Source organism: Carassius auratus, linkage group LG37M (assembly GCF_003368295.1).
Source record: "Carassius auratus strain Wakin linkage group LG37M, ASM336829v1, whole genome shotgun sequence".
In the NCBI taxonomy this organism is placed as follows: Eukaryota; Metazoa; Chordata; class Actinopteri; order Cypriniformes; family Cyprinidae; genus Carassius; species Carassius auratus.
Genome location: NC_039296.1, coordinates 85,342 through 229,520, shown reverse-complemented (window position 1 = coordinate 229,520; position 144,179 = coordinate 85,342). Strand labels below are relative to the sequence as shown.

At 36.3% G+C, this 144,179-nt stretch overlaps 3 protein-coding genes across 3 annotated transcripts in view; 2 read left to right on the top strand and 1 right to left on the bottom strand.

The window, feature by feature from the left end:
* The window catches only part of LOC113068179 (arf-GAP with dual PH domain-containing protein 1-like), a 15,354-nt gene extending 7,439 nt beyond the window's left edge, over positions 1-7,915 (top strand). Inside the window, exons 7-11 of the mRNA XM_026240835.1 lie at positions 4,575-4,658; positions 5,778-5,840; positions 6,066-6,137; positions 7,570-7,798; positions 7,872-7,915. Coding sequence (XP_026096620.1) covers positions 4,575-4,658; positions 5,778-5,840; positions 6,066-6,137; positions 7,570-7,798; positions 7,872-7,900 — 477 coding nt within the window. The 3' untranslated portion in view covers positions 7,901-7,915. The remainder of the gene's footprint in view (positions 1-4,574; positions 4,659-5,777; positions 5,841-6,065; positions 6,138-7,569; positions 7,799-7,871) is intronic.
* A 6,127-nt stretch (positions 7,916-14,042) lies between these two features.
* Positions 14,043-16,648, bottom strand: LOC113068178 (transcription factor Sox-8-like). The gene is made up of 3 exons (XM_026240834.1): positions 16,242-16,648; positions 15,009-15,238; positions 14,043-14,781 (listed from the first exon to the last, which is right to left on the bottom strand). The coding sequence occupies exons 1-3, from the start codon at positions 16,610-16,612 to the stop codon at positions 14,195-14,197; spliced, it is 1,188 nt and encodes a 395-aa protein (XP_026096619.1). The 5' UTR covers positions 16,613-16,648; the 3' UTR covers positions 14,043-14,194.
* A 25,277-nt stretch (positions 16,649-41,925) lies between these two features.
* Positions 41,926-107,793, top strand: LOC113068177 (ras-related protein Rab-26). Its single transcript, XM_026240833.1, has 9 exons — positions 41,926-42,502; positions 44,141-44,251; positions 74,974-75,015; positions 77,526-77,592; positions 85,749-85,801; positions 105,016-105,081; positions 105,259-105,315; positions 105,852-105,928; positions 107,071-107,793. Exons 1-9 carry the CDS (start codon positions 42,332-42,334, stop codon positions 107,171-107,173), a joined length of 747 nt encoding a protein of 248 aa, XP_026096618.1. The 5' UTR covers positions 41,926-42,331; the 3' UTR covers positions 107,174-107,793.
* Positions 107,794-144,179: the final 36,386 nt, after the last annotated feature.

Genomic DNA, 144,179 nt, shown 5'->3' with positions numbered 1-144,179 from the left:
TATTTATTGTTGTTTGTCACTATTAGCTCCTCTAAAAGTAAGCAATAGTCAAAGAGCAAAGCTAAGACGAGACATCTGAAAGGCGAATCCAGATCGCGTTTCAGATTGTGTGTTCATGATAATACACGGTCTGTGCGCGGTCTGCCTGGGATTGAGGCACGCTGTTTCGGCTCTTGAGGGAGCCGACTGCCTGCACTGGTACAAGCCAGTGTGGACGCTTCGATCCCGGAGGACTCTCTCAAGGGGGATTCTTCGCCAGCGTTCCTCGCGGTGTCGGTCCTGCTTTCGCCGAGGCGGAGCGGCGCCCGCACTCGCTGGGTTCGCAGATAAGATCTGCTGGAGGGTAGGGAGACGGGCGCGTCCCTATCTCCTACCTCACCCGCCAGATCTGCCCGATCTCCGGGTGCGGAAGCCTGAGTGCTCGGTTTTCCCCCCCGAGTGACGGCCGTGACGCACCGCCTTTTTTTCTCTGAGGAGATTAAAACGGAGGGCGTCGATGAGCTCGCAGTTGCACAAACATAAGCTGCATAAACATCAGTTGCACAGACAAACAGTTACACAAGCATCAGTTTCACAAACACAGTATGCCTAACTGTATAACGAGCAGCATTAATGAGGAGCGCAGCTCACGCAGTCAGCTCTCGAAATAAAAAGAAAAATAAAGGGGCTGACTGTGCTTCTCCAATATCTAAGGACGGGGCGAAGACGTCTCTGCCTATCTCCACCCGTATTCCCTAGATTTAGAGTTCATCTCGAGGTTTGGAAGCACGCGGAGCGGTTCCTTCCCCCTCTGTGAACTCGCAGCTGCAGCTACTTATCTCCGAGGAGATTTATATTGTTTGTGTGACTAAGCGGCTCGCGTGTTGCCGAGGCAGCGCGTGTACTACATCATTTTCAGTTTTGATGTAAATCTTACCAAATCCAGACCGTCTTTACTTGTCTGATTGGTTAACTGCATTAATTCTGAGGAAGTGAAAACTACTGCCAAATGTATCTCAATGGGTCCTGCACACAGTAGAAAAAGCTATTCCGACGATGGTCGGCCCCGGGCAGGGTCTGGTTATGGAACAGGAAGTGAAACCCTATTAGAGAAGGAGGCCATCGAGGTGGTCCCTTCTCAAAACAGGGAGTCCAGGTTCTACAGCTGGTATTTCACAGTTCCAAAGAAGGATGGGGGGTTGCGTCCGATCATAGACTTGAGGGTCTTAAATCGTTCAGTTATGAGACTAAAATTCAGGATGCTCACAATCAAGCATGTTGTAGCTCAGATCAGGTCCGAGGACTGGTCTGTCACAATATATCTCAAAGATGCATACTTCCACATTTCCATCCTTCCACAACACAGGAAGTTTCTGAGGTTCGCTTTCGGGGGCGAAGCTTACCAATATCGAGTACTTCCCTTTGGCCTTGCACTCTCACCCCGCACGTTCACAAGATGTGAAATGGTCCCCATCCGCATTCTCAACCACATCGACGACTGGTTGAGTTAAGCTCAGTCAAGAGCAGGTTGCGGCTCGGCATCGAGGTGTCGTTCTCGCACATATGGGGGAGCTGGGTTTGAGACTGAATGCCAAGAAGAGTGTGCTTTCTCCGGTTCAGAGAACCACCTATCTAGGCGTAGTATGGGATTCGACCGCAATGCAGGCACGATTGTCCCCTGCTCGTATCAAGTCGATCCGCATCTCAGTCGAGAGAGTCAAAGAAGGCCAGTCACTCACTGTCAAACAATCTCAGAGATTGTTGGGTCTGATGGCAGCTGCGTCCAACGTGATACCTCTTGGCCTGCTGTACATGAGACCCCTACAGTGGTGGCTCAAGACCAAGGGATTTTCCCCGAGGGGCAATCTACTTCGCACTATCAAGGTCACGCGGCGCTGCCTCCGTGCCTTAGACATATGGAAGAAACCTTGGTTCTTGAAACAGGGCCCGGTGCTGGGAGCTCCTTGTCGCCGTGTAATACTAGAGACGGACGCATCTCTCACCGGCTGGGGTGCAGTCATGAGTGGCCACCCTGCCCGTGGTCTGTGGAGCGATTGCCATCTAACATGGCATATCAATTGTCTAGAAATGCTAGCAGTTTATCGTGCACTGAAGCACTTCCTCCCAGACTTAAGGGGTCACCATGTGTTGGTGTGGACCGACAACACATCGGTGGTCTCTTATATCAACCACCAGGGAGGTCTGCGTTCGCGCCCTTTGTACAAGCTGGCGCACCAGATCCTGGTGTGGTCCCAGAGCAAACTCCTCTCATTAAAAGCAGTATATATTCCTGGGAAACAAAATATGGGAGCAGACATACTGTCAAGGCAGGGGCTGAGGCCCGGGGAATGGAGACTTCACCCAGAAGTAGTGAAGCAGATATGGAGAGTATTTGGCAGGGCTCAAGTAGACCTATTTGCATCTCAAGAGACGTCACAATGCCCCCTTTGGTTCTCTCTAGTTCATCCAGCTCCTCTGGGACTGGACGCCATGGTACAGACTTGGCTGAGGCTTCGTCTGTACGCTTTTCCCCTATCGCTCTGCTCCCGGGAGTTCTGGCGAGAGTACGCCGGGACGGGGTCCGTCTGTTGTTAGTAGCCCCGTTCTGGCCGGGCCGAGTATGGTTCGCAGATCTAGTCTCGCTCCTCGACGGCTCTCCGTGGGAGATACCGATCAGGACGGACCTACCCTCGCAGGCGCAGGGCACGATAATTCACCCTCACCCGGAGTTGTGGAAGCTGTGGCTGTGGCCCCTGAGGGGGCGCAACTGTTAGCAGCCGGTCTCTCAACCGAGGTTGATGAGAGCCTTCTCCAATCCAGAGCTCCCTCAATGAGGAAACTGTACGCCTTGAGGTGGAAACTCTTCACCTCATGGTGCAGAGACCACCAGTTAGACCCAGCAAACTGCCCAGTTGGTACAGTTCTGGAGTTTCTACAGGCTAGGCTCTCTGCAGGGTTGACCCACTCCACGTTGAAGGTCTACGTGGCGGCTATTGCGGCCTACCACGCCCTTCTCGATGGCCAGTCTTTGGGAAGACACCCCCTAGTTACACGTTTCCTCCGCGGTGCGCTGAGGCTGAGACCTCCAGTACGGTCCCGTATTCCCCCGTGGGACTTGGGTGTGGTGTTAGAGGCTCTTTACAAATCTCCATTCAACCGATTCAAGATATCTCAGATAGACATCTGACTCTTAAAACCGCCTTTCTGTTGGCCATTACCTCTCTGAGGAGAGTAGGAGATTTACAAGCCCTCTCAGTGGCCCCTACCTATCCTGATTTTGCACCTGGCATGACCAAAGCATTCATATACCCTCGAGCGGGATATGACCTGTAGTGCTGCAGGCCTTCTGTCCTCCTCCCTTTCAGGAGCCCGACCAAGAGAAGCTAAATTGTGTGTGTCCAGCTCGAGCGCTGGATGCATACGTCCACAGAGCTGCCCTGTGGAGAAAAACAGACCAATTGCTTGCATGCTGCGGTCCCCCCAAGAGGGGTTTCCCTGCCTCTAAGCAGACTATTAGTCGTTGGATAGTTGAGACTATCAACGCCTCTCTGAGCCCTCTGGTTGTCCCCCGCTGTCGGGAGACAAGGCTCACTCTACATGGGGTATGGTGGCCTCCAAGGCCTTTCTAGCAGGTGCGTCCATGCTGGACATCTGCAATGCTACGGGGTTTTCACGCCTTCTACTTTTGAAAGATTATATGGCTTAGACATGCAAGTCACTCCAGGCGCTTCATTCCCCTCGTCCTAAGCTGTGCTCTTCGGATACACACTAGGCAGGGGTTTGGTAGTCTGGCAGCATTGGTACTCGTTCCCCAAAGCGTTTCGACGCAGCTTGAGTTCCTGAAGAGGAACGTCTCTAGGTTACGTATGTAACCCTAGTTCCTCGAGGGAACAAGATGCTGCGTCTCGAGGCCATACCCCCGGCACCCCTGCCGGCGCTTGCTGGTACTCGAAGCTGACGCCAGCTGCGTGGCACGTGCTTTTATAGCTTCCTGGTCGCTTACGTCACCTCGCCCGTGACGTCACACTCTTCTATAACACAGATTAGATATCATATTCAGAGTCGCTCACGCTAAACGCGTTCCCCAAAGCGTTTCGACGCAGCGTCTCGTTCCCTCGAGGAACTAGGGTTACATACGTAACCTAGAGACGTTTACCCATATCTTACTTTTATTGTTAACTGTTACCAACTGGAATAATGGTGCATCCTTCACATGGTTCATAGCGGGAACTCAGATTAAAACTGAATTGAACTTTAAAACCATAAAAATAAAGAAGTAATCAGATGTGTGTAAACTGTGTGTGCTGGAGCAGATGATGTTCTGCTGTGTTGGTCAATATAACACTTCCACCACAAACATCAGGGGTTTGAGCTCTAAAAACACTCTTCCTCTTTCACCACACGCTGCGCTTCATCATGCAGACGAGCATTTATCGTTCCTCAGAACCTGACACTAATCACATCTCGAGATATAAAGAGGAAGAGTGAGAGCTTGATCTACTGAAGGTGTTCAGAAGAGATGGAGAGATATGTTCATGTGTGGAGCTCAAACTGAAGTGTGAAGTGTGTGTGTGTGTGTGTGTGTGTGTGTGCAGGAAATGGTGGACTGGTTCACGGCGATCCGAGCAGCCCGCTTTCATTACCAGAAGGTGGCATTTCCCGGAGCTAATGATGAGGACGTATGTGAATCACATTTCTTCCAGCAACTCACACATAAAAATGAGTTATGAGTTATTGTGAACATTTTCTTCTTCTGCATTTTAATCTTGTAAAAACAAATAAAATTTAGTTAAACAGCAGACAATAAAAAAAAAAAAAAAAAACATTTTCAGAGAATACACTAGCAGTCAAAAGTTTTTGAATATTAAGATTTTTTATGTTTTTTAAAAGACATCTCTTCTGCTCACCAAGCCTGCTTTTTATATCAGAAATACAGCAAAAACAGTAATATTCTGAAATATTTTACTGTTTAAAATCAGCTGTTTTCTGTGTGAATCTGTGTTAAAGTGTAATTTATTTCTGTGATGCACAGCTGAATTTTCAGCATCATTCCTCCAGTCTTCAGTGTCACATGATCTTCAGAAATCAGAATAATATGATGATTTACTGCTCAAGAAACATTTCTGATTATTATTAATATTTAAAACATTTGAGTAAAAAATCCAAAGATCAGCATTTATCTGAAACTAAAAGCTTTTGTAACATTATACACTCTACCATTCAAAAGCTTGGAGTCAGTATAGTTAGAATTTTTTATTTTTTGGGAAATAAATTATAAAAAACAATACTTTTATTTAGCAAGAATGCTTTAAATTGATCAAAAGCGATGATAAAGAAATGTATAATGTTGCAAAAGATTTCTATTTCAGATAAACAATAATTCACAAAGAAAAAAAGCTGTTTTAAATTGTAATAATATTTCACATTTTTTATTGTTTTTATTTATTATAAAATAAATGTAGCCTGGATGAACAGAAGAGACTTCTTTAGAAACATTCAAAAACTTTTGACTGATTTTAAAGCTTTAGAATTGTTTTAAAGCATACTTTTAACAATTTTAATACGGATAACTATAGAAAACTATGGTAAACTTGACTTGAAGCCTTTATCTATAATGCAATATTATAAAATTATTTTTAATGCATTAATTGTGCCTAGTAATGCATCTTAAACATGTTAAAGCTGATATAGAATAAAAGATTCATTTTGAACATGTTTAATATCTGTGCATGTTTAAAGAGCATCGGTGCTGTATTATTGATATGTTTTCTTGTTGTCTGTGTTTGGTTTTGGTGAAGCTGGTGCCCAGACTGACCAGGAACTTCATGAAGGAGGGCTTCATGGAGAAAACAGGCCCAAGGGTCCGTGTCTGCTTCAGCACACATTCAGAAAATCATGCTTGTTCATGCAGGATAAATCCTTTGAAGCGAAATCAATGATTCAGATGCTTTTCTGTGTTTATTTGGTAAGATAAGGTCCAGTCAGCTGGTCATCTTCACAACATCGAGTCCTCAGGGATGATACTGACCTGCTGACTGGACATCATCTCTTCACATTGATTCATGCTGGAGTCCTCTCTCTTTTAGCACACGGAGGGCTTTAAGAAAAGATGGTTCACCATGGATGATAGGAGGCTGATGTACTTTAAAGATCCCTTGGTGAGCACAAGTTGGGTTCAGTCTCTTTTTTTTTCTCGTTGCATTCAAATTCCAAATTGTCAATTGTTATATGGTATTTTATTAGAATATACAGCCATTTATTTTTATTTTTATCATAATAGTACATGTTAAATATAGTACTACATTAGTATATTACTCTATATGTTAACTACTAAAATCTGAACATATTAATATTTTAAATAATTTTCAATATCATTTTTTTTCAATAAAATGTTATATCCTATAATTTTTTTTTTTTTACATTTTTGATTAATAATATAAATATTATCTAACATGTAGTACTACATTTAACATATATTATAATGAAATATAATAAAATTTTATAATAAAATGTATATTTATTTTCTAGATGTTTTACTACATAAAATATATAATTATAAATAAAATATGAGAAAAAATACCTGTAGGAATATATTTATTTAATTGTTTTTTTTTTTTTTGTATATTTTATTATATTACATTATATTATATATTATTTAGTTATATATTAATTAATATTATATGAAGTACTATTAAATACAATTCTAGTCAAATGTAATATTCTATCATTTATTTGTCTTTTATATTCTATTAGATTAGATAGTAATATAATACATTATCAATTATTTATTTATTTTATTTGATTATTTTATATTAGTAGGTGACATGTAGCACTACATTTAACATAAAAAAATAATAAAATATAGTAAAAAAATGAAAATGAAAATTGATTATTTTTAATTGTATTATATTTTACTACTATATTAGTATGGTAAATGTAGTTGTATATTTATAATATACTTATGCAACATAAATATAATCTAATATTTTTATAAATATATATTTATTTTTTAATTATATTATATTATATTATATTATATTATATTATATTATATTTTGTACTACATAAAATATATATTTATAAAATGTAATATAAGGAAAAATTTTAAATACCTGTATAAATATATTTATTTAATAAATATATTTTATTACATTACATGATATATATTATTGAGTTATTTATTAGTTAATGTTACACGTAGTACTATTAAATAAACTTTTGTAAAATAGAATATTCTATCATTTATTTATGTTTTTTTATATTGTATTAGATTAGATTGATAATATAATGCAATATAAATTACTGATTTATTTTATTAGATTATTTTATATTAGTATGTGACATGTAGTACTAAATTTAACATAAAAAAGATGAAAAATAGTAAAATTTAAATAAACAACAATAACAATATTATTTTACATATCTTTACATTATATTTTACTACTATATTAGTATGTTGAATGTAGTAGTGTATTTATTATATACATATGCAACATAATTAAATACAAACTAATATATTTTTATGCAAATCTTTTAATTGATTAATTGTTATATTACCTTACATTGCATTGCATTATTTCCCTGTGATAGGATGCGTACGCACGCGGCGAGGTGTTCATCGGCAGTAAGGAGAACAGGTACACCGTGGTCTCTGGGCTTCCGGCCTCGATCCAGGGATACCACTGGAAGTACGGGATCACCATTGGAACGCCGGACAGGAAGTTCCTGTTTGCTTGTGAAACCGAGGCGGAGCAGAAGGACTGGATCGCAGCCTTTCAGAGAGTCGTCAACCGTCCCATGATGCCGCAGGAGTACGCAGGTACATAAACACAGCGAAACAATAGAAATAAACGCATCGGCGTCGACTGACTGCATTCGCTTTCTCTCTGCAGTCGAGGCTCATTTCAAGCACAAGCCTTGATGCTGTCTGTGAAGCGGCCTGTGTTTGCTGCAGGAGCGACGGACTGGACAGCGAGCCTTCCTCTCTTGACCTAGCACTGACCGGACTGTGCTGAACACGGCTTCATCGTGAGGCTCATCTAGAACCACAGCAGCGTCCCGATGCCGTCAGCCGAGCTACTGTATAAACATGGCATGTGAATGATGTAAACATAACATTTAATCACAAGTACTAAACACCACAGTGCGTTTCGACTGCTGTTATTTATTCCTCAGACACTACACAACAGCGCTCCGAGTGACTTTCTGATCATCTGGAGCTTTCCTTCACCATTACTGATCATTTACTACTTCTGCTGTCTGTGTGTCTGATGATTTATACACATCAGAAACACACTTCTTGATTCATCCTCCTCCACTAGGTGGAAGCACATCACAGATCAAGATGCATGCGCTCATCACTGTCTCTTTTTATGCAGAATAGGGATGATATTAGCCTTAAACTGATATATCGGCCGATATTTGGCCATTTTGAGATCGGCTGAAAACCAAGTTCCCTTGAATGAATACGACTAGCAATAGTTCTCCTTATCTTAGTCAATAATAAATGCATAAATACTACATTTAGGTCTAAATATTTTGATGCAAACTAAGCATCTTTGTAATTATATATATATATATATATGTAATTATTAAATTGCAATGTGTATGTATGATTCTTGATTTCAGCCAGACTGCATCTGTTGAAGAATGCATTAGAATATTCTACAGATTTGAGGATATGGATATGAATGGTGTAATAATAATCTGATCCATATCACAGGCCGTCTTCTTCAGGTTATGATCTTCTGATTTAAGAGTTAGTGAATGTTCACCAACAAACACGTATCATGGTGGTATTACCACAGGTTTGTTTTGGGGACTTAGATAATGTACAGTCACTTTGTGATAATGACTGTCTGACCGTACATTATCAGCTTATTATACAGCTACTTCAATAAATAAGTGCACATGAAATATTGATTTGAGTTGAAGTTATTTTCTTTTGTGATTGACGAAAATAAGAATGGGTTTGTTGAAGATTTGTTAGTTGAAGCTAAAGTAACTGAAATTGAATACAAGAAACGTATTTATTTATATTTTGATTGTATTATTTATTTATTTTATTTTATTTTTTGATTATTGAGCAAGTATAATATAATGCAAAGAAAATGTATACTTTAAAAGATATTGTACGTTTTTCACCTTGAAGGGTTAGTTCATCCAAAATTGAAAATTAAGTCATAAATTACTGTAGTTAATTATAGATTATTTTAAATATTTATGAGTTATTTAAAAAAAATTGTCTTTGATCTTTCAAGAGGTTTGATGCCACTCAGTGGCTGTTGCACTGCATCGGTCCATGAGAAGTTTAATAAAAACACATCTATTAAAAAAAAGTGTCTCACACATCTCTGGGGGGTGAACAAAGGCCTTCTGAAGCGTAACTCAAAATGTAATAATAACTTAATCTAGCTTGCGCTCACAGTTGTAAACAAAGCAGTTCTGGGGCAATGACGCTTTGTTCAATTAATTAAATTTAATTTAAATTAACAATTAAACAATAAAAAAAAAAAAAAAAAAATGCACCGCTCCGAATAGATCTATATCAAAAATAATGTAACAAAGAACCCTATAACAGTATCTCCTTAAATTAAATGAATATTAACTGTATATGTTTCTGTGAAGGTAATATTTCTTAAGTGATTTTCTGAAACCATACAGAGTGTTTTGTTGTTGAATAGTATTTGGGAGAGAGTTGCATTCACACGGTGCTCTATACCTTACTGAACATTTGGTTTTGATTTGGTTTTTACTATTGTTGAAATAAAACTACCTCTTACTGCATGCCTCATTGGATAATCATGTGTATTTGTACTAAAGGATAGTTTTGCATTTAAATAAAATGTGTTTTGTTTGTTATAACATTATATAACAATACCATTAGTGAATACCCCAATCTATTTTTAACTTTAAACCATGAGAGGCTTTCGTGCATTTTGTCAACATTTGATCTGAACCCACACGAGAGAGCCAGACGTGCAGCTTTATTCTGGAGAACTTGTAGTTGTTTTATATTAGTTGATGAAGTATTGGACCAAACCACAGAGCAGTAATCAAGGTGTGAATAAAACAATGCATGAAGTACGTGTTTAACAATCTGTGGTGTCAAATATTCTGCACATCTTTTAATAACAGCCAAAGTGTTGCCCATTTTAGTTAACAGTTTCTGAACATGTTTGTCCCAACACAATCTACTATCAGTCATCTCCCAATAGTTTAGCCTCTTCTTGTTGCTCAGCTCAATTTTGCTCTATGCTCAACTTCAGTTCAAGGAAATCAACACCAGGTGGTTTGTTTTTACAATTCATCAGATGTTATTCCACTGTAGAACCACTGACACTCTGTGTGTGTGTGTGTGTGTGTGTATAATGACATGGGTATGACACAGGTATTACAAGGAGAGGGTGACTTATGAGGACATAACCCATGTCCCCATTTTTCAAAACACTTATAAATCATACAGAATGAGTGTTTTTGAGAAAGTAAAAATGCACAAAGTTTCCTGTGAGGGTTAGGGTTAGGTGTAGGGTTGGTGAAGGGAGATAGAATATACAGTTTCTACATTATAAAAACCATTACACCTATGGGATGAACACACTTTACACAAAAACAAACGTGTGTGTGTGTGGGTGTGTGTGTGTTGGTGGGTGTGTGTGTGTGTGTGTGTGTGGTTGGGTGTGTGTGTGAGTGAGTGTGTGTGTGTGTGTGTGAGTGTGTGTGAGTGAGTGTGTGTGTGTGTGTGTGTGAGTGTGTGTGTGTGTGTGTGTGGTTGGGTGTGTGTGTGTGTGAGTGTGTGTGTGTGTGTGTGTGAGTGTGTGTGAGTGAGTGTGTGTTGAAGGGGTTTGTCAGACACCGTTGCCTGACCTGATGTATTCCACTACCTTCCTTCCCCATGAGCCTGGCTCCACTGCCCTGTTGAATTGTGGGTAAGTCAATGTTGGTTCTGTCTGGCTGCTTGTTGTCATTGGCGTCTGGGCTGAGCAAGCGAAGTTACTCACACAGACACAGCAGGACGCTGTTTACAGCCCAGCAGGAAATCCTTAAATTAGGGTGGAGTCGCTCAAGCACTGGCCGTCCCATTTACTTCATCAGACTGATCCAGGAAGGTGAAGACCCCGAGAGCATCTCCACAGCTGCTAATCACTCACACAACACTCACTATACAAAAGGACTTATTCTGAATATTTATTGCCATCAAAGAGCACATGAATTTTGCCCCTAACGTGTAAAACTGGGCTACTCTGTCTTGTGCAACTCTTTTTGTTCGTTTAGAAGATGCATGTTTGCTGTCCAAGTTGTGAGACATATTATATCTTATATATACACTATATAACAGCTTACAGCAGTTAGGTCCAATCCTTGGATTTGATAGGCTGAATCACTGGGACTTTGTCCTCTGTTTGTAAAGTACAGAGTGTCTTTCTCTGCATGTTACATAGTTACAACAGTAGGTGGCGACAAATTCATTTCTGAATGAGTCATTGAATCATTCATTCAACCAACTGCTTTAAAGACACTGATTCATTCAGCAGAACATGTAACTGTATAAATGAGTGAGTCACTGCATCACCAATTAATTCAAAAGCAAATAAACTAAAATAAATAAAGCAAAATAAATGAATTAATCTCAGTTTTTAGAGCAGAAGCACACAATTAATCAATTACATTAAGGCATTATGCATTTAGGCTTACAAATAAAATGATATAGTATAAGTGATTTATCTAATGAATCAATTATTTCCTTAAAAAAAAAACATAATCTTCAAAAAACTAATATCTTTAAATAAACTCTCTATTTTTTCCAGTTTCTTTGAATCGCATCTTCTTTCGTCATTTAGACTCGTTAATTTTTTACCTTTTTCCGGTCACACTTTATTTTAGGGTCCAATTCTCACTATTAACTAACCATTAACTATGACTTTTGCCTCAATTAACTCCTTATTTGCTGCTTATTAATAGTTTATAAGGTAGTTGTTAAGTTTAGGGTATTGGGTAGGATTATGGATGTCATGCATTATATGTACTTTATAAGCACTAATAAACAGCCAATATGTTAATAATACACATGCTAATAAGCAACTTGTTGTTAGTGTGAATTGGACCCTATACTAAAGTGTTACCTTTTTTTCCAACAAATAAAAAATGTCAAATATATTCTAAATGTATATAACTTCAAATCTTTATTATTGTTGATTTTCAGAATATAGATTTCCAAAAAAAAATAATAATACTTAAGTACACCAGGTCTTTAGCTGCATGGTTCATAGTTATGCCAGTAGGTGGTGAGAAATTCATTTATGAGTGAATCATTCATTCAAAAGATTCATTCAAATAAACCGATTCATTCATTCAGTGAAACGGGTGACTGTAGGCGTTTCTCAATGTCAAGGATGCTTCCTTGGTAGGACTGATCCTTGCAAGTCACTTCCTTCAGAGGATAGGTGAGACTCCTCTTTAGCATACGGAGAACATGTAAATGGAACAGGCTAGCAAGTGCACGTAATTCCGTTTGAATTACGCTACTTGGACAACTGAACTAGTTAACATAAAAGAAATGCCGTTGACGCAACCAATTGTTAAATGACAGGTCCGGTTCAGTTAACCATTTGTATTTGTATAATTTACAATGTCAATACGGTAGTAATTTATACTGGCATTTAAACGTCAAACTTTACTTATATTTACTACAGTTATAACAAATGTTTGGTAACGTAAATAAAAACCGTTAACGCTCCGACTACGTTAACATTCAACATTTTTGAATTTTTGAACTAACGTTAGATAGCAAAGCTGCGCGCATAGGATTGTGGGTGATTTGAGAGCGCGAAGAGCGCGAAGGATACACCTATGCAACCTTTCCTGTGTATGGGATATTCTTCGAACAAAGGACTCAGTCCTTGGTTGAAATTCCGAGGATCCTCGACATTGGAACAGTCCTTCGACGGATGAAGATGACGTAGCATCCTCGAAATACTGGCTTCCGAGGATCCTTCCTTGACATTAAGAAACACCTCGTATTTAAGAGTGAGTCATTGAATCATTTACTCAACACTTCATCCAGAAGCACTGATTCATTAAGTAGCAATTTATTGGTGCATCACACACAAAGTAACAAATGTATCAAATGTAAGTTCCTTAAATTTGTCAACATATAAAACACAAAGTTTATTTTTTTATTTTATTTTGCATTTTATAATATCTAGCAAAAAATATATATATTCATTTTATTTTATAAAATGTATTTATATAGTATAAAAGATCATTAATATCTACATTTAATCTAATTATCTATGTTTGATCATGAGTCCAATGAAAAATGCATGATTTTTTGTTTTTTTAATTTTTTATTGGCTCTCAATCACTATGTGCTTTAAATGCCAACAGAAAAATAAAAAAGTGTGAAACGCTCAGAAACCTGGGTCCAAAAGGCTAAATATAATACCAACTCAACATAGTTTGCTATAATTGTGTTAAAATCTAACCAAAGTCATAAGATACACCGTCCAGATTTAAGACCAAATCATGTCAGCGAGCAAAATGAAGCTTGCTGTTCATATCAACACTAATTACATTCCCCACTTCAAAACCATCAATGTAATAAAACGTAGTGAAATAAACCAAGTCCTCGTCCACCCACGGCCATCTGCTGAGGAATCACTGGCTCTTCTCCACACATCAACAACTTATTCTCTTCTCCTGCACTCAATTTATGCATCTTCTGCTGCTTTTGTTGCTGTTTATCCAAAAAGCAGAGGGTAGTGTCTGTTTTTGCTCTTCTTGCTCTCATGTAGCAGCAGTGGTAATGATTTTCTGCTTTGTATTTGTTTTGTTCCCTCCCTTAATTAATGCCTCTTTTATAATGAAAACAAAGAGCCCTTTGAGACGCTGTCGTTCAGAATCAGGCCGCTCTCTTTTCTGCTCTCCCTCACTGTTTCTTGACTCTGTTTTATACCGCAGAAGATAGCATTGCTCTCCGATATTCAGATATAACTTCAATCAAATAACAACCAAAGTTGTTCTGTTAGTTTGGCTTTCATTAACAATAAAGACATCCGACAGCACCGCACATTCACTCGACATTTTAATTACATATCATCAAGACAAATCCTTGTATAGTCTGTTACATCTCACTCAAAAATACAAACACTTTCAACCAAGCCAAAACATTCAATATTGAAAAATGCATCAGTCATCGCTGATCTAAAACCTTGCATCAGGGTCGTGTTAACGTCGTGTAAACCGGCTGCTCCCAGTTTGCACCGGGACTGTGAGACGGACTCGACAAGCTGTTGAGAACAGGAGTCACGTACGATCTTCTGGAGGAATGGAAGTACGGATACTGGTAAATGCCAGCGGGATACCCGGAATATGTGGTGAAGTACGTGGAGTTCTGCAGGTCGGGACAGTCGGAGAGTTCAGATTGGGTCGGGGACCCGTGAGACTCTCCGTAATGAGCTGGACTCAGTTGTTCTGTTTTAATGAGCGCTCTTTGTTGGTTTGGTGACCCCTTGTTCCACGCCGAAGCGCTGCTGTGAGGATGATGGTGGTAGGATGTGCTGAGACCGCCGGGACCGCTGGGGTTCTCCATGTGAGCGTTTACAGGCAGGTACTGGTCGAACTCACGCACGTCGAACGGACCCATGCCGCCGATGACATCACTGCTGAGCTCCGAGAGGTCCACGATCCCGAAGTCGATGTTGTGTCTTGTGTTCTCCGACACGCGCCGGGACTCCTGCTTCACGCTTTGATGCTGATCGGACTTCGGTGTGGTTGGAGGCGTCGGAGGACCGTGTGCTTGACCTGGGGCGGAAACATCGAAAGTGTTTGGAAGGAAAATTATAAACTACTCTCTTTACAAGTTCAGAGAGCAGTTCTTTCATGTTTTCGTAGTCAAAACCTGAGACTCTTTTTCCTCTATAAACAACCTTTTGCAGAATGGAAAGATCCCATGGATGCTCACAGTTCTTCATGGAACCTTTATGGAAGCTTAAAGAAGTGTAATAAATGAAGACAATAAATGAACTCACCACCGTGGGCCGGATGAAGGTGCATCGCTCTCATAGCTGCTTCCGTCTTGAACATTTGATCCGAGGGATGATGGGTCTTCTTCGCTCCCGCGTCCAGCTCACTCTGACCCGGCTTCAGGCTCTTCCTTCTCCGCGGCTGGTACTTATAATCCGGATAGTCTTTCTTGTGCTGGAGCCGCAGTCTCTCTGCCTCTTCCACGAACGGCCGTTTCTCGCTCTCAGACAGCAGCCTGGAGGATCCACGCGGACAGATCACACACAGCATGTGAACGATGAACAAAAACCCATCCAGATTTAACTGCTAGCCGGTTTATAGCAGTCTCGGTACAGCAACACATCGTTTACACACAGCTCCACGAGATACAGACTGTATTCCTGTTAATACACTCTCTGTATTCCATCAGTAAACTAGTCATTTTGGTAACACTGTACAATAAGGTAGTTAACATCATCAGTTAACATTGGCTTACAATGCACAATATTCTACAGCATGCTAGTCAACATTTACAAACACATAGTTAAAATGTGCTATTATTAACAAATTATAACACAGATTAATGAATGCTGTACAATATTCTTTACTCATATAAGGTAATGCAATGAAACGTTATTGTAGGCTACTTTAGTCCAGTACACTACTTTTTTGTGACTTTAGCAAAACAAATTGCTAATTTTCTGAGTTGAGTTCATAACTCACATCGGACTAGAATATGTATGTAACTCCAATTTTATTTTACACTATAATAAATCCTGGGTTGTTTTAACCCAACTTTGGATCAAATATGCACTAACCCAACTGTTTTTTTGTTTGTTTTTTAATTCAATTATTTTTTAATTATATTTTTAATCCAGAAGTTGGGTTTAGTCCATATTTGACCCAAAGTTTGTATCGTAGGTAATAGTCCTAGTGCTCATGAGAATCTAGTATCGATCTCAAGTTACAATTGTTTTATTACGCGTTAAATAACAAATCAGAATTCACAGTTGAATTCAAAATCTTGCGTCTATGGCTATAGGGAAACTGGAATAAATCCTGTGAGTACTAGTATATGATTTATATACGAGTGATGTTAAAAAGATACCTTTGCCTTCATCAGTACTAGATCTGTGTAAAAAGCTGCTGGTCAGTGTAAGGAGTGTGCGTCACTATGTTGTTCATTATTGCGCAAATACACTATGCATTGTGTTCATGATGTGCTGTAAAGTGTGACCATCGATCTCCGTGATGCATACCTCCATAACTTGCCGAGGGTCTTGCTGAGCTCGGCGTTGTGGAGGTGCGGGTATTGATCCGCGAGCTTCCGGCGCGCCGCCTGCGCCCACACCATAAACGCGTTCATGGGTCTCTTCACGTGAGGCTTGTCTTTCAAAGACCTGCCACCCTGCGTGGGCATGGGCACCAGCGACCAGTCGTAGCCCTTGAGGACCTGCGACACCGCGTCTCGGATGCACGGGGGAAACCGAGCGTCCTCCTCGCTGTCCGCCGGGTCACCGGCGCCGGTCCGGGACTGCGAGCCTCGCTCGGACACTGACGGAGAGCACGGAGCAGAGTCCACATCGCCGATAAAAGATGGAGACGGAGTTTTATCAGGCTCTTTTGACATCTTAAAATCCACGCTGAAGAAACAAAGATAAACAAACGTGCGCTTTACGCGTGATTTAGAGCTGTAGGAAAGCGTATATTCCAGATGAAGCTGTAACTCAGTGGTTTCTTGGATCTCAAGCCTCGGTCGATCAACACTGGTCAGTGAACTGGCAACATTTCACAACTTCTTGTTAGGAGAGAAGTTTTCCCGAGGTTTCTATAGCCTCCTCCTTCTCTCCTCTCATTGGAGGAGAAGCTTCATCATAACTGCTCCGTTCAACACATCAGCAACTTTTACAGTTAATTGAACATAACTGAGTAACAAATTAGACCATAAACCCATAACTGCACATGGGCTCCCTGACAAATCTAGCCGTCGCTTACTGTATTTTATGAAAACTGACTTGAATGAAACATTATAATATTTTGCATGTCAAAGATATACAACATTGTTTTCACAGTACAGTCGTAAAAATATTATACTATTTTATGATATGTATATTTCTTAATAATGATATATATTATTTTGTGGGCCTATATGAAAAATATAATAATGTATTTCTGTGATGTACAGCTGTATTTTCAGCATCATTCCTCCAGTTTTCAGTGTCACATGATCTTCAGAAATCATGAAAATATGATGATTTATTATCAATGGAAATCGGCCTTATGCTGTTTTTAATTTTAATTCATCGAATAATCACCGTAGTTTTCATGAAATTGTCACATTTGTTATAAATGTATACAATTTATTACTCACAATATTTACACAGTTTTTGTACAAAATACAATGTTTGATGGCAGTCAGATCCAGTCTGAAGGCAGTGTTGGCAGAGGCGCATTGTCCACTGATTGGTCAGATTCCTTGCGCATGCGCAGGACGTTTGAGAAACATGGCGTCCTCCAGTGAGAGCTCCGAGAACAGCGAACGTTTCCCGAGAAAGCGACGCGGAGATGCGCTCGTCTCAGACAGTCTCTCACACGACAGATGCAGCGAGACAGTGCAAGACGAAGACTCGAGCAAACATGACAAGAAAGTGGGCGTATCGACCTAACTGTCTCTGGCTCACGAGCCATGCTTTCATCTCCTGCGAGTCCGACAGGTGGCAACTCTACAGGATGCTGTTGCTAGGAGACACAGTTAGTTACATCACTTAGTTACAGTTACTAGCCTGTGCACTAGAAACCTAGAAGTTTACATTAGTGCAAGGCCTGTGTATAATACAATCCCTCACCGTTTTGCTTGCCAAAGTGTGAAATCACAGCTATCTCGTTTTCTTTCTAGTTGTGGCTTTCACTGTCACTGTGTACAATCAGAACAAACAGCTCATTGAGAGAAAGGGCTCATGCCATGAAAGCACTGCTTGAGGTTTGTTAAGTGTTGTGTGGGTGGCAGGATTGGCACTGTGTACACTCCTTCAGTCTTCTTGTTTAGGGAAGGGAGTGACAGGGATGCCAACCTGGATGGGAATGGCTCTGGCAGGGCTTGTTTTAATTATGGTGAAGTGCCAGTATGATCATTATGGGAGGGCTTTGGATCCTTTATCACTCTATTGGGAATGTCGGACAGCTTTGGTGAGCACGCACGTACATTAATCTTAAAACAGTCTTATCATTGTAATAAAGTTTTTGTCACACCTACAGCATTTATTTGATTTTTATATGGAAGCCCATTTCGTACACATAAGAAAACAATTGTGCTTCGCTAAATCTTAGTTATTACATGTCATAAAAAGACTACATTTTGACTATAATTATGAGATTAAAAAAAGTCGAGATAATGAGATAATGCATCATAATTATGACATAATTACATAAAACGTCAAAAAATATGAGATGAATCATAATTATAAGTCATAATTATGACAAAAGGCTGAAATTATGAAAAAAAAGTGATTTTAAAGTCATGATTACCGAGTCATCATGAGATACAAATGTAATACTGTGATTAAAAAGTATAATATTTTTTATTTCATAATAAAAAAAAAAAAATAATGTAATTATGACTATGTATCTCATACTTTTACCTTTTTGTATTAATTATGCATTTTTGTTTTATTTTTTAAACATTATGAATTAGTATGTCGTCATTTTTATCTCATAATTTGACTCTTTAACCCATTTTCTGTTATTTTCATAATTTTTGCTTTTTATTTAATAAGCATGACTTAGTGTGTCATAATTATGACTTTTTATCTCATAATTATGCATTTTATGTGCATTTTGGCTTATCAGAAATATGATTTAGTATCATAATTTCGATTTATGTCATAATTTACATTTTTATCTCTTTATGACATAGTATGTCATAATTTTTACTGTTTTTATGAATTGATATGTCATAATTATGGCTTTTTATCTCATGATTATGCAACTTTATGTGCATTTTGGCTTATCAGAAATATGATTTAGTGTCATAATTTCCATTTATATCATAATTTCCATTATTATCTCTTTATGACATAGTATGTATAACATTTATTATTTGTATGACTTGGTATTTCATAATTATGACTTTTTATCTCATAGTTATGACTAGGTATCTCATAATTAGTATTTTATCTCATAGTCATGATTTAAAAAAGTATTCTTACTGTATATAGCAAGAATTGACTTACCCTACTTGTATGTGATGCAAATAATTTTAATCTAATGTATTTCTTTGTTTTCTTTTATCCTCTCACGTTGTTTGAAAGATAAAGTCATGCACTTTTGGATTTCTAGTAGCAATATTCGCATAAATGTGAGTTTTTACTGAATCAATGCAACAGAAGAATAAATCAGGACTTGTTCTCCCAGAATTCCCTTCAGTGTTTAGATTTTTGATTTGGGATCTCCACGAGTGTGAGCGATAGAGGCTTTGAAGCTAGATGCATTCGGTACGATGCGGCCTGCGCCAAGCCACAGTGGGAAGATGATTCATCTCAACTCTTATCCCAGCGTTTGACCTCATCCCACTAACCACATCTGTGATCGGTTCATCCTGTGTTTTACACCAGTTTTGTCTTTTAAAGCTTTTCCTGGTTTTAGGGATCAATCCAAGTGCATGTAACATTGTAATGGTTTTCAGATGATTAGAAATCTTTTTCCATTTTCAAAAGTGGACATACTGTACCAGGGGTGTAAACTAGCGTTATGGACCAATGCATCAATCAAATGACGATGCACTGTGTAAAAAAATTAAAATAATAATTTTATATCCTATAAGTTATACTATAGGATATAGTTTGACTATTCAAATATTTTCTGACAGATTATTTAATCTTTTAATAAGTTTTTACAGCTTTATTTTTGAAATGTCTTTTTAAAGTATTTATTTTTCTGTATAAATGTATTTTTTTCTTTGTTGTTGCTTGTATTATAATGGTTGCATATTTTAAAAAAAACACATAATTATATCTATATTTATAATATTTGTATAGTTTATATAGTTGCATTTAGTACATTTTAATGCAATTTAGATGTATATATTTATATTTATAGAAGAATTATGGTATATTTATTACATTATAAAAAAAAAGTGGGTAGACACTCACAATTCTGAAATGGCAGAATAATATGTGTCCAAAATAGTCAGAATTGTGAGATATAGAGTCAGAAATAGAAGTGGGGGGGGGGGGGGATGTGGACTCTGAGAAAAAAAGTCAGAATTATGAGGGAAAATAATCTGAAATGTACACTTTTTTTTTCTTCCTGTAAATCTAAAAATTCATATTTCTTCCCTCCCAATTCTTTCTATTTTCCTCATAATTCTGAAGAAAAACAAATCTGAATTGCGAGAAAGGAAATAGATTTTTGAAATGTTGCAATTATTATTATTATTATTTTTTTAATATTGTGGCAGAAACAAGCTTCCATAGGATCCCAATTAGGATTCAGGATTTGCAATTAAATGTTCATGTTCTAATTTGTTGCATTTGTGGATTGATACAAAAGTAACAGATTATGGAAAAATAAGCACATGATAACCTAACATCAATACATTGATCACAGACTGTTAAATCTAATTGTGGCATGTTTCGAGGTATTTGCATCAATCAAATCTTCCAATGTAAACCTCTAAGACATTCAACATACATTTACATTTGGTCATATTTTTATGAACAGTAATTTTAGTGTGAGTGTTAAATTGCTAATCTGTTTTGAGGATGGGAGTGCCATCCAAAAACTCCTGTTGAGTCTGGTTAGGGGTAAACCAAATTAAGTGTGAAGAGAACCTGGCAGCGTCTCAAATATGCAGAATCTTTCTGTTCCTCTCCCAAGACTCAAATGCAATCAGCGGAGCTGCAGATGTAATGAATTATTCACTCCCAAACCAAATAATTGTGTCTGGAAATCTGATTAGGGGGTGTAAAAATAGCAGCGAGATGCTGGAGCAGATCTCTCGCCCGTCTCCTGTGTGTATGATACTCTGGAGAGATAAAGGTGAGCACCTCCAAACTCTTTAAATTAGAATACATATTTATATTTTTCATATTTTAAGTCAGTTTCATTTTAATTTTAGTAAGTTTTAGTAATTTTGTTGTGCTTTTGTTAATTTTATTAGATTTTATTAATATTTTTTATTTTTTATATATATATATTGTTTTAATGTAAATTTTAGTTAAAGTTTTAGTATTTTGACATATTTTAAATTTATCTTTATATTTTCTGTTTTCATTTAAATTTTAAATAAATGTTTAGTAATTTTTTGTATGTTTTTGTCATTTTTATTAGTTTATGTTAATGTTGCAAATTAGAATTTATTTTATATTGCCATTTTCATTTAAATTTTACTTTTTACGTTTTTGTCATTTTTATTTTTTGACTTTTTTAAATTAGAATTTATTTTGATATTTTATGCTTGTTCCATTTTTATTTGTATTACATAATCTTTTTTATGTAAATGTTAGAGATCTGTAACATTTAATTAGGGTTATGGTTCAAATGTAAATATGCATTGCTATCAGTAAAAAAGTATCATTTTTTGGTGACCTTCTCCCTCAGTTAAAAAGCCAAAATAAGATGCGCCCATTACTGATACACATCTGCTGAAAATCATGTGTTTTTATCCATCTTATGAAGAAATCTCATAACTGGAGACTGAAATCCTAGAATAATCCAGATTTATTGGACACAATCAAACAGGAGGAGTGGAGATGTTTCATGTGGAGTCACTCAGATTTCATGAGTTGTAGTGTTGTGATTGTCATGCTGGTTTTGTTTGCTCTGAGATTAATCTTCTCCTCACAGAGATGATCTCTTTGGTCAGTGTTTGTGTGTTTGTGTGAGTGCAGGTTCTGCTGTGGAGTTGCATATCTTTCCCTGCTCGCCTCCAGTCATGTGTGTCACAGGACGAAGGAAAAGTGAATGTGCACGGCTAATGCACACATTAAACGCCGTCAGACGACTTCTGTCTGGATTTTTATGGCTTGTGCGACTGGTCTATATAGCTATTGACTGCCAAAGTATGGAGGTTGGCATAAAGATGAAAATGTTTTTCCAATTAGTGCCACAAATGAGGAGGAATGGAGAAGGCGAGCTGCATGTTCAAGCAGGCCAAGAATATAATTGCCTTTAAGTGCTTACAACTGTAAAACCCCCTGACACTCGAGGAATAACAAGACCCGGCTTCTAAAAGCATGTAATGATGATCACGTGTTCAAGATGTCTGCTCAGATTTCTCTCAAATAAAGACGTGTGATTGGGTGCGAGGTGTGAGACGCTCTTTCGGTTTGGTTGCAGAGGAGTCATTAAAACTGATTGGGAACGTCGATATCTTTAGCCAATTAGCTAAACATTTATTCATGAGCATGAAGTGTGTTTGTTTGCAGTACTTTTATGGAAGCTTGTTGGATTAAAAAGAAAAGAAAAGGCAATTGCAACTTTTTATCTCACAATTCAGAGTTTATTTCTTGCAGAAACATTTTTATAGCAGTCATGAGTATATTTCTTGCACATTTAAGTTTATTTCTGCAATTCTGACTTTTTTTCTCTGAATTGAAAGTTTATTTCGCTCAAAATTAAGTTTATAACACACAGTTCTGACTGTATATTATGTTGTTTTAGATATATTTCTCAGTTCTGAATTTTTAATTCTTATTGTTAACTCTGCTAATTATTATTCTTTTAACAATTATTTTTTTAATGTCTCTCGATTTTGGGTTTACGTCTCACAATTGTGAATGTATTTTTCACAGTTGTTTCTTTTTTCTCACAATTGTGAGTTTATTTCTTGCATTTCAGAACTGCAAAATAATTAAAAATTAAATTGAGGTAAAAGTACACAATTATTTATTTATTTATTTGTCCCATGGTAGAATCAGATTGAGGTAATAGCTGAGCTCACCAATCACAAGCTGTTCTCTCTTCTGAGAAGCGGTTTGTGAATGAAGTCGACTCAAGGTCTGAGCTGGACTCAGTGGCCAAGCTGTCCTTCACCATCATTTCTTCTTCTTCTTCTTCTTCTTCTTCTTCTCTTTTCCTCCGCTTCTCAGCACACATCAAACCAGCTCCAGATCCTTCTCGAGGACTGGAGGCTTCACACTCTTATATCTGTTGGAGGGATATATCTGACGTCAGGAGAGATTTGCTTGGCGTTTGTCGGGAATCTTAGCGACTGAAGTTGTTGAAAGTTGTCCATCTGTTCATGTTCAGTAGCCATCCGCCTTGAAGAGTTTGCAGCAAGTCACTAAACAAATAAGACTGTTAATTCAGACTCAGTCTGCAGAGGTGCCTTTAAATGTAATTAAATGATCTCAAAGTGCTCATGCTGCTAAAAATAACATTATTTGGTGTATTTAGTGTAATGCAATATGTTTATGCGGTTTAAGGTTAATAAAAAAACACACATTATTTTCCACATACTGTGCATTATAGTGCTCCTCTATGCTCCGCCTTCTGAAATGTGTCGATTTTACAAAACTCATCGTTCTGAAAAAGCGAGGTGTGCTCTGATTGGCCAGCTATCCAGTGCATTGTGATTGGCCGAATGCCTCAGAAATGTTACACCCCTTACTATACTGTGGTCCTGTCCCAAATTCCCAATTGGATTTGGTGAATTGGTTCTACAGGTTCACTAAGAAGATCCGATTAAATAGAAAGATTAGTTTGCGATCCGAATATCACTAGAGGAGACAAAACCAATAAAACCCATTACAAACGAGGCATTTGTTGCATCCAGAGTTTAGTCTGTGCAACTTTACAGATCTTCTGAAATGTGTGAATGATGCAATTATTTTTGGAGTATTTGAACAGAAATTCATCAAGAAATTTTCTGGAGAAAGGTTCTCGCTTAACCTGAAATCTTAAAGGGACAGTTCATCAAAACATTCAAATTGTCATCATTTTATTAATTCTACTGCAGATTCAAATCTTCTTCTACAATGCAAAAGAAGATATTATAACCATACAGTTTTGGTGTCCATTGATTTTCATTGTGTGGAGTTTTAGTTAGTTATTTTATAGCGTTTTTGTAATTTTTGGTAATTTATTATTATATATATTTTTTATTTATTTAAACTTTTTTAAGTATATAAATTAAATTAAAATGTCAAATGTTGCTTTTGTAAGCAGAATTGTTTTTATTTTATTTGACGTAATTTGTTATACAGTTTTATTCTAATTTTAGTTAATCCTGTTTAAAAGTAAGTTCATTATAATAAGTAATAAATTATGAAATCACTTACGTTAAATAAAAAAATAATAATAAAAAAAAAATAAAACAATGAAAGTTTTAAAAAAAATGACTAGTTTGGGCCATTATAATAAGTATGTTAATTAAAAAATAAAATAAAATAAAACAAAGAAAATACAAAGAAAATAAAAATGACTATTTTGGGCCCATTCTGCTATAGAAAACAGTCACATTTCAAAGTTCGTTGTTTTTTCTAATGAATAAAATTAAGTCCATGTCACATTACAGAAGTAAAATGCGATTTAAATTAACCTCAAATTCTTAGTGCATAGAAATTGTGTTGTTATTTCTCTTCATAGTATTTTTTAATCTGAAAGACACATGTTATGTTGCAACTTTTAGTTTGTGAAGAATTCAAATACGCTTTAGGGTTTCAAATGTGTTATTTATTTGTGAATAGGAAGCATTATTCATGCTTTTCCGCTCTGTGGAGGTCTTTGACATTTCCACACTTAATATTTTAAGTCTGTAATTGTCCAAATCTGGAGGTGAATAAGTTTTAAATGCACTTGGTTATTATTTTTCATGCTCGGATTACATAAAACATTGTGTGCATTGTGTTCAGGTTTGTGTGCCAATTAAAAACGAGACATTCTCGTATTTATGCACATTTCTCCTGTGAGTGTGTGTTTGAGAGAGTGTGTGTGTGTTTGACATTTCCTCTTTCGGATGGTTGCCAGGAGTTTTCGGTGTTCCTTATGGCTGTGTCCAGATTGGGCAGAGAAACTCTCCCTGGCCTTTTTGTCTCCTGTCAGCTGAAGTGAATTACAGTGAACAGAAGTTAATGAGTTTTAATTCACATGCACCTGTGGGCTTTTTACAGTAATATTTCATACTTAGATGCTCTCGTACCTGGAATCAGATTCTGTTTATGAGAAGAAACTGCTCTTGCTGTTTCCTTCTGTGTGATCATTTCTACACAGCTGTAGAGTTAGACGTTAGAGTTTTGTATAAGGTTTTGAAGAACCGACTGCTGCACAAAACATGCAAGAATTTTGCTACAAAAGCATTTTGACTGTCAACTAGTGGAAATAACTTTTATTTTGTAGTTGAATATTTTCATCGGCGATGTTTTAAAAGTTTGAATTTGGAGACAAAATGTATTTTTAATGTTGAGCTGCACCAATAAAATACATTGCAATTCAAGAGACCTTTAGAAATCACAATATTCAAGTTTCTCATTCCTCTTAGGTTATTTTAAATGTAACTTTGCATGCTTACAGTTAATAAATTTTAGAATTTAATGTCATTTTTAACAAGAAAAATAGTTAGGCCTAGATTTAAGTTTTATGTATTTATGTTTTAGAGTTGTTTATAACATTTTTACTGTATGTTTGATATAATTGTTTTACATTCAAGAAATATTAAAGCCTAAATTAAACTTTTATGTACTTATTATGCATTAAAATCCAATATAACATTCCCATCCATTTAGATTACACAGTTTATTATCAACAAACCAATAATCTGAATCTGATGCATATTTATTCAGTCATGCATAAATGAAGTTATTTCTACACATAACAAATTGCTATGATAATTATTTTATTTGATTTAAATATTCATATTTTCAAAATGCATGCATTCAGATTGCTCAGAATGATCATAAATCTGTTAATTGCGAAATCATTAAAATGTATTCAGTTAATTTAAAAGTATGGTTAAGACGCAAACATGTGGGATTCATTGACAAATATGCATCACATTTCATCAATAGTTTGTGTATTAGTTTGTCTATGTTCATTTCATACAGTAAGCCGTTCAAATACATACATCTTAAATATTAGATTCTGCTGTTAAGCATAAAAATGGCTGCATATGTAATTACTATTCCTTAAACAGTATACAGTGTTTATTTGGTGCGTGTTAAGCCTCAGTATTTCAGTCATGTGAATGATTTGATTCAACCACAGAAGCTTAAAAGTCAAAATGGCTCTAATACAGATGGAAATAAACGCCTGATTCCCTTATGATTCGGCTCTATTTACCATGATCTTAATCAGATTTATTTGTAATTCAGCTAAATAAGTAAATGGCATGTAGGATGTGAATGGCGATCATTAAAGCAGTGTGACGCTCTTAATGCTGGCTTTATTTATTGGCCAGTTGAGGGAAGGAGTCAGTCATTTTCACATTAGTGCAATCACATTTTAGGGAGCGAATATTCATTCCAAGGTTCCTTATTACATTATCCTTAATGTCATAAATGCAAGAATGCACTTGATAAGCAGTGAACGTTACTAATGCAGTGGTTTCTCTTGTCTCAGGAGCACGATCTGACTGTGGATCCCGTACTGAATCTTAGGTTGAACCTCAGTTTTTTGTGACTTACCATGTACTGTAGCTGGTTGATTTGGTGCAGAGAAATCCAGATCACCTCAGGTTTATAAAAACAGCTGTCAGGAGTTAAAATGTTTAGAATCTGCCACAAGTAATACATCTGATGGGGAGAAGAAGCGCTTCTTTGTGTTTGTGATGCAGCTCTTAAAGGGACAGTTCAGAAAGTCTGTCAGTTTTCACAGTCTGTTGTTGTTGGTCTAAACCTTTATGTCTTTTTCTTCTGAATGGAGTATATTAAAGGCATTATTGATAGTTCTGTCTCCTCAAAACAAATATACAGTTGAAGAAATGAAGTCATATGTCTATTTAACCCTTTAAATAGGTCTCTAAATGGTCACGATGATAACAACTTTGTGTAACACTTTATAATAACTGCATGCTATTAATCATTAGTTAAGCATTAGGAAACAGTTAATTCATCATTTATAAAGCATTAATAGACATTTATAAGCAGTTTATAAATACAGATATAAATGCTTTATACCTGATTTAAAAGCATATCTATAATGTATTTAATAATTGTTTTTTCATACTTTATTAATGATCAATTTATCCTTTCTAAATTAAGTATAGCATTATTTACACACCAGTTATTAAGGAGTTGTCAGTGGTTCATAAGATCACTTAGAAATTGTAAGTAAATGATTAATAAACTATTTAAATGTGCATTCATACATATTTTTATTCAGACATATAGTAATAGTTACTTATAGTGTTAATAAATGGTTTATTAACATGTATTTATACTGTAATTCAGGGTTAATTCAGGTAGTTATAAAACATATGTAGTTGTTAGTTAATTTTGTGAGCTCATCTAAAGTGAGGACTATTTATGCATTGTAAAGCTTTTACAAATGAGATTTAAAGGCTGTTAATATTTCTATGTTCTGTATCACTGTGCTGTGTTTGTTTCTGTTTTTTGTTTAGAAGATAACTGAACCTTTAAATATCCTTTATAAATGCTTTACAAGGCATAACTAGTCCTCACTTTAGATGAGCTCACATAAATAGTTAACTGACCACTACTAAATGCTTTATAACTACCTGAATTTACTACATTTCTTGTGATCTTATGAATCACTGGCAACTCCTAAATAACTGGTTTGTAAATAATGCTATACTTCATTGAGAAATGATAAATTGATCATGAATAAAGTATGAAATTACACATTATGCTTTTAAATCAAGAATAAAGCATTTATATCTGTATTTATAAACTGATTATTACTGTCTATTAATGCTTTATAAATTATGAATTATCTGTTTACTAATGCTTACTTAATGATTAATAGTGTGCAGTTATTATAAAGTGTTACCCAACTTTGCTATTGAACCACAATCTCCTTTCTGATGTAAAAGGGTTGTGCACAAAATATAGCTGAAGTTAGCTCTAACAGAGACTGAGCATCCTTTCTTTTCTGTTTTTTGCAGGTCAAGTCACCTTTATTTCTATAACGCTTTATACAGATTGTGTCAAGCATCTTCACAGTGTTAAACTGGAAAAACGTGCTATGAAACAGACTATTATTAGCGTAAATGCCATTCTTCTTAACACTGAAAACATATAACCAAAATTTTAACTAAAATTGAAATGAAAATGGAAAATATAAAAATGAGAATTAATTCTCATAGAATTAAATTGAATAAAAACTAAAATAGTATCTCCACGGCAAAGGATTTTTGTCGTTTCAGTGCAAATATCTAAAGATAATATATAAATAAAAAAACATCTACTTGAGAAGTGAAATGATTTAATGTTAGGTCTTGTATTTTGAAAAAATATAGAAAATTAAGTTGGTTTTTGCTTAATGGGGTCTAAAAGGTAAACTTAATTGAAAGAGAAAACATGACCGTTTTTCTTGTTTTAAGCAAAAAAGTTACTTCATTTTGATACATTTTTCAGAAAAAAAGACTTAACACCTATTACCTGATTAATCAACTTCTCAATTCATTTTGCTTTTCAAGTAAATATATCCTGATTTAAGAATGCTGTAGATATTTGTACTAGAAAACGTCAAAAATTCTAAGAAAATACTTAAATATACTTAAATGATACTTAAATACTGCAAAGCCAGTAGAGACCTATCCATAATTTGATCAAAACAAAAAACTAAAGATTAAAACAAAAATCTTCTGAAATAACTTCGTATGATTGTAAATTGCTTGAGTAGATAATGTTAAGGAAGTTCAGTGTCATTAGGAGAAATGTTGAAAATGATTTTTCATAAGACGATCTAATTTTTGGACACAATAAGAGCAGGACGTGTCTCAGCAGTCGGTCTGAAAGAGTGTGGCTGTAGTGCTGGTCTTATAAAGGCAGTGGATTGTTCTGGATGGACAATACGAGTGTGTATAAATGCTACAATAAAAGCTTTATTTCAGGATAATGAGGGGAATCCTGTGTAGCCAGCACTATATGCTCATATGTGACATTCCCGGTCAGCGGAGGTTAATGGCGGTCAGACCTCACATGGGCGCGAGGATAATTTAGGGCTTATTCCTGAGGCGGGTTTTCCCTCCTGTGGTTCTCAATGCTCTGCTCAACTGTGCTTTTATTAATGGCTTGCAATCCATAAGTGGATTAAACTAAGCACTTAATGGACGATGTTTTTCTGGTTTTAACCTTCCAGTGCCACGCTGCAATCAGCAGACTGCTAATGCCAATCTTTAAATTAATAATGACATGATAACCCTCGTGTAAATCCAGACATTCATCACTTTCTTCTGTGAATCAGAAAATATCGAATATTATTGCTGGAACCTGCTGACTTACATTTTTACATTTCACACTTTATTTTAAAGTGTCCTTGTTACACATTACATGTACTTACTATTAGATTAACAATTAATTATGCATATTACATGCAAGTTACCCTAATCCTTACCCCAACCATATAGTAAGTACATCTAATTAAGTAAAATTACTCAATATTTAAATGTTTAATTACACTTACAGAAAAAGACACCTTAAGATAAAGTGTAATCAAAACATGTTTGTGAGTGTTTAGATTAGCTTAAAAATTGCAAAATCATTTCATTTGAGATGTTTTTATTTTAAAAACATACATGTTACTTGTACATATGCAAATGAGGCACTACATAATTAAAAACGCACACATTTGCATACATTACCAGAACATAAATCTGAAAATTGGATCAACATTTTTGTAGTGTTTATTTCATTGCACTGCAAATATTTGTTCTTCAGTTGCAATTTTAATAAATAATAATAAATCGAATAATAAAAATATAGTATAAAATGCATTGATTTGCTTCAGAAGGCATTTATTTACTCCCCATAACACTATACAGCACTTTTTATGATGGATGGATGCACTTTTTTGGCACCCATTTACTGCCATTATAAAGCTTGGAAGACACAGGACATTTTTTGAGTATAACTCAGATTGTATTCGTCTGAATAAAAAAAGTCATATACACTTATGGCCTGACTAAGGTTTTAGGGTAGTTTACATTTTTGGGTGAACTATCCCTTTAAATCAATGTTTTCTTGACACATTTGATAAATAAAACAAATATGAGGTGAGATTATGCTTGAAAGAAGAATATCTGTCAATGTTGAAAACTTGTTTCTTGATTTTAGTTTTCTGATCCCATTTGCGGATATTTGTTTTTGTTTTAATCTTAAACTCACTTCATTTTGACCGATTTATCAGAAACCAAGTCTTATGTTATGATTTGGCTTCTTAAGTAAGTTGATGCTGCTTTAAGAATCTTTTGACATCTGTCCTGAAAACATAAAAATAATAATTGTTTGCTCCATAGACAATTACAATTAGAGTATGTATTAGCATTTTTAATTTATGGGTGCACTGTCTCTTTAAGTGTCTTGCTCAAGGTTGGGATTTGAACCTGCAACCTTTTTTTCTGGTCACCAGCCCAGATCTGTCTTTAGATGTGGTTTTACGTTCTGCAGGATTAGGAAGAGCCGCATGTTTTCTCGGTTTGAAGAATTGTTTTTTTTTGCTTTCCCATGTGAAGCTTCGTTAGCATCTTGAGTTTGATTACACAGAGGGCAAAGGCAGAAGTTTTGGAGGAGCCAATGGAAAAATGAAAACAGAAAGTGTATCATTTCCAGATTGAAGTGGAATCATTGCAATGGTTTGAAAATGACTTTTTCCCCATTTTCCCAAATCACACTGAGAAACATAAGGCAGCAGAACACAAGGCTAAACTGTGTGTGTTTCGGAGGTCAGTAGAAACAATAAAATCAGTCTGAATCATGCGACGTATATTATTCCTTTACTGGACTCTAATTCACCGACTCCAAATGATTACCAAATGTGTATGTTTTACCAAAAAAACAACAACCCCACATTAATATATAAAATTGCTATAATAATAAAATGTTGTGCTCTAAATGTGTATCATATGTAAACATTTTTAGGTGTATTATGATATATTTGATGGGATGTATATGTATAATGCAGCACTGTTGTGTTCCTCGTGTTGTTTTGTTTGTGCTGGTGTATGGGCTTCAGAATATAACGAGCCTTAAAATGCTAATGCATCAAACACACACAGGAGTTTAGCGGGTGACTTGAGTTTACAGTGTATGGAACTAATTTGCGCTCCTGTTTTAAAACTACAGCCGAACATTGTAATAAGCCTGAGCCTGATTTATGTTCGTATGAAACCAGGCCGCACCCCAATTACAACACAACTGGATTTTCAATCATAACGTTTCACGTTGACTCTAGTTGTGGCGATCAGCGAGTATTTGAAGACATGCACAGATAATAAATCTGTTTTGGGAGCATCCTCAGACGTATGGATTCATAAGTTCATTGCTCTGTTCTCGTTGCTCAACCAGACCTCGTTCCTGGCCCGCGTCCCATAACTCTTGTTTTTAATTTCTGAATGTTATATTACAGTGACATGGCAGAGCCCCCAGTTTTTTTCCATCTCACTTCTGTTGTTCAGTTTGGCACGCTCACAGCAAGTGATGACGAATTATATTGAATGAATCCCATAAGGGAGTCCCCAGTTCATTATTATTATTATTATTATTATTGCGATGTTGAGCTCAAGTTTTTTAATTCTCACAGGAGCTTTAACAGCTATGAGACCTTGCACAGTTATGTTTTATTAGCTCAAATCGTTGTTTATGCGCGATCCAGCAGATATCTTGGAAGTGGAATAGTAATGTAAAATGTTTAATATAATCGGTTTAAATGAATTGCCATTTAGAAGTGTAGACCAGTCACAATGTTTGTCTCAAATCAAGATTCATTTACTTGAGAAGCTACTGGATATGACTGATGATATTCAACTTGTTTTCTGAAAGAAATATCTAAACATTGCTAAAAATAAGACAAAAAAATATGCTAATGGAGTCAGAAAAGTAACCTCTAACTTTTTATGGATTAGAATTCTTACCCCATAGGTAGAAATTATTTAGTTTTAAGCATACATTTACTTAATTTAGTCCCCCCCCCGCCCCCCATAAAACAAGACTTACAGTTTTTGCCCGTTGCTTGAACACATTTTGCAAAACTTCGCTCATTGTGCCAAAACTCTACACACAAGTAAACACGACACAACACTGGGAGATATACCATTCACATCTGTGTCAAACTGAAACTCTACTATCAAATACTAAACTCTACTATCAAAACCTAACATTCCTTTGTCAAAGTGTAACTCTGATGACAAAATGACACACACTTGCATCATATGCATACACTTTCAGATCAGGGGGAACACACTAGTCTACTTTATATAAAACACTGCAGTCTGTGATTTTCACTGTTTATTCAGAAGGCGTATTTTCAGGAGGAACATTTTCAAACAACCAAAAAAGCAAATTGGCCTGCTCAATATTGTACATTGCAGTAACATGAATTCTGATAAAGCAAAAATATATATATATATATCTCTCATGGATCCCGCCGTCTGTTGGCCTCATTGACATCGCAAGCAATGTCTTCTTCTCCCGCTATACACAGAGAAAAATATCCCCTTGCATGTGGAAACCATCCATGGATTGCTGTCACCTGAATGTCGTCACAGGTCCATTACCTGCAGAAGAGACATGCGGCGTGTGGGTGGACTCAGCTTCCCTCACAGTCAGGCCCTGGTTGATCACATGGTCCACCAACTCTTATATCATCAGAAATAGGGGTCCATGCATGGCCCTATTCGACTTCCTCCTCCTCCTCTTCCTCTTGCTCTTCCACTTCCTCCTCTTCCTCTTCCTCCTCCTACTCCTCTTCCACTTCCTGCTCTTCCTCTTCCTCTTCCTCTTCCTCTTCCTCTTCCTCTTGCTCTCCCTCCATCCATGCTTGCAAAGTTCTTGAAATGGCTAAACTGAGGGCTTTTTGTAGCTGGCTGATTGGTGTTCAGTTTTGCAAGTAAGTGTGTTCAGTTGTGTATTTGAGTGGTAGCAATTACCCGATGTGTTTTGTATTTTGGATACATGTGTTTTCCAAACGGCACTCTGAGATTTCATTTTTGAACGAAGTGTCTTATGTATGAAATAGAGTGTAGTATGCAGGACCAAGTGTGTTGCATAAAGGACCAAGTGTGTTGCAGAATTGCAACTAGAGTGCAAAGCAGCGCTTGTGTTTAAGGTATGGGTACATGTGTTTGAGGTATGGTAACAAAAGCTTCAAGTTGTGTTACTTTAGTCTAAGCATGGGTCTATAGTGTTCAAGCAATGGGCAAAAACTGTAATATTGTGTCATTTTGTGTCATGATTTAAGATTGTTTAGATTTTTGTACTGGAAAACAAAACAAATTTACCAATTTAACTTTATTATTATTATTATTATTATTATTATTATTATTATTATTATTATTATTATTTGCAGTGTAGAGGAATGTACTGTAGCTTTAAATCAGTGTGATTTTTAAATCATTGAGACACTATAATATCTTTTATTATTATTTTAGATTACTTTTTATTCTGATATTTTCTGTTTTCACTTTAATTTGAAAATGTTAGTAATTTCTTTTAGTAATTATTTTTATTTTTATTTTTTTCAGTTAATATTCATTATATCTCAAGTAAGGGAATGTTTTTTTTATTGTTTTATACCATTATACATTTGGTTAAAGTGTAGAAATTAAGATATTAAATCTATCTAACAATCTATCAAAAGTAAGTGGGTTTTTAATGAAAAGAAAAAAAAAATGCTAATGGATTCAGATTTTTTTTTTTACTTGATTTCCCTTTGAATTAATTAATGTTTCTTACCTTGTTAGTAGAATGTCTCTCTTGTTTAAAGCATAAACGCACCTGTATTTGAAAAAAAGAAAAATATTATATATATATATATATATATATATATATATATATATATATATATATATATATATATATATATATATATATATACTTATTTTATGTAATTTTTCATATCCGGTAAATATATCTTGATTAAAGATTGTTTAAATGTTTGTACTGAAAAAACAAACCAAAAATACTAAACAAGGAAGAGTTTTTTTTTTTTTTTTTTTTTTTTTGTATACAGGAATGTGGCTTTATTTATTTTTATTTTAGTCTCAGTACATTTAGTCTTATATACCATTTTGATTTCAATTAAGTTAATCAGGTTCAATTAAATGATAATGTAAAACACTGCATCAGCAACTACTCTTAAATATATATATACACACACATATACTTGCATTTAGTTTTGCTCCACATTGTACACGTACATTGGTTGAACCATCCTGAAATATGCACATTTTTGCATCTTTCAAGTTCAAGAAATCTGAATACTAATATCTAGTGGACTGTTGTGTATCCGGGTATGAATCCCTGGAGTGGTGCAGGACTTCCTCCACAATCCCCATGACTTCAGCAGTCAGAAGTCCACACACTACAGCCTTTCACACTGCCCAAACACGCCGCACGGCATGCTGGGAAGGGCTCGCGGCGGGTGAGACGGCCACTGTCTTCATGTTTATTCACTGAAAGCAGCAGACGTGGCTTTAGTTTGGTTATTTAAGGTAGTTTTCCTTCTTTACAGACGCCTCTGTTTGCTTTGGGGCAACATGAGCACTCAATCACCTCACATTTATCTTAATTACCACATCGCCAGCAGCAAATAGAGAGAATTTCTGTGATATTAATGGTGTAAATGAAATAAACAGACTATTTTGGGCTATCATAAACATTTTAGCACCTACGTGAAGAGAGTTAGTCATAGATATGGGTTTATTTAGCTTATGCAGATTGGTATCGTTCAGGTTAATCTGGTCAAACACACCTGTCTTGACCTTAGGGTGAAGCTGCTTCACACACACACACACACACACACACACACACACACACACACAGGATGATGGGAGTCTTCTGAGGGCAGGTGAGGATGGGAACCACATGATCAGTGTTTTGTTGATGCTACAACCATCTGAGGATTTCATAGGAATATTACTATTAAATATAGAAATTTTAATAGTGTATTATTGTTTTAAAAAGTTGTATTCATATTAAAATACAAAAAATTACAACATTGCTTGCTTATTGAATGCAGAGTTTAATGGTATATGTATAATCCATCATTTTTTTTTTTTATTGATTTAAGGGTTTTGAGAATAAATTCTGACTAATTTTATAAAATACAGTATTTTGTTTAATATATGTATAATAATGATAATATATTTGAATGCTTTTAATATTATAAAATGCAGTATATAAAATGTATACTATATAATTCATATTATATATCATATATTTTTTTATTTATTTACTTTGATAAATTATTAATTTACATTATTAGATGTACGCACGCTGCATAATTACTATAATTAGTCTTATAAGTAGTGATGTAATGTACTATATAAAAAATGCATAAATAATAAATTGTATATAATAAATATTTCACATATAATTAAAGTGAAAAAAAAAAGAAATAATTATATAAAATTAATTGTATATATTATTATATTAAATATAATGTATAGTTTTATATTTTTTTATTTTTGGATTTATAATGTTAATATTTATTTTATTTATTTTTTCATTTGTTTTGATATATATTATTAAATTACATAATTAACATTAACATAAATGTACATGTACACATACTGGATAATTAGTATAATTATGCAAAAACATAAAAATAGTTGTGTAATTATATTAGTAGGCCTATATAAGTATTTTTGTGATATGAAGATGTTATGTGAAGTTTCCTGTGAGGTAGCAGTGAACACTCTCTAGGGATCATGAATGCATCCTAGACCCTTCTACATGCATCTCCTGCTTTCATTGTTTCAGACGCTCAGCATCACTTCATCATGAGGTCCTGCAGATCTCAGATCCTCTTCCAGGTGCATTTCGGTCTGAAAGCTCATCCAGATCATTTCAGAAGAGTATCGACATTGTTGCCATCTAGTGGCATCACTGGGTTTTTAACCAGCTCAACCAAACACAGCAGTGTGGTCAGTTTCAGCATCAGTTCCTGATGACAGTCTAAAGTGTGTTTTCTAACAGGTCGCTCTGATCACTAGTGTGAATCAGAGATATGTGACCTGGCCGACTGTAGATCCCAGTCTCTGGATGATCCCGACAGACTTTACCAGATCCAGCTTCAGCTCACTAAAGGTCTTTACTCGCACGCACAAGGACCGAATGATGCGCTTTTAATAAGGACAATAACACAATATCTGTCAGCTGGGGTTATTATTGTTGACTGAAAAAAAAAATATATATATTAAAATATAAATAATAGACGGAAAAACTTTCAATTAGAAACATTGCCTTCAAAGTTGTAAAATCACATTTCATTCAAATAAGTTTGACTTTACTGACTAGAAATAAGTAAATAGTAAAACTGCAAATAAAAACAAATGAAATAAATGTAACCTGAATTGTAATATATATATATAAAACAAAAGTACACATAACAAAAATGCAACTAAAATTGAAATAAAATCATAAAAAATAAATTAAATTAAAGCTACATTCATAAAAACTAGTTTACAAGTATATAAATAATACTAAATGAGCACAAATGTTTGGTAAAATAATTTTTTTTTATAGTTTGTGGTCAATAACATTTTTAACATCTTCTGCTCACCAAGGATGCATTTATTTGTTCAAAAATGCATGAAAAATTATTAAAATAATTTCAGCATTTAAACATCTGTTTTCTGTGTGAATCTGTGTTAAAGTGTAATTTATTTCTGTGATGCTCCGCTGTATTTTCAGCATCATTCCTCCAGTCTTCAGTGTCACATGATCTTCAGAAATCAGAATAATATGATGATTTACTGCTCAAGAAACATGAAGATTATTATCAATGTTGAACACAGTTGTGCTGCACAATATTTCTGTGGAAACTGTGATGCATTTTATTTTTCAGGATTCACAGATGACTAGAAAGTTCAAAAGAACAGCATTTATTTGAAACAGGAATCTTTTGTCACTTTTAATGCATTTTTGCTGAATTAAAGTCCCACGGTCGTACCGAGGTAGTGTATGTTTGTAACCTGGTCTGTTTTTCTCTGTCTCTGACCGTGTCTCAGGTCAGGTTTGCTGATCAGGCGAGTGCTGATTGTGTCTCTGAGCTCCAGACAGGTGATGAACACCTCATATCATCCCCTGTGGATCGTCAACACGTTCAGAGCCTTCGGCAGACACTTCATCCGTCTCTGTCTGAGCCTGACAGATATACATGTCTGCTCTATATAAACCTCATCAGTAACCAGCAGATGGCAGAGCCGGTGCACGTGTCTCTGACCGAGCTGGTGTTTCACAGCACGCCTGGACTATCACTACAGACTGGACTGGCTCATGTGGTCACTTCTTTCCAGTTCAAACAGAGAGAGGAGATAAACTCTGCTTACTGGAAAATAAACCACAACTGGTCATATTTACATTGCTGATAGAAAAGTAGAACAGATAAGTTGCATCAGTGTTGCTATAAATCACTTTAAACATGTATTTTAGTTCCCGTCATTCCAAAACAACCCTTTAAATTAAAAGTATCATTGGATCAATGGATGCTCTGCAGTGAATGGGTGCCGTCAGAATGAGAGTCTGATCAAAATAATAACACTTCCTCCAGTGAAGACGTGCATCTGCTGTTGTCTCTCACAGATTAGTTTAGATCTGTTTAAACGCTGCTTGATCTGTGCAGATTTCACTCCTGATTCAGACCAGAACACTTTTTCACTGGAGGAAGTGTTATTATGGATTATAGACTCTATGTGTTTGAGTTAAAATCATCTTAATGCTGGATGTGTTTCAGGTTTTGTCTTCTCCAGATGTTCACTGATGGACTGGAGTGCTGTGGATTATTGTGATGTTTTTATCAGACTCTCATTCTGACGGCACCCATTCACTGCAGAGCATCCATTGATGAGACACTGATGCAGTGCTACATTTCTACAAACCTGATGAAGAAACACACTCATCTCTGACGGCATGAGAGTGAACGCATTTTCAGCAAATAAATTCCTTTTAAAGCTGCTGTAAAAAATCTTACCGTCCATGAAAAGTCACCTTTATTGTTGGGATAAGATGGAAATATATAAATAGTGTCTGGGATGTCAGATGTGTCTCAGCATTAGGCTTTCATAAACAGGAAGAAGGCTGAAGGATACAGAGGAGGATTTGCATACTGGATTCGTATAAAGTAGTTTTCAATGATTGACCAGTTTACAAAACAAACCAAAACCAGGCTGATTTTCTGATGAATGTGTGTGGATGCATGAGTTGAGACGAGACGTGTTTTTCTTTGTAATCATTGCTCTCTTAATGAATTCTTCACCAGGAGATGGATTTCACCCCAGTACAATCAGCCCAGTCAGCAGAAAGTGTTGAGATTATTTATAATCCTTATGTAACACGCACAGAGCCATAAGAATTCAGCTGCAGACAAATGAGATCATCAATCTTCTGTAGAGCGTTTGTAAAGCACTCTCTCTGTGTCTCAAATGTGAAGTTTTACCCCCAGGACGTGAGAGTTGGATAAGGGTGAGCTTTAAGTGAAAGAGTTTATTTCTGAACAGCTGCGTTGCACAGACGTCTCTCTGTAGTGGTTTAGTAGTGCGAGGGAAACTGTAATACTCTCAGACGTCTGAGCAGAGCGAGTGGGTTATTCACACAATATAACACAATATCATTCCACAAATCTTTCCCCAATGGGACACAACCGCTCCAGGACAGAGAGAAGCTGAGGTAAACATCAGATACACGACTCAGGGCATGTACTGTACACCTGATATTACAGTTACATTACAACTTAAAATAATACAGGAAGAAGCAATATTAAAAGTCAATCAAATTGAACAAATATTTTTTTTATTTATATATATATATATATATATATATATATATATATATATATATATATATATATATATATATATATATATTGAATAATTATAACAATAATAATAAAAAAATATATTATTAATAATTAAAAATTACAGTACTATTATTTCATATTTTCTTCTAATTTGTATTCCCTACGAATGAATTCAATTATTCCCATATTAATATTATTACTATTAATAATAATAACAACAACAAATTATACTACTGTAATTTAAATTTTTCTTTTAATTTTTGTTTCCTAAAAGGTAATTAAATTATTTCCATTTACAGGTATTTTTGGTCAAATGTTCAATTAATAATAATTAATGGTTATAATAATAATTACAATAATATTTTTTATGTTTGCTTTTAATTTTTATTCCCTGAAAAAAATCTGTACAATTTTGAATTAACAATAATAATAATTATTATAATTTTTTTAAATTAATATTAATAATTAAGATTAATTAATATTTTATTTTGATTTTTATTCCCTACAATTATTAAATAAGTCATTTCCAGCTATTTGCTGTCAAATGTTTAATTAACAGTTTATTATTATTATTATTATTATAATTATTATTATTATTATTATTTATTCCCTAAAAATTAATTATTTCCATTTTTGGTCAGTAACACAACAGTATTATGGCAAACTTGTTCTTAGAAACAATGCTTAATAAAAAGTGCAAACCTTTGATGTGTTTTAAATACAATGGAAAACTAATCAGCTACTGCTTGCTCTGATCTTTAGTTTTATTGTGCAGTTACACTCATGCATCTTCTAAGTCTGCGTTCCTTACCAGGGCACTTCACATGCACACGTCTATGTTCAGCTGCTCAGGATGCAGTGAGATGTGAGAAACTACACACACATCATCTTCAGTTTCCTTCCCCAGGTGACCTCACATGTCTTCTGAAGTTAATGAGCTCAAACATGCATCACAAAAACTTGGATTTGATGCATTTGTGGTTTCAGATACGAGGAGAGCATTTCTGCTATAAACACAGGACAGCTCAGACAGCCATGTCACCCACACTGAAATCTATCCTATCTGGGTTTGACTAATCTGTGCCAAAGATGATTTGTTACATAAGAAACTTCTGAAGGCATCTCTTCTGTGTCTCTGAGGAGCAGAGCATGTGTTGAATCCAGGGCTGTTTTAAGCCTGCCAACAAAATCTGCTCGTTTCTGCCATTAAGATGATTTCTGAGTGCAATCAAGTGTTACAATAACATTGCAATTCTTTTTGAATGTGAGAAAAGGTAATACAGATTTTTAATATCAGGTGGTTTATCTGATAAAAACGCCTTTCTTTTCTTTTCATGAATTGCTCTGTTATTCCAGCTCTGAGCTGTTGAGTTTAATGAGGGTCAGCTGGCATCGGTAGACTGACCATCAGTGTGTCCTGGCCATCTCTAAACTGATCTCTCACAGTCTCCGAGCATCTGTTTCTGCTAATTATCCCACCTCATTACGTGCAGCCATTACAGCCCCTGGACAGATCCTTTATTTGCACCGACACAGAAAGGAAGGAAGGACTGGAGTGCACTAATTGTATTGGGATGTCTCGTATTAGACGGAGCATGAGAAAGGAAGAAATCAATCAGTGTGTATCTATAGCAACTGACCCGAGTGACAGGTGTAGACTAAAAATGACCTTTGTGGGATCATCATCATTTAGAGTAATTCATGAAAGCAGCAGATGGTAAGAAGGGAATCTCGAGGTTGCAGATAATAGTGTAGTGGACATGTCTATTTTTATATTTCAAAGAATTATTTCTTATTACGATTAAGACAAATACTATTTTTTTTTGTCATGTGAGTCACTAGTGGCTGTACTAATGCATTGTTCACATTTCACCATGAGTCATATCTTCAATACGAGTCACATACTCAGACTTTTGACTGTTGTTATAAAGTCTGGTTCAGTTTATAGCTTATTCCTGCCAGGAGGTTTATGCTTGCTTGTCTGTATGAAATGCAGTCTAAACATCTTGCTGTTTTTCTGTTCCTTTTCAGAGCACTGTACTATTAAACTGACCTTGAGCTCGATCTGAAGAGGGCTGTAAAATGTTGGAGCAATCTGATTGAATTTACATTTGCAATAATGCCTTTGGCAGAGGATTTTATCCAAAGTATGGAAACCTTTTTCCGCCACAAAAAAAATAAAAAATAAATAAATAAATAAATAAAAATAATAATAATTGAAAATGAGAAAATTTTCTTTCTCAATTCAGGCATTTTTCTCACAAATGCAAGTTTATATCTCACAATAATTATATTTTATAGTAATTCTGGCTTGTTTATTTAGAACTACAAGAAAAGTATCAGAATTGTAGGAAATAAATGCATAATAATAAAAACAAACAAACAACAAAAAAAAAAAAAAAACATTGCAATTACCTTTATTATTATTAACATCTTATTCAAGGCAGAGAAAAGTCAGAATTGTGAGATGTAATCTCCCACCCAAACATCTCACAATTCTGTCTTTTTTTCTCTCACGATAACTTACAATTCTTTTAAATCTAGCAATTCTGAATTGCACAGTTGTGCTTTTATATCTCGAAATTCAGATTTTTTTTTTTTTTTTTTACGATTGTGAGAAGTAACTGCCAATTAGCCAAAGTCACAATTAGCCTCTACTAGCTTTTTTTTTTCTTCTGTGGAAACAGGTTTACTGGTGTACTGACTGATCTACTGCAGTACAGTAAGTTAAAACAAACAGTGTTTAAAAATTCCTGCTGATAACTTAGTTCATTCATCGTCCAGCCATCATGACTAAAACCAGCGGTCTCCAAACACAGCCGGGGTCGGGGTCCTGCAGAGTTTAGCATCAACACACCTGCCTGGAAGTTTCTAGTATGCCTAGTGAGACCTTGATTAACTGGTTGAGGTCTGTTTGATTAGCTCTGTAGGACACTGGAGACCCTGACTAAAACTACTCCTGGTGTGCGTTCAAAACAACACTGCGCCTTTAAGGAAGCTTTGTATTCACACAAGTGTAGAGTGAGAGCGAGCGTTTGCGCGCTGCTTGGATGCGCTCGGTGTGCGCGTGGCCAACTCTTCCACTGATTGTTGACAATGCGCACTGCGCGCGTGCACTACCTCTGCTTAGAGGAGTGAGCTGGATTCTCTCTTTCAGAGCAGTTCGGGAGACAGGTATCAGAGACGCCTTTTCCTTTCTAAAACAACAGCAACTAATTATTGGACCAGTTGCGTAAAACGGAGCGGCACTGCGAACCGCGGAATCAGGTGCACTGATCGCACTCTTTATTTGACGGAGCCCTCAAATCATGCGCGCGCTTATTGATGAAAAGTTAATTCACGCATACTTGAATTAACACAGACTTCGGGGCAAGTGAACCGGATAAAGCGCGCTCATTAATTACTCGTCGCACGTTCGCACGGTGAATAAGCAATCGTAATGTCAAGGAAAAAAGCGGTCAGAGGAAAGGGGGGTTCAAATACACCGAGCTCATCTCCGATCAGCGATCAAGAGAAGGGTAAGAAAGTCCCGACGCAGTCCAACGGAGCGGTGCATCCCAGCAGACCCTCTCTCAGCAGCAGCGGGGAATTCTACGACATCGCCTTCAAGGTACACGACAATCCGCTTTACACAACGCAGTATGGCAAGCGGTTTATACATTTAGTCATTTATGCGTTTTTATTCTACTAGTGTTTAAATATATCTACTGAATTAAATTCCAGAGCGTACATTACATACTAGCACTTATTTCCTTTCTACTAGCTCTAATTAATCTCACTTGTGTCCAGTAGCCTATAACTATTATATTGTTTCATTGCTATCACATTGTATATTTGAATTTCATTTACCATGTAGAAAATGCACATTATTTAAAATTTCAACTAGTATCAGTTTCTCACTAGTTTTTATTCAACGCTTATTTCCCTTCTTCTAGTCATGATCTCAGTAGCATTAAGTAACCATTCCATTGTTATTGATAATAGTAATTTTATGTACTAGTAATTTCAGTGACTAGTAGTATTTTTGAATTTCACTAATCATTTATAAGATGTACAATTATTCTAACTAGTATCTATTCAGCTGGTCACAAGTTCTCATTCATTACATACTAGTACCTATTCATTTTCTATTAGTCACTCAGTAGTATCGAGTAACTATTTCATTGTAACTGGTAATAGCGTATTTTTAGTTTTACAGTGACTAGTTCACAAACCATTTAGTCAGATTTTCCCATTCTTAATGTATCTATTCAGTTTGTCACTCGTTCTCATTCATTCCTTACTAATACACCCCCCCCCCCACAAGTCAGTATCTCAATAGTATCAAGTAACTATTCTATTACATCTAGTTAAAGTATTCTCTTTATTTACTGATTATAGTGATTACTAGAATATTTGAATTTCACTAACCATTTAAGACGAAATTAAATATTCCATTCCTAGCTAGGGTCCAGTTGTTGAAAATACACGAATTACCATTAGGTTACTTAATAATATTGAAAGGTAAGTACTAATAACATTTACAGGATAATAGTAAGTTTTTACTATTACGCTTTAAAGGGGAAAATGGCTTGCCATACATCTGTATGCATGTGAGCATAAATAGTTTGCCAGCATAAACATGACAACTGTGTTATACAATTTATATTTCATAGCTCTGATGATTGTGTGCAGCTTCACTAGTTTGTGGCTGTTATTTGTGCTACAGCAGTATTTAAAAACAACGCAATGCTATCCAGCCGCCCCATATGGATGAGAATTACACGCTCCGTTTGAGTGAAGTTAAGCGTGTGCTCTAATTGAACAGCTGTGTCAATACAGATAAACTGGAGCACAGCAACTGGGTGATCCAGCCTGACACAAGTGTGCTCACTTACTTCCATTCTTCACTGACGTATTCTGATTTCTCCAGCCACATTCTGTATATTAAGATGTTTCGAGCTTTGCACGTTTAAGCTGAAATGTTTAGGTCACTGGTTTGGTGTACTAAATGTGTAGTTTTGTCCTAATCTCATCTCTCTGCCAGCAAACCCTCTCTTCCCGCTCCGATATTCCTGCCTTTAATCTCTACAGCCTTGAAAAAGTCTTTTTACAGAGATATACTGTAGTTTGATTGAAGCACTGATGGAAAGATGAGAAGTTGTTTGTATCTTAATAGAGTGAATAAGAGGCAGGGAAAACGAGAGAATAGATGATGATGGGATAGATTGTGTGTTCTGCTCCATCTTTCACATGTCGTTCTCTCCAGGTGATGCTGGTTGGTGACTCTGGGGTGGGGAAAACCTGTCTGCTGGTTCGCTTTAAAGATGGAGCGTTTCTAGCTGGGAGCTTCATCTCAACAGTCGGTATAGACTTCAGAGTGAGTACACAATAAGAAATACATGCATTAATGCACATACACTAAGGTTGGAATAATTAAGATTTTTTTCTAATGCATCAGAGGATTGCATTGAAATACATAACTGAAAGTTGAGTATTATAACAATGCACTGTCGAATAGGACTCATTTAAGTAAAAATCAATTGGTTAATAACATGAAATGATGGCAGACAGTTCTTTAGTCCTTATGAGCACTAAAAGGCTTGTGCTTAGCTACTATGGAGCAGCAAAACCATAAGATGTTACATATGGCAATAAAATAGACCAATTCTGTGTCTCGTTTCTTTTATATCAATAAGAAGAAACCGTCATTATCTCTCGAAGCTCCTCAGGGTTTTTATTTTCAGAACAATTGTTAGGAGCACTACAGACAGACGACGCGGACTGATGAATGATTTGGCGTTCCTGAGACCGCTGTGCATCATTTCAGCTCTTCCATTACTTCAGTTCAGCCAAAGGCAAAGAAAGCTTTTCACAAACCCAGTGCTTTATCATTTACGTGAATGAATCTACAGGACATGACAAAGTGTCTTTGTGTTCGGACTGCTTTGGTCAATGAAAATCTGAAAGGGTTTCTATAAAGGATTAACTTTAGATGGACAGTTGCTGGAGTTTACAGATCTTTTTGTATTTCATAAGCTTTTACATTTTTTAATCAATAGTTATATGCTAGATTAAACTGTTCTTTCAATCATATTCCCACTCTCTATCTTTAAATAATTAAATTTTCATAATGCATTCAAAGTCTGTGTACTCTATTTACATTTCACATAATTCTTATTTTGTAAGACATAAGTGTTTTTCAACTAAAACCATACTGTATCTGATAAGCAACTTCTCAATAATGAATTAATGTGGGAAAATGTGTACTATGGTATTACTGCATCTATCCCTTTTTTTATAAATTAAAATAAGAAGTTATTTGAGAAATACACATGAACCACACTTAAAACAATAACTGATTATTTATATATATATATATATATATATATATATATATATATATATATATATATATATATATATATATATATATATATATTTGAATATATTGTAATATGAAATTCATACAAACTTATTATATAATAAATGGAAATTAAATTCCTTTAAATTTATAACTCATGATCAAAAACAGTCCAATATGTAGGTTTGTATAAAGAATGTAAATTAAAAAAAAAAAAAAAATCTAACGAAACAACATCAAAACAACATAAATATTACTCTTAAAAGTTTTCAAACTAAATTAATTCATTTAACTTGCATAAACTTTTATTTTCAGATGAAAAAACGTTTTTTTTTTCATAGGTGTACATATTCAAGTTTTTCAACAAAATTCATTCCCAAAAGTGTGTAAGATATGAGGAGAAAGCTGAATAGAGTTTACAAAGGTTTTTGAGACTATTATAACTTCATAGATTATTTAACAAAAAGCTTTTTTTACACCTAATGGGACTCCATACATATCCGGGTCAAAATGACCCGAAAACAAAACATGTAACATTTTCTTTTTTAAATGGTTATATCACTTCTAAAAAAATATTGTATAAAATCTGAAAAAAAGTGTTCTTCCCTTACTAAAAACTATGTATTTGTTTTAGAAACTTTCATGCATCTCTTGAATGCATTATGAGGGTTAATGTCCTTTTTCTAGTTGCACTTGTGAACAGGTTTCCCAAACACTCCTGTCTACATCTGTAGTCCCGAAACAGCAGTTTGCCATTGTTTGAAGCAGTAATTGACTTGTCGGATTGGCAGAAGCAGTGTTTGTGAGGCTGTGCTCTGTAAACAGTGATACAGAGGAGAGACTTTGTGCTGTAATTGAGCCGTTTCTTCTGTAATCCCTGTTATCCTCTCACACACGCTTTAGACCTGCCATCCATTTCATTGTCTTTGAATCAAGCTAAATGTTACTCACAGAATTTGTACTTGTCTATACATTATTCTGCATATTACATGACTTTGTTAAATAAATGAACTTGAAGCATTAATGAAATATGCGAATGCAGTCTGACAGATCTTTATGAATTTGAATGCATTAGCAAAACATGCAGGACAGTAATATTATAGCTGCTGAATGTGGAATGAAAAGAAGCTGTTGATGTGTCACTTGTGCTCTTTCTGTCCTTGAGTTAATAGTAAATTGATTTTACATACACATCTTCCCAGTGTATAATAGTCTGCCGGACTAATAAGTGACTGTAATAAAGTCTTCATCTTAGTTATTGATCGACAATATCTGTGGCATGCTGTTGATTATTACAGAAAATAATGTTGACTGTCAGTTTTTGATCATAAAGGAAACAGAGGAACACAACTGTGAAGGTAAAAGAGCACGGAACGGCTAGCAAATATAATATGTACAAAATACAAATATGTTTGTTTTCTTAGAGTTCAAAACTTCCAGTTTTAAAAACTTTTGTCAAACTTTAGTTTGGGGTCCAATTCACTCTATTAACTACAACTTTTACGACAATAAACTATTTTTTTTGCTGCTTATGAATAGTTAGGTAGTTATTAAGTTTAGTTATGGGGTAGGATTAAGATATCTACAATATGATCATGCAAAATAATGCATTAATATGTGCTTTATAATTGCTAATAAACAGCCAAGTAATATGCATGCTAATACACAACTAGTTAATCTTAACTAGTTCGACTTTTGACTCTGTATTGCCTTGAACTCTTCTTAAATCCTATGACTCTCCTCATTATTCTAGATATTTTGATTTCTCTACTGTCGAGTCTTTCAAGGACGTTTATTTATCCCCAAATTCCAGTGGCTGTGAATGTTCTATCCTCTTATGTTCATCCTGATGAATTAGTTAATCTTTTTAATAGTGCCTGCACTTCCACCTTGGACTCAGCTGCTCCCCTAAGGTTACAGAGATCCAAGGTGATGGAAAAAAAATACAACCATGGCTTCAGGAGCTCATTCGTGACATAAGACAAGAGTGTAGGCGTGCGAGTTTGAAGATAGATAAACTTCAGATATCATTTTTTTTTCAGACAATGTCTTAAACAATTTACAGACAATGTCTTAAACAGTATCAGAGTACTGCAAAGTAAGCTCAGAGGAAATACATGTCAGATTAAATTGCACAAAATGCACATAGGCTGTTGATACCTTTTTTTAACTCAGTTGTTGTCTTTTTAAATCCTGCTCCTAGTGCTTCATTAGAATTCTCCACTGATTTTTGTGAACGGTTTAGAAATGGCTTTTCATCAGAGCTCCCTATTATAATCTCTTTCCCGACCTGTGTCCCCTTCACAACTTTATGATATTATTCTTAGTATGAATCCCTCTTTTTGTCACTCGGATGTCCTGACTTCTCAGATGCTTTTTCCAGCCTTAAGTCAAGTTATTACCGCTAATATCAATATCTCCTTAACAAATTGAATTGTACCAGCTTCTTTTAAACATGCTATAGTCCAACCACTGTTTAAAAATGTAAACTGTTTAATAATCAGCATGACCTAAATAACTATAAACCCATTTCTAAATGATCTTTCATCTCAAAAGTTTTGGAAAAAGTTGATTATTCTCAGATCTGATCTTACTTATGTACTTTTAATATTTTTGACACATTTCAGTTTGGGTTTAGAGAATTTCATGGTACTAAATCTTCCCTCTTGAAGGTTACTAATGATATTTTACTCTGGCTCTTGCTGCATCCTAATCATGTTTGATTTAAGTGCAGCATTTAATACAATAGATCATGACATCGTTCTCACAGACTTGATCAGGTAGATGGTTTCCAGGGATCTGTGCTGAACTTGTTTGCTTCTTACCTTAAGAACGTATCTTTTTCTGTGAATTGTGGGAATTGTTTCTCATCTCGTGCTCAAATCTCCAATGGCGTTCCTCAGGGCTCTATTTTGGGTCCTCTCCTTTTCTCCTTTATTTGATCATATTATTTATTTGCCGATGACACTCAACTTTATTTTCCTGTTAAAAACAAGAACTGTTCTGTGTCTAATCTGTTTGCATGTCTTCAGAACTTTAAATGCTGGATGGACTTGATTTAGTTTTACAGTTGAATAAGGATAAAAGGGAAATAATGGTTTTTGGTCCAACAACTGTGCATTGCCAAGCAGCTTGGCCCCCTGTCATTAAATGTACGGGACTGTGTTGGAAGCCTTAGCGTTGTCTTTGATCCTACAATTTCTTTTGATAAGCAGATAAGTGCTGTTGTGAAAAGTAGTTTCTTTCAATTAAGATCAGTTGCTAGAATCAAGAGGATGCTTTCCATGAAGGGCCTTCAAACAGTAATTTGTGCGTTTATAACTTCAAGGTTGGACTACTGCAACTCACTTTATCTGGGCTTGCCTAAATCATCTCTGTACTGATTGCAGTTGGTGCAAAATGTGGCAGCCAGATTATTAAATGGCACTAGAAAACATGAGTCCATGCATTACCCCAGCACTTGCCTCTCTACACTGACTCTCGGTCAAGTTCCATGTTGATTTTAAGATTTAGCTTTTTGTTTTTAAAGCTCTACATGTTTGTCCAGCTCTAGATCTCTTCAGTCATCGAGCCAATTTCTCCTCCCAGTCCCTCATGTAACATTTTATTTGTCCCTTTCTCTGTCTAGATTGGTTTGTTTTTACTTTGTTTTATATTTGTTGTACAGCACTTTGGTTGCAACTCCTGTTGCTTTTAAATGTGATTTATTAATAAATAAATAAACTAAACTAAACTATTAAATTGTTACCAAAAATTATTTCTTAGTTATGTGAATATTTGAGAAAACATGGTAACACTTCGGTATAGGGAACAATTCTCGCTATTAACTATTAACATGCATATTATTAACATATTGACTGTTTATTAGTACTTATAAAGCACATATTCTACATCTCTATTTAGGTGTTTATTGAGGCAAAAGTCTTAGTTATTTGTTTGTTAATAGCGCAAACTGAACCTTAAATTAAAGTGTGACTGAAAACATTGAGGGAGTGTTTAGTTAGAATTTTCGGTCGCACTTTATTCTAGGGTCCAATTCTCACTATTAACTAACCATTAACTATGACTTTTGCCTCAATTAACTCCTTATTTGCTGCTTATTAATAGTTTATAAGGTAGTTGTTAAGTTTAGGGTATTGGGTAGGATTATGGATGTCATGCATTATATGTGCTTTATAAGCACTAATAAACAGCCAATATGTTAATAATAAACATGCTAATAAGCAACTAGTTATTAGTGTGAATTGGACCCTATACTAAAGTGTTACCGAATTTTTTTATTTGGGAATGTCGCTTTGTTCTCTGAGCCAATTTTTTGGTATCATTGAGATACTTTTATAGTTGGTGTAATATTTTAAATTAAATTTTATTTTCAGTTTTTTATTTAAATTTTAGTAATTGTATTGTATTCTTGTTATTTGTATTAGTTTATTCGTTTATTAGTTTTATTAGTTAGTTTATTAGTTTATTAGTAAATTTATTTAGTTAAACATTCATATTATTTCAAAAAATGTTTTTATTATTATTTTTGGATGTTTTTTTAGTTTTAGTTAATTTTAATAACACTGCTCTGAGCCATAACAATAAGTATAAACTTGTATAAAAATTTATAAACGTGAACACAAAATTTTGCATGAACAATTTTTGACCGAGTAACTTGGAATGAAACTCTATTAACGTTGCTGCATGAACGTTCATGTTCATAACTTCAGAACCTTGGCAGAACTTTCTGAAAACATTCCCTGTTAGCGGGACACAATGTTTGAAAAATAAAACCTTAAAACTTGACCAAGCTGATATAACTGCTTGTCTGTGCAAGATTATATTTAATCTAACATTCAGTGTAATGTAAATGGCAACAGAGGCAGCATTTAAGGCATCATAGACTCACCTTTGTCCATATTTTAAGCATTGAGAAGTAATTTATATTAATGGTCTTTACAGAATCTCGTTTCTCTTGTTGTGAGTCGACTCTCTCAGGAGTTTCACTTGTGCACCGTTCAGAAATCAGTCATTAAAGAACATGTAATGTACAGCTTTAAAAGTTCTGGAGGAGAGCTATAATGTGTGTAGCTTTTCATGCAGCGTTTTAAATTCCCTGTCTGTCCTGAATGACTGATAGTCCTGCCCTTTAGTTGATTTAATCTGCACACATGAGCCCGGTGTGATCTCCAGCTCGATGTATTCATAAAGCACACTCAGAGCAGAGCTGTAGGTGTAGAATGCTTTCAGTGTTGCATCTGCTGAAATACCAGAGCGCTTCACACCACTCGATTGCATTTGAGAGTCCCGAGTCATGGCTTGTGTTTCGTGGCTTATACTTATCAAGCTTGCTGTACTGAATTGTGCTTTCTGATAGCTTGCACCACTGGCAGAGAAAATGAGGCTATTTTTCCTCTGTGCCTGGATGCATAAAATGTGAAATATGAAGTCCAATCCAGTTCCTCTTTGCACCAATCACTCTTGAGACTCCAGATACTTGCATGCATGCTTTTAATTAACTAAAAGCCATTGTGTATTGGTGACTTCTGTGGAAACTGTGATGCTATAAATTTTTTTACGATTCTTCGATGACAGCATTTATTTGAAATAGAAATCTTTTGTCACATTATAAATATCTTTTCTGTCACTTTTGGTCAAATTAATGCGTCCTTGGTGAATAAAAACATTAATTTATTTCAGAAAAAACATGTTATAAATAATCAGACTGATGTCTTGTAGACTAAAATTAGTTGTGCATTGTCGTATAGTGCCTCTTAACATAATTGCAATCTAAACACTTAATTGCAGGATTCTTTTTTTATGTAATTAAAATGCTGGTTGATAACAAGTTGCTTTCAGAAGCATGAAGGAGTATTATAGTGAGCTGTCTTATTTTGCATTGGTTTCCGTCAGAGAAAGACATGATAGCGCTGTAAAAGCTGTCAGTTGCCTGAACAGAAAAACATTACAGAATTATAAGAACACAGATCATTTCAACAGATCATTTTTCTGTCATTTTGTATCTGCTCTATTGCATTTCTCTGCTTTAGAAACACTCCTGCAGTGAAGGACGCAAAGATGGAAAAAGGGAATATGAGAAATGCATGTAGTCCGCTATTATATATGATATTTTTAAGTGTTTTGTTAGTCCTTTCGCTCTGTTTTTGAGGCTGGTCATTGTCTGACAGACTGCAGAAACTCTCCTTTTCTTTCCCCGCTGGGACTAAGAATGGACGTCCTCCTCGTGCCTGTCTGAAAACATCTCCAAATGCTTTCACAGACTATTGATCTGCAGGAATACACACGCCATCCCACGTGGACAAACACACGATTACACACTCACAGAGGAACCTTATATACAGAGGAATAGATGGAGTTACTACAGCACACAAACAAAGCTTTATACTCCTATATGTAGTCATATTCTTATATTTCTTCAACATACATGACCTTGACTCATCATAATGCAGGCTGTGCTATTTTCTGTCCGGTCTTTATTCTCATCTGGCTCAAACCTCCCAACAAAATGACTTTCTACATTCGGCTTCTGTCTAGCATCTCTTGTCTATTATTCCCAGTCAGTTTATTGCAGAATATGATGTTACACACTTACAAGAAGCACTGTGGTGATAAGAAACTTGAGAAATATGTTGCTGTTATAATGGTACATTTGCAAACAACTATGGGGTAAATAAAAGAAGAATTGGAAATAATGTCTATTAGTAAATTTTCTGCTTGAAAATCACACAGTTTTTGTTTCCTCTGTAAGATCTGAGAATATGGAGCGGTTGTAACCTCATTTGTTCACACTCACTCAGAATATAATTACTGTCTCTTATACAACTGGTATACAATCTCCACACTGTAGATTTGTTTTCAGAATACATTTGCTAACCATACTGGCGAAGCAAAATAAAGTGATAAATCACGTCCCATTTTCATGCTTTAAATAACCAAACACATGCTGTTGATTAATATAACAAGCTGTTTTCTCAAATAATGTAATTGTTTCAGCAGAGGCTAAGTGATAAATAAAAACATCCACAAATAAATACTTGAATGCATACATACACGAATGCATAAATACAACAAATAATGCATATATAAATACATAAATAAATGCATGCATAAATGCATAAATAAATGCATGCATAAATGCATAAATGAATGCATGAATACATAAATGCATAGAAATATGTCCACAATAAATCCACAAACAAATACAGAAATACATAAGTAAAACTAATTAAAAAATAAATAAATAAATAAATAAATAAAAGCATAAATGCATATACATGCATAACTACATTAATGCATAAATAAATACATAGCTGCGGAAATAATTAAATAAATGGATAAATAAATAAAAATACAGTTTCATGCTTCTATCAATTAATTTGTTTTGTTCCATCCATTATGTAGTAAAATCTTTATGAGTGGGCTGTTATCTTGATGCAGTATATTCATTTGATACAATGTACTGTAGATGGCACAGTAAATGTTGTAGTTTTAATGTTTGTTTTGCCTTCCTGTAAATCTCAAATCTGCCTGATTGTAACAGGTTTGGCTGATGGTTCCGGGCACAGTGTGTTTTAGTTTAAAGTTGAATGAGTCCCCGCAGTGTTTATTGCAGCAGATCTGCGCTCTGCTCTTGAGTCTAGTAAACATTTCTGCTCTATAACCACAAAACAGTTTATTTTAGATGTGCTGATGCGCTGTTGGTTTTTTAATATGATTTCTGCAATGCCTAGAGAGCTCTAAATGCTCATTAAGTATTGCTAAAGTGTTGTTTAGACAGTAAATCATTCAGTTATCAGTCCTCCAGCTCCAGAAGCACTAACTGCCTTCAGTGACTGGAGAGAATCACCTGGAGAAACAATATGGTGCTTATTCACACCGAGAAAACATGCCTCTCGTTCTTCTGAGCTATTTTCTCCAATTTCACATGTTTGTAACAACAACAAAAGGTTATTTTGATGGTTACAACTGCATCTGTCTGAAATAAATCTTAAATAAACAAATAAAAATAAAAAATAAAAAATAAAATATTTTTTTTGGGGGGGGGGGGGGGTTATAATTTTAATTTGAGATTAGGTAACTATACAGTCTTGTTCAAAATAATAGCAGTACAATGTGACTAACCAGAATAATCAAGGTTTTTAGTATATTTTTTATTGCTACGTGACAAACAAGTTACCAGTAGGTTCAGTAGATTCTCAGAAAACAAATGAGACCCAGCATTCATGATATGCACGCTCTTAAGGCTGTGCAATTGGGCAATTAGTTGAAAGGGGTGTGTTCAAAAAAATAGCAGTGTCTACCTTTGACTGTACAAACTCAAAACTATTTTGTACAAACATTTTTTTTCTGGGATTTAGCAATCCTGTGAATCACTAAACTAATATTTAGTTGTATGACCACAGTTTTTTAAAACTGCTTGACATCTGTGTGGCATGGAGTCAACCAACTTGTGGCACCTCTCAGCTGTTATTCCACTCCATGATTCTTTAACAACATTCCACAATTCATTCACATTTCTTGGTTTTGCTTCAGAAACAGCATTTTTGATATCACCCCACAAGTTCTCAATTGGATTAAGGTCTGGAGATTGGGCTGGCCACTCCATAACATTAATTTTGTTGGTTTGGAACCAAGACTTTGCCCGTTTACTAGTGTGTTTTGGGTCATTGTCTTGTTGAAACAACCATTTCAAGGGCATGTCCTCTTCAGCATAGGGCAACATGACCTCTTCAAGTATTTTAACATTTGCAAACTGATCCATGATCCCTGGTATGCGATAAATAGGCCCAACACCATAGTAGGAGAAACATGCCCATATCATGATGCTTGCACCTCCATGCTTCACTGTCTTCACTGTGTACTGTGGCTTGAATTCAGAGTTTGGGGGTCGTCTCACAAACTGCCTGTGGCCCTTGGACCCAAAAAGAACAATTTTACTCTCATCAGTCCACAAAATGTTCCTCCATTTCTCTTTAGGCCAGTTGATGTGTTCTTTGGCAAATTGTAACCTCTTCTGCACATGCCTTTTTTTTAACAGAGGGACTTTGCGGGGGATTCTTGAAAATAGATTAGCTTCACACAGACGTCTTCTAACTGTCACAGTACTTACAGGTAACTCCAGACTGTCTTTGATCATCCTGGAGGTGATCATTGGCTGAGCCTTTGCCATTCTGGTTATTCTTCTATCCATTTTGATGGTTGTCTTCCGTTTTCTTCCACGTCTCTCTGGTTTTGCTCTCCATTTTAAGGCACTGGAGATCATTTTAGCTGAACAGCCTATCATTTTTTGCACCTCTTTATAGGTTTCCCCCTCTCTAATCAACTTTTTAATCAAAGTACGCTGTTCTTCTGAACAATGTCTTGAACGACCCATTTTCCTCAGCTTTCAAATGCATGTTCAACAAGTGTTGGCTTCATCCTTAAATAGGGGCCACCTGATTCACACCTGTTTCTTCACAAAATTGATGACCTCAGTGATTGAATGCCACACTGCTATTTTTTTGAACACACCCCTTTCAACTAATTCAACTAATTGCCCAATTGCACAGCCTTAAGAGCGTGCATATCATGAATGCTGGGTCTCATTTGTTTTCTGAGAATCTACTGAACCTACTGGTAACTTGTTTGCCACGTAGCAATAAAAAAATATACGAAAAACCTTGATTATTCTGGTTAGTCACATTGTACTGCTATTATTTTGAACAATACTGTACGTGAATGATCAATGATTATGTACACTTTTTTTCTTTTCATTTCCAGGTTTTGGCTAATTGTCCGAGTGTCTCTGACCTGTGGAGCGTGCTGTATAGTCTGTGGATGTGGAGGTGTTTTGCGTGTTTTTAGCGTGTTTGCGTGTGGCTCTCTCTAAAGCAGAGGCAATCAGAGCGACGTTAACCTTCAGATCAAACACAGACCTCGGCTTTAGAAAGCAGCGCTGCTGGAAATGAGTTCAGACAGCAATACCTAATAACCTTTTAAACACATTTGTTTCACCAGTTACAAATCTTTTCCGTTTCCAGAATGTTTGCGTCAGTGAAATAAAACCAGGACTTTGAAGGTTTTCTAGCAGACGGTGAGGGAATGTCCCAGTATTGTGTCTGATAGCAGCTCTGTTGATCTTTATTGGAGCTAATGAGGGCTCTTCAGTGGATCTCTCTATGGGACGAGCCCAGATGGTGTGTGTGTGTGTGTGCGTGTGTGTATGTGTGTCGTTTCATCAGCACCTGTGCAGGCATCTTGTAAAGCTGCTGTTTTTTCTTCCTTGTAAACTTGAACAGAAGTTCAGCTATTGGGAACAACATTTGGAGATTTATTAGTTAGATTTATATTGAGATTTATGACTTATTCTTTAGATTTATGAGACAAGACTAAATAAAAAGCTGATTTTCAACTTACAGTGAACACTTCATGTTAAAAACCTTAGTTTTTTTTTTTTTTTTTAGATCTAGAGAAAAAATTTACTTGTTCTTTTTTCTTTTTTGATAATCCATTTCATTTGGCTATACATCACAATATGAAAACAAAAAAATCAATTGCCGTTACATTGTAACTTTAAGGTGAAGTACAAAAAACGCTTATGCAAAACTGAAATATGAGCTTTTAATACTTCACATGCATTATAATTGGGGAAAATAAAATGCGACAGGATTGTTTAATATCCTCATTTAGGAAGATCTGAATTAATCCAGCATTGCAAATGTGATCATGTGGTTCTCTTGCACTCTTTGTCCAGTATGAGTGTTATGTGACTGCTGTCTTTTATCATCTCGCAGCAATACATGGATCTGATCAGCGAGAGTCTGATGGATGTTTAATGCTAAAGGAACCAAGCGCTTGTGGTGTTTAACCAGTTGTATGCATCTGTTTCAGCATATGTGCGCCTCACTTCTCGCTTTACTGACAAACCCTGACACTTCCGCTCACATATGCTGTGTAATTTCTGGATCTCTCTTCTGCAGACTGAAGTAATCCTATCACGAGTGTCATCCGTCAGACAGACAGCGTGTTGAAAACCGACATGCTGTCAGAGCCAAAGATAAAGCCACCGTCTCAGTCTTAAACCCTGTGTCCTATGAAGCAGACGTAAAGATATTGTGACAGCGTGTGTGAGTCTGTTCAGGAGCTCGGATGTGACATGAAATTGAGCTGTAAGAGAAGTGGAATTGCAAAAAACATTTACAACTATTTAAACTCGTCCCTTCCACTGAATGCTAATAATTCTTAAGACTAATTTAACCGGTTTACTGTTGACACAGATGCTGGAAACCTTTCTTTCTTCTGGAAAACAAACAAACAAAAAAATATAATTTAAAGAATGTTGGAAACCTAACACAGACATTTCTTAAAATATCAGCTTTTATGTCCCTCAAAAGAAAGTCATACAAGTTTGGAGCAACTTATAAATGGGTCAATGACTCGATTTTCATTTTCAGGTGAACAGTCACTTTAAGTTCCCTCCCTAAAAATAACAAACGTGTCGTTTAATCAGTTTTATATTGGTTTTATTATATCAAGAGCTGAGATTTCATTTTAAGATAAATTATTATAAGTCCATTAACCCTCATAATGCAATCAAAATCTTAAAAGTCTATATATATATAATTATAAAAATCATAATTTAATATTTTTCAGCTAAAATCATATTGTATCTAAACGCAAATCCTTTTTAATGAATGTGAAAAACATGTTAATGTTAATATGTTTTTACCAGTCTATGATATGCTCTCTCTCTCTCTCAATTCAATATCGATGAGAAATCTTATTTGGATGGTATAAAATGTATAAGAACATATAATCTGAGAATTTCAATCCCATTGAAATGAAAATAAATGAATTTAATTCATTCATTCATTCATTTGAATTGAACTCATGATTGCTCAAACACAGTCCAAATTTATGGAACATTTTTTACATATTTATTTCTAACAAAACATCAAAGCAACCTAAAAACTAAATAAAACTAAATAAATACATTTGACTTGTTTTAACTTTCAGATGAATAAGTTGCTGCAGTGGTCTGTCAATCAACAAAATTCAGGCCCCAAAGTGTGTGAGATATTGGGAAAAGGCTGAATATGGGGTCGCACAAGTTTTGTGACACTAATATAACTTAATAGATCATTTTACCAAAGTATTTTTTAACATTGATGATAGCCCATACATACCCGGGTCAAAAATGACCCGAGCATGAAATGTTTTTTTCAATGAATAGATCTCTTTAAAAATAGCTCATATATATATATATATATATATATATATATATATATATATATATATCTATATATATATATCTATAGATATATATAGATATATATCTATAGATATATATATATATATATATATATATATATATATATATATATATATATATATAGATATATATATTAGAAATGTTTATGTATCTTTTCCAGGTCAAAATGGACTGGAGGGTTAAAATGTATCTTTTTCCTGAGTCCCCGACCCGTGTCTGTTATATAAAAGCATTTCAATGTTTGGATAGTTCTCTGTGTTTCTGTGTAACACTCAGAACCATTGACCTGTGATGCCAACAAGCTGAAAGATGGTCCTGCAAAGATTTCCATTTCATTTTAACTCCATGTTGACTAATATTTCCATGATTCTGTGCCCTGGCAGATTCTGAAAAGCGGTCAAAGTGTGTCCAAAGTGATTCGCTTGGAAGTTTATGCCATGAATAGGTCTTTTATGTGTTTCACAGTCTCCGCTTATGCATTGAAAGCAGAAACTTTGGCAGGTCGGCATCTTTTGAAAATGCTACTCGGTGCAAATGGTCTTTGTAGTTTGACCCGATGTGGGTCGCATCCTCAGACTCCATGTTCTGACAAGCTCTTGATTTCCACAGATAGCTGTTCCCTGGTGTCCTCCAGCACGCATGTGATCAGTGCTTTCTTCAGTCATTCGAGCTGAAAGATCAGCAAAGGAGGTTCAGCTCTGCATGTGCTTGACGAGAGATCAGAACGCAGTGCTTCATCTTATTTCTGTGCATCATTTGAGCAGTTTTAGGGCGAGAGCGAGGCCCGGTGATTGACCGATCCTGTAATGATCTGATGGTGTTGATTAATTGGGATGGGGACTGAGGGAGAACACACTCTTCTGAAGACGGTGTACTTAGACATTTAAACCAAACAATGTGTTCTTTAAGTAACTGTCTCTCTTGTAAAAGAAAAAGGGTCTGGAAATCCACACTGGAATGAATGAAACTAGATTTCAGAGCTCTTTGCGTCTCGGGTCTGTCTTGATTTGTCTCTAAATAAAGTTCAGTAGCTCAGTGTTTTCACGCATATACACAGTTTTTTATGGTAACCATAGTTTCTGGCAGAATACCATAGTTACTGTGGTTATTTTTATTACAATATAGCAACCGCTGTCATCAAAGCAAAAAATTAATCCAAAGCTTCTCTCACTTGGAGATCCTTCATTCATTATTATGATTTCGGAGCTGTTTAGCCAGAAGAGGGACGTCACGTGACATTAGCTGTGATTTGAACAATCGTTTTGGCGAAGAAACACTTAAACAATATTACCACAGGCCTATTAATACTGAAGCCCTCGTTTCATTTTACAGTAAAGTTTTATGTAAATTATTTATGCAAAGTATTTATGTTAGCTATATGTGTAGGTTTATATATGTTGTTATAACAAACAAACGTGTTAGCAATTTGTTAATTCAAGTTACCTACATGTTGAAACATGTTAGCAAATTCTACACGAGAGACATTCATGAGCTTTAGATGTTTTTTCACCTCGTTTGATTGACAGCATGAAATCGGTCTTGAGCACTGTTTTAAAACAATCTGTTGTTTTTGCAGATAATTGCTTTTGTTGGACGACATATTGATGCATCCCTAATTTTAAACAAATCTCTTTTGAATTGTTGTGTGCATTGATTAGTGTAATATTGCAGAAGTGTGAGAGATTCAGGCTGTACAGTATGTGTACGTGGAGAAGGACTCTCATTCATCTGTCAGGGTCTCTCTTTCACCTTAGCACAGAGAGAGATGACAGATTAGCAAGCTGCAGCTGCTCTCTAAAGCTAGTTTTAATGTCAAGGTCAGTTTGATAACATCAGCTGTGTCTCTAGTGATTTGAGTGACTGGTAATTGGGAAATAGAAAATGAAAGACCCATTGCATTTTTTCATTTCTTTTCTTTTCTTTTCTTTCTCTGCCCAAATACGGCCATCAATTTAAAGCTGACTCATTAGTTCAATATTAGTCCTTCATACACTGATTTAACATGCATGTTTATGTGTGTTTTCTGGGTTGTTGTACAACATCTTTCAGACTGGACTCTAAATGATAAAACATAAACAAATGGAGTGAACTTCACACTCAGTTTAGCAACTGACCACAAACTCTGTAATCATGCTAACAACATGTAAAAAGATGCTAGCAATGTGCTCAATCATGCTAACATGTTAAAGCATGCTAAAACGTATTATTGTTAAATCATGCTAGCATTCTAAATCATGTTCTAGCATGTTAAAACATGCTTACAACGTGTTAAATCATACTAGCAGCATGTTATATCATTCTAAAATGTCAGCAACATGTTAAAACATGTTAACAATCTAACAACATACTAAAACATACTGATGGAAGTTGTTCGGATTGTAATTCGACATGCATGTTTATTTGTGTTTTCTGGGTTGTTGTAGAATATCTTTCAGAACTTTATGATTAAACACCAACAGACAGAGTACATTTCACACTCAGCAGAATAAAGTGACTGCAAACCCTTTAATCAATAAACATGCAAGCAATTTGTTAAAACATGCTAGCCATTTAATAAATCAAGCTAGCGATGTTTAAGAATGGCAAAACATGTGATTGTGTTAAATTGTACTTGCAACACGTTAAAACATGTTAAATTGTGGTAGCAAAATGCTAAATAATGTTATCAACATTTTAAAACATGTTAACAATGTGGTAACTCATGCTAGCAACATGTTAAGAAATGCTATCATGTTAAATTTGGTTAAAACATAAGCTAGCAACATGTTAAGATGTGTTAGCAACATTTTAAGACATGCTATCATGTTCAATTGTACTAGAAACATGTTAAAACAGATTATGCTAGCAACATGCTAAACATGCTAAACATACAGATGGAAGTAGGTGGGATTGTCATTTAACATGCATGTTTATGGGTTGTTATACAATATATTTCAGACTGGACTCTATATGATAAAACACAAACAGAAACTATTCCTGCCTTTGGCTTCACAGACGGGGACGAATACAGTGATTATTTTGCCTTGATACACATAATTACCTCTTTAAAGGAAATGGTTAATTACTCAAAGGTGCAACAAACCTAACGACCAACTCTTATGAATCGGACAAATTTTCTGTCCGTTAATGAGAAATGCTTCAAGTGCCGCTGTGAGAAAGTGTAATCACTGCATGGATCGGTTCAGCTTCGGCACTCTGCATCTGGAAAATCTAGTATTATAGATTGGGCTGGATATGCATTTTAAATGAAAGTATTAAAGTACAAAAATGCTGTCCAATTTTAGGGTTTCATATTTTGAAATCTTATTATTCTTGTTTTATTTTGCTGTTAGTAACTGATTTTTATTCATTTTCATTACTAACCTTACCACAAAAATATACCTTGTAATTGTACAATTTAAAATGCATATGTATTTTCAAAATTTAATTTACATTATTGTGTATTATTGTAGCTAATTAGGTTAAATTGTCACTCAGAAATTGTTAGTAAATTCCCAAAAAAAAAAAAAAAAAAAAACATAAAAAAAACGAATAAGTAACAGACATATTTAAATGTGACACTTGGAAGTAGAAAGGCTATAATATTTTCTTGTAAAATTAATTTCCAATGATCACTGTTTTATTAACAGTTTTAATACATGTTGATTCTGTTTTCCCTCCATGTGTTCCATGTCCCATGTTTATTGTGTCATTATGTTCAGGTGTGTCTTGTAATTACCATCAACACCGTGAATATATATAGTTTTTTTAAAGATTTTTTACATTGTAGTTTTTAAGATAGGTTTGTTAAATAATGTAACATTCAATATAATACATGCAAAGTTAATCCAAAATATTGCTGATTGGTTTGTCATATTCAGCTCCTCAATAAGGCCTTTGTTTATTGTCGAGCTCTGCTTATGACAGCTTTAAGTCATGTCGAATGATTGCATAGGCTCACAGTGAGCCTCATGCTTGTTTATAGGCAAAGCGTCAGAGACGTGTCATTTCATCAATCATTTAAGGTCTGCTGAAAAGGTCAATTACACTTTGGTGCACAATTAAGCAAATGGCAAAGCAACAAATACGTTTAGTGGTCCACATGGTATCGTTAATACACTAAATTAATTATTATTTTAATTGCATATAAAGCAGGAAATCAGGAAATGAAGGCATTTGATCAATTCTTGAGCAGTTTTTACAGCCGTGTGCTGATGAATATTCATGAGAAGTTGCTTTGTCAGGGTTTTGAGAGTTTGAGTGACAGCTGGCCCTGCCCAGCAGATTTTGCGTCTTTTTGCTTTTGCTTGTGATGAATATTAAGGAGCACCTGTCAGCGTCCAAACACAGCAGGTCATTAGGGTTGATTATGAGAGTGTCCATTCACACACCTGCAGTCACTACATAGTCACTACATATACATACATATATATATATATTTGCTGGCAGTAGATAATTTTTGTTTATTATCACAAAATTGCTTTTAATTGCTATTTAAAATTTGTTAACAGATACCAGAAGTGTGCACCCATTGCATGATTCGAAGTCTTAAAGCTTGAGATACATAACGCTTTCCTGGGGGTGTGTCTGTGGGTGAAGGTTCTTGTTGTGCTTCTCTTAGTTCTTCCATGATATCCCAGGAGACTATAGTGGTTAGGATGATAGAGCTGGGTAGGATGGGACCAGAGATGTGATGCTCTGTGGAGAGGTCATATTGATGAGAAAGAGTGTCTGCTTTTCCATTCTCGCTGCCAGGCCGATAAGGTACAGTTAAGTTGAAGCATGTGAAGAATAATGCCCAACTGGCTTTTCAGGGGTTAAGACGTTTGGCACTCTTTATATATTCAAGATCCTTATGGTCTGTTATTACTTGTAAGGGATGAAGAGCTCCTTCAAGCCAGTGACGCTATTCTTCGATAGCTGCTTTCATGGAGAGTTGTTACTTATTTCCATCATCATAGTTGCGTTAGTTTTCTGGAGAAGAAAGCACATGGATACAATTTGATTGGTTGTCCTTGTCTCCAAGAGAGTTTAGCAACGAGTCTGAGACATCCACCTCTAGTATGAATGGTTCATTCGGATAAGGATGTTTCAGGGTAGGGACTGTTGTGAATCATTCTTTCAATGTGTTAAAAGCGTTGTTGGCTTCCGAAGTCCAAACCAGTTTTGATGGTTTATTCTTGAGGAGTGAGTTGAGAGGAAACCATACTATAATTTTGGATAAACCTCCTGTAGAAATTGACAAAGCCTAGCAATCTCTGCAGATCCTTGGTGGTTCTTGGTTGTGGCCATTCAGTGAATGCCTGAACTTAGAGGTCATTCATCTTGACACCCTATGAGCTGATGTGGTAACCCAGGAAGTTTGATTAACGTGGAACTCACATTTTTCTGCCTTGACATATAATTTGTTCTCTAAGATTCGAGAAAGGACTGTTCTGACATGGGAAATGTGCTTGTGTCCGGTCTTGGAAAATACTAGGATATTGTCGATGTTTGCAACCACAGATTTATTCAGAAGGTCCTTGAAGGTTTCATTTGTGAAAGATTGGAATACAGCGGGAGAGTTGGCAAGCCCATACAGCATTATCTGATATTCCTAGTGCCCATTCATTTTCCATTCATCCTCTTCTTTGATTCTGATGCGATTATATGAACTTCGAAGATCGATCGTGGTGTAGATCTAGGCATTTCTGAGTTGGCTTTTCTGATGGTACTAACGGAAGGGGATAGCTGAACTTAGAATAACATTAATATTTTTCAGTCCTCTACAGTCAATACACGGTTTTAGTCCACCAAGAACCCTGCAGCTGCTGGGGAGGCTGATGGTCGGACAAAACCGGATTTCAAGGCTTCATCCATATACTCCTCCATGGCTTCGTTTCTGGAAAGTGGATATACTTTACTCTTGGGGGGTTGTGTGTTAGACGAGAGATCAATGGCACAGTCTAAAGGTCTATGTGGTGGAAGTTGTGTGGTTTTCACCTTGCTGAATACATCAGAGAGATCTTGATAGCAATGGGGAATATTAACTTTCGTGTGTGTCTCAGGGCTTTCCACTCTGGTTGCGAGACATGATTGGGGTTTTGTAGTGATACAGTGACTCATACCAAAAGATAACCAGCATGTCAATTCACCTTGATGCCATGAGAGTTCAGGGTCGTAGTAGAGGAAGTGAGTGATGCCTTTTCCAATCAATTCACCTTATGAGAGCCTTGACTTGGATAGATGGGGTGCACATTTGTGTAGGGATTTGATATTGGTCAAGATGTCCTGGTGGATAAGATTGAGGGTGGGTCCAGAGTCAATCTTCGCTGTGAGGTCAAGAGAGAGACTATCAATTCTTAAGCCAACAGGGAGTGTGAATGACTTGTTGCTTAAAAGAGCAAAATTTTCAATATTTACCTGGGGATTGTTTTGAAGCTTGTTGAGGGCATTGTAAACAGCGGTGGCCTGATTCACCCGGAGAAGGAGGACTCCTCACCCTTGCATGCAAGTTCTGGCTGAAGATCGCAGTTGAGACTTTTATGAAACATAGCTTTTAAAGCGACATCATTCCATCCACTCTGTGCAGCAAGCGTTCTGAATTCAATGGCAAACTCAGCAGCGGAGGAATTACCTTGTGTACGGTTGATGATCTGTGTCAAAACGTCTTTTCCACTATGAGGATATTCAAACACTTCACGGTGTTGATGAATGAAGTACGTCACTGAATTCCTCAGGCATGAGTCCGAGTCCCAAATGGCTTCTGCCCAGTCGATTGCTCTGCACGTCAACAGTGTCATGATGAAAGCACACCTTTTGCCCTCTGATTCAAATCTCTCTTCTTGGTTATCCAGATTAACTTGGCAATTGAAGGTCTTGCATTGCTCAGCGGTACCGTCAAATTTCCCAGGGAGAGCGAAACTTACGGTCTTAGGAGTGGGCGGATGTAGTGCATCAGGTGTTCTTTGATGGTCTGCAACTTGGTCAGTTGTTCCTGATACTTCTGGAGCATTTCCGTTTGGTACGAGAATGCTGCTTGGAGATTCAACACTTCCACAGGATTCATAGGAGGCGAAATATTCTGCAACAGAGATGCTGGAGTTTGGTTAGAATCCATGAGTGGAAGTTTATTAAAGGTCAAGACTTTAAACAGATGTCGATAAACAGGCAGAGGGTCAAACCAGAGATGCAAGCAGAGCGAGACAATAGTGGAGCGGCAGGCAATGAGTCCAAACACAAACATCAGTCCTATCAGGCGTCAGAATAAAAGGGGCGGAGTACAGATACTGTGTCAAGAGGTCAGACAGGATCATACACAGGTATCCAATCAGGAACAGTGGTAGAATAATGCTTGGTAAGGCAGATGAACTGGCAATACTTTCGCGATCTGCACTTGAACATGTCTGAGTTTATATGGAAGTCAAACAGGAAGTGGAAGCAGAAGAAGCAAAGGGAGTGGAGCACGGTCAGTACTCGGGCGAGGGCTCCCTCTGCTGGCTTGGCGTTACAAATATATCATTTTGTAAATTAACTATAGATAAATAATTTTGTGAATGTGAAATGACTACAATGTTTTTTTTTTTTTTTTATGAAAATGCTAGGCATTCATAAAACAATGTCATGTTTTAAAAAAATAGTCACACTGTTCTGTTGCTATTTTTCAGTGCATTTTCATGTTCATATGATGTAAATGACATGCAGCGATGATGTAAATAGATGAAAAAAAAAGTAGACTGAAGAATGGAATAATAGCCGCTGACAATTCAGCTTTGCCATTGCAGATGAAAAGGTAAAACATATGGAAAACATATGTTAATTTGAAATATTCATAATGAATATATTGAATAAAAAAAATAAAAAAAATAAATGCAGCCTTGGTAAACATGAGAGATTAAAAAAATAAATAAATAAAATAAATCTTAATAAACCCAAACATGATATTGAGTGATGATTCAAATGAATCGTTTACTGAATCAATTCTTCGAAGTAGCCAACGCCCCAACTCGAACTCAAACTTTTTTGGCAGGTGAAGTTTAAATCAGAGACAATATTAAAATGAATTCCATTAAAATGCTATCACACGCTCTTGAGTCAACAAATCTACTGTAATGACATGCTATGTTGAAAAGTTCATTATATACATATTGTACATTGCAATATTCATTATTTTGCTTAACTTTATATCCCCAGCAAATCAATGTGAATATTATATATATATATATATATATATATATATATATATATATATATATATATATATATATATATATATATATTACCCAGCCCTAATAGTCTTCCAAAACAGATTAACAGATGACGGGGGCATCAGCAGCTTTACATGTCCGTAGCACTAATAATGAGACACAGAAGAATCTGGAAGAAGAAAGACTAAAAACGCTCAAAAAATCCTGTGACTCTTGCATGAGAGAAAAAAGTGAAATTACAGCTTGAGCTTCAGAGTTTGTGAGTCTCATTATAATTTCTGTCTTCAAAGAGAAGCTTTGAACTCGTTCACCTCTACAGAGAGACTGAGAGATGCATGACAGGGTCATCAGTAAAAAAAAAATACAAATAAAAATTCTTTTGCTGCTTTAAATACAATAAACGTTAACTGAATAAATATAAATAAAACATTAAACTTATTATAAGCTACAGTAATTGCTGAGATAAAATTTTATTTTCATTATATATATATTAAACTTGAAATTATTTTATTTCAGCTAATTATCAAGGCGTCATTTCTCATTTTCATTTAGTAACTTGTACTAAAATAATTAAAGCTAATATAGAGAATTTATAAAAATTACAATATAGGCATAAAAAAAATAAAATAAAAAAAATAAAAGCTAAATTGCTAAAACTTTAACCAATATTAAAATGAAAACAATTAAAGTAAATCCTATAAATATAAAATAAATAAATAACTTAATAATAATAATAATAATAATAATAAAAATAAAAAAAAAATATATATATATATATATATATATATATATATATATATATATATATATATATATATATATATAAAGGTTTACCTAAATTAAAATGAAATCTATTTCAAAATATAAATAAAAAACTAAACCATAATAGTTTCATTTTCATTTTCATGAAATCCTGTCCATTTTCAAAAAATACAGAATGTTTATGAGAAATGCTAAGCAGGTATAGCCATTACAAAATAACATTATATGGCCAAAACACACATTAGATCGCAATCGGGAGTTATTGCAATCATTCGATGGTGGTTTAAAGTGAGTTTGGAGTATAAGCAGAATATAAGTCCTATAAATTGTCTCGTGGCATGATTAGCAAATTAACCCCTTAGGTATCGAAATGTGTTCCAATTTGCAATAGCAACACGATGAGGAAAGAATTCCCACACCAGATATTACCCTATAAGCTACAGTGAAGTGTATTCGTATGAGGGCTAGTTTGTCTGAAATCTCTGACAGACTGGAGCTAAATAAATGATAAATGTGTGTATCTGTGTGTATCTGTGTGTATCTGTGCCGCTGGGAAGCCCAGGTGTGTGCTGTAATTAAATCAGGACAGTGTTGAGCTGCTCTCTGCCTCCTGCAGCTGTAATGTCACCCTCACAGACTGATCTTTGCAGGAACACTTCAGCTGTGTTCACTGTATGCAAGAAGCTTCCTCCATAAAATCAGTGTGATTCTGGACCTCGTGTGCTACTGAAAAAAAAATGAATAGAAAAGTCATGGCAACCTGTTTTTCCATTACTTTACCTCAAAATAGTTTAGCAACTTTGTATTTAAGTTATATGCTACTTTTAAAAAAAATATATGCGACTATAAAGAAATTAGCACATACATTTTCTTCAGAAAAAAATTACAAAGAAATGGCAATTGACACTGAAAAAAACTGAAATACTATTTTCTTGTAAATTGTACTCCATCTAATCTTTTTGTTTGCAAATTTGAAAAAAAAAAAAAAAAATGTTTTCCAGTGCACAACCAATTTGATTATAATGTTTCAAAAATGATAAAAGCCATGGCAAAATTTGTTTTTCAATTGCTTCAAAATTATTTTATAGTTTTAAAACTTTAAAATAGGAGTTGAAATTACTTGTGCATCCAATTTTATCAAACTTAAAAAGTAGGGCTGCAGCTGAAATGAAGTTATTAAGTTTTGGATATTTTTCGGCAGTTGAAGGTCATTTCGCATTACTTTTGCTTTTTTATCCGTGAGTCAATCTTCAGAGACTTTATAAATGCATCCTTTACCCTTAACAGACCCAGTATCATTATATGTGGTGCATTAAGCTATTATCAAGACCTTCTTCATGCATTTAATGGATTTAATCACCTTTCCAGAGATGAACATTATGATGCTGTGGATGTTGGACTATTGAATATTATTCAGTGACATTCATCATTTATACCAGGGTTAGTTTGAGATTTATCTGGATCCTGAACTGATAATGACGAAACTCACTGCTTTACTAAAATAGTAGGTTTGTAAAATTTTATTTTATAAAATGTATATCAACATTTATATATAATTTATTTAGACAAAACAGTAGGCAAAACAGTGTTACTTAAGTATCATTTGGATACCATCATGGTTTGTTAATATTTAGAATTAGATTTTATTTTTATATTTTCTGTTCTATTTTATTTCTATTATTTCAGCTTCAGTTTTAGTGATTTTAGTATATCAAGGAAATCAGTATTAATTACTATAATAAGGCAAAAAAGTTATATTTAGTAAAAATGTGTTTAGATAAAATAGTATATAATATAATGTAATATAATATAATCAAAAAAAGATTCAATATATATGTTCTTTATTAAGACAAAATAGTAGGCTGATGTAATTGTATTGGGTTTTGGAGATAAACAAACAAACAAATACATACATACAATGTTTTACTATATCAGACTTTATTAAAGCATACACAATACTTCATATAAAAGTTGTTGGCCATAATTTGAAAATTGTTGTTGTAAATATTTGTTTACATTGGTAGAAATTGCACGTGTTCATTAGTACTCATTTGGAGAAAACTTGAACTGATCTTAGTAATGGCAGAATTTGACCAATTTGACTTATGTGTGTGTGCATATATACACACACACACACACACACACACAAATTAAATCTTGCCAAGACTGCCCACTTACAGAAAATGACTGTGACACATGTACAGTGACCAATTACACTTTCTATTGTTTTTTATTTTTTTTTTATTTGTTTTAAGTGTGGGTAAATCTAAAATACAGTGTGTGATAATACACTGCAGCATAGTATACTAGACTACAAAAGCATGCAATAAGTTCACTTTAATCAATCCATCAGTGTAGTGCTGTTAGAGATCACTCGGGAGGCTGAGGAGTAACAGACAGAAGGGTTTATTTATTAGACACAAGCAGAGGAGCAGGAAGTGTTGGGTAGAGTGCTGAAAGGATCCGTGAGAGCTGGGTGAAGACGTCAGAGGAGGGACGTGAACCACACACACGCACACTGGGGATCTTGATCTTCGGAGAATCGCTGGAGAGAGGTAAGTAGATGAAGAGTTAGTCCTTTGAGTTAGCATACAGGTAAGACCTTGTCGCGAACGAGACCGGACATCGATTGAGTGCATGTGTGTGGTATTTATGGTGCTGAAGAGATTGGGTAATGAGGAGGATCAGGTGGATATGCTCAGTATTCAGGTGTGGGCGTGCGTAGTGATTGAGTGGAGGTGGAACCTGGTGTGTTTGTAACAGTACCCCCCCTCCCCACGGCCCACTCCTGAGGGACTCTCGAGGACCCCGACAATGTGGTGGACGTCCTCTTCCCCTGGGAGCTGGTCGGTCAGGATGATTGGAGTGGAAGGTGTCGAGTAAGTTAGGATCCAGGATATCGTTGCATGGGACCCAGGAACGTTCCTCTGGACCGTATCCTTCCCAGTCCACTAGATATTCCAGATGTCCACCACGCCACCGGGAGTCCAGGATGTCACTAACTGCATAGGCCGAATAGTTTGTCTGAAATCTATGACAGAAGATGTGGTTTACATCCCTCCTCTGACGTCTTCACCCAGCTCTCACGGATCCTTTCAGCACTCTACCCAACACTTCCTGCTCCTCTGCTTGTGTCTATTAATAAACCCTTCTGTCTGTTACTCCTCAGCCTCCCGAGTGATCTGTAACAGCACTACACTGATGGATTGATTAAAGTGAACTTATTACAATTACATCAGCCTACTATTTTACGCAGTCGTCTAGGAGGAGTGGAGGGGGTCTTCGGTTTCGCCAGGTTCTGTGGAGGGAGAGACAGAAGGATGGTGAGGTTTAAGGAGAGACACATGGAAAGTGGGGTGAATCCGGTACTCAGGGGGTAACTGGAGTTTGTAAGTGACCGGATTGATCTGCTGGAGGATGGTGAATGGGCCAATGAATCTGGGACTTAGCTTGTGGCAGGGCAGGCGCAGGCGGATGTCCCGGGTGGACAGCCAGACCTTCTGACCGGGTTGGTACGTTGGGGCCTCAGATCGGCGAAGGTCGGCTGTCGTTCTGCGTCTGCGTAAGGCCCGTTGGAGTTGGTGGTGTGCTGCGTCCCAGACCCTCTCGCTCTCCCGGAACCAGTAGTCGATGGTGGGGACATCTGAGGGTTCACCTGACCAGGGGAATAGAGGAGGCTGGTAGCCGAGTACGCACTGGAATGGAGTGAGTCCGGTGGTAGGTTGACGAAGGGAGTTTTGTGCGTACCCGGCCCACCCAAGGAACTGGTTCCAGGAGTTCTGGTGGCCGTGACAGAAGGTACGGATGAAGCGTCCAATCTCCTGGACCTTCCTCTCCATGTGCCCATTCGACTGGGGATGGTATCCAGAGGACAGGCTGATGGCCACACCTAGGAGTGAGTGGAAAGCCTTCCATACCCGGGAGATAAACTGGGGGCCTCGGTACGAGACGATATCCTCTGGGATGCCGAAGTACCTGAAGACATGATTAAATAACAGTTCGGCCATATCCATGGCCATGGGCACACCCTTCAGAGGAAGAAGACGACTGGATTTAGAATATTTATCCACTATGACAAGAATGCAGGTATTGTTATCTGAAGAAGGAAGATCGGTTATGAAATCCACCCCTAGGTGTGACCACGGGCGATTGGGAACAGGCAGAGGATGGAGCTTGCCTGATGGAAGATGGCGAGGGCTTTTGGATATGGCGCAGCTTGTGCATCCGTTCACGTACCTCCTGACATCCGAGGCCATGTTGGGCCACCAGAAGCGTTCCTTAAGCAACGAGAGGGTTTCATTGACCCCCGGGTGACCAGTGCCAAGAGATGTATGAGCGGAGTGAATGAGTGGAGTGCGCCGTGTCCTGGGAATATACTTAAGTCCTGGTGGGCAACCCGGTGGGGTGTTGGTAGTAGGATAGGTAGGAGGAAGGGTCTCAGTGGTCCAGGTAATAGGAGAGACTATGACTCTTTCTGGAAGAATGGTTTCAGGATCTTCGGGATTCTCTTCGGGGGCGTAACACCTGGACAGGGCATCAGCCTTTACGTTTTTCACCCCTGGGTGGTATGAGATGGTAAAGTGGAAGCGGGTGAAGAATAACGCCCAGCGGGCTTGTCTAGGATTTAATATTTTGGCCACTCAAAGATACTCCAACTTCTTATGATCTGTGAGGACCAGAAAGGGGTATTTGGCTCCCTCCAACCAATGCCTCCATTCTTCCAAGGCCAACTTGATGGCCAACAGTTCCCGGTTGCCGATATCATAGTTTACCTCTGCCGGGTTGAGTTTCCGGGAGAAGAAGGCGCATGGGTGGAGGTGACTGGGATTCTCCTGCTGCTGAGAAAGGACAGCTCCCACTCCGGTGTTTGAGGCTTCAACTTCCATGATGAAGGGTCGGTCGGGATCGGGATGGACCAGGAGTGGGGCGGTCGTAAAGGCCTCTTTGAGGGTGTGGAAAGCCTCTGTGGCGGCAGGAGTCCAGGAGAGAGATTTGGGTTTGTTACGGAGGAGACTGGTGAGAGGGCTGGAGATGGTACTGAAGTTTTGGATAAACCGTCTATAGAAGTTGGCAAAGCCAAGGAACCGTTGTAACTCCTTGATGGTGGTTGGAGTGGGCCAATCTCTGACGGCATTTACCTTCCCCTCGTCCATCTGGATGCCACTGCTACTGATGTTGTATCCAAGGAACTACACTGAGGGCTGATGGAAAGAGCATTTTTCGTCCTTGAGATAAAGTTGGAAGGCCCTCAGGCATTGCAGGACCTCCGCAACGTGGCGTTGATGTTCTGCCAGGCTCCGGGAGTATATGAGGATGTCATCTATGTAGACGAGGACGAACTTGTGGAGGAACTCCCGGAGCACCTCGTGGATGAAGTCCTGGAAGACGGAGGGGGCATTAACAAGTCCATACGGCATCACGCAGTATTCATAGTGGCCAGTAGGGGTTATGAAGGTAGTCTTCCACTCGTCTGAAGTTGCCGAAGTTGCCGACTGACCCAGAATCGAGGAGGGCGGAAACTGGAAGAGATATGTCAGCGGCAGTAAGTGTCACAACAGTGGAGAGTGGTTTCATTTGGTATGTTGAAGGGAAAATGGCCATGGGACGAGGAGGACGGACAGGGCATACAGCGATGGCATGCCCCGAGGCTGCACAGTAGAGGCACAGATTCTGGGCCAGCCGTCTTTGTTGTTCAGCCATAGAGAGATGATAGGAGTCTAATAGCATGGGTTCGCTGGCTGGTTCTGGGGAGCTGATGGACTCTGGTCAGCAGAGTGGCGTAGAGGAATACGCCTGGCCCTGGTGCTCTTCTAAGCAAGACTGCATATGGGTGACGAAGTGGATGGATAGCTGGATGAATCGTTCAAGAAATTTTTCCCTGTTTGAGATTATACAGCTTCTCACCAATGGAAGAGTCCCAAGCTGGTCTTCCAAAAACTTAACGGAAATTGTCAATGAAGCTGGAATAAGACTTGATAAATGGGTTACTTTTAGTCCATATTGAATCTGCCCACAGTAGTGCTTTACCTTGCAGTTGAGAAATTACAAAGGCTACCTTGGATCTCTCAGTGGGGTACAAGTGCGGTTCCATCTCCAGGACTAGCGAGCATTGTAGGAGGAAACCGCTGCACTCCTCCACCGAACCAGAGTAGGGCGCCGGCCGGGCCATGGTACTGGCGTGAACGGAAGGTGAGGAAGTGCTGACATGGTCGACGGAAGTGCTCGCTGGTGTTGGGGATGCAGGTGTAGCCGTGAGTGTTCTTCGGAGTGCATCAACCAGATCTTGAAAGGGGTCCGTGAGGCTCACGCTTGTGCCTAGTGGTGTAGGTCCAGTCTTCTGTTACAGATCACTCGGGAGGCTGAGGAGTAACAGACAGAAGGGTTTATTAATAGACACAAGCAGAGGAGCAGGAAGTGTTGGGTAGAGTGCTGAAAGGATCCGTGAGAGCTGGGTGAAGACGTCAGAGGAGGGACGTGAACCACACACACGCACACTGGGGATCTTGATCTTCGGAGAATCGCTGGAGAGAGGTAAGTAGACGAAGAGTTAGTCCTTTGAGTTAGCATACAGGTAAGACCTTGTCGCGAACGAGACCGGACATCGATTGAGTGCATGTGTGTGGTATTTATGGTGCAGAGGAGATTGGGTAATGAGGAGGATCAGGTGGATGTGCTCAGTATTCAGGTGTGGGCGTGCATAGTGATTGTGTGGAGGTGGAACCTGGCGTGTTTGTAACAAGTGCATCATCATCATCATCATCAGTCTGCACTTATGATGATGTTTTATTATAACGGCTCTTATTTCACCAATCAATCATCCTGTGTGATGAAAGGAAGAGGAAAAACTATTATTAAATAAAGAGGCTTTCAGTGCACTGACACAAGCCTCCTGAACCACTTAATTAGGTTTATTAGTCCAGTTCTAATCGATGTTAACATGCATAGATGTGTGTAAAAGCATTGTGCTTTGCTTTGGATAGAATAATAATGCAGAAGAATATTCACAATCCACTTGCAATCAACTGAAAATAGTGAAATTAAGTGTGTGTATATATGTACACACACAATTTGATTATTTTTTAAATAAAAAAATATAATTAAGTATGTTTTAATTTTTTTTTTTTATTATTCCCCTCGTGTGCTTGATTTCAAACGAGCGGAAATTAAATCAGTTCCTTATTCTGTTGCTGATTTTCTCTTCTCCTGTCATCCAGTTTAATCTCACTTCTCATCTCGTTTACAACTCTGTTCTCTCAAGTGTTTGTCTTGAAGACTTTGGCCATTTCTCTGCAGATCTGATGACGCCGTGATGTAATTGGCTCTCAGTCTCAGAAGGTGTTCACTGTCCTCTCTGTTGGAGACCAGAACTAACGAGTGTCTAGAGCACATCTTCACTAATGATCCAGTACACCTGGAGCACACGCTTCACCACCTCCAATATTGACCATTGCCAGAAAGATGATAGAAAGAGTGAAATTCAATGGATTTTATGTATTAATGTTCATCAAAGATGCAACAACTAATGAATGAACTGATCATTAAAGTAAATGCCATCAAATGTTATAATCAGTTAGTTGGGTCTTTTGGAGTGTGCACTGGGAAAATCTGTCAGTAACTGGAAAGTAAACTGTGAACTAAGTAAAATACTCAATTTTAAGGGGGGAAACATTTACTGTTAATGCATTTTTATTTGCAAACAACACATCTAAAAAGCAAATGTGTGATTTAAATGTCTCTGTCAATGTTGAACTTTATTTATTACTATTTTTTTTATTTTATTTTTTTGTGGTTGCTGTTGAAGTAAATTTAGGTTTTAAAGTAGCTAAACATGCTTGAATATGTAATAACAATTTTAAATGAACAGTAACTGTAATTGGATGTATCATATTATTAATATGTTATTAAGATATTTTTTTTTAATGTTTTTGAAAGAAGTCTCTTCTGCTCACCAAGGCTGCATTTATTTGATCAAAAATATAGAAAAAGTGAAATATTATTCTAATGTAAAGCAGCCATTTTCTGTGTGAATCTGTGTTAAAGTGTAATGTATTTCTGTGATGCTCCGCTGTATTTTCAGCATCATTCCTCCAGTCTTCAGTGTCACATGATCTTCAGAAATCATGAAAATATGATGATTTACTGCTCAAGAAACATTTCTGATTATTATCAATGTTGAACACAGTTGTGCTGCACAATATTTCTGTGAAATCTGGATTCACAGATGAATAGAAAGTTCAAAAGTACAGCATTTATTAAAATACAAATCTTTTGTAACATTACAAATGTCTTTACTGTCACTTTTGATCACTACAATGAGTCCTTGATGAATAAAAGTATTCATTTCTCCTATAATCTGCTCATAGAAGTAAAGAGCTATTTTTGGACGTTTGTACTGAAGCTGAACAGAACATGGCAGTAGCATCTCTGGAGATTTAATAAAAGTGTGATGGATCTGCAGTGCTTTCCAGAAAAGCCGAACCACTTGTGCTCAGTGACCCAGAGTTAAACGGTAATGAGACGTCTGCAGAGACTGATCTTTCTTTTCTCTTTTATTGCAGAATAAGGTGCTGAGCATTGACGGTGTGAGAGTTAAACTACAGGTGAGCATGCAACTTTTTAATTATATTTTAAAGGAATAGTTTACCCAATAATGAAAATGTGCTGAAAGTGTACTTACCTCCAAGCCCTCCATGAGTTTGTTTCTGTACACTGTAAAAAATAAGTGTAATTTTAACTGTAAAATTTTGTAAAAACGCTACGGAAAAAAACTGATAATAGGTTAACAGTAAGTTCCCGTACTATATACAGGGAAAAACTGTAAAAGATCTAACAAAGCATTTAATGTAAATTTACAGTAAAATTCTGTTAATTATACAGCTTTTAGAAGTAAAAAAAGAACAAATCAATTTATAATTTACAGTCTAAAACTGTAAACTGATATTCCCAGAATTCCCTGCGTGACACTCCACGTTTGAAAGTATTTTGTTTAAATAATCATGTTTTTAAATAGTTCTTGTTATCAGTTATGTACATTTGAGCTTTATGTTACATCTTCTGTTGCTTAATGAAAGTTTTTTGCATTATTTAAGTATCACGTGTGTTACCATGATGGTGTTTTGTGTTTCCATAAATGTGCACCTTCTATATGTTAATATATACTTCTGCTTGTGGTGAAGCTACTTGTGATGAGCTTTGATACTTCATGTGGCTTTCTCTTATACAGTACCATCTTTATTATTATGGTGGTTGTCAGTATTTTCAAGGTACAAAACAGATTTAATTTTGTGTGTTGTTGAATTTACTGGTTTATATTCACATTTTCTTGTTTGTAAATTACAGCTTTATATTGTAAAATTAACAGTTTTTGACGTAAATGTGTTTACAGTTTTCTGTATTTTTACAAAATTATTCTGGCAACCACAGCTGCCAAAAAGTTTTTGTAAAAACAACAAGAAATTTTTTACAGTGTAGAAGTGTAGCATTGCATCAGTGTCTCATCAAAGGATGCTCTGCAGTGAATGGGTGCATCTCATACAAACACGTGCATATTACGAATGAAATCAGTTACTAATGCACACATTTTCAATATAAGCTTTTAGGTTTGATGCCATCTGTTGCCATTCATATTATCTCAATAAACCCTTGAGTAATTAGATGATTTAATTATCTAACTGCGAAGCAACTCCAATTATCTGTGCTGTTTTAAATACTAAGGTGATGCATTTGGATGTTCCCATGCTGCTTTGCTCCCTCAGGCTAATATTGAGTGTGTAAACAGTGAATGTGCATCTGGAGGATCTGCTCTAATGAGAGTTTAACGAGGCTGTCATTAATGCTTAATGCTCCATTAGCCACATGCCTCGCTCTAGTGTAAGGAGACACACAGACTCGACTCAGACAGCTTCAGAACCTGCTCCGCTGTATGTTACCGTTGTGATATTCTTATTTATTTATTTAAAATGTAAACATATTAACATTTATGCATTTGGCAGACACTTTTATCCAAAGAGACTTACATTGCATTCAATAAATAAATTTCTTCAGTTATTAATGAAACCCATAACCTCTGGGTTGCTGGCACTGTGCTCTTAAAAATAGGTTTCCCAAAACCTTCAGTGCAATGGAAAGTTTCCAGTGGATGTTGAACATTCTTCACTGAATCGTCAATGCCAGCTAAAGAATCTGTATGTTTAAGAGTGCATACTTTGAAATCTACAGGAATGCACATTTAAGGGATAGTTCGGCCAAAAAGAAAAGAAAATTGCTTTGTTTCTTCATCAGATGCTCTGCAGTGAATGGGTGCCGTCAGAATGAGAGTCTGATAAAAACATCACAATAATCCACAGCACTCCAGTCCATCAGTGAACATCTGGAGAAGACAAAAGATGAAACACATCCAGCATTAAGATGTTTTTAAATCAAACACATAGAGTCTATAATCCATAATAACACTTCCTCCAGTGAAAAAGTGCATCTGCTCTTGTCTCTCACATCAGGTTGCTGTGGATTATTGTGATGTTTTTATCAGACTCTCATTCTGACGGCACCCATTCACTGCAGAGCATCCGTTGATGAGACACTGATGCAGTGCTACATTTCTACAAACCTGATGAAGACACAAACTCAGCTACATCTTGGGTGAAAAATAATATACTGTTTATGCATATTTAAAATAACGGAGTAAATTATAAATGCAAGAAGTGTCTAGAACTATTGCATGCCTTCATATTACTTGGAGACATTTATGATGCTTTTTAGTGCTTATTTGTGTGTGTGTGTGTGTGTGTGTGTGTGTGCAGTATCTCCCAGTCTTTGTTAATGTCAGGCAGCTCTGCTCATCAGCTTTCATGTGTACTCGCTCAGTTTCATCATTGTGAAACATGACCCTGGTCGACAGGTGCTCTTATCAGGACGGGGACGCTGTAAAAGTCTCAGCCTCACCATAAATCCAGATTCTTGTCCTCTACTGCACGCCAGTACCTCATCAGCTCATTAAAGCTTTTGCTCCTCTGCTCCACTTCAGTCGCTGTTGTGTTGAAGAGTGAAAGCTGAAATGATAGTGTGAATGTGATGAATGCATGAATGAAGCAGGTCTCCTCTTGTTCTGTAGATCTGGGACACGGCGGGACAGGAGCGATTCAGGAGTGTGACGCACGCCTACTACCGAGACGCTCACGGTGAGTTGCATTGTGTCGCACGAGGACTGCAAGAATCATTCTCTTATCAAAAAAGTTACATAAATAGAGAGAAAAAAATTTGTCACTCTGTTTTGCTCTGTTTATCCTTCAGTTTCTCTCTCTCTTCTAGACTTAAATGCATATTGTAGTATATATCAAATTTGTTTAAATGTGATTTGGACGTTAAATGGCGACCCAGTTGCACAAGTGAAATTAAAATGCCACTACAAATGTAGTAACGTAACCATGAAATATGTAAATGTAAAAAACTTATAAACAATAACAAAATTGTGATTTACACCATAAAAAATTAAGTTGTTAGTAAAAATGTATGTGTTTATTTATTTCTATTTTTTTTTTTTGTAAATGCATAAATAGCAGCAGAAGTATGATTTACCCATGAATGCTTTTAGATGTAGTGTGCGTCATATTTTCTTTTAATGTAGATTTGTTTGTGAGGGTGAGGGTCTTATTTGGCTGCTTTTAGAAAGATTGCAGATGAAATACTGATTGTACCATTCAGTGTTAACAACAAAAGAAATGGGAAGCGCTTTCTAATACCTATTTATTTTGCCATCCTAATTGCACATGATTATATGGTTAGCAGCTTTTCATCAATTGCATTCAGCATTGTTTTTCTCGTCAGAACAGACCTCGCAACCCACCAGTTGAGATTCACTCATACATGACTACCAAATATCTCACATTTCCCATGTCATAAACATGATCCCCTGCCAAAACATTAACAGCGTAGTCCAACGAAAAAAAAAAAAAACGATGCTTTATTTTAAAGTTTTTCTCACTCATAGAAAACTATTTTGGAGAAATATTAAGAATATTGCATTCATATTCTGGGTTCATTAACTCACATGTAGATGGATAGTACATTTTTTTCATTATAGTGGTTTTCTACAGCAGAGAAAATGACTGTTAAAGCTTTGTTTTTGCAGTGTCTTGTTGTTTCAGCTTTAGATAATGTTCATGACATGAAAAATGTGAGAGAAACTGTCACTGAGTCGTTGTTTCAGAACATGTTGTGTTTTAGGATGTTACTTTCTTACAACTTTATTCTCATCATTTAAAACACTAGAAACACACCAAACTAAGATGACATGTTTGGCACATGGTTATTATAGTTAACTAAAACTAAAGCTAGAAAACAAAATAAATGTTGTCAAATAAAATATATAAAAAAAATTGGTTTAATAAGATGTTTTTAATATAATATTTTGAATACTGAAATATTTAATTATTAAAAATAATAATAAATGAGACACTTTGAAAATTGAATCCTTATTTAAACAGAAGTGATTAGTTCTAAACAATGTTATAAATTCTGTATATAACATACTACTGTATATAATACTATATATATATATATATATATATATAGTTATTTTAGTATATCAAGTTTAAACTAAATGAAAATGTGAAATGTTGAAATAAAATTAGAAATAGCTGAAATAAAATAAGTTGTTTATATTTTATTTCATTTCATTTCATTTTATTTCATTTTTTTTTTCTTCAAGTCATGAAAATTTTCTTTATGAAGCTTGTTGCCAAGGCAAAATGTATAATTGTCATTTAGTTTGAGATGAACTAAAGAAAAAACTATATAGACATGTTTACACACACACACACACACACACACTTAAAACATTAACTAATTAAAAAAACAACATATTAAAAAAATAAAAAAGGATCTCAATGATACTACAATAACACATTATTTTAGTTTGCTATGAATACCTCTGGACTCTGGAGCATATCTGATCTTCGGAGAGATGCACCACTGGATTTCATTATGTAAGCTGGCTTTTGCGCTTCATTTCAGCCTCTACCTGGAACAGAAAGAGCCTCTTAGAGCTGCAGTGAAACGCAATTAGTTTGAAGTACTGACCATGTAAAGCTAAACCAAAGACAGATCATTATAACAAAATGCATGTTCTTGTAAGCAGAGTCACTGTTTTGAGTTTCCACATTAGATCTTGGGTTTAGTGCATTGTTAATTTTTCAGTTTTTAAAGCAGAACTAAATCACAAATTCTTTCTGAGAGCATGTGAGACCCGCCCACGCTCTTATACTCAAACATGATTGATTGGACCATTAAGAGCAGCTATTATGACCCTTTTAAATAAGGTTCTGATGCACGTACACGCACTCAACAACCTTTCTCTGCACCTTCAGTGCTTTCCAGCAGAACACACGCGGCGCTCGAGTGATCGGCGTTTAAACGTATGCATACTGATGCGATAATTCATGCTTTTTGTAGCCGAATGTCCCCTCCTGAACAAAAGTGTGCATGCAGATCCTGTAATCACAACCCAGAGATTCACCTTAGACATTAGTCTGGTGGAGCTCATACTGTCCTGCGTGTGTGGAGCTTTATTAGGGCTGAGCAGATCTACTGTACTCCTGACGCCCACAGACTGCCTCTCCCATCTGTGCCATGCCTGTGTGCCATCAGCTCACCGAGAGACATGGCACTGCACCACGAAACACTGCTCTAGAGCACATGAAATCACATGCTCGGATCTGAACTGGAGACGCATGTGTTTGAATGTTGACCAGATGATTCATATCTCATCCAGACACTCTTTCATGTGCTTTTAGTGTCAAAAAACTTGTTTAGTATTTCCATGTTCTTCTGAAAATGCAATTGTTGTGTTATAAAGGTTGTTTGAGCATATATTATTGTAATCTTTGAAAGTAGCACATCATATGAATATGCTTCATTCCGCTCATTCAGTTCCTTATAGTGTATAGGCTATATATGAGTACTATAAACTACTATGACCCAATGAAAGGAAATTACAATTGCATAAATAATATTATAAGATTAATGTTTTAAATGTAACATTTTGAATACTTAATAAAAATTGTGATACACTTTAAATATGTAACTTAAATTAAGTAATTGATTTGTGATAGTTTTGTGCTACTTCAGTAGTTTTTATTTCTTAATATTTTAAGGTCAAATTTTTTTAATTTACATTTTTATTTGATTAAAATTAGCAATTTTGTTGTATTTTTTTCAGTTTTAATTATTTTTTAAAATCTATATGAGTTCAATCATTTTTTTAAGTAAATTTCCAAGTTTAAATTTAATTTGATTTAATTTTCCACAAGTAAAAAAAATGACTACGAATGGATCATTGAATCCTTGACTCAACTGATTTGTTCAAAAATGCTTCTTTCAGTAATGAAACATCTCTGTATGTTGTTCAGAAAAGCAAAGCTATGGCTCTGTTTTTGCTTTGTAGAGTATAAAACAGACAATATTGACAGTAATGTGTCTAAAATGTAAGTCACTTAATTAATTAATTAATTAATTTCTGTTGTATAAAACCAGTATCATATTTGCAAAAACAGGAACTCCTAACTTGAATTTTTGTGGCATTTGTATTCATTTTAGTGGCATTTTGGCCACCATATAAAATAAATATTATATAAAACATGATATACAATATTTGTTTGATTATTATTTTTTATTTATTTTTGTAATTAGTTTGAAAATGCTTAAAAAATTCACCAGAAATAGTAACTTAATATTTCCCTAAAATAAGTTACTGTTTATTTATGTATTTCTTTGAAAAATGATTTAGATTTTAGGGTGAAATGTGACCCGAACATGTTTGTCTGTCATACAATGCTAGTGAGAAATGATGATCCCTCAGTTCTCTTTAATCAGCAGACCTGTAGTATATTCATCATTTACTGTTCATCAGATTAAACAAACACAGTGTGAAGGGAAAAGGACACAGGTGCTCTTTAGATGAACTTTGACAGTCATTCAGATTAAATCAATGATGTTTGAGCTTTATTCATTGAATATGTGAGTTGTCTCTAGTGAGTGAATCCATCCATTCATCTTCTTCCGCTTATCCGGGGCCGGGTCACGGGGGCAGCAGTCTAAGCAGAGACGCCCAGACCGCCCTCTCTCTAAACACTTCCTCCAGCTCTTCTGGGGGGATACCGAGGCGTTCCCAGGCAAGCCGAGAGACATAGTCCCTCCAGCGTGTCCTTGGTTTCCCCGGGGCCTCCTCCCGGTGGGTTGGCCCGGAAGACACCCCCAGGAAGGCGTTCAGGAGGCATCGGGAACTGATGCCGAAGCCACCTCAGCTGGCTCCTCTCGGTGTGGGAGCATCCTATCTCTAAGGGAGCACCCAGCCACCCTACGGAGAAAGCTCATTTTGGCCGCCTGTATCCGGGATCTTGTCCTTTCGGTCATGACCCACAGCTCATGACCATAGGTGAGAGTAGGAACGTAGATCGACCAGTAAATCGAGAACTTCGTTTTCAGTCCAGCTCCAACAATGACAGACTTTACAACTGCAGAAGCTGCACTTATCCGCCTGTCAAGCTCCCACTCCATCCTTCCCTCACTTGTGAACAAAACCCTCAAGATACTTGAACTCTTCCACTTGTGGCAGGAGCTCTCCACCAACCTGAATGGGACAAGAATGGGACTGAAGATCTTTCTCTGATGAAGCAAACATGACAACATCATCTGCAAAAAGCATAGACAAAATCATGTTTTCCCCAAACTGGACACCCTCCAGCCCCTGGCTGTGCCTAGAAATCCTGTCCATAAAAATAGTGAACAGGACCTGTGATAAAGGGCAGCCCTGCAGGAGTCCAACATGTAGCAGGAACAAGTCTGACTTACTGCCGGCAATCCAAACCAAGCTTAACAGAGAGCCCCGTACCCCATACTCCTGGAGCACCCCCCACAGGAGGCCGCGAGGAACACAGTCGATTGCCTTCTCCAAATCCACAAAACACACGTCTGATGATATGCCCAGTTGAGGTCAACAGCTGCCAACCTCGATTGTAAACAGTGTTGGCAGGGCACTGCTTCCCCCGAGTTTTTGCCTCAACACGAGGCTCGCTTGCCCTGCCGGTACCCGTCAGCTGCCTCAGGAGTCCCACCAGCCAGCCAGGCCTGGTAGGACTCCTTCTTCAGCTTGACAGCATCCCCTTTTTCCACCACCGGGTTCGGGGATTGCCGCCTGGACAGTTAAAGGAGACCTTATGGCCACAGCTCTGAGTGGCCGCATTGACAATGGAAGCAGAGAGCATGGTCCACTCGGACTCAATGTCTCCAGCCTCTCTTGGAATCTGGTCGAAGCTCTGCCAGAGGTGGGAGTTGAAAATCTCTCTGACAGGGGGCTCTGCCAAATGTTCCCAACAGACCCTCACAGTACTTTTTGGTCCGCAGAGTCTGTTCAGCTTCCTCCCCACCATCGGTTCCAACTCCCCACCAGGTGGTGATCAGCTGACAGCTCCGCCCCTCTCTTTACCTGAGTGTCCAAGACATATGGCCAGAGGTCAGACGAACTGACCACAAAGTCGATCATCGACCTCCAGCCTAGGGTGTCCTGGTGCCACATGCACTGATGGACACCCTTATGCTTGAACATGGTGTTCGTTATGGACAAACTGTGACTTTCAAAGTCAAAATAACAGAACACCACTCGGGTTGAGATCAGGAGGTCCATTCCTCCCAGTCATGCCCCTCCAGGTGTCACTGTCACTGCCCACATGAGCGTCCCCCAGTAGAACGACAGAGTCCCCGGTCGGAGCACTTTCCAGCACCCCTCCGAGAGACTCCAAGAAGGCTGGGTACTCTACACTGCCATTCGGCCGGTAAGCACAAAGGTGTACAGAGGTGACATTCCCTAAGGGACAAGTCCCTAAGGCCAGTTTCCGTGTCCAGAGATTGGTTGTCTGGGCCCCCGGCTGGGCCCCATGAGGGGAGGCCTGGACACCAGGCGCTCGCATTCAAGCCCCGCCCCGGTCTGGCCATGCCAGGAAATGTCACGGTCCACATTTTGTAAAGAATTTATAAAGGGCTTCTAAATCGCTCTTAGTCTGACCCGTCACTTAGGACTTGTTTGCCTTGGTAGACCCTACCGAGGGCATAACAACATAGCTCTTAGGATCATCCTGGTACTCAAACCCCTCCACCACGATAAGGTTGCGGTCAGCTTTATTCACTGAATATGTGAGTTGTCTGTAACGAGTCAATGCTCTGCCTTATTTGCCTAATTTGATTATCAACCACCTTACAGCCAAACACAAAGGTAATATGAATGATGAAATGTCTTTCAGAGCTAAAGGTGCTGTTTGCTGTGAGTAGTTTTAGTTAAGTCTCTCTCTCTCTCTCTCTCTCTCTCTCTCTACCTCCATTTCTCCCTCATCTACTTTCTGGGTCAATAATAAATGATAGTATTTTAGGGCAGGGTTTTGAGAGCAAGATAATAATGGGCTTCAGTAATGGTTTTGACATGATAATTGTTAATTGCAGTCATTATTGAAGTGTCAGTCTAACTGGGCTCTGAAAAGGCACTTTGTGAAGAGACTTTGTTCCTCCAGTTAGGTTGTTTATTCAGGCCAATATGCATCTTTATGTCTTTTGTTTCATATTTTGCATATGCTATACTTACATATGGGAAATAACAGACAGCACATCTTATATGAAGACATGAATCGGCTGATATTTCCGCCTACAGGTGACAACACATTCAAGCTTCTAGTTTTTTGCTAAGATGACTTCAGAGAAGAGTTTGAGGTTAAATATGAAGCATGTGATGTGTGAATAAAACAAAGATTTTGGGTCATTTCAAATCAAGCCATAAATTTGTCAAATTATGAATGGATTACTCAATTATGTGTGTACAAATGTTCATGCTTTTAAAAGAAAATGTCAAAAAAATATTATAATTATTATTATTTTTTCAAATAATTGTATCTCTGCCAAATATGTATAATGACCGGTACGACCAGAAAACATCCAGTAGTTTTCTGTTATGTTCACAGCATTTATTTTAAACCTAAAACACCTCAAACTTCAATGCATAATTCACAACATGGTTAAATCAATGCATGAAATATTACCTTAATATTACTACAGTAAATTGTACAAAAATTATGTCATTGAGTTAGAACAACTTAATAATCTGAAGCTTAAAATAATTTCTTAGTTGATTGCTCAATAAAATGAATCTGTTTAATCTAATTTCAACATAATTGAGTTGTGGCCCTGGAATCAATGGATCAATTTAATTAATAACCAGCATAGCACAGCAAAAATGCAACCTATTTAGCATGCACATGTAGTAAACAAGTAAGATCATTGGCATTAGAGCAATTATTGCTCATATGATCAAATATAGCAACCAAAAAAAGGATAATAATGAATAAATATTGTATAACATTGTTTTCTCCGTATGCAGTCGTATGCAAAGCATGCTGTAAACTAGAAGTTATCAAGAACATTACATTAATACATTTAACATTGGCATTTTAAGTTGATCAACATTATTATGTCAACATTTATGCATTTGATGCTTTTATTCAACAGGGTTATTTTATCATCATTGAGAAACTTTTTATTAAAAATTTGAATTGGTGTGTATTTTTATATTTTCTGTTTTCATTTTAATCTTAGTTAATGTTTTAATGATCGTCAATGTGCACTTTTGTCTTTTTTATGTCTGGATAGTTTTCATTACTTTTATTTCAGTTTCAGTTTTAGTTATTTTATTGTATCATCAAACTAAATGAAAATGTTATATATATATATATATATATATATATATATATATATATATATATATATATTATGTTAAGTATATTTTATCTCAAGTATTTTTATTTTTTTTGTTTTTGAAGGTTTTGTATTGAATGCAAACTCTAGCTGTTAAGAGCTGATAAAACTATCTCCATTCAGACCTTCTCTTCTCCTTTCTGAATTACGGTGTGTGTGTGTGTGTGTGTGTGTGACAGAATGCACATCCAGACGTTGTTTGTTCCTCCGTCTGTGTTGCTTCCCTCGTACCGGAGATGCTAATTATCCTTTAATGTTTGCCCTTCATGGACTTCCATCGCCCCCTAACCCCAAATAAAGAACTGAATCCATAAATACACGGCAGGGTGAAGGCATCGCCGGCTGGAGTGCTTCAGATTGCTTGTAAAGCCAGAGGACTCATCCATTAACTTCATACTCCTTTCTCTTGTAGAAATAAAAGATTTTACAGAGTGCAAAAGGACTTTTTGTGTTTAGAAACAACTAAGATAATGTCGTCTGAGATGATATAGAGTTTTTTTTCCCGTCTTTCGTATATGTGATTAATGTCTTGTCTCTTTTTCAGCTCTTTTGCTGCTGTACGATGTGACAAATAAAGCGTCTTTTGACAACATACAGGTAAGACTCGTGTGCATTTAGGGGTTAATACCTCATTTGATATCGTAATATTATTTTAAGAGTTTCTCTGTAATAAGGCAGTCATGCATTCGTTTATCTTTAAAAGCAATATTTTCTGCATGTTTGTTGCATTTTATTGTCTTATATGGAATATAAGTCAATGTGTCTTCACCCAAAATCAGGCATAATTGAGTTTTTATTATCCATTTTCCATTTCCATTTTAACTTTAAAACTATTCATAAATATCCTGTAATTATTGGCATATTTTCTCTAATGATGCATAAGAAAAGCACAACTATATGTTGCTGGAGTGAAATATAATCATTGCAGCAGCTTCTGTACATTACTTTGAAACATCATTTTGAAATAAGAGAATCAGTACAGATTTGATCGATTTCATTTGATTCTAATTCACATTTGATTCGCATTCGTTTGTGTATTTTTGTTATAGTTTAAAATTGTCTTACAAATGTAAATCATTCTTTCTTGACTAATGCTGTTTATTATATAGGGCCATGTTTCAAATCAGTAACTCTCCTTTTTAATGGCATAAAAAGTTAATATTGCTTCATAAGAATTATTTGTTTAGTGAATCAGGCTTCACTGGTCACGTTGGATGTATTTGATTCGCTTATATATTTATCATAAGAGTCATTTGTTTGTGAATCAGATCTCACACTGTTTGGTTTTTGCATCGTTTCTTGAACACACTGTATTTCAAAAGTCCAGTGAAACTCTTGTCTTCATGATAAAGAGTTATTTTAAGCTTTAAAGTCAACATGGCACCCAGTTTACTTTTAATGCACATTCCTGGCCTTATTGTTGACCATGCATTTTGATCGTATTATGAGCAGTTTATCTATGCTGCATATTTCAATTTGAACGTTATTTTTAGGCAAAACATTTTCAATAATTTAGACTGCTTAAACTCAGACAGATATGAAAGAAAACATCAGACTTTAATCACACTTCCAACTACAGGTCTGTTGTGCATCTGTGTGTTTATTACATGTAGATCAAAACACACTGATTTGAGGAGAGGGAGAGTGAGGGGACAGATGATTTGGAGATGAGATGTGAGTTTAATGATGAGAGGTGTTGAGGCCATCAGTCCGGCAGGTTTACAGCTGCAGACTCAGTTATTAATACATCATGAAGTATTGCACCATTTATAAACATTAGCCGTGGAGCAGGGGGACAGATCTCACCCTGGGCTTTTAAAGATCTGTGAACATGTAAACACACAACCCACTTACACACACACACACACACATCCCACTTTCACATGTGCTGTTCCTCAGACCAAAGGTTGCAGCTGACTCCTACATACATTTGCATCTCAAGAAGCTTTTGTCTGGACTCAAAACCATAAGGGACTTTATGAGTGAGTGTGTGTGTGTGTGTGTGTGTGTGTGTAACTTAGCACCTGTTCATTTGCACAGAAGCATTCAAGCCTCGACTCTGCAGCTCGGGGTAATTAGCGTAAATTCATGCTAATAACTGAGACGGACCAGGGAACAAAGGCTTGAGACACAGAAAGCCAAAGCCTTCACAGCAAACAGGAAAATACAGCAGTATTTTTGTCTGGTTTTGACGTCAAATACCATTAATTTTTTTTATATGTATATATATATATATATATATATATATATATTCTATTGATAATAATATATGCATAAACCTGATTAAATGCATGTATGTAGAACTGTTCAAAATTTACAGGTTGCTAAGATTTTTATATTTTAGAAGTCTCTCCTGTTCATCAAGGCTGCATTTATTTGATCAAAAATACAGTAAACATTTTGAAATATTAATACAATTTCAAAATATCTGTTTTCTGTGTGAATCTGTGTTAAAGTGTAATGTATTTCTGTGATGCTCCGCTGTATTTTCAGCATCATTCCTCCAGTCTTCAGTGTCACATGATCTTCAGAAATCAGAATAATATGATGATTTACTGCTCAAGAAACATTTATCATCAGTGTTGAACACAGTTTTGCTGCTCAATATTTTAGTGAAAATGTGATGCATTTTATTTCTCAGGATTCACAGATGAATAGAAAGTTCAAAAGAACAGCATTTATTAAAAATAGAAATCTTATATGTAACATTAGAAATGTACTTACTTTTGACCAGTTTAATGCATTCTTCGTGAATAAAAACATTAATTCCTAATAAAAAATATTTAATTTTATTTAATTTGTCATGTATTATATACATTGTGTGTGTGTGTATATCTTGCAGACCCTGTTAACCTTCATAATTTCACTGGTGTATTTACCATCCTGCAGCCATAATTCATAAGTCACATTCAGTTTTCTCTTTATTGTGAAGATATGTGGTGCTCTGAATAAACATCAGCTTCTGTCTCGCTGTGTGTAAGTGCTGCGCTATTGCTGGCTTCATCATTTCATTACTCTTACAGATAATTGACACATGCAGTGCTAAATAAGATTAGATTGTATTAAGGGAGGAGAAGTGGATTTCACATGCTTGCATCAGCATCTTAGGAAGTTCTTTAATGAATCAGCCAGGCTACATCTCCTTCTGTGGCTTGTTGGGGTGTCAGTAAAGTTTGGATGTTTTATCCACTTTCACTAATTTACACATAATTGTTTTGCTGTTCGCTGAGATAATGAACACTGTTGTGGTTTTGTAGGTCATGCATTAAATGTTTTAAACCACCAAGAGATGTTCAAAATCAAAAGATAAATCAATTAAGGATTTAGAAAGGAGGTGATTTGCATGCATAGATTAATTATGAAAATATGAGTTGTTGTTTTTTAGGTAATCTTGAACTAGTCTTGCGTAAAGCATTATTGTACATTCATTCAGAATGATTTTTATTTATTTTAATGTCAATTTGAAATTAAACACTGTTATGATGATTTTAACTGTTTGGTAATGAAGTTTCCTAAATACTGCCACACAAGCCTTCAGTGAAAGCAAAGAATGGTGTAGGATATACTATTTACTATTTAAAAACTAATTTCAGAACGACTGAAATATTGATTTCTTGTAAAATTAACTCCAGTAATCTTTGTTTTAAAATTATTTCACAAAATGAAGTCAATGTGACGCACAATATGTCCTTTCCTTTCTGAATCAGTTTTGAGCAAATTCGTTGAATTAATTCGGTGTCTCACTCTTAAAAATATACATTTAGCTCTTTCCAGAATGAATCTGCTGTTGAACGAATTGATTTAGTGAATAATTCAATGACTGAATCATAAATGCAATCAGTTGATTTGTTCATGATGGAATCAGTGATTCAATGACTCACTCATAACGGCAGTCATTCAGTTCTTACTAGAATGAATCTGTGTTACTGAACAAATCGATTGAGTGAATCAGTGACAGATCTGTTGAATGAATGATTCAGTGACTCACTCATAACGGCAGTCATTTAGTTCTTTCCAGAATGAATCTGTGTTACTGAACAAATCGATTGAGTGAATCAGTGACAGATCTGTTGAATGAATGATTCAGTGACTCACTCATAACAGCAGTCATTTAGTTCTTTCCAGAATGAATCTGTGTTATTGAACGAATCAATCGAGTGAATGATTCCAGACCTGACTCGTAATGACATTCTCTTGATTAATTACTAAATGAATGATCACTTTGAACAAATCTGTTGAATGATTCAGTGGCTCACATACATAAACATCATAATAGTCACTGAAATGTACTGATGTTTATAGAAATGTTTATTGGCTGTATCACCTAGCCTAGAATTAAAGTTGCATACACCTAAAACGGTCATTTAAATATTAATTTAACTCACTAAAAACATGGTTTGGCTTGAGCAGGTGTCAGTGTTTATGCAACAGGACTGCTGTTACTGAACAGGGCACAATGGTTGTTGTTGTTGTGTTGAGTAGTACATAGATCTGTATTTAAAGGGTTAGTTCGCCCAAAAATGAAAATTATGTCATTAATAACTCACCCTTATGCTGTTCCAAACATGTAAGGCCTCCTTTTATCTTCGGAACACAGTTTAAGATATTTTAGATTTAGTCCGAGAGCTCTCAGTCCCTCCATTGAAGCTGTGTGTACGGTATACTGTCCATGTCCAGAAAGGTAAGAAAAACATCATCAAAGTAGTCCATGTGACATCAGAGGGTCAGTTAGAATTTTTTGAAGCAACGAAAATACATTTTGGTCCAAAAATAGCAAAAACGACGACTTTATTCAGCATTGTCTTCTCTTCCGTGTCTGTTGTGAGAGAGAGTTCAAATCAAAGCAGCTGGATTTCTGGTTTGCGAACGAATCATTCAGTTCACCAAATCGAACTGAATCGTTTTAAATGGTTCGCATCTCTAATACGCATTAATCCACAAATGACTTAAGATGTTAACTTTTTTAATGTGGCTGACACTCCCTCTGAGTTCAAACAAACCAATATCCCGGAGTAATGCATGCACTCAAACAGTACACTGACTGAATGTAGTGTATCGTCTATCTGAAGTGTTATAAGGCTCCTGGTGAAGCCTTGAAGCAGGTGCTCTGTAAGATTGCATGCTGCAGACACATAACACTCGATTGGTATTTATCACTCCCTCCAACTCTTCCTCATCTGGCTCCCTCACTCTTGGCTCTGGATCTTGTATTGTGAATGTCTCTCTTGTTTGTGTCACAGAGTGTCAGCGGCTGTGAAATATTGCCCAAGTGACTGGTGGTTCATGAGACTGCAGACAGGGCCGGCGCGTGCCTATAGGCGAACTAGGCAGCCACCTAATTAGTAGTTATGTCTTCTTTATTCGTTATATTTTCTGAATTATGTGCATTGTTAGATATCATCATCAAACACTGACTTACCTGTCGAGAAGAAAACAGGCCACTTCAGCGTCTCTTTTGAAATCTTTATCCAGCATTAGCTCTTTCCACCTAGAAAAAGCTTCCCCGACATTAACTCTTGTTTTCTGTAATCTACGGTCACATTTCCTTTTACGTTCTATTTTTGACTGTTTTGGCGACTATGTTTTCTTCTCCTGTGGCGTGGCATATGTATGGTCCATAATAAGAATGCAATCCAGACTTGCCGGTGCAGTTTCAAGCGCCTCTCACTGCTCTGCACCTGCGTTTCTGGCTCTGACCGAAAACGCGTTGTGGAAACGCGTTGGCTTAGTACTTTTTGTCCCTCTCTGCTATTATAGTTTTGCAAGATGGCGGAACTACATGGAAGCCTCCGTCGACCTACCCGTCCCATGTATATAAAGATAATAAATTCTTCATTTATGAGGATTAGTTTAAACATTGGCATAGGTATTTGCACACCATTGAGGGCATATTTATGAATAAAAATATTGATTTTATATAATAAAATACCTAAAAAGTTACTTATTGTCCCTTTAAGGATCCCTAATTGTGAATGTGAGGTGGGGGCGGCACGAACGTGCTCTGCCTAGAGCGGCATTTGAGCTTGCGCCGGCCCTGACTGCAGACATAAACTGAAGAAGCACGAGAACAGTGTCGACTGCGTAACGTACAAACTCAGAGGCACCTCTGGCTGAATTCACTGTGCTGTTATGATTGACTGCAGAGCTGATTTATTAATCAAACAAGAGTATACTGGAGTTTTTCAAGTTTGACAACATTGATGTATTCCAATATAAATGCATAGACTCTAAACTCGGACTCAAGCCATTGCATATAATGAGTTTTCAGCATCATTACTCCAGTCTCCAGTCTATCACTTCATAATTGATTTCTTTAAATTAAGTTATAATTCTTTATTAGAATTTAATTCTAATTCATAATTTGTTTTTTATTACACTTTTATTAAAATTATGTATGTATTCATTAGTTTATTTAATTATTTAACAATTTTACTCAAATTCATAATTTATTTGTAGGTTTATTTTAAATCCATACTTTTTTAGTACACTTTATTTTTTTTTTAATAAATTCAATTTCAGTATTTATTAATTTCAATTTTATTCAAAATATATTTATTTATTTCAGTTTAATTTATATTTATTTACAATATATTTATTTTGATTTCATTTAAATTAATTATTAATTAATTTAAATAATTAGTTAATTTATTTGATACATTTGAATTTATGTGGCATTTGGTAAAAAAAGAAACCTATTTATAATTATTATTATTATTATTATTATTATTATGAATGTAAATATTTCTTGAACTTTGGTGTATTTCCTCATTGCAGTTGTCACAATTGTATAAGATTGCTGAGTAGCACAGGATTCATGACACTCTTTTACCATGGTAACACACAGCTTTACATGGCTTATTGATTATTATCTTTTTTTATGATCACCCTGTAACAGTCTGGTTGTTTGTTCTCCACTTCACATCTGATTATTCCTCTGCTTTAATGGAGCATTTTCTGAACACTTTATCTGTTGAAACAGCAGCTCAACTATTAGTCTGTTTTAGCACTTTACATTTAATGGCATTTCCTCTCATCCTCCTCTCACTTCACACAATGTTATTTGGTTTCTTGCTGCACTCTAATCTTCCTCTCATATCACAAGCAGTTTTTCTTCTTCAGGTTTGTTTTCTCTGTCTCTCTCTCTCACACACACACACACACACGCACACACACACACTCAGGTCTTGTAGTGTGTGCCGATGTTCCTCCTGCTAGTGATCTGAGCTGAGTATGTGCCGATGTTCCTCCTGCTAGTGATCTGAGCTGAGTAATAGCCGGTCTGACTCTATCTTCTCTCTGTAACTCCACCAGAGGCGACTGCGCTCTACATGTCACTCAGTCCCTGATTGGTTTTTGCCCTCGCTGTCGTATGATTGAAATATTCAGCTCTGTGAAAGTTTCCCGCTGCCTCTGTTTCTGCGGTGACTGTGACCCGGTTATCATCAGTGTGTTTGTGTGTGATTAATAGTGTGGGTGTAATCTAAGCCGCTGTTGTTCTGATCAATCTTCTCCTGAACTGTAGCGAGGCTCAACCTGAATGCACAATCACTGACAATGTCTTTAATTAAAGCATGATTGTTCTGTGGAACCATTTTATATATATATATTATTTATTATATATTATATTTGCATAGTTGCTAGTCTATAGAAACAATATGGTTAGGGCACAGAATGACACTCGACGCTCATGTTGTGGGCTCTTGTGTATGTTGAGGCTGTATCTGAGGACACACATTTTCTGCTGTCTTGAACTGTCAGTGACCGGTGACTTTATGTTCTCCTAAAGAGACCTCGAAGAATGATTTTGCTGTCTGCACAGACACCCACAGCAATGCATCAGTGCTTTTCTGTGGCTCAAGCCACCTAACTGACCAGCTGCACCCTCCATCACGGCAGGAAGATGTTCACTTCTGCCTCACGGGTTTCATGTAATTGCACAAACTTAACTTTGAACGCTGGCCATTCATCAGTGTGCAGTTATTAGTTTAGATTTCAATATTTGTGCATGTGTAAAATCTGCACATACTTGGGTCAGATGAGCTGTTACAGTCTAGATTTGTGTTCGATTAGAATTGCATTTGTTGAAGCAAACAGCAGTGCTTGCAAAGCAAATTAATGTGATAATGGTTTGATGTGCTAGTCTCAAATGTTCTCACTTTTCTAGCATTTTGAAAGAAAACGTTAAATGCTTTTACTGCATGGAAACATTTTTTCTCAGTAGAGGAAAAAACACACTATAACTGAGCAGAATAATGTGAACTAAAACAGACCTTTAGTGTTAGAAGTTGAGAACAAACCCCAAAAACCGCAAAGTCTGAGAGACACAAAAATAATACTTCCTTGCGAACGCTGTAAAAACAAGTTCAGAGGTTGTTTAGATGACAAATGGATCTGGTTAAAAGCATTACCACCAGAAGAAGCCTTTTTTCAGGAAACAATGGCTCTTTAGATGAGATGATTCATGAGATGGTTAATGAAGAACAGTCTGCTCAGACACTCGAATGATGGTATATGGCACATACACTCTTAAAAATAAAGATTCTTTAGTGTGGCTCCATCAAGACGAAGAAGTGCTCAAAGGAATAGTTCACCCAGAAATAAAAATTAGTTGGAAATATCCTCACCCTCAGCACATATGAGATGAGTTTGTGTCTTCATCAGGTTTGTAGAAATGTAGCACTGCATCAGTGTATCATCAATGGATGCTCTGCAGTGAATGGGTGCCGTCAGAATGAGAGTCTGATAAAAACATCACAATAATCCACAGCACTCCAGTCCATCAGTGAACATCTGGAGAAGACAAAACCTGAAACAAATCCAGCATTAAGATGATTTTAACTTAAAATATGAGTCCATAATCCATAATAGCACTTCCTCCAGTACATTAAAAAACCATTGAAATATGTAAAGATGCATTATGTCCATTATTTGCGACCATTACTGAGTCTGACAGTCCCTTTGAAAACACACTTACACTCCCGCACACGCTCAAGCCAAAGATCACATGCTAAATCTTTTAATTTCCTCCATGGAGGCATTTTCATTGAGCTGAAATGAAAGATGACACACAATTCCCACCGATTTCAAACATTATTTTAGCGTGTTTTGTCCTGAATCTCTTTGACGGACAGCTGTGTTCCCTACAATGACTGCAGACGTCTGTGAAGGGCAGGTTTCAGTCAATGTGCTCTGAAGCGAAAGAAAAATGCTTCTAACGCTTCACCTGAGAGATTTGAGGATGATTCTTCCTGAGCTTTTGCTGCACTCATTGTGCAAACATTCAAGTTCGTTTTCAGTGATAAAATCAAGAAGGGTATACTGGGAAATCCTGTTTCTGGTGTGTATGCCTTTAAAACTCATTTAATCTTTCCAGCTTTGGGATTTTTTTTTCCTTCACATACCGGGCTATTGCATATGAAAACCCTGAGGGTGTGCTATACGATATAAAGCATGCAGAGACTGATGAAAATGTCGTTTTTGTAATACTTTAACCCATGTTAACCCATTTCACGCAAAGGTCCCATTTCTTTGTCAATGATTTGAGCTCTTTCGCAAGTTCATGCTCATGCATAACAATCAGATCAGTGTAACCTGAAATACCTGAAAGCAGTTCAGACCGAGCTAACGTTGGCGTCTTGGTTAGTCAGTTCAGATTTGAGACTCTAAAACATGATTGATGGAGAATCAAGTAAAGCTGAGCTGCTTCAGTCCAGTAAGAGTTCATCTGGAGATATTACTGACCTTATTCTGACCTTTACTTGATCACAATCAGGAGAGATCTGACACCAGAAGCTGGACGCTTGTACAGTTACACTAAAAGAGCTTTGACTTACACCATCAATCACAGACAGAAGACATGGAGGAGATTGTGTGCGATAGGTTTAACAGCAAACTTTGATCATTTAGAGACCTTATGTCTGAAACTAAGACCAGCATTAAGCAAATAAGTCCAATCACAGTGATGCTGAAGAGCACGTCTGTTTCTTGCTCACTGGGGAACACAGCTAGATTTGCCTCTGTTTGATCCGTTGGATCTAGTTCTTATGGCCCACTTGTTCCTGACTGCAACATAAAGGGCAGTCCTACATACACATGTAGTTAAAATACAAATATATATATTTTTAAAAAGCCTTGAGGATAAAAATCAACAAATATCACGTGAACCAGAATTGAAGCTACTCTAGAGAGAGCAAAGAAAGAAACAAAGACGCCTTCTTTAATATTCTACACCTCCAATTAAACTATTTATTTTTAAAGCTAAGTATGTACAAGTGTTTATGTATTTTTTGTTTGTTATTGTTATGTAATCTGCCAACTGGATGCTAACAAGCTAAACTTTGACCGTTTCTGTATGGAGCCAAAAGAGTCTCAATAAAGATAAATGCACACACTACATTCACATATGCACACACAGGATTCATACATGCACACACATGATTCATAAATACACACACAGGATACACAAATGCGCACAAAATTTACAAATGCACACACAAAATTTAAAAAGCACAGAAGATTCACAAATGCATACAAAATTCAGAAATGCACACAAAATTCAGAAATACACACACAATTCAGAAATGCAAACAACATTTACAAATGCACTCAAGATTCACAAATGCACAGGACAAGATTCAGAAATGTATTTCTGTTGAACACACACATATATCTTGATTTACAAAACTGATTGCGGTCTGTGAACTTCACTGCATTTGTGTGTGAATTTTGAGACTCCTCTGACTTGGCTCTACACACAAATGCTTTTTTTTAAACAGGGAATTATCAGCAACCAATCAGATATCTCCCTTCTTTTAGCCAATCACAAGAACGCACTCCACGTGGGGGATTGTTTACTTATAAGCCAATCACATGAACTCATTTACACAGCGCGATATGCCTGTGGTGCAGCATATTATAGCCTACTTATTTATGCAATTGTATGAAAATACAGACGATTAGATTACAATTCAGTTTTTTTTTTTTTTTTTTTTACAAAATATAAATTTAAAAATGTCTCAATACATATAGCCCAGTGACTGCAGAAAAAAAGTGAACCATGGATTCATAAATTTGCAATAGGCAATTATTTCATTTTATTGAAATATTTTAATGAAAGTAAAAAAAAAATTGACACCTTTTTGAATATTTAAATATATCTAAATATTCTTTTGGATGCAATATAGAAGTCACATTAATTACAATATTCGGTCCCTACATGAAGAGAGAGTCAGTGGTCCGCTGCGAGAGGAAAGTGACTCTCCGGCTCCGCAAAGTGGGTCTCCAGCTGCGTGAGGAAAGTGAGTCATTCGCTTAGGAAAGTGAGTTGATTGCTTTGTGAGGAAAGTGAATCGTTCGCTCAACTTCGCTGCGTGAGGAAAGTGAATCGTTCGCTGAGGAAAGTGAGTCGTTCGCTGAGGAAAGTGAGTTGATCACTGCGTGAGGAAAGTGAATCGTTCGCTCAACTTCGCTGCGTGAGGAAAGTGAGTCGTTCGCTGAGGAAAGTGAGTCGTTCGCTGCGTGACTCGTGAGGAAAGTGAATCGTGCGATGAGGAAAGTGAGTCGTTCGCTGAGGAAAGTGAGTTGATCACTGCGTGAGGAAAGTGAATCGTTCGCTCAACTTCGCTGCGTGAGGAAAGTGAATCGTTCGCTGAGGAAAGTGAGTCGTTCGCTGCGTGACTTGTGAGGAAAGTGAATCGTTCGGTGAGGAAAGTGAGTCATTCGCTGCGAGAGGAAAGTGACTTTCCGGCTGCGGAAAGTGAGTCTCCGGCTGCGGAAAGTGAGTCTCCTGCTGCGCAAAGTGGGTCGCCGGCTGTGCAAAATGAGTCGCCAGCTGCGTAAGGTAAGTGAGTCGTTCGCTGAGGAAAGTGAGTCATTCGCTGCTTGAGGAAAGTGAATCATTCGCTGAGGAAAGTGAGTCGTTCGCTGATTGGCTTATAAGTAAACAATCCCCCACGTGGGGTGCATTCTTGTGATTGGCTGAAACAAGGGAGATATCTGATTGGTTGCAGATCATTCCCTGTTTAAAAAAATGCATTTGTGTGTCAGCCAAGTCAGGGGAGTCTCAAAATTCACACACAAATGCAGTGAAGTTCACAGACCGCAATCAGTTTTGTAAATCCAGATATATGTGTTTGTGCATCAGAAATACATTTCTGAATCTTGTCCTGTGCATTTGTGAATCTTGAGTGCATTTGTAAATGTTGTTTGCATTTCTGAATTGTGTGTGTATTTCTGAATTTTGTGTGCATTTCTGAATTTTGTATGCATTTGTGAATCTTCTGTGCTTTTTAAATTTTGTGTGTGCATTTGTGAATTTTGTGCGCATTTGTGTATCCTGTGTGTGTATTTATGAATCATGTGTGTGCATGTATGAATCCTATGTGTGCATATGTGAATGTAGTGTGTGCATTTATCATTATTGACACTCTTTTGGCTCCATATTTCTGTGTTTGTAACAGTACAGAACAGCAGATGATGTTCATATTGATTCAACACTTTTGAAATGATATACAGGTACACTAAGTTTTCTCCAGTTTCATTCCTGTGAGCAGTCTCAGCATTTCTCAGCAGTACAAACGTGAAGAAGTGCAGTCTCTAGCACACTTTCTGACACCTTCTGAAGTGTTTGGTCAACTGAAGAACACACATCCTGTGACTGACACACAGCAGAGCTCAAATAATCAAATATTTATAAAACCATGCTCTCACACTGAAATGCACAAGTGTTCTGACATCCTGTGAGTCTTACACATTTTACACTAAGATTACAGTAAATGTTTATAAAAATACTGGCCATTGTACTGTTAATGTGGAGGATTTTTTGCATTGATTTTTCACATGTGGTTTGAATTATGCATTATTATTATTATTATGTATTATTATTACATAAAAAAAGAAAAAATGAAGCATATGCACAATTCAACCAACAACATGCATTTACAAAAAAGGGTGAGTTTGCATTCTGACTATAAATGTCCCAACAAAGGATATCCGCTTATGAAGCTATTTAGTCAAGTCAAGTTTCAGTCTACTAATAGTCTGAGCATTTTAGTCTTATTTCAGTCAGAATTATCCATGACTATTTTCAACTAGTTTTAGTCAATGAAAATTGTATTTTAGTCTCTTTTTAGTAATGCATTTCTATTTATAACGCAACTAAACGAGAAAAAAATGACTTTATAACATTTCATTTTATCTCACTTTGGTCAACGAAAATGAAGAGACATTTTAGTTTTTATTTTGTAAACCACATTTAGTCTTGTTTAAATTCGTCAGCAATATTGAATTATACATTTAATTATAGTAATCGTCACATGACCAGCATTTACATTGCATCTCATCTCTGTTTAATCACGTGATAAACGTTTGTTGATGACAATATTTAGTCAATATTTTTATTGACGAAAGCAACACTACACATGAGAATGGCTTATCCTGAAGATGTTTATGCATCTGTGAATTCACACATTTAATTCAGTATGTTATTTGCCATTTAATTCTATTTCTTTGTAATAGTGTTTTTTTTTTTTTTTTTTTAGCGCTGGATCTTTCCAGGTAACTTCAGTGTAGAACTGGGAAATTTAGCCAAAAATATTATCACAATATTTATTTCCATATCATGTATCCATATTTATCAAAATATACATTTACCATTAATTAATGTTTGTTAGAACTTGGGAATGAATGTAATCAAAACTCTTCACAATTCTACTCCACAGTCTATTAATGTAAGAGTCAATTAAATCCATTTTATTTTCTTCTGAATTCTGTGTTCTCCATTTACTTATTTTATTTCTGGATTCTGTGATTTTTATTTAGTTTTATTTAATACAAATGTATAATAAAAAACAAATGTCTAATGAAATAACATAGTAAAACTTGAATATTTAAACAAATGTAATTAAATGGAAAATAATAATTAATTTATAACAAATAAAATAAATATATATTTTTGGTCAAATAAGATTGAAAGAACTGTGTAAATTATAAATGGAAAAATATATTTGTTAAATAATATTCCTTAAGAATTATTAATTTGAGAATTATATTTTACAGTATTATATTTCTGTCATAATTTCTTCAAGTTAAACCAAACGTATATTTTGATGGGTTTTATCATATTTTGATGCTGTAAAGCTGCTGAAGTGACTCTCAGGGCAGCTCTGGAGATGAAGTTTATGTGTTTTCATGTAGAGAGTGAGCATCACGTGTGTTTGAGTTTGTGTATCATTCTTTCACACAGAGACACACGTTATACCGTCCAGCTGTAGCTCAGCAGCTGAAGGATGATCTGTGGGATGTTTATCTTGTCTCTCTGCCTCGGGCTCGATCGCTGACAGCGGTTTATAATGATTATAGTAGTGTTTATGACACACAACAACTATTTCTGCTGGTTGACAGATTGAACAACTACCTGTGATATTTCTCTCTGATCTCCTGACGCTTACGGACTGAAATAAACGCTTGTCGTAGAAAGTGTATCAATGTGATATTGACTGTTTTTTTGTTTTTTTTTGCACTTTCTTGTTTTATTTGTCATTCAGAAAAACTTGATAAAACTATTTGGTTACATACAGTACAAAAGTGGTTTTTGATTTTGAATGAATTATCTATAATAGCTTTTTTCACCTGCAGTGCATTTTTATGTGCACTGCATATTTATGTATTCTGCAATTTATCCATAAATGTATTGTGCTATAGTTATATTACTGTATAAATTAGGTAAAGTTCATTGTAGCCATGCCCAGTGTTTAAGACGTTTTGAAGTGTTGTTTAGAATTAGAATTAGAATGCTTTATACACTGAACAAAATTATAAACGCAACATTTTTGTTTTTGCCCACATTTTACATGAACTGAACTCAAAGATCTAAGACTTTTCCTATGTACACAAAAGGCCAATTTCTCTCAAATATTGTTCACAAATCTGTCTAAATCTGTGTTAGTGAGCACTTCTCCTTTTCCGAGATAATCCATCCACCTCACAGGTGTGGCATATCAAGATTTTTGTGTTCCTCTGTTATTTCACAGGTGTCCCTTAGGCTTGCCACAATAAAAGGCCACTCTGAAATGTGCATTTTTATAACACAGCACAATAAGATGTCGCACAGATGTCACAAGTTTGAGGGAGCATGCATAAATGTCCACCAGAGCTGTTGCCCATGAATTGAATACATTTCTCTACCATAAGCCATCTCCAAAGGCGTTTCAGAGAATTTGTGTGCTCTATCTTAAGTTCTTCACCTTAGCCTGCTAATACCAAACTCTGCTTCTTCGCTTTTGCTTCGTAGACTGAGTCTGGAAGAGCATAATTATAATAAGCCAATCACATAACGTTTGGTTATGACGTGTGTTATTCGCTGGCTCAGCCGCCTCGATCTAAATTCATCTCACATACACACATTTTGAATCCTTTCTTCTCTTCAGAGGTTTAAATTAGTTTTATCGCTCTGAATTCTCCTGGCTCGCTCATGTCCAGGTTGTAATGGAGAAGTCTCATTTTCTTCAGAGGATGAAACTAACTTTAGCAATCAGTTCAGTTCTCTTAGACGTCGTGTAATCATCCGTGTGATTGTGGCTGAACAACGCTGCTGATTACAGTAGCACCGAGGCTTTGACAGAGCCATTAAACACAATAACCATTAGACCCACAGCAGCGCTGCTTCATTTCACTGTTTTTCCTCATTCTGTCTCACCCAAAGGTTATACCAGAACAATATATCAGTTTCCAGCACATATATTGGTATTATATTATATTATCTGAAAAGAGGGAACAGGATTGTGTGGGTGTGAGAGGGCAAAGCTACAAATGAGTTTGATGGGATTGAGGGAGGATTTTTTTGTCCTCGTTACCCTCCTAAACGGAGGATGTGAGCGCTGTGAAGTAGAATTGTGTCATTTTGGAGAGTAGAAGCTTTTTTGAAAGTTGTAGCATCTGAGTTTTTTCTTGCTTTGAAATTCATGAGCTATCTATCTATCTATCTATCTATCTATCTATCTATCTATCTATCTATTTTTTTTCTCAACAGTTTGACATTTTTGTGAGTGTAAAAAGAACATAATGAAATATACATGCCTCCATTCAAACTTTTAGGGTTAGTATTTATTTAGATATTTTTTAAGAAATCAATATTCTTATTCATCAAGGACAAATGTCAAGATGCATTGAATGTTTCAAGTGCCAGTAAAGTTACCAAATATTTCTATTTCCAAAAAAATAAGTAAAAAATGCTGTTCTTTTGAAACGTTCTTTTCATCTGACAATCCTAAGTAAGTATTTTATTATATGATAGTGGACACCCGACTTAATAAATGATATTGACGAAATTAATTTAACCCTGTCGTGTCGACAAATGGAAAAGTCAGCTATTTATTATCACATCAATTATTATTTTATAGTGCCAACAGCAGAGGCAAACATAAAATACTTAAAATCATTGTTACAAAATATATTCAGTAATTTTATTGATTTTAATTGTATTATTCTCAGTTCCTACATAAATATGTAATAACAAAGTTTTCATGTACAAAGTGAAGCATGGATCTTTAGGCAAATGCTGTGGTGAACGCAAACACACGATGTCAATGTGTCACTCCTAAAACAGAGAGACGATTGTGACTCCGCCTTCAGTTATGACAAATGTTTTTACCCCCATCAGGTTAATCTTACGGCAGCCAAACTTTACAATGAGAACCTTCATTTCTCACTTTTACAGAATTTACAGAATAATCTTGATAAATACTACTATAAATGAGATGTGCATGACCCATATCTCTGAAGGAAGAAAGATAGATAGCTGAATCACCAAGTTTTCTTCAATAGCTGATAACATTAGTTACTGTTACTAGGTCAGACTAACTCTCCTACTATCAAACATGGAGAAGCGATCAGATTGAGTGAATTAAAGGATTAGTTCACCCAAAAATTTTAATATGCTGAACATATCCATACATATATATAATCCAGTCCATCAGTAAACATCTTGAGAAAACAAAAGCTGAAACAAATCCATCCAAAGGTCTTTAATCCATAATAACACTTCCTCCAGTGAAAAAGTGTTCTGGAAACAGATCTGCACAGATCAAGCAGCGTTTAAACCGATCTAAACAAATATGTGTCTGGATTTTGATGTGAGAGACAACAGCAGAACACTTTTTCACTGGAGGAAGTGTTATTATGGATTATAGACTCTATGTGTTTGAGTTAAAATCATCTTAATGCTGGATTTATTTCAGGTTTTGTCTTCTCCAGATGTTCACTGATGGACTGGAGTGCTGTGGATTATTGTGATGTTTTTATCAGCTGTTTGGACTCTTATTTTGACGGCACCCATTCACTGCAGAGCATCCATTGATGAGACACTGATGCAATGCTACATTTCTACAAACCTTATGAAGAAACAAACTCATCCTGATCTCAGATGGCATCTTGGATGACCTAAGGCTGAACTATTAATTTAACTCTAGAAATATAAAAAAAAAAAAAAAAAAAAAAAAAACATCTGGATTAATCATGCATTTATTGACTACTAAATAATTATACAGAGTTGACAAAAAGATCACACACCTTTATTTAATCCAACCAAAAAAATAAAATAAAATAAAAAATTTAAACTCTCAACAGAAAAGAGATTGGACTTACATTCTGTTTGTATTCTGAGCAAAAGACACACATTTGTCTCACACTGCTCCCAGATTTATATATATCCCGTTTGTGGACTTTAGTTTGGCTTTCAACACCATCATCCCAACAACCCTTCAGACCAAACTGACCCAGCTCTCTGTTCCTAGCTCTATCTGTCAGTGGATCACCAGCTTTCTGACAGATAGGCAATATTTAGTGAGACTGGGGAAATTCACATCAAACAGCTGCTCCACCAACACTGGTGCCCCTCAGGGCTCTGTTCTCTCCCCACTGCTCTTCTCCCTGTACACCAACGACTGAACCTCTAAAGACCCCTCTGTCAAGCTCCTAAAGTTTGCAGACGACACTACAGTCATCGGCCTCATCCAGGACAGAGACGTGTCTGCTTGCTTACAGACAAGAGGTTGAGCAGCTGGCTGTCTGGTGCAGTCTCAACAACCTGGAGCTGAACACGCTCAGAACACAGAATCAGAATCAGAAAGAGCTTTATTGCCAAGTATCCTATTCTGCTATCTTCTGGACAGGATTCATCTCCGTGAAACCAATTTCATTACAAATTAATTCTTACAATTCATGTTCAAGTAATATTTGTAAATTTTGAGTGTAAAATACGTAAGATATTATTTGCTTTACTATATTTGCTAGAAAGAGTAGACACGTATTGAGTATTTTTCTTTAAATCAAAGATACATTTACTTGAGGATCAAAATAAAGATGTATAACATCTTGTTTTCTGACAAATATATAAAAATGAAGTGACTTAAAACGATAAGTAATGTCTGCCTTTGTGGCCAAAAACAAGTCAAACATACTTACTCATATAATTTCTTTGCATTGCACATTAAATATATATGTACAAACCTGGTTGTGGTTGCGCTTTGAATATGAGTGAGTTTTTTTTGTAATGTGTGACGTGATATTCAGATAGGGGTGTGTTATTGGTCAGAGGGCTCTTGAAATGTGCCCTTTTATTCAGAAGAACACAAATCAAGCATTTAATACAGCCTTCTTGCCTTTTGAAAGAAAATCAAGCATATCAGTGGACCAGTGTTGATTGTGATTAAAATAAAAATAAAAAGCCTGGAAGCAGAAAATGAAACAAACATAGGAGAGGGATCAAATGTTGTTCCTTCTCTTTCGTTCTCCTGTTCTGGGCCCAAGGGAAAATAAACATGATATAGTACAAGGCTTTAATGACAGTATGCTAAATAGCACTGTTATGCATTTTAAATGCAAATGAAGGGTGAGTGAGTTTCAGAGGCGTGGAGAGAGCGACCCATTTTCAGAGTCTGTGATGATGAGTCAGGGTACGAGATCGTGGGAGTGCGTCGCATTTAGAGATGCACATGCAAAAGTGTTGAGATCGGGGAGGAACAGAAGCGATTACACACAGACAGATTCTACAACACTCTTCTTTGTCTTCTGCATGCATTGCGGCAAATGCACGTGATTGGAAAGCCCATGCTGTGATGAATCCCGGCCTGCAAACACTTGTTGCAGAGCTGTAGTTGTGGTGAGAGAGATGTGCATGTCTTTGCCTTTATTTATTTGGTACGGAGCTGTGAAATAAGCCTGATGAACAGTCAGCTGGTCATTATTGCATACATGACCAAACATCCTCTTTTGTTGGTCTCGACACACTCTGGACTCTTTAGTCCCTAAAGTTCTGTACATATTAGTACCTTTTGCACAGATACCACTGCAGTGACAGCTGCTATACCTTTTTTTCTGACATCTTTCTGATGCTCGTGTGTGTGTGTGTGTGTGTGTGTGTGTGAGAGAGAGAGAGAGAGAGAGAGAGAGATGATTGAGACTCCGGAAATGAGTGACCCTTACTGTTTGACTCAGTGTGTCATTGAGTTTTATCACTGCTATGATTCCCTGCTCTCAATATTAACAGGCGGCTTTCATTAACCTATGGTCAGGCTTTATGTGTCCGTTGGGCGTTTTTCATCACCCTCTCTGTATCTCTCTTTCAGTATCTCTTCTCTTCTCTCTAATCCTGGTCTTACTTATTAGCTCTTTTTCTAGTGTGACTGCAAGTTCACTGTAGCAAACACTCCTGCCCTCTCATACCGTGTTGGAAAATATTTGCATGTGCATGAGAGATTGTGGTTATTACCTGTAAATTTACAGTACAATTGCTGTGACTTGTTCTCTTTCCGCAGGCCTGGCTCACAGAGATTCATGAGTTCGCTCAGCAGAACGTCGTGATCATGCTTCTGGGTAACAAGGTGAGTGCGGAAGCTTATAGATACCTCACTTCCTAGAGGTCTGAAACCTTATGACTACATGCATGGATCTTATCAATTCATGCATAATTTATATTAAACACATTGATTGGAAATCAACGGCAATGAACAATGCATTATTTATTGATTGATTGATTGATCGATTGATTGATTTTTCAGGCTGATGCTACACATGAAAGGGTTGTGAAGAGAGAGGAGGGTGAAAAACTGGCCAAGGTTTGTGTATATATATATATATATATAGTACTTGTAAGTGCAAAATCTTTTTAAAAAGGGGAAAATGGAGATAAATGCAAATCGCTCATCTTATTTAGCCTCTGTTTTTGTCTTTTAGAGGATGCACAATTATTCATAGTGTGACAGAAACACACTTATGCAGTTATTTTGGTCATCTAAGCATGTTTTTAAATACAAATAATGTCTTTATGTGTAAAACCTTGAAACATGTTTGAATGCATCTTTAAATAGTAAAACATCAAACCGGCATCATTTCATGCATTAACTGAAACTGTAATTACAGATACACAGCAGGGTAAATAAATGCATTATTCAGCCTCTTTTATTGTCTTTGAGAGGTTGCCCTGTTTAAATTATTCATGCATCTGACACAAACTCATGCATGTGTATTAGTCTTAGAGGGACCCCTCAGATGAATGCTGAAGCACTGATCCCACTGTACATTAATGCATGTATTGTTTAAAATCTGCATTTTACAAGGAAGGAAGAAGAGCATTTATTCTTTCTCTCTAAAGGAGTTTGGCGTTCCCTTCATGGAGACCAGTGCTAAATCAGGCCTGAATGTGGAGTTGGCCTTCACTGCAGTGGCCAAGTAAGTCACTCATTTTCAGACAGAATCTGTGCATTTTCCCACACTGAGAATCTGTAGAGCGCTGATTCACTGAATAAATGTGAGCCACTTTTGCACACAGTATCAAATTTCTAGATGCATCATATCCATTATTCTTCTAATGTAACCAATTTACACCAGCTAAAATGCATTCACTTTTATGCATTTAGAAGGTATATTTTATCTGAAGCATCTTACAATATGCATTGTTTAATGATAATTTGTGTCTGTATTTTGTAAAGAAAACACACATTTTCAGTTCCTCTCTAAATAATCATTGCCTAACCCTAACCCTAAATGGCATCTTATTTACAAATGTAATACTATTCTCCTGGTACAGTTAGTGTGGGTTAGTTTACATACAAATTGTCATCTGTTACTCATTCCGAAGTGCATGACAAAAATTGTAGTTAGAAATGTAATGCATTACATACATAAAGAAACTGTAGTCTGATTACGAGTGTTTTAAAATGTAATATAATCTAATTGCAAGCACTTATCTGATTACATGCTCCATATCACATGCAATCAGTTTATAGCACTGGGTGCAATTAATGTTGCACTCTGCAGTGATTTATTTAAGATTTTGTTGCAGTTTAACCAGCTTATTAAACTGCATTTTATTTAAAAACGTGCATTCCTGTAACTGTTAAACATGCATGATCGAATGCATGGACTGATAAAAAATGTACAACATGAATCTAGTTAAAGTCGCTTTGGATGAAAGCATCTGCAAAATGCATGAATATAAATCCTGCACAAGCCTTACAACTGACCCGTAAATTGGGGTATTGCACACTGCAAATTGCATATTAATGTAAAAATTAATTCATAATGCATCAAATAATATTGAACTAACTCGAGGTGTTTTTATTTTAAAATGTGCAAAACATAAAAAAAAAAATATCTGAAAATATTTTAAAATAATAACAATGATATATTAGTTAAAATAGTGATTCCTGTGTAAATAAGTGTTCAGTGTTAATTTTGGGGGGTGTTTGTGCAGTTAACAGATTTGCATAATTCCTTCGATAATTAGCACAGACAGCATGTGCATCTAAACACAGTAATCAGCAGGCGCAGGAGTTCAGAGAGGATCTGATGTGTCTCTCTCCGTCTCTCAGGGAGCTGAAGCACAGGGAGATGAAGGAGCCGAACGAGCCCAAGTTTCAGCTGCAGGAGTACGTTAACAAGGAGATGAAGGGAGTCGGCTGCTGTCGCTCATAAACCCTCTCTCTCGCTCTGTCTGTCTGTGTGTTTTTCCACTTTCATCCTCTTCTATCACATAAATTGGTTGCCTGTCAGATATTCTGCGGCTCTGGAGACTTGTGTTCTATCTTTGGACCTCACAGCTCACAAACAATAGCCAATGACACAAAGCAAACACGGCGTGAAGAGCAGCCGTCATCAGAATGCAATTGGCACATCCTTAAATATTTGCACCCCACATAAACACAGACCCACCTCTCGGAGCAGCTGCGAATTTACGTTCAACTCATGACCATGAACTTTGCTTTTATTGCATGAAAAAATCAGTCAGTAGTTAGATTTAGAAGCACAAACTGATCCCAAACATGCAAATTTAAACTAAAGAATTAGTAGAAAAATTGTCAGATTAAAAAGCTGCAATTACCTTTTTGAGTCGGAAACATTAAATGTTTATTTCAATTAAATTTATCAAAGGAACTCGCTTTTTTTACACTTACTTGCATGTCATATTCTCTCCAGTTTTGTCTTTGTTATTTATCAATGTCTTTTCATAAAATATGAACTCATATTAAAGATGTATGTATTGTATATATGAAAAATATCATATGGTACTTACAGTAGTCTGCATAAAATAGAATTGATGTTTTAAGTTTAATGTCCTGTACACTGAATATATAGAAAGCTTTGATTAGAAGTAGTGTCTTTAATTGATGTTCTGAATTAAACATGATGTAATGTCAGATTCTGTGCGTACTGTGCATCGTTTAATATATCGTGCTGTACAAATATTTTTCAGTACTATGACTTTTGCACTTTTGTTCTTGTTGTTGCTGATATTTTTATATCATTTGAAACTAAAGGAGGAACCGTTTATGGACTGAAATGAATGTTTTGTTGGTCAGGAAATTTCTACTGATGTGCCATCTTTAACTGCTTACAGATTTTTGACGACAAATCAACTCATGTATATAAGTTGAATTTATTTTAAGAAATTAGATGAAGTTGTAATATCAGAGAAATGACTAGCAATGATATACAGAACTTTTTTCTATCTGGTAGGTCAATGCAAAGAATTGATCTCAGTGTTTTTTGTTTGTTTTTGTTTTTCTCAAGGTTTTTATGTAATGTGTATTGTATTCCCAACAATAAAATCTGACAGTGAAGTGAATTCTGCATGGGTTTCTCAGTAATATTATACAACAGTGACCTCTCATGGACACAACATCACATTGCTGCTCCTTCCTTATAAAACAAAATCACTTTCAGCATCAAATATTAAATATTATAAACCAGGAGCACATTGCATCTTGTAAAGCATTGTTTAGAGTTTAGCTGATTAGGTTTTAGTCAAAAGCGGTAACACTTTATTATAACTTTTATTTATAAATCATTAACAAAATATTATATAATGCTTAACAAATCATTAGTTAATATATTTTCACATATGTAGAAATATGAGATTGTGTTCTTGTTAGTGTTTACTAATGAACTTCCTAAACATGACCTGATGATTAACTTATGATTATTTAATGTAAATTGAAATACTTGCACATAACTTTCAGTTCATAAATTCTTAATTTGTTAATTTTTGTCTGTTGTGTAGACCTTTATTTGCATGTTAACATATAATCTACTAATTATTTGGTCATGTTTTTTTTTTTTTTTTACAGAACCTAATCATTTGTAAATGTTTATAAATGTTTACTAATAATTTAGTGTCTTTATAAGCATTGGACGTTAGCTACTGTAACAAGGTTTGTGTAAAGAAAGGCTGATTAAGTTTAGCTTAAAGCTTGATAAAGACATAACATTGTAAAATTTTACAAATCGCATAATTTTTGTGCAAAAATGTTTTAGTATGCATTAGTATACTTCTCTTCAGTATATCATTAAACAGTATTTTCCTTGATTCATAAATAATTAATAAAAACAATATAATATGAACAGATTGAACCGTGTTCCCTTACAATAATCAAATTATTAAACACTATATGCACTGCTGACCCTTTAACCAAAAGTGTTGTGCATTAACACAAGCTTTTATTATTGTATAACATCTGCTTAAATCATCTGCAGATTTTCAGTAAGTGCTTGATCATACAGAATTGACATTTTCTAAGCATTTTAACTTACATGAAATAATGATTTGATAAACATTAGGCCATCCAAAGTAAGTTTGTTTCTTCATCAGGTTTGTAGAAATGTAGCACTGCATCAGTGTCTCATCAATGGATGCTCTGCAGTGAATGGGTGCCGTCAGAATGAGAGTCTGATAAAAACATCACAATAATCCACAGCACTCCAGTCCATCAGTGAACATCTGGAGAAGACAAAAGATGAAACACATCCAGCATTAAGATGATTTTAACTCAAATAATCCATAATAACACGTCCTTCCCGGCAGGCACAGAGGATGTGTTTGGTGACATGATAGAGACACTATTACCGGTCAGTTGTCCTGCAGGTCAGGGTCAAGCTCACTTTTATATGGTCTTCATGTGTTCTTTTAAACGCTGACATCGCCATGACCTTCTCTGTCGTTCAGCTTGGATGATGGATGAAGATGTTTTTCTGCTGTTTGTGCTGGGTTTCACGAACACACGTCACGCAGAAGAAGTGATCTCCGAGCTGGTCATCAGGATCTTGTCATCGGGGTCACAGTGTCGTCACGCTCGGCTGATGGAGATGTTTGTGTTCTCCTCGTACAGCAAACCATACCGTTATCTGACTGCTCGACGGGAATGTTGTTGTAACAGGAAACTATAATTATTATTAAATCACGGTGATAGAGACTCCTGTACAAATGCATTTCTGGCTGTGCTGTTCGAGGAAAGAGATGAAGTGTTTTTGATGATAAGTTTAGAAAACATCAAGGGAACGTGAGCTCTTAAAGGACAGTTCACCTTGACATCATTCCAAAACCTGAACAAAACATTCGATAAAACAACGAAGAAGATATTTTAAAACATTTCAATTTGTCTAGCCATGAAATGAAAATGAATAAGGCCTGATGTTGCTTGTCCACAGTTTTTGGATGAATTTTGCATTTAAAAGTTTTAATGAAAATAAATAAAAATAAAAGCAAGCAAACAAACATGAATTAATGCATATCAACTAAATTTGCCATATCAAAGGTCAAGAAGCTGTAAAGTAACAGCACATACGGATTTGTTGGTGATGCCGTTTCAAATCCTGTTCTGGACTTCAGAGCTTTTGTCAAATATCAAGGTCTTTCTGATACTGTTTCGGGTGACCTTTGACCCTACTTCTTTAATTGACATCCAGAATATTCACTGTAACATACTGCAGTTAGATGCTTCAGCCCTTTCCTTTCTTAAAAACATCATTTGTTAGTTGGTGCCCCAGTCAAGCTAATCTGGTCAGGATGGTCTGTAAAGGGGTTTATGGACCAGCTAACCACTTGTTCTTTTCCCATCAGGGCTGATAACAGCATTACCCATGATACATAAACAAGGTCACTGTGAGGCTGTTGTGTAGTAACTAGCCTTCTGTTTATTTAGGTGATTTATTTTTATTTTTAAATAAAATGCAGTGATGACTGTGATAGTTCAGTTAAACACAGGGGGGCAGTGTTGCTCAATAATCCCAGTTGTCCTTGAACTACTACATCTAATGTAAAACAGGTCCAGAAATACTGTAAGCACTTACAGCTGAAGACAGGAGAGCTCTTGAAAGACTAGAAGATACTAGAACGCATTTAATAGACAGTGAAGACATGTATGTTTCAAACGTTTCTGTTTCAAATATGCATAGTGATTGAGACATGCACAACTGTGTTGTGAGTTCATATCCGGTGCATTTATGCTCGCGCATGGATTGAAGAGTGATTGTGCATTAACTTAAGAATCAAAATTAGAAAGAGCTTTTTTTTTGCCAAGTGTGTTGGCAAGGAATTCGTCTTGTTGTCATGAGCTTCCAGTACTGAAAGTACAGACATATACATATCATTTACGAGAATAAAGTGAAATAAAACACTAATAATAAAGAGAATGCAATATGCTAATAAAATATAAAGAAAAGGGAAATATCAATAATTGTGAATGTGCATATGTGCTATTTACAGATGAAAAGTTTTGAGAAGTTATTCAAAGATGTGCAATCCTGTGATGTGTTACGTGTGGTTCAGGTGGGATATGACCTGCGGGGAAAAAATAGCCACCTCCTGTCTGTAAGCAGACTCCTCGCCATTCTGGACGAGGCAAATGACTGTTCACAACTTCATGGGCTTGACAGAGGAGTCTTTTGAGCTGCAGTCATCTGTGTAGAGGCAGAAGAGCAGTGGGGAGAGAACAGAGCCCTGAGGGGCGCCAGTGCTGATCGTGAGAGTCTTGGATGTGAGTTCACTTAACTTCATTACCTGCTGCCTGTCTGTCAGGAAGCTGGTGATCCGCTGATAGATGGAGGTGGATACGGAGAGCTGAGTTAATTTGGCTGAGAGAATATCATGCATGATGGTACTGAAGGCAGAACTGAAGTTTACACAAATAAGATAATTGCAGAATAAAATGCAGAATATAATGCAGTCCCATGTTAACTGCATCATCCACAGACCTTTGAAGAGGATCCAGTGATGTCCTTCAGTTAGGCCAAGACCAATCTCTTAAATGTGCAGTAGTTCGTCTCTTGTACATCTGATGTTGTCCAAATGACTAAACAAATAAAAACAGCAAAAGAATGGGAGAGCTCCACACCGAGGCAGCCATACGCTTAATGCTTATATGCATAACCGTAAACATGTTACATAAATATAATTTGGTGTGTGTCCTGTGCATGTGTGCCGTGCCGTGTCTGTCGGACTGGCGCTGGCTTTGTTTATTTGCTCAGGTTGATGAGGAGGATGTCTTATCAACGGCCCAGCATGACCGCCGAGCTCTGTCTTCATTACACTCCACTGTTTGCCTTTTCCTCTCATCACGTGTGCTTTGTTTTTATTCCTCACACACACACATGCGCTTTAAAGTCTGAATGCAGAAATAGATAAGAAAGATCTTGCACGTTTCTTCTGCTCATTCGTGAGTTCGTTACAATATATCAGTGCTGTGATGATGCTCAGTGTGTTATCATACATTTGCTACGGCTGTCTGGATGACTGTAAGTTTGCAAAGTGGTGGAAAATTTCCAGTACATTTCCAGAAACGCTTGCTCAAAATCTTGGAAAGATTCTGGAAATTTACCAGAAATGTTCTACCTCTTTGCATCCCGAGTTGCTAGGATGTTGTTTACTTACCTGAGTCAACAGTGCTGTATAAATGCCTACTTTAAGGTGGTCTTAACTGTCCGCTGGTGCAGAAGATTAATTATTACAAACAATGCATCATAATATAATAATCTACCATAGCTAATATTCCTTGCTTATATAACCCTTCATAAAAAACTGAAGGCAGTTTGCTTAAAACCATTGAATATAAGCATCTTAGATTGGTTTAATCTTCATATGAACTGGTCTCCGGGTGCTTCATCTTTTCCATCCCACCAGTCTTTAACTTCCTGTGAGCACCACAAACACACAGAGGGATTCCACATCACATATTTCCTCTCCATTATTCGGCTTGAGTAAAGGTCATCACTCTCCTTCCAGAATATTTGATTTTCCAACGTAATCAAACAGCAGTGTGCTCAGTGAAATACATGATTCATCTAAAGGACTTTCAATTCAGAGACTCACATGAGATGATTCTTCAGCACCATGTTTATTTGACACTGGTTTCCCTCGGTGAAGTTTCGGGGTCAAAGGTCAAGAGACTTCATTTCCTCCAGTAAAACACAAAGACAGGATCTATAGCCTTATATCACACTGATTGAAACTGAAGTTTATTCACACACTTTAGTTGAATGCATTTGTTCACTGATGCACAGAAAGGTTTGACAGACTACCGCTGGGCTATTGATTTTTCCCCATCACTTACAGTAATTTAGACCTTTCCTGGCAAAGTTAATCAAAACCTGTTTAAACACGGGCACACCTTGCTAAATCATAAATTGTAACCATATAACCATATCAGTTTAGTTTCAGTGGCAGTGTGTTCAGTGGGAATCAAATTATTGGTGAAAATGTCTGAAACTGCATAATGTAATGATAAATCATACATCATACATGATTTTATCAAAACACTTTGTTTCAAATATTCCCGTCATAGTTGATAATTGGATTGATCCACATTAAGTTGCCCAAACACATGAAATGCATGATTAATCAGATACATACTGTACATAACATTAGAGTAGTGTTCCAACTTCATCTTCTCAAAATGATGCAAATGTGCAACTTATGTTTTAGTCTGAATGTGTAATGCATGTGAATGCACTCTTAAAGAGTAAGGCATAATGAATTCAAATGCATTACTAATCTACTCATTATGATGTTATTGCATGAACTCAGGTTTGCACAACTAAAAAAATATGTAGGCCTAAATTGTAGATGTATGTGTTTGATTTGCATTTAAAATTTCCATCCATTAGGATTACACAATTTCAACCAATGTCAATGCATATTTCTCAGCCAAACAGAAATGAAACAGGTCAGATTTCAATATTAGCACTAATAAACAGAACGTGTTTTAAATCCACAACAACCAGGGAGGATATATTTATCATCAATAAATCCAAATTGTCTCAGTCTCGTGCATTTGAACTAACTGGATTATGCTTGTTCAACAGCTAGACATATTTTTACCACAGTCATACTTTTCTATTGAATAAATTTAAATGGATAGTTCACCCAAAAATGAAAATTACCCCCCAGGTGTAAATGACTTCATTCTTTCAGATGAATTAAATTATAGTTATAGTGAAAAATGTCTTGGGTCTTCCAAAGCTTCATAATGGCAGTGAATGGGTGTTTGTGTGAATGTGTGTGTGTGTGTGTGTGTGGGCATGTTTTTGTATCATATCAGGACACAACTCTGTATAATGACATGGGTATGACACAGGTATTACAAGGAGAGGGTGACTTATGAGGACATAACCCATGTCCCCATTTTTCAAAACACTTATAAATCATACAGAATGAGTTTTTTTGAGAAAGTAAAAATGCACAAAGTTTCCTGTGAGGGTTAGGGTTAGGGGTAGGGTTGGTGAAGGGCGATAGAATATACAGTTTCTACAGTATAAAAACCATTACACCTATGGGATGAATACACTTTACACAAAAACAAACATGTGTGTGTGTGTGTGTGTGTGTGTGTGTGTGTGTGTGTGTGTGTCTTCTTAGCCGAATCATGCATTCAGACAGATGTTGTATGTAGGTGAGGAGTATCAGTACGGGTCAGTGAGGACACCGCGAGTAAAAACACTGAATTTTAACTATTGTGTTATGAGTGATGAGTGTATTGTGTTTCTAGCCTCGGCTGCAGTTAAAACCCACTGACCCTGAGGTGAGGTCAGGGGGAAGCGTAGATGAGCTTCATTGGTCAGGTGTTGTAGTGAGAGATCCAAGCTGTTGCTATGTGTGTGGAGCAGAAGTGAAGCAGGAGGAGTCTGTTCAGCGGTTCCAGGAACACCTAAGCCACTCGTTTTGTTTTAGGAGGCAGTGAGAGAACATGTGTGCTAAAACAGCAGACTGGATACACAAAAGAGGGACGCTTTTGACCATGCCTCCTAAATCACATGGCTGACAACTTTTACACTGTGCTAAATGCAGACTGCATTTTATAAATGTTATTTTGATAAATAACAAATATATGACAATTTTCTACAGCATTGTTTTGGCAGCAAATGAAAGTGAAAATTTAAATTTGTTTAGAATATATATTTTATTCAGCAACCAAAAATTATATTTAGTGAACCGTGAAGTCTGATTCACACATTATTCTGAATCACTGTAATGACTCATTTAAAGCAACTCTTCACTTATACTTTTAGAGTATGTTCAATGTTTTTTTTTTATTATTTTTTTTTATTGCAAATAAATTAATAAATGCATGCATAAATAAGTAGAGAGAGAAAGAGAGAGGGATGATTCCTCTAAAGGACACTGAAACAGGATTGAGTTTGTCAAAATCGTTTTAAGGAGAGCATGGAGAATGAATAATGCTTACTCAGATTAGAGGGGAAGCATCCAATCTAATAACCACAATCATTTACAGACTTTATTTTATGTTCAGACTCTTAATTTACAGTATAATGTTATATCTCTTACCATGTTTAGAGGGCATTATGTTTTAAGTAAACTTTGTTTGCGCAGATGCCAGTCCAGTTCTGGCTATCTTTTGTTCAGGAAGGTTTTGGAGGATCTCATGATCGTACAGCAATTATCTCTCAGATGATTATCAGAGGAAGAATCAAGGCATTTATGGGGTTTTCCCATGCCTTTCATAACGTAAACACTGAAGTGTGTTGCATGCTGATGTTGATTTTGTCCTGTGATAGTTTAATGGTGGAAATCTAGAACAAACCACCGAGGACTGGATGTTTGAAATATAGGTCATGCAGGTCACAGGGCAGTTTTTAATGCAACAAACCAAAAACTACCGAACTGTATAGGATGAGAGCATTCCTAGTCATTTAGATGCATGAAAGAAATAGTTCATTTATTAGCAAACAGAAGATCACGAGCGGTGGTTCATCAGTAACCCGAGAGCAGCTGTTCTGTCTCCTAGCCAGATGTTTGCATCGCAGAGACCGCGCTCTGATGTGTCTGTTCGGAGACTGACGCGCTCGAGTAGGTTCAGTTCATCAGTGTAATCAGTGCTGCTGCTGTGTGTGGACACAGAGAGGAAGATAGAGCTGATGCTGGAGGCAGACTCACTCTGTAGATCGAGTTAAAGAGTGTGGAAACATATAGGATCAGACATTAGCTCTACTGTAGCTGAAGCATGCTAAAACAGGGCATACTCATCCTGAAGGATATGGAGAAATTGCCTGGTAACTTTTATGATGACTGTTGTTGTTGTTTATTAAATATTATTCTTCAATAAATAAAAATATTATTTAGAATCGGAAAAAGGTGTGCGTGTTAGTGATGGTGATTTTAGTAAAATTGTTCCTACATTAGATGTTCACAAGAGACTGTGAGTCCGCAGTAAAGACTTTTATATTGAAAGAGACTGAAACAGGGTGTAAACAAGCTAGTTTTTTTTTACTTTCAACAAACTGTCGTCAGAAATCTCTATTAACAGATGAAAGATAGTATGACAAAGATATCGCTTTTCTCAGCGGACATTAATACTAATGTTTTATTGTGAATATTAGATTGAGCTAAATAATGAATGCTGTATCAGATGCAGGGAATCATCTCACTCAGTCAATCTGTTATTTTACTACTTGTGTGACATAGCGCATATATATATATATATATATATATATGCATGTATACGATTCAACAATTTGTACACATTCTTTTACAAGAGCATAATCAGATATCTTCTTAATTTTTACAGTACAAAAAATTTAAATATTCACTCTACTATTAAAACTATTGATGGATCAATTACAAAACATTTTTATAAAACTATTTATATATGTATATAGATTTTTTTATTCATTTGTATTTAATTTATTTACAAATATTTACATTTTTTATGAATGCATTTATTTAGTTACACGTTCATTCAAAATAACTACCTAAGTATGGTAAATACTTTTTCTTTTTTATGATAAGAAACCTAACGGGGTTACAGTTATAGGTGTTGACTTTATAAACTACATAAATCTGTAACACTATACACGTTATTCTATGTTGGATGAAATGTCCTCAGATGAACCTCTGACCTTTGCTTGTGACCTCACGGATCAGGTCAATCTTCAGGTCAAAGATTACGAGCATCAAACCACGTCTGTACCCAATCATCATCAGTCCCTCAATAATGGCATTGTTAGGGGAATTTCACGCCGTGCTCTTCATCATCATTTTGAAACGCTCCAATTAAGCCAACACCAAAGAGTTTGAGGTCTGAGTATCTCGAGTTCTGATCTTAGACTTAGTGAAATGTCACGGACGAGGAACAGTTGATGCATCAGTCGGTTTGGATCTGACTCAAACAGCATGATCCTGCTGCCACAGGCGCGTCTGGACACCAGCGCTATTGAGGAGCTCATCATGTGTGGTCAGGGATGTTAAAGGTGTTCGGGTCAGCTCTCCAATAGAAACACAGAAGCGCAGTTGAGTTGCTCTGCGTCAGTCGAGTGCGTGAGCACTGTGAAAACAGTCAAAGTCAATGTTCTGTTACAGACTGGCTGAAAAACAAGCAATATTTGGCTTTATAGAACTCCTTAATCTGCATTTCATGAACACGGACGTTCCTTTTGTATTCATTATCCATCAGCTATTAGGAGTTAAAGTGGACTAAGCTGAAATATATTGAAATATATTGGAAAATATAATGTAATGCATTAAATAATACATTATACATCCATATATTGGAAGATATGCTTGTTTTTCAATACGTATGCATGGACTATGATATTGATACTGTATATATAAATATTAATAGCATCGTAGACAAAAACTTCACTACATTTTCACATGTAAAATCTTTATCCAAACTTAATTTTATGTTAATGCATAGGTTTGCTCAACACAAGCTCACCAACTTTTTTTCTATGTAGTTAAACATGTGATATATGATAATATGTGTGATGTATGTAATTAAAAAGTGTTAACTGAAAATAAATATTATCATTTTAGGATTTTCAATATGTAATAACATTTTAGGATTTTTGTACACCAAGTTTAAACACAAATATTAAACATACGTTTTTTGTACAATTTGATGTTTTGATACGACATGGTGCATGTACAATAAAATTTGACATTTATAACTTAACAATTGGATATTTAAATATAATAAATACAATTTTAAGTAAATAAATAAATAAATAAATATTTATGCCTCAATTAAATTTGTAAATAAAAAACATAACTTGTGCACAGATAATTCATTCATTAATATTAAATAATTCTAATAATCAATGTTTAAAAGTATGTTCAAATATATTATACATTTCTAAATATTTATTTATTTAAATGCTTCAGAAGTACATGAGACTCAGCTGATGGCACACCTGCAGTTTATGCACCAATCAAATCAAATGAATATCAGGTGAATTATTCGATTCCATCCTTAAGTTATTAATATGTAAATAGAGTATTACAAAGCAAACACAGCAACCATTGCTGAAAGAAATCTGTTTACTTCGAACCTTCGAAATAATTGACCCATTGTGCTTGAGAATACACTCTTTTATGATGGCTGATGTTCTCACGCTGCTTGTGCTGTGGGAATGCAGTGCAATTACAGTTATGCAATTAATAAACAGTCCATTTATCTTGAGGTTAAAGGTCTTGAGCTTCAGTAGTCAGAAGGGTTACATAAGAAATGTCCTGCATCAGAGTGAAGCTCTCTAAACATTAGTGTGCATGTATCAGAAAGCCTGACGCTCCCAAATGTCTGCGTGTTTCTCAAATAAGTGAGTGACTCAGACAGGAAGAGGCTGAAAGGTTTTTGCAGAAACACGCCATTACTTTTGTTGAGCGGTTGAATGGGACTTGTTGACTTATTCATAATTCACATTATGAAATGAAAGCACTATTTTGATTCAGGCAGGAGAAATGTTTGCCAAACAAAAGTTGTCAACTGTTTTCATACTGAATAACAAGCTTGCTATTTCACTCCATTATGAAAGAAACGGTTCTGCTTTAATCCTGATAAACAACTGCGTTTCCTTTTGTATTGTAACGTCCGGAGAACCTCTGAAAGTTTCAGTCTTCTGTTTATTAACCTTTCAATTGTGTGTCTATTTCCTCTTCATGTTAAAAACAAACATACACTCAACACTTCATGAAGGATTATCAGTTTATTAATGCTTAAGATATTTGTTCCTTTGCTTTTCATTCAGCCTAATATTAACGGATGTGCCTTTTTTAGTCAATTTTAATTCAATGTCTTACTTGCTCTAATTAATTGTGACATGAAGAGCAATTTCTGAGGTTATTTCTACATCATTTAATTTTTTCAGTGCATACCTAAGTCTCAAATCTGACTCATATTAATTGTTGGAGTTATTAGACAGTATGACTCTCAAGTGTAAGTCCTGGTTATACTAGCGTCTCAGAAACAGTTCTTCTCCTCGGGGAATACAGCACCTCATCGAGGGAACATGTTCTGAAACAGAAGGACAGCTGATTGGAGTTCAGACCACAAGATGTCCTTGTCCTGAACTACAGTGATTTGAGTCACTACGGCTGGTCTGGAACAGAGAACGGGGACAGAAATGATCTAACATGCTGAACAAATCATTGACAGTCATTCCCTGACTCAAAACATTGTCTCCCACTCATTCTGGTCACTGAATATTGGAAACAAAATGACCTAAATAACTGTCTATTCAAATAAATATGAAACGTTTGTTCATGTTTGGGAAATATGGGTTTATTGTGGACCAAACCTGCCCTTTTCTGACCTTCAGTGGAGGTTGGGTGAAGTGTTTCATAGCCGTATCCTTTTAACTTTTCCATCAGACAGAGATGTGTAATGTGTGGCACACAATGGGATGTGATCGCACTCATCAGGGCTCTTGTAGTGATGAAAAGGCCAATGCAAATCAATCACTAATGTCTCTCTGTGCTGAATATCAGTTTGATAGCGAGCTCTGAGTCTCACACGCATCTGCTTGGACTCGTGTTTGTTAACTCATTATTCATATATTCTGCTTGTCGATTACCAGATTCATCTCTGCAATTCTTGGTGACATTTGTTCTTTGTCTACAAGAGCGCTGATTATTAGGATGTAGATAATCAAACATTGTTTGAAACAAATTCACATACTTACACATTGGCACAGGAAGTGTCTCAGAATTACAAATGAGTGTAAACATTTCTCATTACACTACTGTTTTATGAAACGGTTGACCGTGAGTTACAAGAACGGTTCACCCAAAAATGAACATTTGCTGAAAATGCGCTCATCCTCAGATCATCCCAGATGTAGATGAGTTTGTCTCTTCATCAGGTTTGTAGAAATGTAGCACTGCATCAGTGTCTCATCAATGGATGCTCTGCAGTGAATGGGTGCCGTCAGAATGAGAGTCTGATAAAAACATCACAATAATCCACAGCACTCCAGTCCATCAGTGAACATCTGGAGAAGATGAAACACATCCAGCATTAAGATGATTTTATTTTTTTAACTTTATTACTCATTTTACACTAAAATGTGTCTGAATATTTCACTAATATAACAATCTACCACTGCAGGTTTAGTGTATACTCATAGAACGACAATTATTGAACATATTCTTTCTGTCTTTTAGAAAAAGACGGCTTGTTTCTTCATGCAAACAATAATGTAAACCAGATAAGAAGCTCCTAATGAGTCCAGGCTCGAGCAGATTGTCTAAATCTGTAATTCAAATGAGTCCAAAATCCATTTGATTTATTTATTTATTTATGTATTTTCTGTTGTTGTTGTTGTTGTTGTAAATGCATTCATCCATTAGCATTCACCTCAGAATTAGTCTTCAGGGTCTAAATCAAACTGGCCAAATTAAATCAGTGCCTAATACAATGACAGATATTGCATTGGTCAAAAATGCTATTTTTAATGCCATTTGCAAACATTTTCACCTCTTTTCCCAAAGGAACAGCGCTGTGCTAAAGAAAGAACAGAAGAACGTGTGACGTCAGGTCTGGAGGATTGCTGTCATGCTTAAACTATGCTTTTTAAAAGTTCCTTATGCTTTCTTTTTCAGTCTCCTGTCATCGAAACAGGCAAAGTAGCTTTCCCAGACTGATTTATCTGGTGCTGCTGAACAACATGAAAGAAAAAATGCACACTGTAATACTGTATTACAAACAGGGATTTAGAAAATGGACAGGAGATGGGTGCTTTTTGCTGTGGCCTATTTTAACGCATTAGAGAGTTGTGTTGTGAGAACTATTAGATGAGTAAAAAATACATATAACCTATATATATATATATATATATATATATATAGTGCATATGCCATTTTTCTTAGAAATAGATGAACAAGATAACAATCAGCACTTCAGTCTATATCCAGATCCTAAAGTAATATGATGCTGAACTATAGCATAACACACTATAAGTCCATCCCTCAAAACATTGATTTTGTCATGCAGTAATGCAGAAAATAATTAGCCTATATACAGTCACATGGCTTTTGTTTTTGGACTTTTATGTTGAAGTGTATTTTCGGTTGTTTACTTCTTGTGTGTACTTCTAGCTTGTTAGTTGTCATGGTGATTCATTAACTCCTCCCACTCTTGTTAGCCTTGTTGACCTCTGTATAAACAGTCCTCTTGTTTCCTTTGTATTTTGTCTAGCTTTGTACGTGTAATCACTGTTGATGAGTTTCTTGTTCATCTTTGAGTTTGTTTTTTACCAAGTCAGGTCAAGGCAATCTTTTTTTTATTTTTGTATCTGCACATGTTTGGATTTAATAAAATTGCACATGGGTTCTCATTCAACTTGCCTCCATTGGACATATATTATATATGCATGCATATTGTAATCTAAAATTGGTATGAAACACATGAAAACCACGTGTTATTTTTTTTTTTAATTAATGTGAGGAGTTTATAGCTGTATTTTGGTCACATCTCGTAATGGGGCAGCAATGCTGCTGACGTTAGTTAAGCATGAGGATAGTAGCTTGTGTTCTTCCCTGTAACCATGACAGAAGCACTCATCATTCCCACAGAAACCTTGAATCAGAGAGTGTAAGTGTAGAATGAGATAAACAAGAGAAAACATTGCACTTGCTCAGTGTTGAAAACAGTTATTAGGAGGAGAGTGAATGAAAACAGTAGGCCTACATCTACTTCAGTCTGTGTCTCTGTATTGGTTTTATCTATTGGTTTTGGTGATGCTTACTGGACATTTATTTTTGACTGTGTCACAAAATGTTCAAGAAAAACAACTTAATTCAATTTTACACAAATGTCACCACAAGCAAGTTTTTTTTTTTTTTTTTTTTTTTTCAAATGAGCCAGTAGTTTAAAAAGAGCAAGTACTTTACTTTCCTGGCCCAGAATAATCCCTGTTCTCCATCACATCTATTCTGTCTTGTCTTTTCCTGTTACCTGTGCATTTACCTTCTGCAAAATTACACAACATGAGCGATTCTCTCAGACAGCGAGATAATAACAGTTTGTCTCAGGCCGTATCTCACGTAAGCCCTGCCAGGCTCAGTTGATGATTCACACATGGCTCTGCATTTCTCGGTGACACAGCTCATCTTCCTCTGTATATGCAGCTGATAGCGAAACACACTGTGCCAAATGCATCACAATATTAACAGCCGTGTGTTAGAGAGCCAGATCCCAATGGACTGATCAGTGGGAAGTAATTAGATACGTACAGAGATATATTCCAGTCCGATAAGGTTTTGAGCTGCACGATCCTTCCCTGCCATTCCATGCATGATGCAAACACACACACAAAACAAAAAAGTTCCCTGAAGGCTTTCGAACATTTCATTTTCTTCACTTCACTATCATTTTTGCTACATCTTCTGTAGCACATGGAAACGGTCGTCCTAGGTGCATGTTGGGTGATTGTTTATTTGTGTCCTGATTATGTTCCGTATGTTCAGTGTGCTTTTCTGTGTCATTTCAGGGGTTTGCTGTTTATATAACACAACAGTATTCCTCTTATTGCTTTTTTTACCTCCAGGCAGTGGGCAAAAATAGTACGGCAGCTTGTAAATGTTTGTGTGCAAGAAATGTAAAAACAAGAGTGGCTCCACAAGCCATGGGAGAAATGATGCGTGCGTTATGCTCGGTGAGATTTAATAACGAAATTAACAAGAACCAAAACAACAGAAACTATGAAAGAGGAGAGAGCCAAACACATAACAACCAGCAAAAGAACAAGACTATAGAAAGAACATGGGCAAACACTAGGTTTAAATACACAGGAGAACAAAAAGGGCCTCAGTGAGTTACAGGGACAGGAAATTAGCAAAGGAAGTGAACAGGGAAACAACAGGAACATAAACACATTACAAAACAAGAGTCCTAAAACACAAAAGAACAGGGAACACTCGCTGGAATTATGACTGAATGGACAAAAAAAAAAAAAAAAAAAAATTATATATATATATATATATATATATATATATATATATATATATATATATATATATATATATATATATATATTCAATTCATGTTTAGACAAGTTTATACAATATATTTTTAATAGCTTATAGCATATAGCATAAAAATATGTTCTTAGAATGTTTTGATAACATTCCCTTTAAATCTTATTTCATAATGTTCTATTTTATTTTTCTTTCTTTCTTCATTATTTTAATATTTTGCAAAAATTATGGTTATTTTCTTTTGAAGTTTCTGTAAACCAACTAAAATGTTGCACAAAACATTCCATAAATAATGTATACATTTCTCTTTTCATCACTTGATTTTATAAAAACCTTCAGAATAGGAATAAAACTGTATGTAAGTGTGAATTAAGTGCAGGAGAAAAAAAACTGAAAGATATGCATTATAAAGGAAATCTACAGACACGAATAAATAAAGTGCAATAAAATGCTTAAAAAGTTTAAATGTTTTTATCCAACTAGTCTGAAAGAACACTTCATGAAAAGCCAAAAAAAAAAGATGTTTTATTTTTATTCTATTATAGTTACTGGAAGAATGATTGTTGGTCATCTTGAGAGAATCTTATCTAAATGTTCATCACATGCATCACCCGAATCTCTCTTAGACATGTTAGCACATGTTTACAGTAGCGTGGGTTACGGTGGTGTGAATGATCTGTTCCTGTGCAGTGAGACTGTATGATTACAACACACAGATCACACTGTTGTCAGTGTGGAGTAAATGTACAGTAACATTTCTTACATGGAATCAAAAAATCAGGACTTTGTCTTTCTGTTCCAGACTGTCCAATGCATTATCAAGGACAGACACGATGAGCTATAGGCGTACACAAACAAAACTAGATTAGCACTTTCTAGAATAAAGAATAGATAGAGAAACATCTGTTAGCGATCCCATTCATCTCTAAAGCAGTTGCTTAACTGTGCATGATCCTCAGAAGTGAATTTAGGTCATTGCTGCCTTAAAATGCACCTGAGAAACTCGTATATCGAGCTAGGCTTTTGTTATGTAATGCAGTCAAACTGGAAACATATGGAAGTAGTTTAAACGTAAAAAAAAAAAATATATATATATATATATATATATGTATAAATTATGATTGTACTGTATATTTTTAACCACGTGACCAAGCATCCCTGATATTGACAGTCGAAACCAGTCTATAAAACTCTCACACTGCAGACAACAGTGTAAAAGGGAGCCTATTCATAGCATTCTCCAGTTTTAATAACCAGCGGTTCATCATTCCTAGAAAATAAGCACCTTCACTAATAAGCGAGCCGAAAGTCTTCTGTCAGCGTTTGTTCCTCGGGTCTCAGCGGGTGGCTCGTGGTCTCAGTGCATGATCAGACTCGCTCCTCGACCCATCGCTGCTGAACCGGGCTCTTATTGGATTCACGCAGCTCTAGAAACCCCACAGACAAGCTAAAGCTCCCCAAAATAGAGCCTATCATGGATTGAAGCACCTGGACTGATTGCCTTTGAATGGGCTGCTGTGCTCAAATGAAAATGACTGATTTCGGTGCATCTGGACACATCAGTGACACTGCTTTTATGTGTAATGCATTCATTATCTTCAGTTCAAACAACATGTTGATGGGGTTTTTCAATCAAAACGAATGAAAAAGGTCCAAAGACGTATTCCTTCCACCGCCTCTTAATACTCCCATGAAAAGAAAGAAGATATAACTTGGTATATCATTATTTGGTTGCAAAATGGAGTGCAGAATTATATTCGTTTATTGATCATGAAGGAGCACATTCACGTTTTCTCACTCTCTTTGAGGATCGATACACTACAGAGATATAATTTGGGAATCATTATGTGCTTTTTTCCTTTTACTTTGATTCAGAAAATATGGTGATGCTCACTATTAACACTCATGGTCTAAAAATCCCTGTATTTCTACTAACAGAAAAAAAGGTACAAAAGCTGGCACTGGACCGGTATTCTCTTTCAAAAGGTACTAATTTGTACCAATCTGGTACTAATATGTACATTTTAGGTACTAATAAGTACCTTTAAGGTATTAATATGCACCCTTTAGAGGTAATTGAAAATGTACCACCCCAGTGACCCTTTTGTACCTTTTTTTGTCTGAGAGTGCATCAAATATGGAAGTCTATTAGGCTGCAAACAGCAATGCATTAACTAATGCATTCAGCTCACAATTTCACACAAGGTAAAATTATCATTATTTGTGCATCGTTATTTATTCACTCTGATTACAAAGAATACATGTTCAACCTTTTATCTACTTTCTTACTTTCTTTTTCTCCTTTTCGAGAATGTGAGGAGCCCTTTAAAATAATCAGTTTTAACACTGACTTCTTAATTGTGTTCTTTCTTTCTTGATTTTCTTGTTTTAAAGAACACAGGAGTGATGTGATGTTGAGAAGTGATGCGTCATACATATTTGATTCATGTCTGATTTGCACAAGGCAAAACAAATAGAAATAAAATCATTAGATTCTGACCAGCACACATTCACAAGATGCTGTGTCAGTATGACTTTTTTCAACACTTTTTGAGGTTTATAAAAGAGTAGAGGGACAGGAGAGGAGGACAGAGGGCCGTGACGCACACCGGACTCAAACCCACGTTCCCCGTCTAACCTGCTTCAGCTCTGATCTCACATCACCAGTGACTCACAAACAGGACCATGATGACTCTGTCCTGACTTCGGCTCACATAACCCACTTCACAAATACAGCCATCAAATATGATATCTGCAGATTCTCTTGGCAGGTGTCACAAGGTGTAATGTTTATTGATGAAATGTTTGCTCAGAAATGTCTCTCGTTAGAGATGCTGTTGATATGCATGAATAAATAACGATAATTATAACAGCTAAAAATATTGTATGATGTAAGATTTGCAAAGAAGTGAATGAGTAGGTTGTAATATGTTGCCTCATTTCGGAAGATATTTTTTATTTATTTATTATCCATTCTTATAAGGATATGCATAATTGGATTTGAAGGATTTACCAAGGCAGAACAAGTATAATTCATGAATTATTTAATTTAATTAAATAAACAAAGACAAATAGAGATTGAAAGTAAATATATTTCTCTTTAAATTTTTCTTAAAAAAATGAAAGTCTTTTACTTGCATACTCTCTTCTTATAATTAGAAACAAAGCTTTATATTTAAATAGCCTATGAACATTTAAAAAAAAAATGTAATTGTGTTGTCAATCAATTAACAAAAACATGCATTTAAAAATAGAAAGAAACAAACTTATCAGAGTGAAAGCACTTATTAAGTAGGGCTGCACAATTAATACATTTTTTAATCACGATTGCAATTACGTATATGTGCGCAAGATGTATTTTTCCTTCTCTCTTCTCTTTCTACAGGTTATCTTAAGGGTTTTTCCATCATTTTAATTTTAGTTTTTGTGCAACATTATAATATCAGACATATATATATATATATATATATATATATATATATATAAATTTAGAGAAGAAACCGATCTAATGTATATTTGAATGTTTTGAGTGATTTTAGCTTATATATTTTAATGTAAAAATAATATGGCATGCGGTTGCTATAAGCAATGGTATATAAAAATCATTCAGTGTAAATTGTGATAATCAATAATTGCAATTACAATTTCAAGGGAATAATCAACAATTCTACTTTTTGTCAACATCACGCAGCTCTACTATTAAGTATCATTAAGTGTATAAATACTTTGAACAAAAGAGCAAAATTTCTGATTTTCACTCATCATGATTAAAATATTTAAGATAATTGCAATTAAAAAAAGAATTTTAAAACCTTTTCTGAAAATGGTCTTTATGTGTAAATCTTAGTTAATAATAATGACATTCTTTTATAACACTGGAGATGCTCTTGTCATTTTATTATTGCATTCATTTTTTTGTTTCTTAACAATAAAACACAAGAGTGTGATGTTTTGCCAAATCTACAGCAAATCTACAGACATGATGTTTCAGTTAATATTTAAAAAAAACTGTAAGATGCAATAAAACAAAGTGTCCACTCTTCGCTCCAAAAATGTTTTTCCTCAGTTTCTTGGCTTTTCATTACTGTCTATATCTAATCTCACCCAGAACTGCATTTGTTTAGATATGGACAGATATTAATCCAGGCATATGTTTTGGAACCGGTATATGCTGCCTTTATTATTCAGATTTCACCAAACCAGAATATGCTTAATCTGGTTATGGCGGTCAGGTTAATGTGTTGTGTAATCCGAACATGACCGTTTCTTGTTCATGTAAATGCAGTCAGTGGGCTTTTGTGATGTTGGCCTATCTAATGTGTGTTAGTGAGACTGTGAAGTGTAGAGCGCTGAGGGCAAAATCAGTCCCAAAAGCATTTGAAAGGCTGCTTTGTATCTTTTTAATGTCCTGTTGTACTCGGTGGCGTCAGTAAATCACAGTTTGTTGCATAACACTTGAATCCACAAAGAAAAATGGTATGGTTGCAGCAAAACTAAAAAAAAGTCTTCTGTGTAAACACTTGTGTGTTTGATTCAGTGGAATCTGAATAGTCGTGAAAAAACATGAAAAACAGTGACCTTGTTCTTTTACTGAACTCGACATGATCAGATGTTTTGCTCGGTCAGCATGATTGTGCATTGTAATGAAGGTTCAGCTTTAAAGGTGCAGCATTATGCAACTGTGGCCTCTCGATAAAAAGATAAAATTGCAAGCTTTTTGTCAGGCTGTTTTTTTTTTCCTCAAAAATCTGCATTTGGTATAAAATGATGTAATTTTTCCAACGCTATACTTTAAATCAGAGCTTCTTCCATCCTAGTTTAATGAGCTGAGACAACAACTAATTTTAGGTCAAGTGAAAACACTGACTGTGACTTTGTAGTGCATTGATTGAGTGGCTATAGAATAAGCTCTCTCTAAGCAGTTCAAAACAAAAATCTGCTAACAACACAGGAGCAGGAGCAAGTTGAAGGCATGCTTTTTTGGGAGGTAAATTAATGGTGCAAATATCTGTAAACGGACACACTGAGTGATTCATGTAAACACTCGCCTCCTACATATGTTGCATGTGAAAGTGAAACTCCTATAAATGCATATGCAATAAGATTAGCTGCAAAAATTACTTCATAAAGTTCTGATATTAGAACTGCATGTTGATTAGACTGCAGAGTTGTTTTGAAACACCAATTCTTTTTGACTGTACTAATGCATAAAAATATAATATGTTTAGTTTGTATTTTTTAGTTTGTGTATAGGTAAACATTTGTATATAATATATTTATAGTCAGAATCTGTCAGTAGGTTAGTTGTGTATTGGTTTATACTGTTTTACTTCATTGTTGTATGTCTGTATTTGTGTAGCACTGTGGTCCTGTGAGGCATGACATTTAATCCACTGTATGTCCACACATGTAGCGGAATGACAAAAAAGCTAAACTTGAACTTGAACTATTTGCCTGCAATTGTTCAGTGTACTTCAGAAAATAATGCATTACAACAGTGCATTACTCCATAAAAGTAACTAACTGCATTACTTATTTAAAGTAATGCATTTTACGGAAAGTAATGCATTTTACGCGTTACTTAATGCATTCAGCCCAACTGGGATGGGCTTGCTTGTTTGTTTTTAATATAAAAATATATATTTTTGGCATATGTTTCACACCAAAAGTGAAATGAATTAGCCTCAGGCTGAAGGAAATGTAAATTCACGTCTGTACAGTAGAAGACGCAGCTCAAACAAACCTTTCAGCTGAAGAGGAAAAATGTTAAATTATTATTATTTTATTATTATTAGCATGATTTGATTTGGATCATTGAAGGTCAGCTGCAACGACTTTAGTTAATCAAATTAGATTAACTGCATAAAGGATATTTGTGTTATTTAACACATTTAATTATTGCCAGTTTGTGTCATATTCTGAGTTTGCATTTCATTTCATTTTTTTACATTTTTTCTTTTTGTTTTAGGAATACTGAATCTGTTTTTGTGTAAATGAGATGAGTAAATGCATGTTCACATTTAGTCTAGAATACAATAACATCATGTTCACAACAGCTCTGCACTTACTCGCGATTTCTCCCAACATGGCAAACAGCTGCCAGTCAATAGAAGGGAAAAAGTAACTCGTAAAAAAGTTACTTTTGTAGTTACTTAAAAAAGTAATCTGATTACGTAACTCATGTAACTTGTAATCTGTTATCCCAATGCTATCACGTGTCCTCAATCTGGTAACCTCTTGAGCTTCAAGTCTTACATGGAGGGGCAGGAGAAACAACACTATATTATTTTAGCGGTCAGTATTACATACTGCACCCTTTAACTTCTTAAACTGCAAAAATAACTATGAAATACACTTCCCGAGATGATAGCCACTTATGTTGCGGAGCGTCAGGTTAAAACTGCTTCAGAAGCTGCACTGCTGGTGGATGACTGGGAGCTTATTCATAAGCCCCGTGCTGATAAATTCAGTGATCGTCAGGTTCATACACGGGGGAATTCTTTCATTGTCCCTATGGGTCCAGCCAGGCGTTTTGTGAAAAAAAACAACGAGTGACTATGATAACTGTAACTACTGTCTGGGTAAAGGACATTGGAAGTCAAATTGTCCAGTGCTTCAAAATTTGTTAAACACGCTCATTCCACGAAACCTGCTGTCCTGGCTACTTCTGTTCCTGAATTGAATCAGGAGGGTACTTTGAAAGGAATACCGGTGTTAGCACCCAAGGATGTAGAGGATCATCAGCAGTTATTTGAACCATTTATTTCTAATGGTTTTGTGTCGCTTCCAGGTAGTGTTGAGAAAGTGGCAGTGAAAATACTCCGGGACACGAGGTCATCGGAGTCGTTTATTTTGGAGTCGGTGTTGCCCTTCTCAACTGAGTCGCACACTGGTAGCTCGCTTTTGATTCGTGGCATTGGGCTTAATACATTATCCGTACCCCTGCATAAAGTTGATTTGACCTGTGAATTAGTGCATGGAGTGGTGGATCTTGGTATACGCCCTATTCTACCTGTTGATGGTGTTTCACTGATCCTTGGAAATAACTTGGCCGGCGGACGTGTTTGGGTTAATGAAGCGCCCTCTCTGGTTGTGACTGATGCACCGTCCTGTACTGATGGTCTGGATGACAGTGCGCGACAGTATCCGAAAGGGTTCGTCGCGTGTGCAGTGACTCGTTCTGGTGCTCAACCTAGGGCTGAAGAGAAAATCAATGACCCTGAATCGTGTTTCATTTTGAGTGATTATCCCATAGTCGTTACTCGGGAAGAGTTGTCTACTGAACAGCAGAATGATGAAACATTAAAACCACAATTCGAACAGGTTGTTGACAGCACTGAAATTCGTGACAGAGCGCAAGGCTATTTTATCGAACAGAAGGTGTTACTGAGAAAGTGGTCCCCGCATGCTGTGGATGGTATGGGAGATTCTGTGTCGTGATACCAGTAAAGTTTCGTTCGTTAGTTTTAAAGATGGCTCATGATCAGCTCGCCGGTCATGCCGGTGTTCAGAAGACATATGACCGAATTCTTCGTTACTTCTACTGGCCTCGTATTAAAAAAGACGTTGCAAGTTTTATTAAGACCTGTCATACGTGCCAGCTTACCGGCAAACCGAACCAGTCATTAAAACCAGCTCCTCTGCGTCCAATTCCGGCTGTATGTCAACCGTTTGAACATCTCATTATTGATTGCATCGGTCCTCTTCCTCGTTCGAAGGCTGGAAGTGAGTACCTGTTGACAGTGATGTGTCAAGTTACGCGTTATCCAGCTGCGTACCCATTGCGCTTGATTAATACAAAATCTATTGTGAAAGCGCTTACTCAGTTTGTGTCTATTTTTGGGTTACTGAAAATCATCCAATCGGACCAAGGAAGTAACTTTACTTCGAAATTGTTTGCGGAGGTGCTTTTCGAGCTGGGTATTAAACATAATTTGTCAACAGCGTATCACGCCCAGAGTCAAGGGGCACTCGAACGTTTTCATTCTACGTTAAAATCATTATTGAGAGCTTACTGTCTGGAAATGCAGCGGGACTGGGAAGAGGGTCTTCCGTGGGTGATGTTAGCAGCCAGGGAGGTTACGCATCAGAGCATTGGGTTTATCCCAAACGAGCTGGTCTTTGCGCACAAAGTCCGGGGGTTGTTAGCTGTCTTACGTGATCAATGGGTTGATCCAGAACCACCGAAAAAATTTTCAGAGTACGTGCTGGGCTTTCGACGTCGGCTTTCATTAGCTGGGGAGTTAGCAGGGAAATGTTTAAATAAAACTCAGGGGAAAATGAAAAAGTTGTTTGACCGTTACACTGAACATAGGAAGTTTAGTGTTGGAGATCAGGTCATCACGCTTCTGCCTGTAGTAGATTCCCCGTTTCAAGCCAAATATACTGGGCCGTATGAGATAATACATTGCGGGGCCATGGATAATTACACGATTCTGACGCCAGACCGAAGAAAGAGAAAGTTCAATAGTCATCAAATGAACTACTCCACAATTGAAAAGGAGGCACTTGCGTTAATTTTAGCACTCCAACATTTCGAAGTGTATGTTGGTGGGAACAGTTCAGCGGTAATAGTTTATAGTGACCATAACCCGCTTACATTTTTACATTCTCTTAAAAATCCAAATCAACGGCTGATGCGTTGGTGCTTGTTTCTTCAGCCCTTTCATTTGGATGTTAGGAATTTGAAGGGCTCAGAAAATATAGTGGCCGATGCACTGTGTAGGGCACCAGTGTAAAACCCATTGTAAGCTGTGCCTTGAAGAGTTAACAGGTTTGTTTTTTTATTTATTCTATCTACGTGGGGGAATGTTGTTGATATTGTGAGTATAGGCCTACTAAAGTGTGTTGGTGCGGCTACGAATGCTTACTGTTGGCGGAAACTTAATAGTTTCCTTTTCTTAAGGGGGGGAGTGTCACGGCTGTATACTTGTCATTTTTGCCGTGTCTGGGTGTGTTTTGCTCCTCTTACAGGTGTGCTGCGGAGCTGAGGCAATCAGGTGGATTGGGTGCACCGGTGCACAGGTGTGCCTGTCATTAAAAGCTTCCTGTTTGGCGTCCTCAGCGAGCGTTCCATTCTGTCACCTTGATCCCTGGCCAGGACCGAGATGTTGATCGGCATTGCGGCGTATTGTGTGAATTTGAGAGATAGTCTTTACTATGAAGAATGTGAGAATAAAAAATATTGTAACCGCCGTAAACGTGTTATCCTCCTTCATTGTTGCTCCCTAATAAGGGCGTAACAATCCTGGCCGTTAGAATCGATCCAAATAGCATTTCAAATATCCAAATGGCAGTTCAAAGGAGCTTGCTAAATATTGGTGGGGACAAATTTGTCATCTCAAAATATTGATAGGGACTAGTACCTAGCGTCCCCCCTTAAATCTACGTCCATGGTTTTGTGTTATATATACATATAATATCAGACAGGCTTAATGAAAATGCACATTTACTCTCTGACAGTAGGTGGATTACCAGAAAAACAGCACATACCCCTGTGCAAAGTACATATGTTATAAACACTATTGTTAGGCATCCTACAGGCAAAATACAGGCGATATACTATACATTCACACAAACCCAATGAATACAAATTAAGTTAAAAACTAAATTAGCGTGAAAGGCCTATTTCAATGTCAGAACAACAAATTTCACCTAAAGGTGACATGTTTTCAGCATGCATGTTCTGTGTTGTACCTAAACTGTCATGCGGATGAGAGCTTACCTGCTTCTGATGTGTTTAGTTGTCTCTTTATCAGATGGACATGTGCACGCTGGCAGAGCTGTGGAGGTTAACAGACCCAGTTCTGTGTGGAATGTGGTGAGTCACTGTATCTGCATCTCTTCAGCTTTAAGAGACGATCAGGTTGTGTTTATGATCAGTTGCATGACTTTTCTAAGCTCACGTAATGCTGCTATGTGAGCAGCTCTTTCTTGCATAACATTTGTAAACATTACTCTGATTTCGGTCGACCTCCCGCAGTCTCAATTATAAAAACAATGCTGAATGTTCTTGCTGATTGCTCTTGTTTGAAACAGGAAAGTGCAGGCCTAGGAAGAGCTGATGCTACAAAGCTGCATGTAAAAAAACGACACATTAGTTTTTAAAGGTATAAAAGAGAGAGTGTTTTACAGTATATTTTATCTTTTATCTGGGCAGTCCTGATCATAAATATTCAGTTCATTGTGTATTAGGTTGTGCCGACATGCAAAGGATTTGCAAATATCCCTAAGAAACACATCTGATGGCTGGGCTGGTGGACACGACATGGCCTTATTATACTTACTTAACACTGACTAGTCATTCAGACAACCCACTGACTAGTTAATCATGAACATTTATAGTTTGGCACATCCCTGAATGGAAGAACTGCATGAAATCACTTGATATGCAGATTTATTTCCTGTGTTTTCTTCTGAAAAATGAGGTTTGGTTACATAACAAGCAGTGAAGCAGGATTTGCTTCCAGGTTGGTGCTGTAGTTGATGGGAGGGGCTTTCTCATTATAAAAAGAGCATTTGATTGGCTGCAGATCTGTGTAGTGCAGGATGAGTCATCAATAGTTTTTGAGGGTGTTGTCATAAATTAATCTATTACTTTTCCTACATAATTTTTAACAAACAACATTGGTAAAATATATATTTGGGAGTCTTAGACCTTTCCAACGATATATAGTTTGTCAAGATTAGATTAGATTCCATTGTAATATAGTGAAGTAAATATAGGCGTCCCATATACGGGACAGAGTGACAGTTAAAAGGTTAATGATAATTTCAACATTTACTGATAGATTATGAAAACTAAAAGTTGTCTGTTAATATTATACTAGTAAAACCTCACAGTAAGTTTTCATTTGTTAACATTAGTAATCTACACTTGTTAACACGAACAATACTTTTACAGCTGTTGTTTTTCTTAGTTAATTCCAACATTCACTAAGAGACCATAGGACCCAAGGTTTTAGGATAGCATCCTGATCAACCACTTAGCATAAGCTTCTTCTGGCCGGAGGACTCAGCCTCAGTGCATGCAGAGGAAACATGTAACCAGAGGGTGTCTGCCCACTGAAGGGCCACCAAGAGGGGCACGGTAGACTGTAATGGCCGCCACGTAGACCCTCAGGGTGGAGTGGGTCAACCCTGCAGAGAGAAGGGCCTGCAGGAACTCCAGAACTGTCCTAACTGGGCAAATAACTGGGTTGAGCTGACATTCTTCGCATCAGGAGGTGAAAGGTTTCCAACTCAAGGTGTACAGTTTCTTCATGGAGGGAGTTCTGGATTGGAGGGTGATCTCAGCAACCTCGGTTGAGAGACCAAAAGCTACAAAATGTGCACCCTCAGGGGCCACTCCCATAACTTCCATAGCTTCGGGCGGGGATGGAATACCCTCCTGATGGTAATCTCCTATGGAGCGCCGTCGAGGAGAGAAATCAGATACGAGAAACATACCTACGGCCCACTAGTAGCCCAGAACGGGGCTACTAATAGAAGATGGACCCCATCCCAGCATACTCTCAGCAGAACTCCTGGGAGCAGAGCGATCGGGGGAAAAGTGTACTGACAAAGCCTCTGCCAAGTCTGCACCATGGCATCCAGCCCCAATGGAGCTGGATGAGTCAGAGAAAAACAAAGGGGACAGTGCGATGTCATCTTCGCAAACAGATCCACCTGACTAAATATTCTCCAAATCTGCTTCACCACCTCGGGGTGAAGCTTACATTCCCTGGGCCTCGGCCCTTGCCTCGACAGGATGTCTGCTTTCATATTCAGATGCCCAGGAATGTGAACTGTTCACAGCAAGAGGAGTTTGCCCTGGGACCACTCAAAGATCTGGTACGCTAGTTTGTACAAACTGCGTGAGCACAGACCCTTGTTGGTTGATATAAGTAGTACTCAAAGCACGGCCAGCATCTTCAGGCAGTTGATATGCTATGTCAGATGGCGGCCACTGCACAGACCGTGGGCAGGGTGGCCACTCATCACCGCACCCCAGCCGGTGAGGGACACATCTGTCGCTAGCAGTACTCGGTGACAAGGAGCTCCAAGCACCGGGCCCTAAGACAAGAACCAAGATCTCCTACACGTCTAAGGCACGTAAGACCGCCACATGATCTTGAGCATGGGAAGTGGGTTTCCCCTCAGGGAGAACCCCTTGGTCTTGAGCCACCACTGTAGGGGTCTCATGTACAGCAGGACAATAGTATTCACATTGGATGCAGCTGCCATCAGACCCAGCAATCTAGTACTGCTTGACAGTGAGTGACTGGTTTTCTTACTCTCGTGACTGCGGTGAGGATCGACTCGATCCGAACAGGAGACATCTGTGCCTGCACTGAGGTCGAATCCCACACCATGCCCAGATAAATGGTTCTCTGTACTGGAGAAAGCACACTTTTCTTGGCATTAAGTCTTAACCCCAGGACTTTCGTGTGAGCGAGAACGACATCTCGATGCCGAAACACCATCCAGTCTGATTGAGCTAATATTAACCAATCATCGCACCATGTGCTTAAATTGTGAAAGTGTAGGGTGAGAATGCAAGGCCAAAGGAAGACCCGGTATTAGTAGGCTTTTGCCTAAAACCAACTTCAGGAACTAATGCATTAAATAATGTTAACGAATGTTTCCATATTGTGACATTAACCTGAGCTCATATGAACTAATAATAAACTGTATTTTTATTAACTAACCTTAAAAAAAGATTAATGAATACTGTAACAAATGCATTGCTCATTGTTAGTTGATGTTAGTTAATGCATTAACGAATGTAAAAAAAATGGACCTTGTTTGTGTAGTGTCACCAGTTCATGTAATCAACACACAATGAATTTAAATTGTGACTGCATGAGGTTTTTTATACTGTACATGTAATTTTATCCCAGAGCAGTCCATCTTACTACATCATAACATGATCTCACATGTTTCCATTCATAATTCACACTTCAAGCCCCTTACAATTAGCTGTTTTTGGGTACATTTGCATCACGTCCCATTAACACATAATATTATATCAGAGATTTCCCTTCCTCTGCTTCACTGTATCTGTGAAATGAGTTTATTATCAGTGAATGTGAGTCATATTTCATGCTGAGCTGGGCCGATGCTGGATAATTCATATCTGTATGCTATTGTGTGGCAGGAACATTGCGGGACTCGACTGATCTTTAAGCTGCTTATGATCAGAATCAGTCTCTCTCAGTCTCTGTCCCGTTTCCAGGTCCATCGCCTCTACGGACGCGCTCACTTCCTGTTGTTTTGTTGTCGGCCTGCAAGGAAGTTGTGCGCTGTTTTCAAAATCTGATCCGGGACCTGGTTGAGATTGATGTAGCACAAGTGGTCAAGTTTGGGCAATTTTTTGCAATTTTACAACTTAATCATGTTTACAGTGTAACATGGACATATCTGCCATTTTTATGCTGAATGAGGATACATCTGAATCTCAACATTTTCAACAAAGTGGTCTAATGTTTTTTTTATTTTTTTTTATTTTTTTTGCATGAAGCACATCCAATTTTATTTTCTGTATTTTATTTCAAATAATGTGATTCCATGTCCTTAACAAACAATGTGCGAATTGAAGACTATGAAAAAAAAACTTAATGTGAATGTGTCTGTGTAATTAAAAAACAAAATAAACAAACAAACAAAAAGAGCTGCAGACAGCAAGCCAACACCAACATACATTTATTTATTATTATTATTATTTAATTATGTCACAAATGATTTTTGTTCAAATTAGCTTTTATGGAACCCAGAGAACTGATCTTGGATCTGTTGTGTGGGTTTATAGTTGAAATATGAGACAATCCAGCAGGGATGAGTCTTTTATGGATGCAGGTTTGCAAATGGTGCTGGTTTACATGTACACACACACACACACACGTTTGTTTTTGTGTAAAGTGTGTTCATCCCATAGGTGTAATGGTTTTTATACTGTAGAAACTGTATATTCTATGGCCCTTCACCAACCCTACACCTAACCCTAACCCTCACAGGAAACTTTGTGCATTTTTACTTTCTCAAAAAAACTCATTCTGTATGATTTATAAGCGTTTTGAAAAATGGGGACATGGGTTATGTCCTCATAAGTCACCCTCTCCTTGTAATACCTGTGTCATACCCATGTCATTACACACACACCCACACACACACACACACACACACACAAACACACACACACACACACACACACACACACACACACACACACACATACACACACACACGCACATACACACACACACACACTCAAACAAACACACACACACACACACACACTTCTGCACGACACTGAGTGAGCTTTCAGTGGGAAATGAGTTTACCAAAGCATAACCAGCAAATATCTCCACTTGTTTTTTATATTTCCTCTTTTTAACACTTTTCCTGTTTTCATGCTGCACTCCATTTACAGTCTGTAGTCCTTTTAAATTAGTTTTGCCCAGGTTTTTTTGAGTTATGGCTTTCGTATGCTGTAAAGGAAACATTAGGGTTGCTTTTAAAGGGATTACAGCAGAGCAGTGCTGTTTCAGAGGTAATGGTGAAGTACAGGTCACGACTCACGCAGAGCTTCTTTATACTGGCTGGGATAGAAATAATGAAAGTAAAGCAAATACACTGCCTGAGTGTGCATTTACAGTAATTGGTACAGTAGTTTCAAACCGTAAATTTTATTCTGATGTACATGTTTTTTATGTGTTGCAAACTTGAGCATTGGGTTTTCTCTATCTTTTGATACAATGTCAGGTGAAGTTTTCTAGCTGGCTGACATAATATCTGTTATATAGTTAAAGAAAACTAAAACTGTAAAAAAAAAAATCTATTTTTTTACATAAATATTACATTTAATACATTTCATTAGATGTATTAATATAACTAAAGCTAAAAATTTATTAAAAACTATATAGACAAACTATACTTAAAAAACAACAAAAATACACAATACAATAAAAAGAAATCCAGAATCTTAATAAAAACTGTAACAATTCTGAAATAACTGTTAAAACAGGATAATTTCCAAATAAATGATTGTTTTTGTTTTGTTTTGTTTTTTACCACGGAGGCTAAAATGAATATTCAAAGAATATATATATATATATATATATATATATATATATATATATATATATATATATATATATATATATATATATATATAAAGTCTCTTAGGTTGCATTTATTTGATCAAAAATACAGTAACAGTAATTTTGAAATATTGTGATTAAAATGTGTATTTAATATATGGGGTTAAGTGAGGTTAACTAAAGTTCGGGAGCAGGGCCACACCTCAAACAATCACCTGACTTCCAAACCTCCATATATACCGGGCCACCTCACACCACTCTGCTAGTCTCGTTCTCGAGAACCCACCCTTCCCTCCCTTTCTCATCCATTCAACCAACCTTATCCCACATTATATTTCTATCAGGTTGTATCAGGGGGTCCTCATTGTCTGGCCTAAATATACGCTAGAGACGGTATCCCCACCCTGAGTCTCCCTGAGCCATCAATTCAAGATTCCCTGATCAACCTGACCACCATCCCATTCCCTCGACCCCTTCATCCTCTTTCTACTCTTCCCCAGTTGCATAGCTGGTTTGTGGCGTGGTCCTAGCTAGTGAAATATATATATATATATATAGCTCAGCTGCGATGAGTTCTGTGACAGGATTTATGATCAATAGTGTGTTAGTGATGCATCGCACACACTTACGAGAAGCTGTAAATGTACGATGCAGCTGAAGCTGATGTGCGAGGGGTTTTCTCATGTGGACGAACACGCTGAGGGAACAGACTGTTTCACAGTGTTGTGTGTGTGAAGGGGATCGAGATGTCCTCTCCTTCAGCCTGACCTTTTCATCTCACACAGAGCTTTGCATTCGCTTTTGCACGATGTTCACTGACTGCACAGAAAACACGCTGCAGATCATTGCAGAACCACCTGATTACACTCAATTCACTTCATTAGGCTTATTATTATATTTACACCAATTTACATTCATTTTCATCGTACATCCAAATAAACTCATGAATCACATTTTGTGAAGTGCTACAGGGTTAAGGGTTAATTGACAGGAAATATATATATATATATTCTTTTTTTTTCTCAAATAATTCATCACACCAGGGTTACAGAATAATCTCATACTGTATATATATATATATAGAGAGAGAGAGAGAGAGAGAGAGAAAGAGAGAGATTTATGAGTGAAATATGTATTATATAAAAATGTAAAATTTTATGATAAACGTAAAGAAGTAATTAAAATAAAAAAATATTTGAAATTAATATTCTAAAAACATTTTATTCATTTTTGTCATATATTTTTTACAAAAAAATATTTATTAATGCATTTTATTAAATATAAAACAGTAGAGTAAATAAAAAGTGGGCTAAAAATAGGAAAAAAAGGGAAAAAATATTTTAGTAAATTTTTTCATGATTCGACGCCTGTGTGATATCTGTTGCATTTTCTTTTGTCTGATTCCATGTTCAGTGTGAATTAATAACTTCTTAAAATGCACTTTATGTGTATCAAGATTGAAAAGTATTAATATTATGTAAGTGTCATGAACAAAACAATGAATCATTCACCATTATCGGTGTTGGCTAAAAAAAGACTGATGACGTCAAATTAATTTCCACACCAAACGCTGTAGTGTGAAAGTCACCTAAAAATACTGCTCGGTCTCCTCTAGTGTTGTGCCGTTCCTCCACGTCTAGTGTGAAGTACAGCAGTGTTTCCTGTGATGTGTCCCAGTCCTGCTGGGGTTTCTCCTGATCACACACCAACACACTCCATCTCATCTGAGCAGATCTATCTCCACTTTATTTGACTGTACGTGTCTCTGTTGATTTCTTGGATGCCGTCATCAGTACATGTGGAGAGGCTGCCATTTTTGGATGCATTTTCTACCAAACAGCAGCTTGAAATGACCTTACATGGACATTAAACTACGTCACGCACTGCATTCTGGGAGAGACACGGATGCATTGCTCTGTAATGACCGTCTTAAAATAATTACTTGGCAAACCTTGTCCCGGAATAGATTTAGATCAATGAAGTGAAATGCATTTAAAAATGCATTAGTTCTGTATACAATTGCATGTAGATTTATAAGGATCCTTCTCAGGGCTGCATGATTACACTTTATATACAACATTTAATTTTGAAATGTATTAGTTATTGTAGAAATTAACGTTAAACAAAAAAATTTTAAGCATTTTTTTTTTTTTAATCCATGTCAATTGTTGCATTTAATTTTAATTTATAAAAGCATTCCTGAAAAGTGTTGCCAGTGCAAACACTTGGTGTTTCCTTCTAATTATTTGTGAATATTACCAGCAATTTTATTGTTTGAATAGTCTTTATGTGTTTACGTATATATATATTGTTAAATAATATACCTGTAATAAGAATGTAAAAGAAAGATATCATGGCATATAGCTAGGAAAACCCTGAAAGGTCATTAAAATGTCATATAGTACATTTAAATAATAATAAATTAATTATTTGTATATTCCGTTATGTTGAGGAGGGTTAATATAATTAACTAAAACTAAGTTTTCCAATGCAACAATTCTCCTTTTCATTTAATTTTTGGTAATAAAATAACTACAACTAAAACTTACAAATAAAATTTTATTTAAAAAGATAATATTGAAAAAAGTATAAAAAAAAAAAATACATAAAAATGAAAAAAGAAATTAACTAAAATTAAATTACATTTTTTTCTAAAATTAAAAACAATTAAATATAAAAAAATTCTAATTCAACATATTCATAAAAATATAAAAACACCTAAGTGATGTGTTTGCATCAAGTGCTCTCTGCAGGAGTTTAATGCAGTGTTCTGAAGTCGATAAAGTGGATAAATCAGCAGGAAAGATGGATGGAGATACAGTGTGTCCAATTAGAAAGCAGGCTTGTGTTACGTAAGGATTTTTATGGAGCTCTGGAGACATGAATGAGCCTCGCTTCATCCCACGAAACCTCATCAACAACAGAGAGAAGAGCATGGAAGAGGATAACCAGATGAACGGATGGAGACAGAGAGGAAACACTTGATGCATGTGCATTATACCCCCCCCCCCAAAAAAATAAAACTGTGTATTTTATTTATTTATTTTTATTGTTTCTTTTATATATTTTTAAGTAATAATTTATCATAAGATTTTATTATTATTATTATATATATTAATTTTAAATATATTATATTAATACACTATTTGGACATACTGTGTTTGTCAAATCACACCATAATATTTTGCAATATTTATTTATTTTATTTATTTTTTTCTATGTCTGTTAAAGTTTCTTTTTTTTCAGTTTTAGTTATAGTATTTTCATTACATTTACAGTTAATAATTTAACAGACACTTTTATCCAAAGCAACTTACAAGTTTTATTATATGTTCAAATCATCTAAATTAAAATGAAAAATTATGCTTTGGCAAATAAATGAAATTAAATTGTAATATATTAAGTAAAATTTTATTTCTATAAATAGTATGTATTTCTGGTGTTTTTTTTTATTGTTTTTTATTTATTATTTTTTTAAATAGTTTTAGTTTTAGCTGGAGATAATAACCCTGATTTATAGATGGCATTTGCTATTTTATATTACATGCAATGTAGTAGTTCAAACATTTGATAGCATGACTCAAGTGTCAAAAAGTATTCAAATACTGGATGTTTACCATGAAATGGAGCCACACTTTCTGAATGAACGTGTGAATTTCTCAAATTGTGATATGCTTTCCACAGAAATCGTCCATATCTAGTTTTATCAAATGTTTATATGTTCTGAATATGATGCTTGATGGTCTCTGCAGCCATATTTTATTAGAAACACACTGACTGTTGATGGACTCATGAAGCTCATCTACAGGTTCTGCTGGCTCAGAGACACACTTTCCCTCGATGCCAGAGACACAGAGACCTGGAAAGCTAATAATAACACTTTAATCAAATGTAATACGGATCGAAACTCCTTAGAGAGCTGTTTTGCACACTTCACGGCTTCTTAAATGAGTTTTAATAAAGACAGGTTCTCTCTTGACATTCAGTAAACCGGATCGTCTCATTCTCTGTGATATGAAGTTAGTGTTTCTGTGATCTCTAGATGCTTTCCTCTTAAACAACAACAACAAAACAGTGAAGTGAGAGTTCTGCTATTTTCTGAACAGATTGTCTTATATATAAAAAAGACGCATGTTGTTGTCTTTATTCCGTATACAGATGCAAGATCATTTCTTCCAGTTCAATCTGAGTAAATCCTAATTGGATCCTAAGTGATTTAGTTCATGTTTGATATTCCTCCGTAGGGGCTTGTCACTGTCTGAAGCCACACAACGATTTAATTAAGAACAACTCTAATAGTCTTGTGAATGTTTGCTGGTTTGTCTGTGAGTCATGGTAAGAGGCTCTCGAAAGCAGACTTTAATGAAGGGTATTTTTAGTGTAATTGCAGAGCGCAGGCTGATGGTGTGTGCGTCACTTGAGGACTGAGAGTGTGTGTTTGTGTGTGTGTGTGTGTGTGTGTGTGTGTGCGTGTGTGTGTGTGTGTGTTTTGCCTGCAGTATATTTTCATATTAATTGCAGGTGATGTATGCATACGTTTTCACTTGTTTCACTATTAACAGATCCTAAGCATTACATTTTAACTGAATGACTATTAACTGAATGCAAGCATTTCAAATTATTGCATTTAAAAAATGTTATTTTAATAAAATAACATAGATGCACATTAATTATAAACTTTGCCATTATTTAAAAAAAAAAAAGTTGTGAATGCAGAAAATCGTATATGTTAAGACTGTAATCAAAATAGATAGAAGTGAGTCATTTTCTGAAGATTTACACCTTCTGTCAGATGAGGTTCAAATGTAAATCACAGCCACGTCACTCACACGTTTTACAATCAGCCGTTCTCAGTAATTACCCTAACGAAACATGCAGATGATCAACAGGTAGCCTGTTATTATGAGAACTGAGTGTGTTTTTACATACAGTGAATATGAATTCATATGAACAACTTGTATGATGCTTGAGTTATTTTTGCTACTAGAATATAATTTTGTCTTTAAAAACTGAAATGTGACTGCTGTAATCAGTGCACACATCTCTATATAGCAGTACATTTGTGTGTATTGTGTCAGAAGTCTCTTGTTTATTGACATCTTTACGCCGTCGCCGCATGTTCTGTTCTGCTCTGTTTGAGCGCCGGTCTGCATAATACACTTCTAATGAAGACTGGACTCTGTAACACACGCCGCTGCATGGACTTCTGTCCAACGGCTTCAGATCGAAGGCTAATCATCTTTATCATCATCAGAATTATATCATCATCTGCCGCTGGCTTTGATTTCCAAATACAGGACGTTTAGTTCATTTAACAAGCATGTTAGCCATCCATACATTCATCTGAAATAGTAATGAAATCATTTAGATTTAGTGCACTCCGTTATGGTAATCTCGTGAAGACTTTTTTGAGATTACGAAACAAACTATGTGTGCAACTGTTTCTGTAAAGTCTTCATGCCAGAATTGACAAATCACGTCCACTTTTCTCCGGTCTCGCCTTTAGATGTACGTAGCATTTTCAGTAAAGCATTTGCACAGCCATTAGATAAAAGTTGAGATTCAGGCATTTTTACAATTCAGTTCGGCAATGAGACTGTAATTGTACATACAATTTGTGTAAATGACTGGTTTTAAACAAAGTCTCTCGTTCATTTGATCAAAATACAGTAAAATCAGTAATAATATGAAATATTATTATATTTTAAAAGTTTTAATTTTTATTTGAATGATTTTATAAGTATCATGTGACACTGAAGACTGGAGTAATGATGCTGAAAATGCAGCTTTGATCACAGAAATAAATTACAGTCTACAATATATTCATATAGAAAACGGCTATTGTAATAATATTTTAAGA

Excerpts from the sequence above, each read along its gene's own strand:
- LOC113068178 (XM_026240834.1), bottom strand. The coding sequence starts at position 16,612 with ATGTCAAAAGAGCCTGATAAAACTCCGTCTCCATCTTTTATCGGCGAT. Across the intron at positions 15,239-16,241 it reads ACCCTCGGCAAGTTATGGAG|GCTGCTGTCTGAGAGCGAGA; the intron begins GTATGCATCACG and ends TGGATCCTCCAG. Across the intron at positions 14,782-15,008 it reads CCTTCATCCGGCCCACGGTG|GTCAAGCACACGGTCCTCCG; the intron begins GTGAGTTCATTT and ends TTTCCGCCCCAG.
- LOC113068177 (XM_026240833.1), top strand. The coding sequence starts at position 42,332 with ATGTCAAGGAAAAAAGCGGTCAGAGGAAAGGGGGGTTCAAATACACCG. Across the intron at positions 42,503-44,140 it reads TCTACGACATCGCCTTCAAG|GTGATGCTGGTTGGTGACTC; the intron begins GTACACGACAAT and ends CGTTCTCTCCAG. Across the intron at positions 105,316-105,851 it reads AGGGTGAAAAACTGGCCAAG|GAGTTTGGCGTTCCCTTCAT; the intron begins GTTTGTGTATAT and ends TTCTCTCTAAAG.